We start from the raw sequence: 126,123 nt of genomic DNA on the forward strand, positions 1-126,123 counted from the left end.
GTATACAAAAATATCTATAATAACTTTTTTAGTGGTGGCAAAGAATTGGAAACTGAGAGTATGTCCATCAGTTGGAGAAGGGCTGAAATTGTATATTGTTGTGATGGAATACTATTGTACTTTAAGAAATGATGAGTAGGATGTTCTCAGAAAATCATGGAAAGATTACATGAAATGAGCAGAACCAGAACACTGAACACAGTAACAACAATATTGTATGATGATTTACTATGAATAACTTAGCTCTTAGCAATCAAGACAATTCTGTTGGACTTTTGATGAAAGGTTCCATCCATCTTCATAGAAAGAACTGGTAGAGCCTGATACAGATCAAAGTTATTTTTTCTTTACTTTCTTTACTTTTTCTTGGATTTTTTTCAATCGGTATTTTCTTTCACAGAATGATCTACATGGAAATTTTTTTACATGATTACATATGTATAATCTATGTCAAAGAAGAAGGGTAGGAAAGAAGAGAATTTGGAACTCAAAATTTTTTGGGGGAAAGAATGTTAAAATTGTTTTTACATGTAATTGGGAAAAATAAAATATTAAATAAGGGAGAAAATGTTTGTTTTTACAATGTTGTACATATAAGACCTTTTTTTCCTTCTTGGATCTTTTTGGGATCAGAGTTCTAATAACAATATTATTAGATCAAAATGGAATGCACATCCAAATCACTATTGATCAGAGAAATGCAAATTAAGACAACTCTGAGATACCACTACACACCTGTCAGACTGGCTAGAATGACAGAGAAAGATAATGCAGAATGTTGGAGGGGATGTGGGAAAACAGGGACACTGATACATTGTTGGTGGAATTGTGAATACATCCAGCCATTCTGGAGAGCAATTTGGAACTATGCTCAAAAAGTTATCAAATTGTGCATAACTTTTGATGCAGCAGTGTTACTACTGGGCTTATATAGATCTTAAAGAAGGGAACGGGACCTGTATGTGCAAGAATGTTTGTGGCAGCCTTCTTTATAGTGGCCAGAAATTGGAAAATGAATGGATGCCCAACAATTGGAGAATGGTTGGGTAAATTGTGGTATATGAATGCTATGGAATATCATTGTTCTGTAAGAAATGACCAGCAGGATAAATACAGAGAAGCTTGGAGAGACTTACACGAACTGATGCTAAGTGAAGTGAGCAGAACCAGGAGATCATTATACACAGCAACAAGACTATAGGAAGATCAATTCTGATGGACGTGGATCTCTTCAACAATGAGATGATTCAAACCAGTTCCAATTGTTCAGTGATGAAGAGAGCCATCTACACCCAGAGAGAGGACTGTGGGAAATGAGTGTGGACCACAACATAGCATTCTCACTCTCTCGGTTGTTGTTTGCTTGAATTTTTGTTTTCTTTCTCACTTTTTCTTTTCCTTCCTTCTTGATTGGATTTTTCTTGTGCAGCAAGATAACTGTATAAATATGTATATGAATTGGATTTAACATGTATTGGGCTACCTGCCAGCTAGGAGAGGGGGTGAGGGGGAAAATTTGGAACAGAATTTTGCAAGGGTCAATGTTGGAAAAATTACCCATGCATATGTTTTGTAAATAAAAAGATTTAATAAAAAATTAATTAATTAACTTTTAAAAATGGAATGCATAGTTTTGTAACTTTGGGAGCATCATTCCATAGTTGTCGAGGTGAGCCCCCAAACTCTCTCACTCTCTCTCTTGGACTTTGGGGGGAGCACTTGAGAAACTCCTTCAGAGAAGTTGTCCCCTAAGAGACCCACCCCAGGGAATCAAGATAAACTTGTTTCATTCATTATCTGGGTGGGACTAGTTGAGTCCAGGACACATCCTACTTAGCTGGAGATCAAGATTTCTATCCAATTCTATTGAATTGGAGATTAGTCCAGGGACACTCATTCAGTTTGAAGATTCTCTATTCTGATTTCAACTCAAACTGCTCCCAGCCCCCACCAAGAGCTACCCATATAACAAGCTTCCTTCAGCTCAATCCCTTACAGAGGGGGCAAAAGCAGGAATCATAACAAGGAACCTCTCTTCCCCCTTGGAATAGCTGAGACCCTCTGCCTGCTGAAAAGACATTCTCTTTTCAGCGTTATTCCCTCTTTATCTCTCTCACCTATTTCCCTGACAGGACCCTATTCACTTTCTCTGCTAGGAGGATTTCTCTGCTCTCAGCCCCCACCAAAAGCTGACTTCTCAGTTCTAATAATAAACTTCTTTTGCCAGTTTAACTTTTTGGGTCCATAAATTCATTTATGAAGGACTTGTGCCAACTAGAAGGGGGTTCTCACAACTCTCTGCCCTGCGCCGAACCTCATCATTTGGTTCCCTGACCAGGAATCTCATCACAAGGGAGTGGAATCTCATCACAAGGACAGCAAAAGGGCTCGCTTAAGAACAAAAAGTCCATTTTAGGACAGATAATCCTATTAGTGCTTCTCCTTGACTTCCTCAGGGAGTATCTTGGACAGTAAAATTCAGACCCTCCCCTATTACTGCCTCTCCCTATAACCCCAAAACCACCAAGGACCTGGGATCTTTTTGTTAAGGTCTTATTCATCCCATTACTTCCTCCTTCAAATAAATAGGATCCAGATTTTTTTGTGGTGTGAGATGAAAATCTCATCTTCTAAAACTGCTTCCTGCTGAAATTGGACATAGAGTTGTCCCTGTCTTATGGGTCCCACTCAAAGGATCAGAAATAGGATGGTGTTCAGTACTGATAATGATTTGAAGGTGAATGAGCTGGAGCCTAGAGAAAACAAATGAATGAAAAAGGGAGTGGTAGAGGGGTAGCATTGTCAACAGTAAAACAATGCTCAGGTAGCCAAGGATACATGGGCCAAAGTACTTAAAGGGGGTTAGACTTTGGGTGGAGAAGATGATAGGCTGAGGGTGTTTCCAATTGGCATAAAAACATGAACAAAGGTTTGACAAAACTTCAATTATACTTAAAATTCTCCAAACCACAACTGATATATCTAGTAAGAGGTAGATGACTAAGTCAAATATTCATTTATTTGATTATTTAAGATATAATAATTATATATTTCAAATTGAAAACAGCAAGATCTTACATACTGCATTGTGCTTATGTCTTCTACTGACAACTTGCTCTAATTATAAAAGGAAAAAGCATTATTATGGAAGGATAAAGCATCCTTAGCTCTATTGGACTTCAGGTAACAGACAATTGACAACCAATTCTGCAGTAGAAATTTCACCTCATAGCCAGGCTCAGAAATAATCAGCTGGGATACACAGGGAAATTGAGCCAGAAGGATACCACTAAGGTTGTTTTCCTAATTTTTGCCCAGATACATATCTCCATGTATAAAGGTTCAGGACCACATCCTTTTGAGTAGCTTGTGGCATTTCTCTCAAATTGACTTAACGATCAATCAGAAAACTACCCTTGAATTAGAAACTAAAACAATATCAGTTATAGTCCCATGAAATTTTATCTCAAATAGCAAGTCTCATCAACTAGAGACTTCAGATAGGTTCATCAATCAAGGATCACGTACTTTAAATAGATATTAACTATAACCTTGCATTGGTAACAGTAAGAGATTTTTATAATCCCAAAAATATTATCCTAGTTACCAGCTTTCTTTAGTTGAAAGGTATTTACAATGAAAAGGAAATTAAAGTTTTCATAACCCAGAATGAAAAATACGACCAATTAAGTTAGCCATTTAAACTCATCCTGATGTAAAGATCAATCATTAGAAATCACTTGTATATATTAAACAGACCTGGAATTCCTCAGTAAGCCAAGTTCATTTTTGGGGAACTCCATAACCTAAACTATCTTACTTCCCAGGACAAGATGGTTTAAAGAAACCTGGAAAATTTATAAACTAAAGGGAATTAACAAGAACCCTAGAGAAGGAGCTGAGCCTGCTGCTCCTGTCTGTAGGACTGCTGTGGGCTCTCTGACAATTCCCTTACCCCTGTGAGGGGTGAAGGATAATAGACTGACTCTGATGCACATCTCATACCCTAAGCAGAGATCACCAATTTTAGATTTTGACGTTATGACAATAAATCAAAAATTTTTAAATCTTAAGAGTTTTCATAAGTAATATTCAAATGGTCTTAGCCATAACTTACCAGCAAAATTAGAAACTCACCTACTGGGATTTTTCCTTTTCTCTAATGCAGCTATGGCTATTGTACCTCTGGGATTTCTCAGGAGAGTTTGGTCTGACCTTAATTAAATTTCCCTTTTGTTTTAGGGAGAAAACAAGACAATTCTTAAAATGCAAATTACCTTAATTTAGTTGAATGTGCTTCTAAATTACCTCACACAGCTACAAACCCCTATAAAGTTATCAAGTATGAAGCAATTTCATCAATAAACAGTTAATATTCATATGGCATTTACTCTATTTACACTTTTACAGTCTTATGATCTTCGCAACAACTTAGCAATTGGGTTTATTTATTAGCCTTTACAGAATGTAGAGGCTTGGGTTCCTGTTAGAACACAGGAGTGGGATTCTACCTATTTCCCCAAACCCTGTTAACACATTACAAAAGGCTTAGCTGCCTACTTTTTTTCAACTGAAACATAGGTGGGCTCATTAAAGAGAGGCTAGCTGGCTCCCACATCCCAGTGCCTCAAATCAGGGACACCTGGAGGAACCTGCTGAGGGCTATGATTGCTGGGACCTGGATCTCCCTTAAACTACTCCAGACTCTACACTTGGAGTTTCATGGGGAGGAAAGGAGAGGTAAAGTTCTCAAGAGGAGAGTTCCCCCCTTTAGAGAAATCTGGTTGATTGGAGTGAAGGGGCCCTTAACAAGGGGGCACAGAGGCCCAAAACTTCCTCGAGTTTATTTGTCTGGCTACTAATGATGTTGGCAATGAAGGAATGAACTTATCTTGAAATGGAGGAAATCCAGAAATGTTGGGGGTACACCAGGGTGTGTATTACATTATTGTCTCTGAAAGAATTTAGTTTGAACCATCTCCAAATCAAGCATAGGCATTTCTGTGGGCATTTATTTGGGGCAGGGGCCCTCCTCCCTAAGAAAGAGGGGTCAACAGAGAGATGTGGGGGCTGTAAGATTAATCTGAAACCCTCCAGAATCCGTCAAGATGTTTTTCAATGGTTCTACAACTTTAATTTTCTAATTTTATTTCTGTAGTCTGAATTTGGCCAATGTTGGGACTACAAAAAAACTTGTTCTTTTTTTCCTGAGGTACGAATTAGTAATATCCAATGTTCTCTGTAAGTGCAACAATTGGAAGTTGTTTCTTTTTTTTTTTCCTTTTTTTTGTCTGGCTGCATTTTAAGTTTTTCAAAGTAACAATAACACATTGAGATCTTGTAGATCAAATTTCTCTGTTTTTAAAGAAGTAGCCTAAAGGAGATTGTTTAGAAATAGAAAGAGATGTCCTGTCTTTGCCACAAACCAGAGAAAAAGTTAAAAGTTTCTATTCCTTTATATTCTATTTCTAAAAGTTTTCTATTCCTGGAGATTTTCTGGAGATGTGAAAAGTGACAAGCTTTCCCAAAAGGAAGTACATCAATACAGCAGGGGTTCCCCCAGTCAAGGGCAGTATGTTGAGCGTAGAAGCTCACACATTTGAACTCGGGTCTTCTTGACTCCAGGCTGTACCAGAACCTAGTTGTCCTTAAAGGTAGGGGCTGTCTTTTTGAGCATTTCTATTTGTAAGGGAGAGCATCGAGATGGTACAGATGGTTGTATTTTCCCCTTCCCTCTCCCCCTGCAAAATATTTAGAAAATCTCTTCAGTTGATTGGTGGAGAGCACTCAAGCAGTTCACAAGTAATCATTAAGTACCAGCTATGTGCGAGGCACTGTAATAGGTATTGGGATACAGTGAAAAAAAGTGAGCAGTTTCTGTCCTCAGGGAATGTATATTCCTTTTTTTGTTTTTTTAAGCTTTTTATTTTCAAAACATATGGACCGATAATTTTTCAGCATTGACCTTTGCATAGCTTTGTGTTTCAGATTTTCTCTTCCTTCCCCTTTCCCCCTCCCCTAGATGGCAAGCAATCCATGTTAAATATATTAAAATAATGTTAAATCCAATATGTATAAACATTTATACAATTCTCTTGTTGCACAAAAAAAATCAAAAAAGGAAAGTAAATGAGTAAGAAAACAAAATGCAAATGAACAACAACAAAAAGAGTGAAAATGTTATGTTGTGATCCACATTCAGTTCCCACAGTGCTCTCTCTGGGGGTAGGTGGCTCTCTTCATCACAAGATCATTTGAACTGACATCAGTCATTTCATTGTTGGAAAGAGCCACATCCATCAGAATTGATAGTTGTATAATATTATTGTTGCCATGTACAATGATCAGGAAATTTACATTTGAGGGGGAAAAAAAAAAAATATATATATATATATATATATATATGATTTAGAAAGGAAGAACTCTGAGTGACTGAGTCATTTTGACTATTGTTAATAGCCAAATTAACTACAAAGGACATATGAAGGAAGATGCTATATGCATCCAGAAAAAGAACCGATAACTATTATGTATAGAATTGTATATATACACATGCATAAATATATACACATGTACATGCATGCATATATACACATATGTATATATTTATCTTCATATTTGTGTCTAATAGCATCTCTGAAGGATGGGGAGGAGGGAAGAAAAAAGGGAAAAAAGAAAATTACATGACATTTTTATTATATTTAAAAGGAATGAATAGTAAGTTATATATAATAAATTTCCAGTTTCATATATAATCATTTTTTCTATTTTACTATGTTATGAAAATGCTTATTTTATTTCTTAAGTTCAGAATAAAATAAATAAAAGATGTTTAAAAAGAAAGCAAATTCTGTGGGGCAGCTGCTTGAGCCATTGGGCACCATGTTTGCAGGGAATAGAAATGGTCTCTGAGGGTTTCAGTTCTGAGCTTCTTCCTCTTCTATCTTCTTAATCTTTCTCTGCCAGGCCAGACTTGATCTTCTTCATTCTTGGATCTCTATACTACAGAAGAGCAGCTTATACTTTCAGCCTTTATGAATTTTGGCTGTTATCATCCCAATTCTCACAAATGCCCAGAAGGAAGTTCTATCTCTCCCTTTAAGTGTTAGGGGTAAGTCTGTAGTTTATGGCATCTTTTCTAATGCTATTGTCTGAAGTGTCCATTGCAGTATTTTTCCCTAATATTAATCACCAGAGGTTACTGCTCCAATTCACTTTTGCAAAAGGAGAGTTACTGAAAAAAAATATGGCAAAAACCAAAGTTTGAAACTTCTCTCTGAACCAGGGAGCATTCTCTCTGCTATCCTATAGGTCCTTGGAGAGTAGAGTCAGAGTTAAAGAAGTTTTGGTACAAAGAATTTGTTCCCCAAATTTATTTCTGAATGCAGCACAATTGAGATGTCAAGATGTTTTTTTCTCTTTAAAACATGGTATCAGAGAGCCAAATTTATCTGTGGCTGAGCTGGGGCAAACAGGTTACTTCTTTTTTTTTTTTTAACTTTTTTTTTTTTTTTATTTAATAGCCTTTTATTTACAGGATATATACATGGGTAACTTTACAGGATTAACAATTGCCAAACCTCTTGTTCCAATTTTTCACCTCTTACCCCTCCCACCCCCTCCCCTAGATGGCAGGATGACCAGTAGATGTTGAATATATTAAAATATAACTTAGATACACAATAAGTATACATGACCAAAACATTATTTTGCTGTACAAAAAGAATCAGACTCTGAATTATTGTACAATTAGCTTGTGAAGGAAATCAAAAATGCATGTGTGCATAAATATAGGGATTGGGAATTCAATGTAATGGTTTTTAGTCATCTCCCAGAGTTCTTTTTCTGGGCATAGCTAGTTCAGTTCATTACTGCTCCATTAGAAATGATTTGGTTGATCTCGTTGCTGAGGATGGCCTGATCCATCAGAACTGGTCATCATCTAGTATTGTTGTTGAAGTATATAATGATCTCCTGGTCCTGCTCATTTCACTCAGCATCAGTTCGTGTAAGTCTCTCCAGGCCTTTCTGAAATCATCCTGTTGGTCATTTCTTACAGAACAGTAATATTCCATAATTTTCATATACCACAATTTATTCAGCCATTCTCCAACTGATGGACATCCATTCAGTTTCCAGTTTCTAGCCACTACAAAAAGGGCTGCCACAAACATTCGTGCACATACAGGTCCCTTTCCCTTCTTTATAATCTCTTTGGGATATAAGCCCAGTAGTAACACTGCTGGATCAAAGGGTATGCACAGTTTGATAACTTTTTGAGCATAGTTCCAAACTACTCTCCAAAATGGTTGGATTCGTTCACAACTCCACCAACAATGCATCAATGTCCCAGTTTTCCCACATCCCCTCCAACAATCATCATTATTTTTTCCTGTCATCTTAGCCAATCTGACAGGTGTGTAGTGGTATCTTAGAGTTGTCTTAATTTGCATTTCTCTGATTAATAATGACTTGGAGCATCTTTTCATATGACTAGAAATAGTTTCAATTTCTTCATCTGAGAATTGTCTGTTCATATCCTTTGACCATTTTTCAATTGGAGAATGGCTTGATTTCTTCTAAATAAGAGTCAATTCTCTATATATTTTGGAAATGAGACCTTTATCAGAACCTTTGACTGTAAAAATATTTTCCCAGTTTATTGCTTCCCTTCTAATCTTGTCTGCATTAGTTTTGTTTGTACAAAAACTTTTCGGTTTGGTATAATCGAAATTTTCTATTTTGTGATCAGTAATGATCTCTAGTTCTGCTTTGGTCATAAAGACCTTCCCCTTCCACAGGTCTGAGAGGTAAACTATCCTATGTTCCTCTAATTTATTAATAATTTCATTCTTTAAACAGGTTACTTCTTAGAGAGGAAAGGGCTCAACAACAACCACATGATTGGTTTATGATCTAATTTACTATTTGGTCAAATTTATGATCACCATTCCTTCCCATCCTGCTCCCTGTGAACTTTCATTCTTTGGGACAATTTTGATCTCTATAAAGTAGGGATCAGAAAATTGTGACTTAAATGAGACAATAAAGTAAATGAAACACCTGTTAAAGTTATTCTGAAGAAGGGATATCTTTTTATATCTTATCTTCACACCAAATGTGGGGAATGTTATCAGACGAGCCAAAGGTCATATTTGGTTCCTGCTTGGTTTGCTATCTCTGAGGATCTTTCTTACCATGTTAGAGTGGCTAAACTGGAGGGAGAAACAATTCTTGAATATATGCCCACATTTGGATCCTAGTGATAGTCTCCAAAGTGTGGCTTACCAACACAAAAAGGATTGGATGAGCAGCAATAGTCTAGACCAAATAAATGCAGCCCCTCAAGGCTTTTTCTGCTTCTCTTGAGTCCTATGGTTGGAGATCAATTTTTTTTTTTTTTTTTTTTAGTTCTGGTTTTTTCCTTAGAAACAAATGGAATTCATCTGTTTCATTAAATGTCCATCTTCTTCCTCCTATAGATATTGTAAACTCAACATGTCCAAATCTGACCTCAACTTTATTGCCTCCCTCCATATTTCCCCTCAGTTAATCTCCCCAAGCCTTTACTTTAAAAAAACAAAACAAACAAAAAAAAAAAAACCTTCCCCATTATTTTTGGGGTTTTTAAAAAATTTTAATAGCTTTTTATTTACAGGTTATATGCATGGGTAATTTTACAGCATTGACAATTGCCAAACTTTTTGTTCCAATTTTTCCCCTCCTTCCCCCCACCCCCTCCCCTAGATGGCAGGATGACCAATACATGTTAAATATATTAAAGTATAAATTAAATACAAAATAAATATACATGTCCAAACTGTTATTTTGCCGTACAAAAAGAATCGGACTCTAAAATATTGTACAATTAGCTTGTGAAGGAAATCAAAAATGCAGGAGGACAAAAATACAGGGATTGGGAATTCTATGTAATGGTTCATAGTCATCTCCCAGAGTTCTTTCTCTGGGCGTAGCTGGTTCAGTTCATTACTGCTCCATTAGAACTGATTTGGTTCATCTCATTGCTGAGGATGGCCAGGTCCATCAGAATTGATCATCATATAGTATCGTTGTTGAAGTATATAATGATCTCCTGGTTCTGTTCATTTCACTCAGCATCAGTTCGTGTAAGTCTCTCCAGGCCTTTCTGAAATCATCCTGTTGGTCATTTCTTACAGAACAGTAATATTCCATAATATTCATATACCACAATTTATTCAGCCATTCTCCAACTGATGGACATCCATTCAGTTTCCAGTTTTTAGCCAGTACAAAAAGGGCTGCCACAAACATTCGTGCACATACAGGTCCCTTTCCCTTCTTTATGATCTCTTTGGGATATAAGCCCGGTAGTAACACTGCTGGATCAAAGGGTATGCACAGTTTGATAGCTTTTTGAGCATAGATCCAAACTACTCTCCAAAATGGTGGGATGTATTCAGAATTCCACCAACAATGTATCAGTGTCCCTGTTTTTCCACATTCCCTCCAACATTCCGCATTATCTTTCCCTGTCATTCTAGCCAATCTGACAGGTGTGTAGTGGTATCTCAGAATTGTCTTAATTTTCATTTCTCTGATTAATACTGACTTGGAGCATCTTTTCATATGACTAGAAATAGTTTCAATTTCTTCATCTGAGAATTGTCTTTTCATATCCTTTGACCATTTATCAATTGGAGAATGGCTTGATTTCTTTATAAATTAGAGTCAATTCTCTATATATTTTGGAAATGAGGCCTTTATCAGAACCTTTCACTGTAAAAATGTTTTCCCAGTTTATTGCTTCCCTCCCCATTATTTCTGAAGTAACAACAACCCCCATTCCACCAGATGCACAACCAAGGTATCATTCTTGACTTCTCACTGTCCATCCCCACCCATATCTAAGCTACTGCACCTTGGTAACACCTCTTAAATGTGCTTCCTTATTTCCTTTGATGCTGTCACCATCCTGGTGCATCCACTTTTGAATTACAGTGGTAGCCTATTGGTGGACATACCTCCCACAAGTCTTTCCATTCAGCCACCAAAGTGATTTTCTTAAATCAAAATTTCCACCATATCATCTATAAACTCTAGTGGCTCCCTTTCACCTCCATGGTCAAATACAAAATTTTGCATTTAAAGCCTTTCATAATCTAGCCCTTCCCCAATTTTCTAATCTTGTATTACTTTACACCCTCCAAATACTCTTCAATTCAACTTAACCAATTCAGTTGCACTGGCTTCCTGGCTGTTCCCAGAATAAGAGATTTCATCTCTCAGCATTTTTTCTCTCTGTCACCCATGCCTAGAATATGCTTCTTAAATCGGATAAACTGAGTGAAGATCTCTCATAAGAATGTGGCCTTGACCTGTGCCCTAATTGTGTTGAGATTTTGCAATAATAAATTGAGTTATAGCTAAAAGCTGCAGGTGTTGGATTATTTAGATAAACATTTCCCTCCGGTTTCTCCTGTCCTGCACCCTTTTCATGAGCATTTAAGTACTTAATACAGTAATGTGTGCTCTGGGGTTGATATTTAGTCTCCCAGTAAATTAGAGTTCACCAGCCAATGTGATAAAAGATCAGAAAGCAGGGTGGGGGTTTCTATCTAGGGTCTGTATAATCCTGTGTTTGTAGTTTGCACTTTGTATTCATCCTCTTAATTCTAATTTGCTTCCCTCAGTTGACTATTTCCTATTTGTCCAGGATATAGCCTGTTTGACCAGTGCTTCCAAATATAGTTTTTAGCTTGCCTTCTCCTCTACTAGATTGTGAGCTTTTCCAGAATAGGAACTGACTTTTGTCTCTTTTTTTTTGTAGCCCTATTGCTTAGCACAGTGTCTGGCATATAAAAGGTACTCAATAAATCCTTATTGATTGATTGCAACAAATTCTCAGGAAATTTTCTTTTCCTCACCATCTCACTACCAGGCACATTTCCATATAGAAAGTAATACAAAGAGAAGGGATTATTTGTAAAACTGCAAATCTATTTTACTAATTAAATACACACACAATAAATCCAACATATTTAGTTTTTTGTAAAGAAAAAAGTACATAACATACCCCACACATTACTTTTTTTAAAAATTATTACAGCTTTTTATTTTCAAAATATATGCATGAATAACTTTTCAACATTGATCTTTGCAAAACCTCGTGTTCCAAATTTTCACACATTACTTTCAAAACTATTTTGCACTTCTTTCTGTTCTCTTTTATGCTTAAAAAAATCTTTTAATGGTCCTCTTTTATCCTCTTACTAATTTCCATCACCCTCCAATCATACTTTCAATTAAAAACAGGGAGGGGAAAAAAAAAACACTTTTAGCAAATAAACACAGTCAAGCATAAAATGAGCATATCCATAAATATATCTCTAGAGTTTTTCACTTCTCTTAGTATATTAGATCTCTTGTGCAGCAGGAGATAGTTGGGGGGTGGGGTGGGCAGAAAGACCCCACCTACACTATTCCTCATCAGTATCCTCCTTCCATAGCTGTAATTCCCATCTCAATTGTCTCTTTCTGGGAATCATTCCTCTCTCTTTCCCCCCAGTACTAATTCATGAAGTGAATAACAAGCTTAACATAATAACATCAGTCCCCTGGACACTTGGTTAATAATTGCATCCATCAGAGTTTTGGGCCATTCAAAGTTGTCCTAAAATATTGTCTTTGTATAAAATGTTCTTCTGGTTCTACTTACTTCTCTCTGCATCAAATTCATATCTCCCAATGTTCTCTAAGGTTGTTTCATTCATCATTTCTTTCAGTTCAGTCATTTTCAGGTGTGTTCTACTCTTTGTGATCCCCCCTTTGAGGTTTTCTTGATAAAGATACAGAAGTGGTTTGGCATTTTCTTTTCCAGCTCATTTTACACATGAGGCAACTGGGTTAAGTGACTTACCCATGATCCCATAGTTAAAGTGTCTGAAGCCAGATTTGAACTCAGAAAATTGAATTTTCCTGACTTCGGGCTCTGTACTTTAATGTACCACCTTATAGTAAATTAATATTCTGTTCCATTTATATACTACAATTTGTTCAGATATTTTTCAACTGATGGGTACCCCTTTAGATTCTAGATATTTGCTTTGCTTCCCCCCTCCTTTTAAATTCCCCTTTCAGGACCACGAAAAATTATTATTATTATTATTGCTATTTTGATTGTTATTCTTACCCTCTTGGTAGTAATCTTCTTCTTAACTTATCTCTTCCCTATTCTTGCTGGTTTCCCAGTTGAGTTTGATGAATTTTCATACCAAAGTGTTTGTGTGTGTGTGACTTTTCACATATCACTTCCTTTTTCTATTTCAGATGAGGTGGTTCTTTGAGGCTTTCTAGTCTTACCACTTCCTCTGATGGACTTCCTTTTTCCATCATTTAGGCCAATTATGAGAAATAGTAAGTGAGTTTCACCCCCCTCTTCCTCCTTTCTACAACAATGAACTCCTTTTACCCTTTTTTCTTTTTCAACTCCTAAAATGCTTAGAACAGAACTAATCCGTTCCTAAGTCCCTCATTTTTCTTACTTAGCTCCTCAACACACTCTGAAAAGTGTATTAAAACCTTAAAGAGATAATTGCCTTTTTTTCTCCCTATTAGGAGGTTAGCCCATTATCATAAAGCCCCTTCCATTGCTCAAATAAATTACCTTTCTAGGTTTCTCTAGGTTTTTGTGTTTGATTTCAAAGTTTTGACTCAGCTCTGATCTTTTCAAATGCCTGAAAGTCATTTATTCCATTAAATATGAATTTCCCCACATCCCTATAGGATTATATTCAGCTTTGCAGGCTAAGTTGTTCTTGGTTGTAAAGCTAGATCTTTTGCCTTTTGAAATACTGGAATTTAATATCCCTTCTCATTTGCCAGGTCTTATGTGATTCTGGCTGTGACTTTGGGATATGGTTCCTAGTTGTTTTCCAGAATAACTGGACCAACTCACAGCTCCAGCAGCAGCTCACCAATGTGCCTATTTTTCCTACAGTCCCCTTCACTTTTTTATTATTTTCATTTTTTTGTCATTGTTGTTAACTTGATAAGAAGTATAACTTCAAAGATGTTTTTCTTCTGTATTTATCTAGTTATCAGTCAGTGAAAATTAGTAAAACCCAGATCCTAGAGACTGAGTATTGTCCCCCTCCACAGTTACCTGAAGTTTCCTGGGTTCTTGCCTTCTCATTTCTCATTCCTTGCCAGGGAATTCAGAGAATACCCTATAGTTGGGAGGAACCTACTGCCTAGTTTTATGAGTGACATCGAAGTTGCCTCTTAATGGTGTATCGGCTGCTTATCTAAAATTCAATATGACAACAACAACTAGTATCTACATACCACTTTAAGGATTGCCAACCACAGCTGAGATAAATAATACTATTATTATATCTCATTTACAGAATGGAGAACTAAGACAGACAGAATTAAGATGTGCAGGGTCACACAATGACTCAGGGTTAAGTTCCCAGGGTCACATTTGGTGTGAAAATTCATCAAACTCAACTGGAAAACCATAAAATTAGGGAAGAGGTAAGTTAAAAAGGAAGTTAGTGCTAAGGAGGTAATAAGTTATCTCTTAATGGCATATCAGCTCCTGATTTACAATTCAATGTAATAATAATAGCTAGTATCTACATACCACTTTCAGGATTGCCAAACTACAACACTGGGAAATAGGTGCTATTATTATATCTCATTTACAAAATGGGGAACAAAGACAAGCAGATTTAAGATGTCCAGGGTCACACACTCAGGGTTAAGTGCCCACGGTCATAAGTTCTGAGATGATTTTGACCATAGATCTTCCTCAATGCAAGTCCAGTGTCTCTATCCCCTGGGTCACCTCTCTAGGCACTCAATTATCTCTCTTTGGAAATCATTCCCTTCCCCTTTTCCCCAATACTATTTTTAACATGGCAGCTAATAGCTTGAATTCCCCATATGAGAACTGCCTGTTCATATCCTTTGACCATTCTGTATATTTAGACAGATAGATATGTAATATATATTATCTATATATCTATATATAATATTATATTATTCATATGATATATCATATATATGAATCCACATCTATATTCCATATTGGATATTAGTCCTTTATCAGAGAAACTTGCTGCAAAGATTATTTTTCCCAGTCAACTGTTTCCCTTCAATATTTTGTCTCAATTTTTACCAAAGCCTTAGTTCAGTGGTTCTCAAAGTATGGTCTAGAGAATATGGTCTGAGGATCTCTGAAACCCTTTTAGAGGGTCTACAAATTCAAAAATAGTTTTTATTTCCAATATGGTAAATGTCTATAAATATAACCCAGATAAACAAAAACACTTTGGAGAGATCCTCAATAATTTTTAATAGGATAAAGATACTGAAAACAAAAGTTTGAGAACCACTGCGTTAGTGAATGGGTGTTGCCTCAGGCAAACTGACCTGGGAAAGACATAAAAACATAACATAACATAAAAAACATAACTTAACATAAATTAAATTAATAAATAATAACTTAATAATAATATAATAACTTAAATAATAAAATAATAATTTAACATAAATTAAAAACATAAATTAACATAAAAAGACCATCCTCTTCCAATGCATCTCAGACCATTGCCAACCATCTTGACTTTTGTTTTGCCAACTGGACTTGGAGGAGAAGGAGGAGTGAGGCTGATGACCTCATACAACTCTGTCTCACTTTCAATCTTGTGGTGTGATTGGTCCTTTCTGAGAACAAAGGATGAACAACCACCTGTCTTCAATTACAACTTCTTACTCTTTCTTTTAATCCTTTTATTCCTCTTTTGCCTTCTGAAGCTACAGTTTGTTTTACTTATACTTAATCCTTCCCTGAATCTACCCTTTTAAAATTTTCTTTTTATTGTGAACTTAACAAAGTGAACATTTACATAGAGAATGCAAAACAGAAGGATAGTCTTATACATGAAATTGCAAATCTCTTTCAGGTAGAGTTTGCTTTGCTTTTATTTTGAGTTGGTTTATCTTTATACTTTTTTTAAAATTTAACTTTATTTTATTTTCTGTTCCAAATTTCTCTCTTCCTTTCCCTTCCTCTACCCATCCACTGAGAAGGTAAGAAAATCAAAACTTATTATAACTCTGTACAGTCATGCAAAACACAGATCCTCAAAGAAAGTGAAAGAAAGAGGAAGAGAAAGAAAAAAGAAGAAAGCTTGCATTCTGAGTCCATTAACTCCGGGCTGTGGATGTTTTTAAAATTTTTGAGTTACAGATTAACTTCCTTATCCTCAACTCCAGCCCCCATTAAGAAACCACATGTAAAGTTATGCAAAATATTTCCATTAAAGTCATGTTTTGGAAGAAAACATAGGTCTCCCACCCTAATTTTTAAAAACGCTCAAGAAAAATAAAGTTTAAAAAGAGAGAAACAGAGACACAGAGAGAGACAGAGACAGAGACAGAGACAGAGAAAAAGCGCTTCAATCCATATTCAGACACAATTTCTTTTCTAACTATGGACAGGATTTTTCACCATAATTTTTATCAATTAATTGATTCAAAGGAGAAGAAAAGAAAAGGGGAAGAGATTTATGTAAAACAGAAGTGTATCAAGTGGTAAACCAGTTTGTTTAGCAACATGGAAGAGCCAATTCCTTCATTTTCCTTGACCATGATTGTTTCCAGTGCTCTTGTTCACTCTGAAGCAAAAAGATGTCAGAAAGAAATTATGGAATCCCTATTCACTTTTTTCCAGAGGGGAGTAAAAATTTAGGTAGTTATTTTAAAAATTAAATTAAAAAAGTCACAGAGGTAATTAAAAATCCGTGACACTCTTGTCCTATAGAGACTGGCCAATTTTTCCTCTCATCCCTCCCCTCCCAAAAGGAAATCTTTAACTCAGTATAGTGATTAATGTTGCATTTTTACCCACAAGAATTTTGAAATGATTTCTTTGCAAAAACATAGACCCTAGAACAAGAAGTGCAACTACTGGCAGATGGGCTTCCTCTTGACATCATACCACATGCTTGTTTACTCCTGAAATCATTAATAACCTCAGGAAATGAGATATATGGGCAACCTTAAACATGACAACCCTGGCATCTGCCCAGAGAACTCTCTGACCTAACTCTCTCTGTTTCCAGGCAATTTGCCCATAGGACAGCCTCCATTTAGCTACGAATCTGCCCCTTGACTATCTTATTCCCATGCAGTCCAGCCATCCTGCCGTCATTTTCTATCATCCTTAACAGATTCATTTTCTGCTGGCAAGAGTGGGCGAGTGAATCCGGGATATTGCAACAAACCCAAAGCCTTCCTAGAAATGGGACCCTAACACTGCACAGGGGGCAGGGAATAACCTGAGGAAAGGGATTTGCTGTTTTGAGACTCTGGATACAAAGCAGAGGTCTCCTAGGACAGACACTCATGTGTAGGATCCATTTGGCACCCAGTCCTAAGAAAGTGAACAGTGTCCACTTGATAAAGTTTCCCAGTGTTGGAAATATGTTCTTTCTCATCAATTGGCTGCTCTGTCTTAAACATGCATCTTTCCGTCAGTTCTCCAAACTCATCTAATCCAGAGCTGCTCATGCCCTGCTCCTTTGAGAGCCATGGATGCCGTTAGGTGACTGGTACGGGGCTCAAGGAGGTCCCTTTGCTAGCACAGCTGGCCTGCCAAGGGAAGCTCCATACACTTCTTGCACATAATTGATCCACATAGGTAGCAGCGGTGATAATGGTTAAGGATGCCGAGCTTATTCCCATAGTCAGGCAGAAGGGAACATTCTGATTGGTGACCCATGGCACAACCAACTTTTCTTATTTATTTATCTATTCATTCATTCATACATTTATTTATTTATTCATTCACCCATTTACTTATTCATTCATTCATTCATTCATTTATCTATTTATTTTTATTTTTATTACAGCTTTTTATTTATAAAACATATACATGGGTAATTTTTCAGCACTGTCTCACTTGCAAAACCTTCTGTTCCAACTTCTTCCCTCCTTCCCCCCCTCCCCTAGATGTCAGGTAGTCCAAGACATGTTAAATATGTTAAAATACATGTTAAATCCAATATATGGATGCATAGTTATACAGTTATCTTGCTGCACAAGAAAAATCAGATCTAGAAAGGAAAAAACCTGAGCAGGAAAACAAAAATGCAAGCAAACAACAAAAAGAGAAAATGCTGTTGTGGTCCACACTCATTTCCCATCTTCCTATCTCTGGGTGTAGATGGCTCTCTTCATCACTAAACATGTGGAACTGACAACCAATTTTTCTATTGCTCTTACTTTAGCAGACTTAGTATTTGTTCTCTCAGAGGCTGTAAGCTTTTCCAAGCTGATTATTAATTTATTAACTTCAATAACATGGTGGTCAATCTTGGCAGCTCAATGTTTTTTGAAGTAAAAAGATAACTTTTCCCAGTACCAAGTTCCTGTGGTTCCCACATGTATGGGAACTTCTCCATACTGAAAGATTCATATCCCCATTTCTCAGTGACGGATCATCTTTTCTTTTCAACAATTATTCTTTGAGTTCTTAGCCTTCTGGACCAGACTTTTTATCTGCCCTCTGACATCCCTGTTTTTACTGGAGTGTTCTTCATAATGTGACTGAAGTTAATAAAAAAGATTGTATACCCTTTAAGCAAAGAAAGTCCTCTTTCACTTTTCCACAAGCCACAAACCAAAAGGAGACTTACTATTCTAAAGTCATGGTTCTGTTACAAAAGAGAAACTAGTTTTGAAGGAGAAATTATGTGAATCTATGGAGGAAGTGATACTGAAATAATGTATGGGCAGAATTGGTCAATTATTAATTAAGAATTATTAGAAAAAATTATTTTAAAATTAAATTAGAATTTTAAAAACAAAAATAAAAAATTATTTTCATATGTAAATAGGGAAAAATAAAATGCTAAAGAAAAAAGAAAAAATATATATTAGAAAAGTTTTGGCAAATAGGAAATGGGGTGGGAAGGAGGTCCTGGTTTTTCTTCTAAGCTGGTTAACTGGACTTTAACTAGGCAAACTTCAAGAATATGTTATCAAAATAATTTTTTTTTCAGCATTTGGAAAAAAAATTAAAGTATCATTTTATTTTCCTATCCCTAGCTCAATAGTGAACATAAGCCAATGCCCTTTGTGCCATGAAGCTGGTAGGGTACTCCACATGATGGGAAGGGGAGTAGAGAGACAGTATGTCTTAGGAGAAAGAGTGCTGGACTTGGAGTCCTGAGGAACTTTTTTTTTTATCGAGTTCAGGTGCCTTCTCTGATACTGACTATTTTCCTGACCATTGGCAAGAGCCTTGGTTTTTTCATCTGTAAAATTAGGGGATTGGATTGTTGGAATGATTTCTGTTAATTGTGTTATTGATACAGTCCATTATGCTGATAGTTTTCCTAATATTGAAACAGTCCTGCATTGTTCTCTTTCTTCTTTCACAACATGACTAATATGGAAATATGTCTTACATGATTGCAGATATATATATATATATATATATATATATATATATATATATAATCTGTTGCAGATTTAAAAAAAAAAAAAAACAGGACCAGTTAGATGGCAGTGGATAGAGCACCAGCCCTGAAGTCAGGAAGACCTGAGTTCAAATCTGGTCTCAGACACTTAACACTTTCTAGCTGTGTGATACTGGAGAAGTCACTTAACCCCAATTGCCTCACCAAAAAAAAAAAAAAGAGAGAGAGAGAGAGAGATTACTCCCTAAGTTCATTATGGTTGGCGCTTACTTTTTAAAAATGTCACTTGATTAAATGGTTATTTTACTTATTTTTAAAACTTTATTTTGATTTATAGAATAAAACATTTTCATGATATAATAAAAGTGATGATTAAATATGAAACTGCAAATCTACTATGAACAACCTGCTATTCCTTTCAAATAAATAACAAAATTATCATGTAAATTTCTTTTTTTTCCTTCCCCTTCCACCTCTCAGAGATGGCTACCATTAGAATAAAAATAGGTTTATATGTGTAATTATTCTATACATGCTTCTATTTATTAATTTTTTCTCTGGATGCAGATGGCATCTTTATTCATATGTCTTTTAGAGTCCTATACCATTCTTCAAAGAAAATATTGCTGTTGCCGTATACAATGTTCTTCTGCTTCTGTTCATTTCACTCTTCATTATTTCATGTTTTTCTAAAATCATTGAGCCCATGGTTTCTCATAGCATGGTAGTATTCCATCACAACCACAGAGCACCAATTGTTCAGCCACTGTTGAGCCTTTAAAAAGAAAAGTAACAAAAAAACATTGTCCTGGGAGGAGAGGGAAGTCAATCTCTCACTCGGGGCATTGTTGTTGTTATTCTGTCATGTCTGACTCTTGGTGACTTGTAGAATTTCAGGTCCTTTTGAGCCGGCTCATTTTCTAAAATCATGTCCTATGGGACCTAGTGTCTTATAAATGCATTCAGTTTCAGTCGGGAGAGTGGACACACTTGGGGACATGAGTGGAAAAGATGCCTCTTGGGTGATTTCGTTGCTCAACTGATGTTCCATAGTGTGTTTCCTCATCAGATCAGGGACATGTGGTTTTTCTATAACTGCAATATGTTTCTCCTTTTGGGGACACAAAATACCACATGAAAGACACTTAAAAAGGAAATAGAAAAATGACACTGTTGGAGAGGGAGAAGTGTCTGGGGGAAGTCTATTTTTGCTCTGTCCACCTGGCAATACCACATTATAAAGAGCCCAAGTTCAAGGCTCTGCTTTTCCATTTCATAGTTGTGGGACCTTGGGGATCTCACTGCTTCTTCATCTGTAAAAATCAAATAATTACATAGATTTGAGGTGGGAGTTCAATTTAGTCACCCCCATAATAGTAGGTCTGCTCATAGAGCTCAAGGGAGGGGGAAGCCATTCCCGTTTTGTACAGTGCTCATTCTTACAGATATTTCCCCTGGCATTAAGCCTCAATTTTCTCTTTGGAATTTCTTTGCATTGCTCTTGCATCTTCCATTTGGGACCAAGGAAAACAACCTGTCCCCAGGACAGCCCTTTAGGCGCTGGAAGACAGTTGCCAAGTGTTATCTTCATTTTCTTCAGGTTAAAGACAACTCACTTCTTTCAACTGCTCCTCAGATGATTTGGACTGGACATCCTTGACTATCATGATTAAACTTCTCTTGATGGTCTCCAATGGCCTTCCTAAAGGTCTGGAACTGAATGCAACAATCAAGGCATGTTCTAGCTAGGGAAGAATACACAGAGCCCATTACCTCCTTATTCCTGGATGTTACACCTTTTAAAGAGACCTGTTTGTCTGAAAAGAGATCTAGGATTTTTGGTAGACTGCAAGCTCAATGTACCAGTGGTGTGATGTGGTAACTTCATCGGTAATTGCTATATAACCATGTTTCTCTTATCCTCTATTTCTGAGATGTATTTTTTGAATCTGTGTTAGACGTTACATGTATTTTTATTGAATTTCATTTTATTAGATTCCATTCAATGTCATTGTGGCAAAGAACTAGAAACAAAACAGGAACTCATCAGTTGGGAGATGGCGGAAGAAATTACAGTATATTAATTTAATGAACTATTATTGTGCCATAAAAAACGTTGAAAAGAATGGATTCACAGAAACCTGGGAAAATTTATATGAAATGAAATGAATATATATATATATATATTCATATAATGAAGTGAATAGAACTAAGAGGTTCATTCCAGTGTGTAATCTGTCATGATCTTTTATAAGTCTCACTTTGTCATCTGATGCATTAAGTGCCTCTCCCGGTTATATGTCATAAGCAAATCTGATGGGCTTGACATGTCACTGAAAAAAAAAAGTTAAATAGCAAAGGATCAATTACTTATCCCCATGGCACTCCCAAGAGACCTCTAGCTAAACTCCATATTTATAGCACATCAACACTGACTCCATTTTTTTTTCATTTTTCCATTTTGCACTTTACTTTGATTAGTAGTAGTGATTTGGGGTAATCTTTCCTGTCTCTTAAAACTTTGCATTGGACCAGGAGATCATTATATACTTCAACAACAATACTATATGATGACCAGTTCTGATGGACCTGGCCATCCTCAGCAACGAGATCAACCAAATCATTTCCAATGGAGCAGTAATGAACTGAACCAGCTACGCCCAGAGAAAGAACTCTGGGAGATGACTAAAAACCATTACATTGAATTCCCAATCCCTATATTTATGCACACCTGCATTTCTGATTTCCTTCACAAGCTAATTGTACAATATTTCAAAGTCTGATTCTTTTTGTACAGCAAAATAACGTTTTGGTCATGTGTACTTATTGTGTATCTAATTTATATTTTAATGTATTTAACATCTACTGGTCATCCTGCCATCTAGGGGAGGGGGTGGGGGGTAAGAGGGGAAAAATTGGAACAAGAGGTTTGGCAATTATTAATGCTGTAAAGTTACCCATGCATATAACCTGTAAATAAAAGGCTATTAAATTAAAAAAAGAAAAAACTTTGCATTTTGCTTTTTTAAAAATTGTTTTTATATGGCTTTTTGTCAGCAGAATGACAATATTACAAGACTAGATTCATATTAATCATTGAGCAACATTGGATTGTCTTGTCTGTGCTCCCAGAGATGGAATTCACTGTAGAAGTCCTTAAGTCTGTATACACTGCTATAGGTGAAAGTAAAGTTTATAGATTTCCATTGCTCTGAGAACTTTAAGGAAGAGAATGAAAAAAACAAAACAAAACAGTAGATCTTCCAGTAATAGGGACACACAAAACTGCATTCATTATATGGTCACTCAGTTGATTTTCAGTTATGTCCAACTCTTTATGACCTTATTTGGGCTTTTCTTGGCAAAAATACTGGAGTGTTTTGCCATTCCCTTCTCCAGATCCATTTTATAGCCACCACTGTACTATCTAGCTGTCCATTATATGATTAAATAGTGAAAGAAAGGGAATAAGCATTTATGTAGTGCCAACTATATGCCAGAGACTGTACTAAGCACTTCATTTATTTATTTAGTTAGTTTTGTCATTTATTTGACAATTTGCTGAGGCAATTGGGGTTAAGTGACTTGCTCAGGATCACAAAGCTAGGAAGTGTTAAGTGTCTGAGGCCACATTTGAACTCAGGTCCTCCTGACTTCAGGGTTGGTGCTCTATCCACTGAGCCATCTAGCTGCCCCTATTTGACAACTTTATTGAAGAAAAATCAATTACTAGCAAAGTTCTTAGTTGATTATTGGATCCATTGATCCATTTATTCAGCACATTGAACAGCGTATTGGAGGATAGATTAACTAATAGCTCCAAGCCTCCTAGCAAAAATTAAATAAAAGTTAAAGATCCTGTTTTGGAATACAAGGAATGTTTGACTTCTAATTTCCATTCTCTGCAGAATAAGAACAGGTCATTCTTTTATTGATATGTTTTAAATATAACAAAATTTGTTTTATTAAAGTTATAAATTCACTACCAATTCTCCAACCACATCAGTTGTAGATATGAAGTATATCATGAAACCCCAAATCTCTAACAATGGAAGGCTTAAACAAGATAGATGCTGCTACAGTAATCTTGTTTCCTTTGATATGACAATTGCATGTCCATCTGCCTCCCCCTCAGATGGTATCTTCAACATTTTTAGAGCAGTGAGGAATGGTTTAAGTCTCAAAACCAAGTTAGAGTGAAAACATTAGCCATCTAATACACATATTCCATTTAAAAAAAAATTCTGAATCTTGGACAATTATTCTCTTGTAACTATTTTATAATTTCTAAAAGCAATTATTGTACAAAGCTGGAAGTGTGTGAATGGAGGGAAGTAAGCAAAAAAATAAAACTGAAAAAGATGAAATCTGATAGGGGATCAGCCGGAGATGAAAATCAAAAAAAGGAACAGTAATTTAAAGTTTATCCCAGGTATAATGCAGGTTATTCTGACTTTCTGAGTACTTTGGAATCTATTCTTGAGATGTTCTGTTATAGTTGTCTCTGTCTTATAGATTCGTGCAAAGTGGATCTCATAACAGTGAACGGATGGATAAAATAACTTTAGAAATAATTAAAGCAGGAGACCACTGTGTTCTTAGATTTTGGAGACAAATACTGCTGATACTGTTAATGTTAATATTTGCTGTAAATGCAGCCTTAGGTGATAATCTGTCAAAAAGAATACACCATCTTGATATGGGCTGCTATCGGGTCCCACAATTGTGGCTTGCCAATGAAACATACCATCCCCAACCGGACCCACAGAACATTAGTCGCCAGTCAAATAGCTCAGTTCCTTACTAATTCGTTTCGATGGGTAACAGGTTTTCTACCTGAGCCTGCTCTCTAGGTGGGTGGAAGGGTCAGGCCAACAACTCTGGCTATCCTGGGAGATGGAGGGCTCCATATGTATTCCCTGCCATTTATAGTATGAACTAGGATGGCATAGAATTCTAAGGACAAAAAACTGGTCATTGCAGCTCTGGATTTATTGGGTTTTTAAAAAATGTTTTTATTGATGTAGTTTGTTTTTTATTTCATTATCGTTTTCTCCATTACCCCTAAACTTCTCCCTCAGAAAGATTTATACCGTATAACAAATAATATACATTTTTAAATATTTAAATTAATTAAATGTAAAGACAGTTTTTAGCATTCATTTCCACAAGACTTTGAGTTACAGATTTTTCTCCCTTTCCCTCTCTTCCACTCCCCTCTTCTTAAAATGGTGAGCAAAACAAATAATATTTTTAAAGATTAAAAAAAAGAAGAGGAAGCATATTTGTTTAACACATTTAAAAATACACAAAAACATGCAGTGGGTGCCTCACTTTTGTGAAGGGATTTCTTCTTTGGAGCCATGCTTGTTTTTCATAATTTAGCAACTTTCACTTTTAATTATTTTGTATATGTGATTGTTCCTCCTTTTACCATCTCAGCTAAATGGTGTAGCAGATAAAGCACCAGGCCTAAAGTCAAAAAGACCTGAGTTCAAATCTAGCTTCAGACATTTATTAGCTGTGTGATCCTAAACAAGTCAGTTAACCTCTGCCTCAGTTTCCCCATCTGTAAAACAGGGATAATAATAGCACTGACTTCCCAAGGTTTATAAGAGTTAATGAGATAATAATTGTAAAACATTTAATATAATTCTTAGCATACTATATGCTAGCAACTATTATTGTAGTTACTGTGTACAATTACCCTTCCTCATTGAGATTTTCCCTCATGCAAGTTTGATATATTGAGGGTCAGCATAAGAAATTAAATAGGAATGGTTTTTTGGTTTTTTTTTTTTTTTTTTTTTTTTGCAAAAGCCACAGACCACAAAGACCACTAGATGATACCAAAAAAAAGTTTTAAAACTCAGAAATGCATAAAATATATATATATAGTAGTATAAGATACTTAACCCAAGCTTTACAATAAGGTACTGTAAATACCCCATAAAGGAAAAAGAAAAAAAAATCGAGACTTCTTCTCCTGTAGGAAGGGAGGGTGAAAGAATTTTACATGGATTTTCCAAATCTTGGCAGTCCCTAATATGATGTGGAAGGGACAAGGGAATGTTGTTTTCTTGACTGTTTCAGCAAAGTTTGATTCTTTAAATAGTCATTTGTGAAAAAAAGAGAGTCATTTGTGAAATGATCCTCAGGATTGAATTAAGAAGTGATCAGGAAGGTAGCCGGACTTTGTTCTACAACAGGACCATGACATCGGGAGGGCCACGGCTTTGCGTGAAGTGGGGTGAAGTGAGGGGGAGCTGGGCAAGTCCTGAGCCCCCCTCTAGTTACTGGACGCCATTGGCAGCCAGGACTCAAGTGACGGCCCCGGGGGTCTCTCCCAGGGCTCCGTTTGGCTGAGACCGCGCCCTTCAATAATTAAAAGCATGGTGAGAATCGAGACAAAAGATGGCCTAGTTTGGCTTCATAAAAGAATCATTCTGAGGGGGGAAGACAGTTTTTAAAAGAAAGTTCTCTCCGATTTCAGCTTATACCTGTAAAGTGAGAAGCCAGGGGAGCCGCCCGTTGTGAGGAGGCTTTCCACAAGCATGAATGATTAACAAAGCTCTGCTGCCTCGGGCCAGAAAGCACAATAATGGGGAGCAATGTAGAAGAAAGGATTTCTGGAAGTGGCTGGATGGGAACATGGCCTACAAGCTCTGGGCCTGGGCCAGGGAGACCCAAGTTCAAATCTATTATTAGATAATTACTAGCTGTGTGACTCTGGATAAGTCACTGAATCCTGTTTGCCTCAGTTTCCTCATCTGTAAAGTGAGAATAATCGTACCTCCCTCCCAGGGTTATTGTGAGGGAAAAAATGAAATGATATTTGTAAAGCACTTTGCAAACCTGAAAGTGCTACATAATGTTATCATCATCATCATCACCAGTAGTAACAGAAATCGATACTACATGTCAGCGTGGAGGACAAAAAGGAAAACAGTCCTGGCTTTCAAGGAGCCTGCAGTCTACTCAGGGGACATGGATGTGCACAGGGTTCAAAATAAATCCAAGGGAGTTTTCAGGGGATGCATTTAGAGCTGGGGAAGCTGAACTTTAAAAGAAAGTAGGAATTCTATGAGATTGGGGATTGGGGTAAGGGAAGAGAGAGAGAGAGAGAGAGAGAGAGAGAGAGAGAGAGAGAGAGAGAGTGACAGAGAGAGAGAGAGTCCATTTCAGACAGGAGGATCAGAGCGAACGCCACATATAAGGAGCAGAAGAGGAATGGAATTAATAAATAATGAAGTTGGAGCCAGGTTGCAAAGAGCTTTAGATGACAAAGTATTTATATAAAAACACCATGAAAGGGCAGCTGAGCCCAAATTAATTGCACAGACCAATCTTGTTCCCTGAAAACAGGTGATGAAACACATTGAAGCACTCTGGGTTTCTCTGCACAGCCCCAGGCTGCTTCCCTAACAAATGAGAGCTTTCCCAAAGCTAAGAGTGAGAGCTAACACATTGGATGCAAAAACCGGGATCCAAAAAGAACCTGACAGGCCATTACAGTGGATGAATCTAATGGTTTGAGATTTAACAGAGATAAATATAAGATCTTATAATTGGTTTTTAAAAATCCACTTCACCAGTGCAAGATGAAGGAGTTAAATGAAGCAGCATTTTGTCTGCTAAAGTTGTTTTTAAGTGAACTGCATGAGTGGACACAGTGACATGGGAGCCAAAAAAGTGTAAGGCAATCTTGGTCCGTGTTAAGCTCGCTTCTCGGAATGAGGGGAGTGACATGATACCCCTGCGCCGGCAGCCAGTCAGAGGACATGGGGAGTGTCATGTTCAAACCGGGCAGCAGGGCGGGGATGGGGCCTGGGCCTAGAGCCATTGATAGAGACCCTCAGCCCACTTTCACGGACATGAAGCACGTGCCTCCAGGAGAAGCATGCTCAGAAGCTTGCATGGGACCAGCCTGAGTCAAAGTGAAGAGGCTGACCCACAGTCCCTGGTGTTTCCTGGCCAGCCGTAGAGAGCTTGAGCTGAGATGGGGGCAGGGGAGGCGATCAGAAGACCCCAAGACTAAGCCTCTCTCAGGAGATCAGACTGGCACAGGAGCTGCAGAGGGGATCTGGGGCCAGGTTTGGTTATAATCCTAAATGCATCAGATGTCACCAGGTCTTGGGACAGACCCAAGAGCATCAGTGACTGATGTCATTGTCCATCTGACAGTGGACAGGTATCCACTGTCCATGATATCTGAGGTGAGAGGTGCTCTTGGGTCTGTCTGGGGGGGGAATGATTCCTGCCTGGAGGGAGCAAGAGATTGGGGACACCGGTTTAGGCACTCTTCTGTCCTTAGAAAGGAAATACTGGGCTAGAATTACTAGAATTCTCTCTCCCTCACCAGCCCTGGTCAGGAGGACCTGAGTCCAAATCTGGCCTCAGACATTTTCTGGCTATGTGACCCTGGGCAAGTCACTTAACCCCAATTGTCCCAGCAAAAACAAAGAAATAAAAACAAAAGAATTCCCTCTTCCCCACCCCCAAAGTTGTTAAAGGAAATAATTTTTAGACCCAAGTTGCATTCCTGATTGCTTCTCTAGTAGTGCCCCAAATTACATATCCAAAGGCTTGGCTCTTTTCCTACATCACCAGTTAGAGAAAGACATATGGTGAATAGAAAATAAACCAATTTATCCAAATTGCTAGCAAAGAGAAATCAGAAATGTCATATCGATGAATATAAGCCAGACAATGAGTGAAATCTTCTACTGGGAGTGAGATCTCAGAGACAGAGAGACAGACAAAGACAGAGACATCAACAGAAATTGAGACAGTTCCCAATCTCACTCAGGGAAAATTTCTTGAAGTATGGGAAGCTAGGAATGTGATTGAATGTCCAGGTATTCTACATGTTGGCTTCTTTATGGATCCTTGTCTCCCTAAAACGAATCTGGAAATAGCTATCTCCCCTCTTAAAGGTGGAAGTCAGAAAGAAGGTCCAGGATCTTTCCTCTTCTAAGTTTTCCCCAACTCTGCCCCTCACATTCACCATTCTCACTCTCATCCCCAGGGTAAGGTTGGAGAATCAAGTAATTAATTTCCTTCCAAGAGGACAGTCTCATGCAGATAGCTTAATTAATTAATTAATTAATGAGAGAGTATTTATATAATACTTTAAAGTTTTGATCCTCATTAACAACCCTGGAAAGTGCATACTATTCTTATACACATTTTTCAGATTAAAAACCGAAGTGATGACATAGTAAATGTCTAAGGAGAGTACATGTCATGATTTTTTGAGTCCAAGTCCATCTCACCACCCAGTATTTTGTAATGGGAATCCTTTTTCCAGTACGGATTGCACTTGGTGACCACTGGGCTCTACAAATGATTCCATGAGACTGTGATTTTCTCCTCTTGGTAAACAGGTGGGGAACTACAGATGGTGTTTGGTGACAACAGATGGCCCTGTGGTTTAACTAAACTTTCTTTGTTGAAAAAGGGGAAAAGGTGTTTAGTGGATGTGTGCCAGTTAATGCCTATGGTTCAAAGAAACAAAGAACAAAAACAAAAACTTTCAAAGACATCAATACAAAGACAAAGCTTTTTTTTCTCTTAATGAGACTTTTTTTTTCTTCTTCTTAAAGAGACTTTTGCTTTTTCCAGAAGGCACAGCTAGGAGGTAGAACTCCCAAAGAGGGAATTTTTAGCCAAACGGACTCTTCCAGTTGTTGGTGTTTTACCTTCCATTGGAGATAAGAGACTGGAGGGTCTTTTTTTCAGAGATATTGTAGAGAAGAGATTCCTGTTCAAGTGTGGATCATTCTAGATGGTCCCTGAGGTCTTTAACTTGGAAATGGTGCTGGGAAAGGCACAGACACCAACTGCATTGTATGTGTTTTGATAGAATTCGTCCTAGTGCCGTACTGACTTAAATATGATACTTTTGTAGGTAGAATATGATTGTGATGGTGTAATTTAATAAGGAGAATCAATTCAAGAGACAATTATTTAGTACTTACTTTGGGCCAGGTACAATGAGAGATACTGGGGATGCAAAAATAGGGCAAAATATTGGAATGAAGGATCTCAAGCCATCATGAGAGACCAGAAGATGGAGGTAGGAGATTTACAGATGGGCAGATAGGAAGATGTCTGAGGCAAGAAAAAAGGTCATTTGCTTAGAGCCCAGGAAAAGTATCTTGCTCTGAATCTACTACTATTAGTATTATAATTTAATACAAAATCGTATAATACATATTAGTAGTATAATTCAATAATATCAAGAGTTAAATAATGGGCTTTTGCAAGCTGCTTGGCAACTCACTTATAAGTATTATCTATCTATGAGAAAATGTCGAGTTCATAATTAGGAATTGCCTATAGGTGCTAGCTTATGCTATTCAAAATTCAACAATCAGTTCATAATTCAAAAATAATTCAAAATTAGTTTCTTCTACAAGAGTGAAAGATACTTGAGGGCAGGGTCACACTGCTTTTCATCAGAATCCTGACACTTCAGAGCACTGAACACACACCTGCTTACTGAATCTGTGTAGGCCAGTGGTTTTGCAAAGATTAGCTTACAACTAATTAGAGATAATGTTAGCTGTTAGAGCTAAAAAGGAGGAGAAATAGATGTACAGGCACTTTTTAGAGCTATTTATGCAGATGAATAATAAATACTTTTCTGAAAATATTCTGTCAGTGAACTGTTGTCAAAATATAATGACACAGAGCTTTCTATAGCAGCTTTTATTTTCTCTAAAAAGAGTATATTTTCCAAAATACATTCCTTTTGGATGAGATACTCATCACAATTCTAAAAAGGTGCTAAAGTTTATACAATTCCAATAATTTTAAAGGTAAAGTCTCATGCAGACGACAACAGGATCATCTAAAGAGTCAGGATTACACCCAGCTGTAAAAGAGTTGAGAACCTGCTAATACCTGAGATGGAGTGAATTTTGCTATCAAAACTGTTTAATCTAGGAATCCTGGATGATGGCCTGGAAGAGTCATCTGTCAATCATTTTCACTTTGATTAGTATTCAAACTAGTTTTCTCATAACAAAATGAGAGAAAGTTTTGCAGTTCCTAGTTTGAAATGTTCCTAAACTTCATTTGTTAATTGCCTAAAGTGCGGTCTCCATTTTCCTTTGACCCCTTTGGCTTCTTTTCTTTCAATAAGTTTCCAAGTATAATCCCTATGAAAAGCATGATTCCTATTGTTCGATTGGAGATGAACTTGTCCCAACAGTCCTCGGGTTTGTGGATGTCCAGAGTATAAATCTGTAAAGGCAGAACACAAGTGTACTTTGAATGCAAGGTAGGACCTGGTCTGTACATGAAGATTTGTCACAGAATTTTATGCTGAAATTATGAAATTGAAATGAGCTCATGAGACTAGACTAATGAGACTAATAGTCAGTCCAGTATCCTGCACCCAGTGAACCATCTGATTCTGTTATCAACTCTGCATCTTTTCCCTTTGGTTGGCTGGTTCCTCTCTCCACCTCCTTCTAGGGAAAAGGCCTTTGTAATTTTCCTCCTGGACTTCATCTATAGCGACCCTGAGCTAGGTCCCCTTCCTCTTGTAGTCCCACCTCTTATAGTTTCCTTAAACAAATTATCTTCGTTTGTTCCAACGAAAGGGCCCCTTGAAAGCAGGAACTCTCTTTTCCTACTTGGAGTTGGGTTTCCAGAGGGCCATCTCCAGTCCTCCTGATCTGTATCTGGTCACTGGCCCCAGATGGCTCTGGAAGGAAAAGTGAGGCAGGTAACTTTGCCCAGCCTCCCTCCCTTAAATCCAATTTACTTGCATGTCATGGCACCATCTTCCTGATATCATGGCCATCTTTGAAAAGGACAAGGAACAATCACAACTCAGCACAGTGCCAGGAGTTTATCAGTGCTTGTTGGCTGACAAACACTGCGCCAGTGATGGGAGCTCATTAAATTTTTTTTAAACACTTAATAGCAGGGGCAGCTAGATGGCAGTGGATAGAGCACCATCCCTGAAGTCAGGAGGACCTGAGTTCAAATCTGGTTTCAGACACTTAACATTTCTTAGCTGTGTGACCCTGGACAAGTCACTTAACCCCAATTGCCTCAGCAAAAAAAAAAAAAAAAAATAATAATAATAATAATAATAATGGGTAATTCTGTTATAAAGTTCTTCCTTAGGTTGAATCAAGATGTTCCTTCCTGAATTTCTGAACCACTGGTCCTCATTCTGTTTCCCACACACCGCAGAGTCCTCTCCATGACAGCCCTTTAATTAATTAAAGCCAGAGCTCATCTATTCCTTCTCCCCCAGTTCCAACATTCTCTTTATGGGCTGAACACTTCTCTTTCCTTTAACCATCCTTCAGGACATGATTTCAAGTCTTCATTTTATAGATATATTCTAGTTAGCGAATGCTTCTCTTTAAATGTGGTGTCAATAAGTGAACAAAACCCCCCCAATGTGATCTGACTAGACTGAAAGATCACTGACTTTGCAGACAGAGGACCAGGGTTCAAATCCTACCCATGTTTACTATCTGGGTGGCCTTGCATAAAAACCTCCCTGGATCTGAATTGCTTCTTGTGTAAAATGAGGTTGTCAGATTCAGTGACTTCTGAAGTTCCTTCCAACCCTTGTTTTGGGATATTCAAAGTGACTTTATAAGAGTTTAATGAAGTTACTGCCTTCCTCCATGAAGATTCTACCATTCTTAAAGGAAAGAATAATACTAAAATGAGACCCAACGGCTTCACTCACAACCTAGAAGCCTAGAATTAGAAACCTCCTAATTATTTCCAGTTTCCATTCTACATTTCAATGATATATTCCTTGGCCTTGCTCATACATTACACTTATCCCAGATAGTTGCTTGCTATTAAAAACTCATATCTAATAAAACATTGGGCTGTTTTTATTTTGTTATGATACAGGAATCTGTGACTTTGTGCTGATGTCTGTCTAAAGACATTTCTTCTAACTAGAAATTTCTTTTTCATTTTTTTTATTTTTAAAAATTCATTTTGAACTCAAATACATCAAAAAACGAAAACAAAATTCCATGTTCACAGTGCAACATAAAAACAGGATTCATTATAAAACCATGAATTGTAGTTTAAAAAAAACTACAAGTGCTACACAATGTTTTTCAAAGCTACTCTGCTTTCTATGCTGCCTTCTAAATTTTCTTTTATTTTAAAAAATTCTTTTTCCAAGTCTGATTTAAAATGCCAAGGAATAAGGCCTTCTAATGATAATGTTAGGCAGAATGTGCACGGTTGCTAGAGGAGGAGTGTTTAATATTAAATGACTCTCCAGAAGCTTCTTCTTGAAAGACAAGAGCTATTCCTTCTCCATATTCTAAGATATGGGGATGGTGGCAGTGGTTGGGGCAGTGTCAGGAGGCTTTTAAAGAGGAAACAATAATAGTATGTAAGGGTGAAATAAATGGCAGCCATGGTGGAAAGTATTACACATAGGAAGGCATCTTCTTAAATGGGAGGCCTTGTTCTTGGAGATGATAAGCTCCAGTGGGTCAGAAAAAATGGAAATTCTCAATTAAAGGAGATTCATTTGTATGGAAAGGAAATAAATCTAGAAGGAAATTCCATCAAATGGCACGTTCTTTGATTATAATGCAAGAGATCTGACCTAATTCAATCCTAAATTCAAATCTTAACACTTCCTCAGCTACTGACTCTTCCTTTGCACATACTGACTTTCCCTTCTTCCCTGGAGGGGAAAAAGACAATTGTCATTTCTTTTTTCCCAATACTGATGTGGTACAATCCTTAGTTAAGATGTGGCAATTACCTTAAGGACACTTGGCCTTGGGAAGATGTAATTGGAAATGATGTATTTCTTCCCTTAGGCTATCCTGCCCTAGTTTACTCTATATGAGCCCACATATATTGCTGGCTGTCAGATAACAGTCTCTTGGTCAATAATAACAGTTTCGAAGACTAATGAGCAGCAGTAGTGAGATGCTTAAAGTTGATAAAAAGAAAGACCAAAATTGGATGTCTACCACTTGACTTAGTGACAATTAGACCTAAAAACACACCTCTAGAAGATTCCTCCCATGAATTCTGCCCAGAAAATTATGGGTACTGCACCTGCACATGAAATCAGAGCCAGACCACTCCTCAACTCTGTCTCTAAGTCATAAAATTAACATATCAGTGACATGAAGCACCTGATCTCTCTGTCTTTTCCCTATAAATTTATCTTTCTGCTCCTGGCTCTTTGATAAGTTCTTTTGGAACTTAGCTTGCTTGCTTTAATAGGCATTACAATTATAATAAATTTTGCCCCTTGACTTGGAAATGGATCCGAACCTTCAAATTCTCTTGAGATATCTCGTGATGCTGGTCTGAAAACTCAACCTTTTTGGGGATCCTCCTTGAGTCCCAATAATGCCGTAGAATAATTGGAAATTTTAACTTAAAGTCCTTCCCCCTTTTTACTAAGGATAAAAATTAAAGTGAAATATTAGTCTGCTCAGCCTATTCACTTAAAAGTAGATTAACTTGTCTTTAGAGGGTGTTTCCATAAATTTAATTTCCCCAGACTGACAAATGACCTTTTGTAAATTGACTAAACTAAAAATATAGATTTGGTCCAATCTTCAGTCTTTTTAAGTGAAGAAAACAACAAGGATTATACAACACTATGATCAATTTTGTGATGACTCATTCATTTAGCTCACTCATTTTATAGAGGCCACTTAACTAGCAAGACAGGAAAGGTTACCCTGGAACAAATGCTGGACTTGTCACTAGTTGGCCAGTATTTCAGCATATGTACAGTAATTTCATGGGATAAGAGTATGAGATTATCTGGGTATACATGGCTTTGGCCCCTTAATATCTCAAATGAGACTCGGTTCTTGGGTTGGAGTTATTTTACCAGTTATTTACCAGTGATCATTTTCAGCAATCCTATTTACAATTTGGGAGCAGTTTCCTCATAACACATAAGGATATAATGAAGGAACTGGGAGTAAAATGTGGAGAAAATAAAACTGAAATATGTGAAGGATTTATCATCTGGCAGGGACTGAGACATTCAGCCTGACTCCAGAAGGCAATATAGAGTATAATGGGGGAGCTATAGGAATACAGACTTCAGTTAACTATATATATATATATATATATATATATATATATATATATATATAACTCAATTATAAGAAGGAATTGAGTCACTATCTAAAAATAAGGTGGATTGCTTCAAGAGGTGGTAAGTTTCCTACCACACTAGTATTAAAGTTGAAGATTTATTAGGGATGCAAGAATAAGGGCTTATGCTTGAAATAGGGGTTAGATTAAGCCTCTAGTCTCCCTTCAAACACCAAGAATATAGGATTATATCAACTCTGCAAGAACTAGTTTTTCTGATGTGCCATTTCAGGAAAATCAATACCTATAAAGACACTAATACGACCTCCTCCCAGGTCAAGTGGGGAAGGTAGGACTGCCTGTTCAGAGCAAAATGAGCTGTGCTTATTGGGAATTTGTTGTATCTTAATGCATCATTACAACAAAGTGGTGCTTTCAACTGGTAACACGACAAACCTGGTGGGTCAAGTGAGCGCCGATGGCCGCCACGGCAGCATAGTAGGGGATGGTCTGGTCACAATTTAGGCCAGCCAGAGTCAGCCCACTCAGCATGACAGCACTGAAGCCACTTAGCCACTGCTTGGTGTCTTCCTTGAACCGAAGTGCAGTGGATTTGAGACCAATCAGGGCATCATCTTTTTTGTCCTGGCAAAGAGAAATTTTGTTTGCAAATTATAAAAGAGAAAATTAACTCGGCAAAAGGACCCTTGAGAGTTTACATGCATGAATTTCCATAGCCTAATTTTCCAGATTTCAGAGGTCTGGTCAGAGTTGAAGAAGAGAATTCTAAAGGTCAGCTGAGATCATCGTAATCCCCTTCAGAGATTCTTAAATGTCAACTGTTATTTTATCATAATCCCATCAAAATGTCTCATTCCTGTCTTAAAGGCAATCCAACCTGCCTCAGGTACATGGGGTTTAGAGGGTCATCAAACAATTCACCACTGATCAATAAATGCCCTAAATGTGGATGGAGAGATACCATTCTCTCCACGCCACTCCAAGGTGAAAGCAACTCTGGAGGAACAACTCCTGTATATTCCAGTGGGACTATTGGAATGACCTGTGTTATAGCTGGTTGTATCTTGGATACAGGGAGAATGAAAGCCACTTGGGTACCCTGAGTGTTTCCTGTGAGGGCTGTGCCCCCCCAGGCCTGCTCAGCCTTCTTCTATACCAAGACAAGCATCAGCCTCCATGTGAAAGGAGACTTTTATAGCAATGGGAATCAAGGTTCATGGAGAAAAGAAAGTTTGCCCTAGACAGCCTTCCTTATCCTTAAAATACCCACTTTTCCTTTTCTTATCATTAAAGTACCCACTTTTCATGTGTTCTTGAAGGTTAAAAGGTGCTAACTACCCAGAACATACATCCCTAAGCTCATGCTTCATTCATGACACAATTTATCTTTGACTTCCTCTGTGAAATTCTTCTTAATTAAGCATAACTTGATTTTGGTTTGTCCACAGTTGTGTCGAGCCCATTTTGGGCCAGACCTGAATCAGGCAAGCCCCAAGATCCTTGTGTCACATAACTTTTAACAAAAGGAGTTTATTTAGCAGTAGCATGGAGAGCATTTTGGATAAGGACTGACTCCACATGTGCATTTGTCACAATTATTGTTATTATTCAGTCATTTTAGGGGTGATGGACTCTTTGTAATCTCTCTCTTGGAATTTTCTTGGCAAAAATATTGGAGTGGTGAAATCAGGAGGACTTGAGTTCAAATCTAATCTCAGACACTTAACACTTCCTAGCTGTGTGACCCTGGGCAAGTCTCTTAACCCCAATTGCCTCAACAAACAAAAAATATTGGAGTGGTTTGCCATTTCATTCTCCAGCCCATTTTACATATGAGGAAACTGAGGCAAACAAGATGATGTGACTTGCACACAGCTAGTAAGTATCTAAGGCTAGATTTGAACTCAGAATGATGAACCTTCTTGGCTCCAGGTTCAGCTCTCTATCCACTACATTGCTCTAAATGTATCTAGTCAAAAGAGCATGCTAGTCCTGAGGTTTGTCCCCTACTTAGGTGTCTGTTTTTTTCATGTTTTAGACAACCAGGAGATATGTCCGTGGTTCGTTCATACCTAAGTCTTACAGATCGGGACAGTTACAATGATCTTGTGATTAAGAGAGCCATCTAGTAGACTCAGAGAGAAGACTATGGGAACTGCATGTGGATCACAACATAGCACAAACAAGCATAGTTGTTTGCTTGAATTTTATTTTCTTTCTCATCTTTTTTCCCTTTTTGATCTGATTTTTCTTGTGCAACAAGATAATTGTATAAATATGTATGCCTATATTGGATTTACATATATATTTTCCATGTTTAATATATACTGAATTACTTGCCATCTAGGTGAGGAGGTGAGGGAAGGTGGGGGAATTGAAACAAAAGGTTTTGCAAATTTATCCTTGCAAAGGTTTTGAAAATAAAAAGCTTCAATAAAAATTAAAAAAACAAAAAAAACCCCTAAAACCTTAATCTAAGTCAAAGCTTAGTCTTCTGGACTGATCTCAAGTACAGTTTCTCTGCTTCAGAAACAAACTAGCCTATATGGAATAGATATTAGTTCTATCACATATGTATATGTAAATATTTCAACATGTCAATGTATCTTCACAGGCATATTTAAGTAATTTCTTCATGCTGCCCTGTTGGTAGAAGGTGAATTTCTTATAATGCTCATACCAGAAAACAGTCCTAATATGTCTGTCTTACACTATATTTTGAAGTCGATGCAATTTTTATGTTTTGAGAACATGATTTGATTCACAGTATTCTAAATTCATAGAATAATAATAATAATAATAAACTATTTTATACTTGACTTTATTGCATGTAGAATCCTAAATGTGAGATACTTGTCCACTGACTAAGTTGGGTGGGTATGCTGCTAGAGGAACTACACGATCTCAATCTTCACCTTTTTGTTATAAACAAAATCAGAAGAAAGAAGGAAGTTGTATCATTTGGAAAAGTGGTATACCTATGTTCTCCTTTGAGAGGCAAAGAAAGGAAGTGGTGGAGCCAGTATTATCAAATGCCCAAGGGTAAAAAGAAACATCATTTCATGGTACTTTTTGTGGTTGTCTGTCAATTATTTCAGTTGTGTCCAACTCTTTGTGATCCCATTTGGGGTTTTCCTGGCAGTGATATTAAATTTGCATTTTCCTTTGCCAATTCATTTTTCATATGAGAAACTCAGGCAAATGAGGTAAAATGATCTGCCTGGGATTATACAGCTAGTTAAATGTCAGAAGTCACATTTGAACCCAGACCTGACTCCTGCACCATCTAGTCATATGTACTTGCAAAAAAGACCACTTTGAAAATAATTGTAGTGATTACTGAGTGATACTGGATAAGTCACTTAAGCACTGTGAGACACAAGTTTCCTCATCTATAATTGAGAGGCTTGAACTAACTAGCCTCTGAAGTTTCCCTTCAATTCTAGCTCTACAATCCTCTCTTAGGAACAAGAAAGAGGAGGAGCCCCAAAATTGTTGACTATACAGGGGCCTCCTGTCTCAAAGAACCGGATATTAGACATGGCAGGCCCTGAATAGCATCACAAAAAGTGAAACTGATTATCAGTCAACAGGAAACAATCTGTTAATAATGTGAGAGTCATTTTTTAATTAGTTTGGACTACTGACTGACTAGAGTAAAGATCCAAATGACTACAAATCTAAAAGAATAAAAGCAAAAAAAAAAAAAAAAGAAAAGAAAAAAAGATAGGCAATTAAAACTATTTCATCTCGTTCCTATTTAAAGTTATTGATGATAAAAAATGAGATGTGGATGGGAAATGGACATAGACACTGACTATAGTAATTTCATATATAAGCTTAGTTGCTATAAATAAATGTCACAGTTCCTCAAAAGGGCCTCCTTAGTCATCAAACACTTGATATACTTTTTTCCTTTGACTAATTTATTTTTATTTATTTTTTATTAAAGCTTTTTATTTTCTTTTTAAAAAAAATTTTAATAGCTTTTTATTTACAAGTTATACGCATGGGTAATTTTACAGCATTGACAATTGCCAAACTTTTTGTTCCAATTTTTCCCCTCCTTCCCACCCCCCACCTCCCATGGCAGGTTGACCAATACATGCTGAATATGTTAAATTAAAAAAGTATAAATTAAATACAAAATAAATATATATGTCCAAACCGTTATTTTGCTGTACAAAAAAATCGGACTCTGAAATATTGTACAATTAGCCTATAAAGGAAATCAAAAATGCAGGTGGGCAAAAATATAGGGATTGGGAATTCTATGTAATGGTCATCTCCCAGAGTTTAAAGCTTTTTATTTTCAAAACATATCCAAAGATAATTTTTCAACATTAACCCTTGTAAAACATTGAGACACTTGTTATACTTGGCAGGGATAATACTGGGTTAGAACAGAGACTCATTTGTAAAGCATAACTGAGGAGGACAATGGAATGCTGCCTCACAAACAGAGAAACAGGGCAGGGTATATTCAGTTTAATGAAAGTTGGACCCAACTCAGCAAAGTCATCCTTAGGGTTTTTAAAGATGAAAATGGAGAAGGACGAGAAAATACCATTTTTTACTATCACGATAGCAGAAGCGCTTGAGGGAGAATGGTTTTCAAAAGAGAACAATGGAAAAGCAGTTGGATTAGACTTGGGTGCACAGAAAGGACATGTGTGGTAGGTGACACAAGTGTGAGAACAGTGTTCTCACACTTGAATATGTGAGTCACAGGGAAAGCTGGCTGAGTGAATACCAAAGCATGAAAAAATAACACTTCATTAATTTGAAAAAAAAAATGACTGAGAACATCAACAATTACTGGTTTATCTGCTGACTTTCCCATATGTACACAAAGTCTTATGAGAATAATTTTGTTGTAGTTTTTCCTTCCTTCTCAAAGAGCACCATGATATCCAGATGGCGATGCCGTGACATGCAAGCAAATCAGACTGGAGGGAGGGAGGGAGGGCTGGGCCAGGTCAGCGGGCTCATGAGAATGATCTATCTCCTACCCTGAAGGCCTCCCCAATACTCAGACACATTCCAACTGTTTTAAGATATGGCCGTCCTCCTCAAGATACACAGATATACACATCAAGGCATGGGATGGGAGGGGAGTGAATAAAGTTATGGCCAGAAAGCTAAGAATGAAAAATAAAAACATCTCCTATGGTTTGACAATGAATACACCTTTGACTTCAATTCAATTCAGCACATGTGAATTAAGGGCCTACTATGTGTAGGATGTGACCAGAAGGATGGGGGCTACAGAGAGATCACTTCTGCCTTTTAAGGAGCCTCCATTCTCCTAGACCTTGTACACAAAGAAGAAAAGCATTTGAAGAGGGAGAGAAAACCAAGAGTTGTAGGAACCTGAAAATGCTTCTCAGAGGAGGCGGTAAGAGGGTCAGCCTGCACAAATGCAAAGAGGGCAGAGATGGGCTGCTAACCTTGGGGAATAGTTCTGAAAATTCACTTTGGCTGGAACACAGAGTCAGTGTGAAATGAAGTACAAAGATGGGCTAAAAGCAGACCGTTGACAGCCTGGAGAATCTCAACTTTTTCCATACAGTTAATAAGGAGACACTGAAGTTTTTTCAGCTAGGGTGATGACTGTCACTCAAGGAACGAGTCAAAATGTATGGGTCATAACTGGGCAATGACACTGAAAAGGAAGCTGCTAACTGGAAGCCCACAAAATGAAATGCAGGGAAGGAGGCACAGAGAAAAGCCAAAGAACAGATTTTAAGAGAGTACATTACCTGATGGGCATAGATAGTATCATATATTAATGTCCACATAACTCCAGAGAGATAAAGAGGTAGGCAAACAGACACATCACAAGAGCCTTTGATGGCAGACCATCCAAGCAATGCTCCCCAGTTAAAAGTCAGTCCTAGGATTGATAAAAAATAAGGGAGGAAGAGGAAAAAAATCACTCAATTTATTTCAGAATTCTAGATATAAACAAAGGCCAAATTAATTACAAGTACACTGTGTTATGCTTTGAATTTTTAAATCAACTTTGGAGACCACATTATTTTATCAAATTTTTACCAAAAAGGCAACAATCACAGAAGAATATACTTCTATCATTGTTTTAAACCTAAAAGAAAAAACAGAATAAAGGACTTATGTAATTGAAACTTCCAAAACATTAACATGATTTCATTCCATCTGGCCTTACCACTATGGATTTTTGTTATGTTTTGCTCTGTTTGGGGAAAACTTAAAGAGAATGAGAGGTTCACAGAACTAAGGGAAATGACAGAAGAAGGGGACAAAACAGAAAGCCCAAGAGAAGGTATTTTGGCTACAGACTTAGGAAAATGACTAAGGAGAAGCCCAGATTCTAAAAAAATGACAATAATAATCTGTTATCACACAACATAGGATCTAATTCAAAAGACAAACATAAACAAAGACACAGCTGCTAGATGGGCTATCTCTCTCATCTGATTAATGAACAATGTAAAAAATCCTATTCCTACCAAGACAGGCATCTCAGACTCAACATCCTCGTCACCCATCATGGTCATATATCACTTGTCACATCCTTATGAGACAACCTGGTCAAAGGGCAAGGCTCTAGTGGTAAGGTAACAAGGAGAGTGAAGCTCTCATGTAACTGGATTTTTCATCTGTCCTTGTCAGTCTCTGTGTGGTAAATAAATTAAGGCTCAATCCCAAAGCGGAGCCAGGGAGCCCAATGTCCATGGGAGCGTTTGCAGAGCAGCTGTCAGATGAAGGAGCTCATCAGACAATTGAATTCTGTCTTATACACTTCAAGAGGCTAAAAAGAGAAAAGGAACTAATATCCAAAGGAGGGCATAGAGGTACCAAATGTTCAGTAGTGAGATGAAGCCAGGTAGACATATTAACACATCAAGCTCTGTCTTGAAAATACATAATTTCACAAATAATTAGCCACAAGGGTTAGAGGAAGAGAACCATTAAAAAGAAAACAAAGGACTATAGTCCTTCAATCAAATATAGTGGACAAGGAGAACCTGCAGTGGTCTTCCAGCTGTGCTTTGGTTTCCACTAGTACTATATTTATTCTACAAAACACAAGGCAATCTCAGTCTTAAAGGAAAAAGTAGAAGGACTCGAGGAAGGTCATTCTACTGTCCAAGGCATGAACAAAAGCAAAATGTTGCTAAAAAGAATATAGGAAGTATTTCATTCCTTTAATCTCTTTCTCAACTCTTATTGCCAAAGCTAGCATTTCTAATACAATATTAAATAGTAATGGTGATAGTGGGCAACCTTGTTTCACTCCTGATCTTATTGGGAATGGTTGCTGTTTGTCCCCATTACATATGATGCTTACTGAAGATTTTAAATAGATACTACTGATTATTTTAAGGAAAAGTACATTTATTCCTATACTTTCAAGTGTTTTTAATAGGAATGGATGTTGGATTTTATCAAATGTTTTTTCTGCATCTATTGAGATGATCATATGGTTTTTGTTGATTTGGTTATTAATATGGCCAATTATATGATAGTTTTCCTAATATTGAACCAGCCTTGCATTCTTGGTATAAATTCTACTTGATCGTGGTGTATTATCCTGGGGATGATTTTCTGTAGTCTTTTTGCTAATATCTTATTTAAGATTTTAGCATCAACATTCATTAGGGAGATTTTCTTTCTCTGTTTTCAACCTACCTGGTTTAGGTATCGGTACCATGCCTGTGTCATAAAAGGAATTTGGTAGGACTCCTTCATTCCCTATTTTTTCAAATAGTTTATAAAGTATTGGGGCTAATTGTTCTTTAAATGTTTGGTAAAATTCACATGTAAATCCATCTGGTCCTGGGGATTTTTTTTTTTTTAGGGAGTTGATTAATAGCTTGTTCTATTTCTTTTTCTGAAATGGGACTATTTAAGCAATTTACTTCCTCCTCTGTTAATCTGGGAAGCCTATATTTTTGGAGGTAGTCATCCATTTTGCTTAGGTTATCAAATTTATTGGCATAAAGTTGGGCAAAGTAACCCCTTATTATTTCTTTAATTTCCTCTTCATTGGTGGAAAGTTTTCCCTTTTCATTTTTAAGACTACTAATTTGATTTTCCTCTCTCCTTTTTCTAATCAGATTTACCAAAGGTTTATCAATTTTATTGGTTTTTTCATAAAACCAACTCTTAGTTTTATTTATTAGTTCAATAGTTTTTTTTACTTTCAATATTATTAATTTCTCCTTTTAATTTTAGAATTTCAAGTTTAGTAATTGATTGGGGGTTTTTAATTTGGCCTTTTTCTAGCTTTTTAAGTTGCAAGCCCAATTTATTGATCTTCTCTTTCTCTATTTTATTCAAGTAAGCCTCTAAGGATAGAAAATTTCCCCTTAATACCACTTTGGCTGCATTATAGGAAGTATTTCAAAAGGGAAAGAAAAAGATTGTAAATAATCAGAGGAGAATTTTCGCCTGTGTCAGGAGAGTAGAGGATGAAAAAAGTATGTCCCAAAGAAGTAGGAGGATCATGGAATATTTAGAGTTTCATAACAGGCACAAATCTTATAGAAGGAAGCAGATTCTTGTTCTCCAAGGAATGATGATGCAAATTCTCAGGTGCCATCACTCAAGGCATCATCCAATAATGGTCAAAGAAAAAAGACTTTCTATTGAGGGAGATATTGACAAAACTAGTAATCAGTTGGATATAAACAGTGAGGTTGGCCAGTCTTCCCAAAGGAAAGTATCTGGGATGTGATAAGACAGTTAACTAACCAATAAATATTTCTAAAGTACTTGTTCTGCCTTTTAGGCAATGAGGTTACCAGTACAATGAATGAATATTATATGAACACAAATTGATAATTGTTGCTCTTTTCTTGTGATTCATTTTAAGACAAGATATGCCCCCAGAGGAATCAGACACTAAAGATTGTGAAACTTATGCAAAAAAACTGAAGACTTCATGGACATCGACATTGCTTTCATCACTAATATAAATTGAGAGCAGGAGATTTAAAAGAGAAAGAAATATTTGGGGAAAAAGAAGCTGATTAAGAAGACTGGCCTCTAGAAATGAGATCTGGAATTCTAAAAGTTGATTTTAAGCAAAGAGCCTGGCACTTGGCCAGGAATGGAGCATATCTAAAAAGGGTTGGCAAACACAAGGGCTTTGCAGACATGGAGATCTGCACAGACTGTCAAAGACAGTTGCTATGTTGGTCTGTTTTGCTTATTTCTCTTTGTTATTAAGGCAGGACAGACAGCACCTTTTGAGAAATCACTGTGGTGTTAAAAATAAAAGGCATCAATATTAAATGAAAAATTATTTTCTTGAAGTCCTGCAGATCTAATCAAGAAATATTTAAACGGAAAAAGAACTTTGTTATCAATGGGTAATAGATCTAAATGTAAAAAAATTGCACCATAAATTATGAGATAAAATTTATTAAATTCATGTCATTTTATCCATACATCCCCCTGTTGGGTGGGTACTCCACAGAAATTAAAGACAAAAAGTTCTCAAATATACCAAAGTATTTTTAATAAAAAAAATTTTTGTGGTAGCAAAAACTGGAAAGAAAATAGGGACCCATTGCTTGAGGAATGACTGAACAACTGTAGTATGTGAATGTATTAGAATATTATTTATATACTAAGAAACAACATAAATGTTAAGATTTAAATGAAATGATGCTGACCTAGGTAAGTAGAACCAAGAAAACAATGTGCAGAATTATGACAATAATATAAATGGTACCTGGATTCTGATTAATGATTAATCTATGGTTACAAATTGATTGTGATAATAACTTCCGTTTATACTTTATTTATGGTCCTCATAGTACTCCTCTACATCAGCATTATCAATATCATTCATTAATCCTTACTTTAAAGTGAACTAAGGTTTAGAGATAAAATGACTTGTCCATAGTCACATGACCAATAAATGGCAGAGCCACAATGTGAACTCCTAAGTCCAGGGTCAAGGAATTTTCCACAATAACTTTCATTAGAAAATGACCAAGCCATCCTAGAGCAATGGCTTATTCTGGAAGAGAAGGGGGAAACACAAATGGAAAGATATTGAAAATGTCCTATGCATTGTATTCATATAGAATTCCCCAAACAAAGTCCTCTATTTACAAGACTAAAAGTCACAAACATGCTTCCTGCTCTAAACTGCTTGTGTCTTAAATCCCACCAGTGTAGCTTTGCAAGCCTCCTGTTTTCTTGCACAGGAATGGGCCATTGAAGAAGGGCTTCCTGTGAGGAGTCCCGTTGGGGTTATCCTTGGGTCCCTGGACTAAACTATAAAAGACCCATCTGGGAATACATGATAACAGTTGCCCTAATTTCCCTATTCTCCAAACTGGCTACCTTAAGGAAGAAATAAAAAATCTATTGAAAAAGGTGAGTTCGAATCTGTAATTCTCCCTCCTCACAATATATTCCAATATTCCATTTGAATTCCATTTAAAAATTTGGATGCACCAAGAATCAGGCATTTTTGACTTTGTTAAATCCTATGAACCTCTTTTCAGAATAACTTTTTTTTGTTTTGTTTTTGTTTTTTTTTGTTGAGGCAATTGTGGTTAAGTAACTTGCCCAGGGTCACATAGCTAGGAAGTGTTAAGTGTCTGAGACCACATTTGAACTCAGGTCCTCCTGACTTCAGAGCTGGTGCTCAGAATAATGTTTTTAAGTGAATACATTAAAATATATTTTGCATTACAAAATAAACCAATTACACTGAAATACATTTATCAAATTGTAAACATTAAAAAACCAACAAGTTCATATACTCCTAAGTCAAAAATCCCTAACCATTGGTAAACCCAAATTTGAGAAAACAAGATTAAGAATGCTGGGGTGTTTTTAATTACTTAACAAATCTTATATATCACTCTTTAAAAATAAACAAACAAAAATCCTTATGTTTAAAAAAATACTTTGGCTTTAGCTTAGGGCAATTTTCTTATCTTTGGATTCATTGTAAATTCTAGCATGGAATATTGAGACAGACTGGAACAACAGAATCAGAGGATCTGATTCAAATCCTGCCTATGTCACTTATCACTTGAGTGGGCTTCTCTAGGGCTCAGTTTCTTCATATATAAAATGAAGGGATAGGACTAGATGGCCTTTAGGTCTCTTCCAGCTCTAATAAAATCTATGACTTTAGGATACTATGTAAGATGTGCTTAAGAATGACAAAAATGGTGGACACAGCAAAAGCTTGAAAGAGTTATATGAACAGATATAGAAATAAGCAGAATCAGAAAAACAATTTACAAGAGGACCACCATAATGCAACTCTGAAAGTCTACAGAACTCAGACCTACACAATACCTAGTGAAGAATTCAGAAGATAGGTGATGAAACACATGAACCAATTCTTATTCAGGAGGAAGAAGACTAAAGGGGCAGAATGATTTATGTTTTCAGATATGGCCTAAGTACTGATTGGTTTTACTCAACTACAGCTGCTCTTTATGAGAGAAGGCTTCTACTTGGAGGGTTGGGAATGAACTAGTAGTTTGTGTAGAAAGAAGGAAGGAAGAAAAGGGGAGAGAGAGAGACAGAGGGATAGAAAGAGAGATAGAGAGAGGAAAGAGGAGGAAAAGAAGAAAAGAGAAGAAAAAAGGAAAAGGAAGGAAGAAGGAAGGAGGAAAGGGGGAAAAAAGAAGGAAAGAAAAGGGAAGGAAGGAAAGAGCATCAATAAAAAATTTTTAAAAGACAATGGGTAATAACAGTAACTTTAAGCTCACCCAATGCTAACTGTGGCCAATAAGTAATTCTTTTCATCAGAGGATAAATGACCACCAGAGACAATGATGCTGCTCCCAGGGCTATACTGAAATAAAAACAAAATTAAAGAAAGTCAAATAAGCATCATCTGATACAACATCTTAAAAAATGATAAATACTATAATGAATTTATAGATAGTAAGAGTAGCAATCATGAGATAACACACAAAAATTTCCTTTTTAAATTTGATTTTCAAGCATCTGAAGTGTTCCCAAATTTTCTTGGAGCACTGGAAATGACAGAAAATGCCACTAAAGAGTCTGAAAACCAAAAAGTCCTTTTTTTTTTTTTTCATTTATTCACTCTGACTGAACATAAACCAACTCAAATTTATAGTAACTGAGAGATCATTAAAGAAGAATCAAAAGGAAGACATCTCTATATAGATGGTGTCTTCTGTATAGACACCAGGTTAAAGCTAGTGGAATAGTGCCTAGAGCATGGGGTCTAGATTGGGAAAGAACTGAGTTCAAATCCTGCATTAGACATTTATACTCTGAGTGATCTTGGGTGTATCACTCAACTTGTGCCTTCCTCAGTTTCCTAAATTACAAATGAGGATAATAAAACCATTTTTCTCCTACCGGTTGTTTTAAGATCAAAATATAAAATATTTATAAAGTATTTAGCACAGAGTGTGGCACATAGTAGGCACTATGTTAAGTATTAGCTATTATTGTTATTATAACATCATAGCAAGGATTCTTAACTGGGGACCACAGATCATCCAGGAGATCACAGACAGATTTCAAGGAGTCTGTGAACCTAGATGGGGAAAAATGACATCTCTATGTTCATTCGATTTCCTCTGTCATCCTTTGTGTTTTATTTTTTGCCTTTAAAAACATGATTCTGAGGAGTTCACACATGGCTTTATTTGCCTACTAAAGAAGTCCCTGAATTAAAAAAAAAAAATCTCCAGTTTATGGGGGATGTTAATGATCCACGAAGCACTTTACAAAATATTATTTTCATTTTGTTTATGAACATCCTGCAGGCCATGTAGACAAAAAGGCTGTTTTCTCAAATGTACCACAAAAATGATTCCTTTGGATTTATCCTTTTTTTGTCATTGTTGAAAGCAAGTAGCTCTCTCATTCATTTAAGGAAATTGGGTCAAGGCCTAAGTTCTGTCTCTGCAGTCGACCCTTAACAAAGAGACAAATCAATCACTAAAATTCTCTGTGCTTCAGCCTCACCCTATTAGAAAAAAAAGAGAGACGATTAAATGATTGTCTCCTTCTGTTTACTTTTTTTTTCATAATTATAACTTTTTATTGACAGGTTCTGTTTACTTTTTAAGGATAGTTACTATAAATAAAATATGTAAAAGGTACTTTCTTATTAAAAATGGTTCAGAAAGATTGATAAAGAGAAAAAAGGAAACAGAACCAGAATAGTCATGCAAATGAAAGTCACATTCCAAGACATCAGAAATCATTGTAGAAATCAGAAAAAATTGTAATACCATCCTTTAGTACTATCTTTTCATATGGGACAATTTATGGCTAAGTTAAGTCTCTAAGACAAAAAGTTAATGACATAATTACTTTTTCTTGAAGTTATGAGACTGTTGTTCATTTTGAATAGGGAAATCTGTAAAATATTGGAAAGATATAATGATTGTGGGAAAAATGTAATTCACATTTATGAACAATGAACGAGCATTGAATCATTAGCCACAAGGAAAGATGTAGTCATTTGCAAAGAGAACCCAGGAAGACAATAGGAGAGAGAGATAAGAAGACAGATGTCAGGACTCTATCAACTAAACGTGAAATATGGAAGCAATGGATACTACAGTGGTTGTTGAGGATAATTCCAGCTGAGCAGAGAAACATCTTAGAAGCAGAGAATTAGAGAAAATCACCCAGCAGACTGATTATTATGCTTGAGATGTCATGCTCACTAAAGCATAGCATGGAACAACGTGGCTTAGCAATTAAAGCATCTGTTTAATAGAAAAGTTATGTTCATAAAAGAAGTTTTATGGATAGTCATTACACCACAAGGAGAACACCAAAATTTAAATTGCAGTGTTTTGAGTTACCCCAAGCACATGAATTTTCTTCAAAACAAAGGATAAAAGTGACATAAAAGATAAAATAGATACTTTCAATTACATAAAATTAAAAAAAAAAACTTTTGAAAGAACAAAATCAATAAAACCTAAATAAGAAGAAAATCTGTTGAATGGGAAAAATTTTTACAGAAAATTTCTGACAAAACTCTAAGATTTATAGGGAATGGATACACATACATCATGGAGCTATTCCTTGAGATCAATTGTGTTTCTATCAGTTCTTTAAACATCTTTGAAGTTTCATTGGTACATCATTAAACTGTACATAAATTTAGGTAGTATTATTTTTATTATGTTGGCATGGTCCAATAATGAAGAATAACTAGCTCTTCAATTATTTAAGTTTTCATTTGTTTCTGCAAAGGTTGCATGGTAGTTATATTACTGTAAGTCCTGAGTATGTTTGGTAGGTTAACTTCTGGGTACTTTATGTATCCTATAGTTTATAATTAATTAATATTTCTCTCTCTCTCTCTGTCTCTCTCTATCTCTCTCTGTCTTTATCTTTCTCTTTCCCTCCTTCCTTTCTTCCTTCTTTTCTTCCTTTCTCCTTTTTCCCTCTCTCTCTCCCTAACTTTTTTTTATCTAATTGCTATAGCAAGCATTTCTAACTATATTAAATAACCACAAAGACTATGAAATATCATGAGTTTACCTCTCACTTTACCTGACATCATTTTCAGGGAGAACAATAATATTTGTACACTGGCCATGTGGCCAATAAGCACAATTAGGGACAGAAATAAACCAGTTTTATGTCACTATTTTTCAAATTTAAAATGATGAATTTTTCATTCATAATAGAAAAAGCATATGAAATGTACCTGTAATAATTTAGACACAGGAGTACACACAGTGCCAAGCTCAGCTGTCCTCCAAGGAAAACCAGAGACTGAAAAGTTGAAATATCTCCAGCAGCTATTGGTCGATTTGCTGTTCTTGTAACCTTCACAAGGAAAAATCAGATTCTTTACTAAAAGCCTCATGCAAATTCTTGAGAAATGGCCAAGAACCAGTAATTCAGATTTGAATAAGCTTGGAGAAAACACAATTAGGAAACTTAACAAAAAATAAACAGTCTTCTATTCCTCCCTTTTTAAAGATAAAATTGTACTTTAGACACTCACTCTAAAGCAAGAGAAAGAAAGGAAGTGAGTTAAGGATACTGGGGAGATTTGGATATAGGAATTGGGAATATATATGAATTTGAGAATAAACTGCCATCATACCCACTAGATTTTGGAGCCAGGCATGCACAAAACTAGCGTTATAATAATGACTCCTACAAAGACAAAGGAGAGTGAGGAAGATATTGTGATGTGAATAGGCAACAGGAGGATTTCTATAAACCTATCTGGAGATAATCTCTGACAAAGTCTAACTATAACGACCCAAATCTATACCCAGGAAATAGTTGCAAAGTGACTGTAAATGTAAAAAAAGACACAGATGTTATGTTGGGAAAAAAGAATTTAGCCTGTTTTTCTCCTACAAAATGAAAAAAATTTAAATTATTCTTCCCAATGTAACCAAAGACACAGAATGAATCCATGATAATATCACCAGTGGCTCACTTTCTTTTCTGAGTTAGCAAACAGTTTATCTAAAGTTGGTCAGTCATGATGACCCTCTTGGATCAAATGTCAAAAATAGATCCTTTGTCTTATCCTTGGGTTAAACCTTTAATTTAGAGACAGGAAGTAATAATAATAATAATCATGTCTTTAAGTATGACTTCTGTGACATGTAGCTCTAGCTAAGTTCAAAAGGGAAATGTTTTTGTAAAATGAGAAAAAAAATTTTGCTCAGGTTTTTATACCATTAAAAAGATAGATCTGAAAATGAAAACCAAATAGAAACTGCACTTTACACACATATCTCAACATTTATAGTTTTAATATTTATACAATAGTCATGTAGATATGGATAAAGTCCATGTAAAACAAATATACACTCTAATGTGAATTTTTGCTTTCTAATGTGGAGAAGTAAATAAGGGACTATTCTATTTTGAATCTGATTCTCACTACAAACTGGAAGAAGCTTGTTGCTAAGTTGGAAATAATGGGAATCTTGGAAGGAAGTGACCCACCTCATCCAAGGATGTATGATAAAGGAGAGAAAAACTGGGCATAATCTGACACTCACTCTATATTTTGGGAAAGTAGATTTTATTGGATTCTAAGGAAGTATATGGAATAAAATGGTTTGGGGGAAAAACAATATCAGAAGAGATGAATGATCCTCAAGAATGAACATAAAGAGAAATGATTTAATGAAGAGGAAAAATAGAATTTGTCTGAAGACACTCATGTGAATGCACCAATTAACTTAGTTTTTTGAGGGCGGCAAGACAATTGGAGTTAAATGACTTACCCAGGGTCACAACAGCTAGTAAGTGTTAAGTTCCTGAGGCCTGATTTGGAATGAAGTTCTCCTGACTTCAGGGATGGTGCTCTATCCATCTAGCTGACCCCAACTAAGATTTTTAAAAGAGAGGATAGACAAAAGGCTAGGAACATGAGAACATGGCATGGTCCTGTAAAAAGAATGATGGGAATGCTAAAGGTCAAAATGTGGTGAGGTTGCTGAGGAAAGCTCAGTATGTCAAAAAGGGCTTTTTCAGTTATACTGGGAGAAAAGGGGAGGATTAAAGAAGAAACTGGACTATTACTTGGAGTGGATGGGATGATATCTAGCAAAAGAGAAGGCAGAGTTGATTGACTATTGTTTTGTTTGTTTTCTCTGCAAAGGAGAAAGGTTTTGACACTAGGAATGACAGAACAAAAATGGATAACAGGATAACTTATCCGGATGCCCACGATAAGTTAGGTAACTGGAGGAGAGGCTAAGTCATCTGGTTCAGGTGAACTATGGTCTCAGGCCTTGAAAGAACTGTGACATGGGAATGCAAAGTCACTGCTAATGATATTTGAAATGGAAAATGGGAGGGGTATCATGAAAGCAGAAAGAGTAAATGTCCTGATTTCCCAAAAGAGAAGAAAACAGAAGCTGCAAACTAGAGGCCAAGAAACCTGATTTCAATTTCTGGAAAGATTTGAAAAAGAATCATTATAGAGATGATATCTAAAAAGTGATTAAAAAGGGCCAATATGGCTTCATCAAGAACAAGTTATGCTAACTAATCTCATTTCCTTCTTGACAGTATAACAAAACTCAAAGATGAGGGAAATGCTAGGTATTTAATTTACTTAGATTTTAGCAAAGCTTTTAGTAAAGTTTCTTCGACTATTCTTTTGAGGAAGATGCAGAGATCACACTGGTGGTGTTAAACTCAAATAGAAAGAGATTTCTTCAGTTCTCATGCTGACTTAGAACACCACAAATTAACATTACTTAGGTTGTACTGTGTTTTTGTTTATTTTGTGAAACATTTCCCAATTACATTTTCATCTTGTTTGGGATGCATGGGGGAGTTTTGCTGATAACTCTGGATTAGTATATAATATAGTCAGATAAATCCAGTACTGATTGAATTATAGAATGTGGCAGGAGGATCTCTGTGTTGTTTTACCATTCTATCAACAAAACAAATAAAGGCATGGATAGTATGTCCATTTTACTTGTAAGGGAGAGTTAACACAGTGGATAATAGAGTCAAGACCCCAAAAAGATCCTGAAAGGTTACAGCACTGGGCTGAATCCATTAGGATGAAATTAAATAGAAATCAGTATAAAGTCTTACACCTAAGTACACACGTAAAAAATCCCCAATAAATATAAGATGGGGAGACACAGATAGAAAGCAGTTGTTTTGAAAGGGGTTTGGGGGGTTAGCAGTCTCCAAACTCAATAGGAGTTAGCAATGTGATATGGCAGCCAAAGCACTGAATACAACTTTGGGCTGCAGTGGCAAGGGTCTGGCCACTGGAATGGGGAGGTGGTCATCTCATTGGATTCTGCCTGGACAATGGACTCAAAGGAACAGTGTGTCTGAACACAGTCTTAAGCCCCACTGCTAAGGATAAGCTGGAGAATGTGGCCAGAGAATGTGGCCAGAGAAGGGCAGCCAGGGTGGTGAAGGGACTTATAAGGACCAGTTAAGAAGCTAGGAATGTTTAGTGTGGGGAAGAGACAAGTCATGTGGACATGACAGCTGATCCAGGAAGGAGGGATTAGTTTAGCTCAGCTCGGTCCTACAGGGAAGAAGCATAACATTGGGTGGAAGCTCAATGCCTACAAACACCTCCTCTATGCAGAGCTGCTTAAAAGCTTGAGTAACTTGTCTCAAGAGGCAGCACCTCTTCCTTAAGGATCTTCAGGCAGAGACTGGATGACCGCTTCTCAGACATGTTAAAGTGTATGGGTTGGCCCAAATGGGCACTGAGGTCCCTTCCAATTCTCAAATTAACAAAATAATTCTTTGTATAGAAACAAACAGATTTGTGATTTCATATACAATCATCTTTTTTTTTTCATCGTACATGGAAATGATTAGACTTGTTGATATTTGTAAGATAAGATTAACAAAAAATTGACATTAAAGTCCTGCAGAGAAAAAGGTACATAGACATGTCTGTCTTATGGGCAAAAATATACAAATTAATAGTTTTGCTCTTCTATAAGAACACAAAATTCAATTCTTCCCAATTTAATCATGAACACTTACAGGTTTACAAAAATCAAAGAAAATATTATAATATGGTTTTGTGATTTTACAATTGTATTAGTCAAGATCACTTAAAAGCACTTTAATGTCTTTAAAATCTGAAAGCAAAACCAACTCAAATAGGAAAGTCCCTTCAAGCTCTAATTTTTATGATCCTATGCTTTGATGAACCTTGATGCCTCTTGTGAAGGAAATGCAAGACATTTAATAGAAATAATTTTAAATAGAAAAAGAAGCCATACTTTTCACTAGGAATTTAAAATAGTCAAAATTTGTACAAGAAAAGGTATAAATAAAGGTATTCACAGATAAAGCTGTTCCATGCTCAGCACTTTTTTTTTTAAGAGACAAAAGGTTGAAGGTTTGGAGAGATCTGCCAAGTCAAAAATAAAAGCATGTTGGGGAAAAGTAATAAAACAAATTCATTAAGACTAGTTGTTGAATTTCACATTAAAAAACACATCAAAACAATGATCTTTTCTGAATTTGCACATTTTTAGAAAAAAGAAAACAAACTTTGGCTGACTTTTTATCAGATTACAGAGAAGGAAAAGATGTTTTAAAATATTTCTCTTTTAAATGTTTCCTTTTTCATGCAACAGCTGGGGTTCTGAAGTCATTCTGTAATTATAGCATTACTGAATATTCTACATAAATAAATTGCTTGATAACTAGATCTATAAATTAAATAAACTATTACTATTAGTGTAATATTTATGAAGCCTTTCTTTACCTTTTTATCATAGTCCTGATCCCACATATCATTAATTGTACAGCCGGCTCCCCGCATCAGAATAGCTCCAGTGCCAAAAAGGGACAACATATACCAGTCTGGAAAACATCCTGGCTCTGCTGCCAAGCCAATACTCCAGGTACATGGCAAATACAACAACCAGGTTCCTAAAACAAATTAGAGAGGCAAAAATTGTAATTAAAGTGAATAATTACATTATTCTGATATTTTGCATTGACTATAGTTTCACTATTGTGAGAATTTCCTCCAGTACGGTAGTAAAAGCATTTTTAGTAATGTATCAACTAATACCAGTGACAATTGACATCAAAGCTTTAACTCTTTCTTCCACTTACAAATAATAGCAAGGGTAGCTAGGTAGTGCAGTGGATAGAGCACCATCCCTAAAGTCAGGAGGACCTGAGTTCAAATCTGACCTCAGACACTTAACATTTTCTAGCTGTATGACCCTGGGTAAGTCACTTAACCCCAATTGCCTCAGCAAAAAAAAAAAAAAAAAAAAAAGAGAATGTCAGCTCGTGGCTTTAGACAGATACTGTTTATCAAAATAAGGAAAGGTCTATTTTAATTGTTGTTAATAAAATCCTTTTTGACACAAATGGGTGTTTTTTTGTAAATGGAGTTTTCTATTTTTATAGACATATGTCCTATATGCCAGTAACATTAATTTTTTGAAAAAAAAAAAAAAAGAATGACTTTGAGCAAATAAGACATTTTTGACTATTAAAAATACCCAAATTAACAACAAAAGATATACAAAGAAAGACAGCATCTGCAACCAAAGAAATAACTGATAAATGTGTGTACACATACACACTCCTATTTGTAGACACAAATGGTAGCCATCTCTGAGGGTGAGAGGAATAAGAAAGAAAGAAATTTCTATGACAACTTTATTATATATTTAAAAGGAATAATAAGCTTCACATAATAGATTTGCTGTTTTATGTGCAATGATTTTTTATTATGAAATATTATGGAAATATTTGTTTTATTCCATAAATTTAAAATGAAATAAAAATTTGAAAATAGAGAATTTAACCAGATATATATCTCTAATTTTTTAATGAATAATTTATAAGAATTTTAATTGCTACCTACATTTTAGAATTGTATGCATGTGTGAAATGCTCTTTCTCCATATTTTATCATATAAAGTCCTAGTTTCACATTCTGGAAAAATTTAAGTCCATATCTCAATGTCCAAATTACAAGGTTTTCTTTCATAGAATCTATCTCCACCTTGTGGTCTTTTGGCATATCACCCATAGAGATTTTTAAAGGCATATATGGTACTTTTTGCAAGAGAACCTGGAGACGTGTCAAAGAAGGCAAAGGAGTAGAGAAAATTAAGAAAAAAATATTCAGCAATATCAAATATTACTGGGAAATCAAAGATCATAAGGACTGAGCAGAAGACAAAGATACAGAGGCCCAGAAGTGACATCTGGTTAGCACACCATGATTCCAAGTTTGGACCGAAGTGTGTACAGATAATAAATAGGAGACAAAGAGAAGGAACCATTCAGATCAGAAGCCAGCAACAATGTCCCAGGTCCAACCACATGTATAATGCACAGATAAGAGCATAGGACTTCTAGTCTTATAATCTCAAATCAACCCTATCATTAAATTAAATTAAATAATTACTGATTATAGGTCAGGCTCAGTGCTAGAAGTCTGGGATACAAATAGGATCCAATTTGTGTCCTAGAGGAGCTTAGAATTTAGTAAGGTGATGACATATATGCAAATCCTTATTCAAGATTTTCTTTTTTATTTTTATTTTCAAAATATATGCATAGTTTTCAACAGTCACCTCTACAAATTCCAATTTTTTTCGCCCTCCCCTACTCCAGCCCCTCCCAGAGACAGAAAACAATTCAACATATGTCAAACATGCTCACTTATTCAAATATTCAAATTGTTTGTGATTGAATCAGTGTAAGTGCAGTTCCCCACATGCCCTCTAGGCCTTAGGTAAAGTTTCATAAGGTGCTGCAATTTAAAAAGAAATTATTTTCTGCAGATTAGCCTTACAGAGGTGAGCCTTTCTGAATGACAATCTGTTCCCAGGCCCTCACAGCTACCAGAATTTGGTGGATCTGCAGGCTTAAGCTGCAGTTCATCTTTAGCTCAGCCCAGGGTAGCCTTTACTGAGACAGATCACAACCTCTCCTTACCTTCTCATCCCCTTCACTAATTCTCCACAAATAACAATTTCTAAGACTTTCTCTTTCTGCCTCTTTCTCATCTGAGGGATTCTGCAAAAAAAGGAGGGAGCTTGGGTTCCACAGAACAGAAGTAGAACTGAAGGTAGAAAGTTCAAGGAGGAGGATTTCAGTTCAAGAATGGAAAACAACTTTCTAACAAGCAGGGACTGTCTTTTTCCTTTTTTATTTTATTTTATTTTTTATATCCAAGCATTTAGCACAGAGTCCAGCACACAGGAGGCATTTGATAAATGCTTGCTGACTGGCCAGGCTTTGAATTTTGTATCACCAGAAGTCTACAAGCAGAGGCAGGGCGTGTTGAGATTGAGAATTAACATCTTAATTGCTTTTATTTTATTACTTTTTAAAACTTTTGTTAGTACACTGCCTGGCAGAGAAGGCATTTAATAAATGCTTGTTGACTAATATCTATAAGAGGCTTAGTATAGTGAAACCTGAGAACTGAAAAGTTCATGGAGAAACTGAGGAGTTGCCTTAAACTTTCTGTGTTGGCCCGCAGATCATATTATATACTATAACTTTTCCTACTTTTCTTTTCTGTGAGGACTTTGGCAGTGCTAGGTTTAAACTGCAGTTTGGAGGCTGTCTCTAAATATTAACTTAGCTCTTGGTACTGTAAAAATAAAATCCCTACCCAGTGGCCAGTAAGTGAACATCCTCTCGAGGAACAGAATCAAAGATTATATTCTTATTTATAAATTAAATAGAATGATTTTTTTAAAAGTTGGACCCAGTGGGACTATGGTTCCCAGGTTGTCCTGGGACAGTAGAGTTGGTTTGATCAGACAAGAGGAAAAAACCCCCAATATTCTGTGGGATGCTTGGTCTGAAGTGAGAGGAACTGGGCTAAAATTCTATTATTCATAAAGCAGAAAACTGGAAAACATTTCTTACAACCAGTGTTTCTGATAAAGGCATCATTTCTCAAATATATGGAAAAGTGACTTGAATTTATAAGAATAACAGTAATTACATAATTGATAAATGGTTAAGGATACGAACAATTTTCAGATAAAGAAATTAAAGCCATTTATAGTCATATGAAAAAATACTCTGTATCTCTTTTGATTAGAGAAATGCAAATTAAAACAACTTTGAGGTACTACTTCACATTTATCAGATTGGCTAAGATGGCAGGACAAGATAAGGATAAATGTTGGAGGGGATGTGGGAACTGATCCACCCATTCTTGAAAAATAATTTGGAACTATGCCCAGAGAGTTATAAAACTCTGCATACCCTTTGATCTAGCAGTGTCTCTACTAGGCGTGTATTCCAAAAAGATCATAAGAAGGGAAAAGCCCCACATGCACAAAAATGTAGCAGCCATTTTTGTAGTGGCAAGGAACTGGAAACCTTGTGGATGCCAGTCAGTTGGAGAATGGCTGAATAAGTTATGGCATATGAATGTTATGGAATATTATTGTTCTATAAGAAACGATCAGGAGAATGATTTCAGAGAGGCCTGGAGAGACTTATATGAACTGAAGCTAATTGAAGCAAACAGGAGAACATTGTACACAGCAACAGTAAGATTATGTGATGATCACCTTTGACAGACTTAACTCTTTTACAATACAATGATCCAAGACAATTCCAGTAGACATAGATGAAAAACGCCATCTACATCCAGAGAGAAAACTATAGTGATTGAATGTGGATTGAAGCATACTATTTTTACCTTTATTCTTAAAAATTGCTTTTTCTTTCTTGTGTTATTTTCCCTTTTGTTCTGATTTTTCTTTCAAAACATAACATGATGAATATGTAAATATATATATATAACCTATATCAGATTGCTTGTTTTCTTGATAAGGAGAAAGTAAGGGAAGAAAAAAAAAATTGGAGCTTAAACTGTTACAAAAATGAATGCAGAAAATACGCTTTACATGTAATTGGAAAAATAAAATACTGCTGAATTTTTTTTTTTGAAAGGGAGATAGTTAAGAGGGAGGATATTATTGAGGGCTGTTTCATTTGAAAATTAAACTGAGATACAATGGTCAGGCTAGCAATAACCAATAAATTGTGTTTGTGGCCTTTCAATAACCAAAGACTGGAGGATCATCATGTTGATGCCTCAAGGGGCTGAAAGAGCCATTGACTTTTGGATATGGTCAGTGTATGGGTTTGTTTTGCTTCATTAGACCTGTTTGTGACAAAAGTTTTTCCCCCACAATGGGGGGAAGGGAAGAATGAGCAATAATGATGCTTCCCAAGATAAAGGGTCATCAAAACATTTTTTAAGATGCTCTGAAAAGAGGAGTTTCAAAGTTTAAAAGGAAGTATGGACAAGAAGGAAAGTTTAGAAAGTAATACAGAATCTATTATATCCTTTTAAAAAATAAAGCAAGATGAAAGAAAGGCAGTTCCACATACAATCCTCCTTTTGTGTTCTGCTGAGGAAGGGGAAAAAAAAAAAGACATAAGAAAAGCCTGAATTAGGGTGGCTGTGTTGTGAATAGGGAAAATATAGGGTATGATGTAAGATGTATTACAGAAGTAAAAATAACAAGATTTTGTCAACGAGGTATCAAGGATAATGATGAGGTTGTGAACATGAGAGAATGAAATGGTATCTATGACAAAAATAAGGAAGTTCAGAAAAGAATGGATTAGTGGGGAATAAGTTCTGTTTTAGTGGGGTGAAAATAACTAGGAAACATGAATTTGAAATGTCTAATTGGTGATTGTGATGGTTGTACATGGGGAAGAGAAGTGAATAAACATTTATTTTATCACCTATTATATGTAGGCACTAGGCTAAGTGCTTTTTATAAATATTATCTCACTTGAACTTCACAATCTCTAATCCTATAAGATAAAACATATGCACGGATAATTTTCAATATTCGCCCTTGCAAAACTTTGTGTCCCAAATTTGATAGGTGCTGTTATTATCCCCATTTTTACAGTTGAGGAAACTAAGGTAAATATAGGCTAAGTGGCATGCCCAAGTTCACACAGCTACTAAGTGTCTGGGGCTGGATTTTATTTTATTTTTTTATTACAGGTTTTTATTTTCAAAACATATGCATGGATAATTTTTCAACACTGATCCTTGCAAAACCTTCCAAATTTTCCCCTCCCTTCCCCCAACTCCTTTCCTAGATGGTAAGTAATCCAATATATGTTAAACATGTTTAAAAAAATATGTTAAAGCCAATATATGTATACATATTTATACAATTATCTTGTTACACAAGAAAAATCAGATCAAAAAGGAAAAAAAAAACCTGAGAAAGAAAACAAAAATGCAAGCAAACAACAACAGAAGTGAAAATGCTCTGTTGTGGTCCACACTCAGTTCCCACAATCCTCTCTCTGGGTGTAGATGGCTTTCTTCATCACAAGATCATTGGAACTGGCCTGTCATCTCACTGTTGAACAGGGGGGCTGGCTTTTAACTCAGCCTCCCTAATTGCCTATTCACTGTATCACCTACCTGCCCCAAGAATGGACTCAATTTGCAAATATTGCCAGGTAAGTACAGGCAGGTCAATAGCCAATGACCCAAACGAATTCCTCCTGGATGGGAATAGTCAAGGCTTCTAAATGATCTACAGCGATCCGCTAGATGAGGAGTATGGAATTGAAAACTGATTTCTGGGGAGGATTCTGGGAGAGGCAGAGTAGGTCAGAAACCTTTGGGCTCTCCAAATTTCCTCCACAGGAAAAAGACAGACCATTGCCACAGAGGGAAGGTAGAGCGATGGAAATAAACAAAAGTCAACAGAGTTGTTCTTCCAAGATAACCTGAGAAGACCCCAGAAAGGACCAGAGGTGCAGCCCCAGGGAGATGCAAGCACTTCTGCAGAATCAACAAAAAGAAGTGCAGGGGGCAGCTGGGCTGAGGAGGCAGCTTTGTTAGGAAGACATACTCCTCAGTGGCAAGGTCCTGTCAGAGAAATAACAAAGGTTATCACTGAGAAGAGAATGTCTTCACAGTAGGCAAGAGTCCTGGTAGGCAATTGTGCCAAGAAGAGAGGTTCCTTGGCAAAGCATAATTCTACTTTACACTTCTGCAGCGATTTGGAGTTCAAAATTGTCTTTTATTGGAGGTCTGAGACTTGGTTCCAGTTGAAAAGAGAGTCAGTGCCCCCAGGCCTAGATACTTATGTTGGGAGTTTTAAGCCACTGAACAAAATCATTTTGAAGGCTTTTTCCCAGAGCCTGGAATTTCCTGAGAAGGATCAGCACCCCCAAAGATCAATGAAGGGTAATTTGACCAAGATCTCCAATTGAATGACACAGCTTTACTTGGAAAAGGCTTGTCTGGGGAAGTATGCTTTTTCCCAGACTTTTCGGAGTCTGAGATCCCGAATCTCCCTTCTTTTACAGATTAAAGGGGACAAAGTTTCAGAGTTCACCCCCATCAGGAATATTATTGCCAAATTTCACAGTACACAGGTTAAAGAGAAAATATTGGAAACAAGAAGAAAAAAATAATTTAAATGTCTTGGAACTACAATAAGGATTTCAAAAGACCTAGCAGCTATTAAGACTAAATTAAGGTTATGTAATACCATATATCATTGAGCAAAAGGACTGGGGTTATGACTAAGGATAATTTAGCCACTAGTTAACTCTAATACTGAATGGGGGGTGGGAGTAAAAAGGATATTTAATGAACTGAAAGAATTTTAGATATACTGTGTTCCAACAGAACAGGAAAAATTCAACATATGACATCGAGGAAAAATATAAGGTAAACACTGAGGCCCAATTATAATGGACTCAAGGTCAAATCATTTGCATTTTATATATGAAAATATTATCAGTTCCTTTATGATTATAATTTTAATCTGTGCTTAAAAGGAAGGCTTGGACTAAGCTGAATATAATGGGGTGATTCTAAAAAAAACACACACATATATATTATATAGGAGGAGATAAAAAGGAACTCATTCTGAAAGATTAAAGAGGGAACAACACACATGCATGTATGTGTATATTATATATATGTGTGTGTATGTATAAAAGTCTTCTAAATTCAGAAAGAAATAAGAGAGCAAGGTTATATTTACACATGTGCATATTTATACATGTGTGTATATATATATATATCCCCTTGCTTAATTGTAACTTTGAGGGAGGAGGAAGGAGAAAAAAAAAGTAAAAAAAATGCATAGCAGAGAACTAAAGAAACAAAAATGGAGAGTTCTAAACACAATGTGTAGTATTAATTAAATAAGTTTTCTGGGAAATTTACTGCTTTATATTTTGAATCCTCAAGTTCTGCTATGCACATGGCAATTTTTTTTCTTATCCTGTATTTAAGTTTAAAATAAAAACAATTAAATAAAATTGATTTTTAATTCTATTAAGACTCAGTCAAGCTAAGTTTTCTAGTTCATCTCCTGTAAGTTTTGCTCAGGCAAACTCATCATTTAGATCACAATGCTATTCTCATGATTCAAGTAAACTCAGGTCACAGTTCAATTCTTATCTCATAATTAGTACCTTCACTATTGTATTAAAACTTGAATATCTACCTTTGTAACTTCACCCACATTATGAAGCAACCTAAAGGTTACCTAAAGGTCAGTGGCATCAATCTAAATTGTCTAGACTAATCCCATGGCCTGCAGACTGATCCTATCACTTGAGAACTACCCCCATGTTCCAAGGTATAATGGGAAGGAACTGGGATGACACTTTTCCTATCTCCTTATGAAAAGTCCATCAATGTAGAATGTCTTGCCTTGTCTTGTTTGTGACAGGAAGTTTCAGAAGGGGTGGCCCAAATAAACCAATATCACACTGATGTCAGAGAGGTGACTCCTCCCCCCACTTTTTGACCTATAAAAAGTTACCCATATTGCCAGAGGATTTGTCCCATCCTCCTGCTAATCACCATAGAAGACCCTGATCTCCCTCCCTTGGGTCTCTGACTATTAAGCAATCATTGGCCTGCCTCATTAAGGAATGGATTGTATTCTGATCTTTGCCTCCTTAGTCTACCATTTGCATTTTGGACTAGGGTGTTCCAAAGGAACTCTCTCCTGTAGATTCACATATTTGGATGCAAATATTTTACATGGTAGGAGGAAGGATAGTGAACCAGCAAAGGAACGGGAGAAAGAGTGGCCAGTATGAAAAGGAGAACCAGGAGAGAACCTGAATACCTTGAGAAAGGAGATTATACCCGAGAAGAGGGTGGTTCACAGTGCCCAGTCCTTCAAAGGGGAAATGGGATAAATATTGAGAAAAGGCCATCCGATTTGGAAATTGAGAGATCACCAGTAACTTTGGAGAGAACAATTTCACTTGAGGGATGGAGCTGGAATTCTAACAGATATGCTCTGATACTTTTTAATGCAAAGGTGAGCATGGAGTAGGAAAGTGAACAATATGGTGCAAAATATAGATTAACAATTAGAAAAGAGAGAATTCAAAGTCTTTAGAGCACTATTATGAGAATTTTCTCTGGGGGAAAAAACAGGTGCTAGAAATGAGCTGCAACAAATGACATTTAAATAATGAAACTTTCTGTCAGAATGTGATCGGTCCATTGCCTTTGACATCCTTTACTATGATTCTGTTTCCTAATTTCAAATTTGCTCTAGGTAATGTGCCCTAATCACATCTACTATGTGCCTCTCCAGTGCCTTCTGGGCACTATTCATTTTTAATTCTTCAAAGACTCCATGTAGTGCTCCATAACTTCCAGACATACAACAGTGCGGGCAGAATACTGATTCAGAGATGTTAAAAGAGCACCGCATTTTTCCAAAGGCAATCCAGTGTGCTCTCCTCCTCCTCCTCTTCTATTTAATTCTAGGGCCAACCATTTGAGAGTGCCTTTCCAAGTTATGTATACTCACTGGTGAGCCTATAGGTTGCCCATCTTAACTGCAAATCACAAGCCAGACAAAAAGCATTCTTTGAAAACTCAGGTTTTTTTCTATATGGATGGCTTGATTGAATTCACAATTAATTAGTTTGTCCTCATATTCAGTTTTTGCAGACCAGTGGAGCATGGGGAAGGACTGTATCTTATCAATTCAAGCACAGACCATTTAAAAAAATCTGGGCACAAAGGGGCAGCTAGGTGGTGCAGTGGATAGAGCATCAGCCCTGAAGTCAGGAGGCCCTGAATTCAAATATGACCTCAGACACTTAATACTTCCTAGCTAGTCACTTAACCCCAATTGCCTCAGCATAAATAAATAAAACAAAAATAAAAAATCTGAGCAGAGGGTCAAATCAGAAACTGAAAGAACTGTAGTTTTGAAATGTCTCTAAGACTTAGACAGGGGTCCTCAAACTACAGCTGAGGACGTTTATCCCCCTCACCCAGGGATATGAAGCCCACAAAACAAAGTTTTTGTTTTTACTATAGTCCGGCCCTCCAACAGTCTGAGGGACAGTGAACTAGCCCCCTATTTAAAAAGTTTGAGGACCCCTGCAAGTCATCCAATATGATGAAAGAAAGGGCCAGGATTTAATCTGGAAATTATAGGCTGCCAGTCCCTATGCGCCTCGCTATTACAATGGCATTCCAAGACATAAAGTATAAAGTAAAATGAAGTGGAGAAGAAAATAGAAATTCACTCCAGTACCTGACAAGAAAACTCCAAATGGGGTCATGAAGAGTCTCAAACAACTGAACATCATTGTTATTAAGGGTTGTCTCCCCCATTAGAATGAGAGCTCCTTGAGAGCAGGGCCTGTCTAATTCATCTATCTCCAATGCTTAACAAGAGTTCTTTGCATACTGAGCACCTAATGTTCCAGGCATTTCACTCATCTATAACTAAATCCATGCTGGAAGGTCAGAGAAAAGCACTGTGGGAAATGAGCCAAGGGACCAAGAAACTTTATGGGAAACTGGTAAGATCCTAGCCTCTGAAAGAATAGACCCAGTTCCCAGCAGAGGCCTGCCAACGGCCTTCCCATGAGAAATGCGGTGTCACCAAAGTCTTCATCAGGGTAAAGTGAAAGAAATGGCCAGAACAGACTGAGAATATGCCATGGAACCAAATGGGAGAGAGATGAAGACAGAGTCTGTGAAAGTAGATGTCTTAAAACTCATAAATACAAACCTTCTGCAAAGTGCCACTCTCCCGATCCCCCCACAGCACTGCAGCCCAGGTCAATCACAACAGCCCACAGGGGGATGGAAAGTCCCTCAGATAGGCCATAAACACTCCCATTTTGACGCTTGTTGATCTAGAATTCACCCCCAAACAGATACTCTATTTAATCTGACATAGTTCTGGGTTTCTATGACTGGGAGTTGTGACTAAATGATTCCTAAACTTAAGGCGTGGCTGACCAGAAAGAGTTACACTTAGGAAGCCCTGGTATAGCACAAATGAGACATAGTTTATGCCTAATGGTAATTAGGTAATTAGGTAATGAGCTCTGTGGACTAACAGATAAAACATCCATAAAGAATACCTTCAAGGCATTCTCAGCAATCACAGGGCACACACCCACGCCCACCCAGAACCTTGTGGAACCTCTACCATCCTACGCCAGACTCATGACAAGGGCAGAGGCTGAGAGAAGATCACTAAGAGGACAACTAGGAACAGAAACCTCGGCGTCAGACCCTGAAGAATTTAGGACAACTCTAGTCCCAAACTTCCACAGAGCTGTACCTGCTCGAAATTTAACTTCTCCTTTCAGCTGAGATCCCTGGATTTGCCATCCAATGCCTATTTCCCAATCCTCTGGCTACCAACTCTCTCTCTCAAGGATATCCATTCCTAGGCAACTGAAACCAAACAACTTGGACTATAGTTAAATGATATTTATGTTCCCCTGGGGGTAGGGCCATCTTACTGCCTGTCTCTCCATTTTTAAACATGGGCTAGAAAGAAGGATCAATTGGCAACCATTTCCCTCTCCTCTACCTAATTTGTACTTTACCCAGGTTATATAGTTACTTATAATTCTCAAAGATCAAGGTCCATTTTCCTGTCACTGTTGCCCAAACTCCAACTGGTTTCCAGGGAGATGATTTATTCACCCAGATGATTTATCTATTTACTATCCTAGGGAAAAGCACACTTGAGATTGATGGGCAATTTTCTGAATTTTTGCTGGGGGATGGAGTGCTAAAAGGTACCATCTGCATCCAGTGTTTTCAGCATCAGGCTCATTGGCTTCAGAAAGAGCCAGACTAGAGACAAAACAATTTTTTTGATGTCATCCTGGTGTTAGAATGAATAATAATGTACTCTCATTTTAAAGTCTCCTCAACCCAACTGATGTTACTGAACTATAAAAATGACCCCATTCACTAAGCTAAGGATGAATACATATAGATGCTTCATCCAGAAGAAAATGAGCCCATTTAACAAATGGAAGGATACACACCAAAAGCTGGATTTTGAAAAGCCCACTCCAATGCTAAATGAGGCCTACTGCTTGAAAATGATAAACAAAACAAAAACACCATATGGTATTATGGAATTTAACCCAATCCTGCACAATCCTGGATCAGAGAAAATGAAGGGAGGGCCCGAAGGGAGGAGTCTTTATACAACATTTGGCTAAAGGATTATGCTGGTATTAAAGAGTGTAGTGACCACCTGTCTGATTATAAAACCTAAGGCCTACCACTGATTGTGCTTCCTCAGAAGGATCATCTTAATGTCCTATTAAGCTTCTAGTATCCCAACCACTTAGCAAGGCCTATAACAAAAGATTAAGAATCTGTATAAATGATGACTTTCTTCCTCTCCCCAAACAGGACAGTCTCACAGGCCATCTACATAGCCTCAAACTCATCCTACCAGAAGAATGACCCAGTTCTCCATTTTACAAAGACACAATGAAAGGAGGGCAGGGACTAGGAGCAATGGGGGACTTGACTCTCATACTGGGTAAAACCTAAACAAACCACGTACCAGGGCCATCTCAAATGTCCACGTCGTCTGGAGGAGGCATCCAATTAGCCAAAGATAACAAGTAGTGAAGCTGGTATAAGGGTATCTGTTTTTTAGAGGTTAGATTCCTTTAGCTTGTAGGGGGCAGAGAAGCTATTTTCAAGGTCATCACTGGTTTCTTTTCCTTGTCTCCTGAGGCATATGAAAATTTAATCTAAGTGAATTGGAGATCTTACTGCCCAGTGACAACACTTTGCTTACCTACCATTGTAGGTTGACATGATAAATGGGTAGGGAGGGAAAGTAGCCATTTTATCTAAATAATTTTAATATTTAGATATCTAAATATTTTTAACCTTAGAATGCGTATCCTTGTTACATCTCACGATTATATGTGCTTTCATTAAAATTTATGGTCCACTGTGGAAGAGGAAGAAATTTATGACCAAAGAAGAACTAGAGATCACTATTGACTACAAAATAGAAAATTTTGATTATATCAAATTGAAAAGTTTTTGTACAAACAAAACCAATGCAGACAAGATTAGAAGGGAAACAATGTGGGAAAATAGGGACACTAATATATTGTTGGTGGAATTGTGAACACATCCAGCCATTCTGGAGAGCAATTTGGAACTAAGTTATCAAACTGCATACCCTTTGACCCAGCAGTGCTACTACTGGCTCAAAGAGAAAATATTAGACATATTTGGTTTACATAGAAACTTCTCCCACCTCATTGAAAAGTGGGAGGGGAAAAGTGAAAAGGGAAGGGGTAGGCTAAATAGAAGGGAATAAAGAAATAGTAAGAGAAAGGTTTAAGAAAAGGGAAGGGACTTTAAGTGGGAGAGAGGGTTTCTAAAGAGGGAGAGCTACATGAGGGTGAGGCAAGTGGTACTCATAAGTTTAATACTGGGGAGGGGGGTAAGGGGAAAGGGAAAGAGAAAAGCATAATTTGGGGATAATAAGATGGCAAGAAATACAGAATTAGTAGTTTTCACCATAAATGTGAATGGGGTAAGTTCCCCCATAAAGCAGAGGCTTCCACCGAAGGATCATCTCTGCACTCCTACAGGAAGAGCATCATCATCTTCTACTTTCAAATGGACCATCAAAATGCCATCAGTTAATTGACTCTCTGTCCATACATCAAGGTTACATTCACTTTTTCTCTAAACAATTCTGCAGTTAGATTCTTAACAGCAATTAAGAATGGCTACTATATGCTCCAATGGATTTCTCCCTAGTTGGACAGAAGACCAACCCCTTTAGATTTGTAGATTTCTCCAGACTTTTTCCATTGGTGGAATACATTCCACAGAGTCCACAATTCCTACACCCATAAATGATAGATTTATTTTGAGACACCCATTTGACCAGAGTTTGCCACCCATATTTGCTAACTAACACTTAGCAAGCATATTTATTTACAGGTGCAGTTTTCTTCCTATGAGGTTATACCCAGATGAATCACAAAAATAGAACGCATGAGTATTAGGATATTTGTAAGATCTAAAAAGCTATTTATTTCCTTTTCAATACGCGTTTATAGCATTCACTAAAAATTGCTTTTAATGCATTTAACCTAGGTTTCCATAATAATAAAAGTTGAACCTTTGTATTTATATATTGCCTTAAGGTTTACAAATGGCTTTTAAAATATCTCATTTTATCCTCAACACTGTCCAGGGAAGTAGATACTATTATTATCTCCATTTTACAGATGAGAAAAGTGAGGCAAACAGAGATGCAGTGACTTGCCCAGATTGGCATCTAGATAGTGCAGTAGAGAGAACTCTGGGCTTGGAATTAGGAGGGCTCTCTTGCTAAATCCAAATCTGAATTCTGATTTACCGTGTGGCCCTGGACAAGTCACTCAATCCTGTTTGCCTCACTTTCCTCATCTGTAAAATGAAAGGAAATAACAAATCACTTCAGTATCTTTGCCAAGAAAACCCCCAAAGAGGTCACTGAGGAGTGAGACATCACTGAATAACAACAACGATTTGTGTGGTCACTAAAACCAGTAAACGCCTAAAAACTGAGTTTCACCTCAGGTCTTCCTGACTCCAGGTCCAGCTGTCTATCCTGGTTAAGGCCTAGAACCCAAGACGTAGACAGAAGAAGTGATGGCTCAGTAACTATCCATCTGTTCTTCCAGTTGCTGATCCCGTTTCCCTCCGCTTTTCAGAACCACCCAGTTAATTTAAGTTAAATCCACTTTTGCGGCACCACAGAAATTCACCTCAAGCGAATGAATGGCAGCCCCTCCCACACGGATCCAATTCAGCCAGAGATCTCCGCATTCACTAACCCTATAAAGCTCTTGCTTCTCTTAGCCAGCGGAATCCCTTCTCCTCCCTTACAACCCGACCCCCAGGCAAAGATCTCTTCCCCGAGGCCGTTCCTCACCCACCCACCCAGCTTCTGAGGATAAACCTTTCCTCACCCACCCACCCAGCTTCTGAGGATAAACCTTTCCTGATCCATCCAAGCACAAAACTTTTGTTCGGCAATTTTCTCATTCTTGCCCCACATTATTACAGATTTATTTATATATCCTCCCTTCTCCCGAAGGCAAATTTCACTCCAGGAAGTCGCCACATTTCTGCTTCCGGTTTTAAATCCTCGGCAGACTGACAGATCTGTGAAAGTGAGGGTGGGGGTGGAGACTTCCTTCCCCTCCAAGCTCTTCCCTTCAGTCCCTAAAGCTCCAGCGCGGCTCCATTCCCCAAGTTAAAAAACAGTTTTTCACACTGCTTTTCACTCCACGCTGGGCTCGCTCCCCTCGCTCCCACCTCTCGCCGTCAGACCGTGCCACTCCGGCAGGGATTACCCAATCATAGCTCCCCCCCGGCGCCCGTCCCGCCCCCGGGCTCACCAATGGGTTTGTCCAGCCGCATCAGGCGCAGATAGGGCTGCAGGGGGCGGGGCGCCGCGTCCACTATGGCGGCCGCTGACAGGCTCAGCGGGCGTCCACGGCTGGGCCCAGAAAAGGGCGGGGGAGGGCGGCCGAGGTTCGCGGCGGCGCAGGCCGCGCGCACGACGAGCGTCGGCCGCCGCAGCCCCGCCAGCAACCCCCGGGTCAGCCAGAGGCGGCCAGAGGCCATCATGACGAGTGTGCGGCCACACCGGAGCACGAGCGGTGCATGACGTCAGCGGGCGTGGTCAGGCCGGAGGGCGCGTGCGCGTTGCCTCTCTCGCAGCCAGGTGCCGGGGGTGGTGGTGGTGTGGTCTCAGGTGTTTTCGCCCTTGTGACAACCCGAAGTGCGCTTGCTGTAAGATGGATAAGGTTGCGCGCGACTCCCTCAGGCAGCAGGAGCTCCCTGTGACCTACAGGATCATTTGAATCATTAAACTGCTCTATTTGGCACTTTTAAAAAGCCCTCCCCCACCCTTCTTTCCAGCTTTGCCCGCCCGTTAGTGCCGGGGAGGATGCAACCAGCCTGGTCATGCTCCATCCCCTGCCCGTGTCCCCCGCGTCTCCCTAACGTTTCTCGTGCATTCTCTGGCGCTCCCAAACACGAGCAGGCACGGCGCAGTTTCTCCTGTGCATTCATAGAATGCCAAGGCTCCCCCTAGGCTGTTTACACAAGATGTTGTACATGGCGATAACACTGAAGAGTCGCCAGCAATTGCCCGAATGTGGTTACGAAGTTGTACATCCCTTCGGGTCATCTATACAAAATAACCTGCATTACTTGTAGCTTTTTTTTAAACCTAGAAGCAAATATGAAAATATACCTGGAGACTAGCGAATGATTGGACAATTATGACACAAGCAATTAAGTGTAGCAATTATATTTGTTATTGTTTAGTTGTATATAACACTTTGTGGTTTCTTTTTTTGGCAAAGATACTAGCGTGGTTTGCCATTTCCTTTCCCATCTCATTTTACAGATGAAACTGAGGTAAGCTAAGTGACTTGCACAGCTAGTAACTGTCTTAGCTTGGAGTTGAACTCAGATCTTATTGGACTCCAAGCCTGATGCTTTATCCATTGCACCACCTTTGGAAATACAAAATATCTTAACATACCAAGTTTCAAGTTAGCATACCATTTTCTTTTTTTTTTTTTTATTGTTTACAGTTATTTTATTTATTTATTTTTATTTAATAGCCTTTTATTTACAGGATATATACATGGGTAACTTTACAGCATTAACAATTGCCAAACCTCTTGTTCCAATTTTTCACCTCTTACCCCCCCCACCCCCTCCCCTAGATGGCAGGATGACCAGTAGATGTTAAATATATTAAAATATAAATTAGATACACAATAAGTATACATGACCAAAACGTTATTTTGCTGTACAAAAAGAATCAGACTCTGAAATATTAGCATACCATTTTCATAAATGATTTAAGAACTTGACAGTGGGGAGGGGAAACAATGAAGATACTTTATGTTTATTCTGTCAGATCTCCTATGCTGAATCAAGTCATCAGTAAACATTTATTATAAATCAGCTATGTGGTAGGCACTGTGATAAGCGTTGGAGATAACAAAAAGCAAAAGGGAAGAGAAAGCTCCTCTTATTTTTTTAGTAGTTTTTTATTTTCAAAATATATTCAAACTATGAAGTAAAAAATTCATTTTATTTATGAAAATTAAAATAGTTTTCAATATACATTTGTTCCACATTTTTCTCTTTCCCTTCCCCCAACCCTCTCCCCTAGACAGCAAGTAATCCAATATAGGCTAGACAGTTGCAATTCTTCTATACATATTTCCACATTTATCATGCTGAACAAGAAAAATCAGATCAAAAAACGAGAAAGAAAACAAAATGCACCAGCCCTGAAGTCAGGAGGACCTGAATTCAAATTTGATCTCAGACACTTAACATGTCCTGGCTGTGTGACCCTGGGCAGGTCACTTAACCCCAATTGCCTCAGCAAAAAAGAAAAAAAAAATATGATCTACATTCAGTCCCCACAGTCCTCTCTCTGTGTGTAGATGGCTCTCTCCTTACAAATCTATTAGAATTGACAGCCCCTGTTCTTAAGAAACTCATAGTCTAATGGAGGAGAAACATGCAAACAACTATGTATATAAATATGATATAAACAGGATAAGCTGGCAATATTCTTGGTGGGACTCTCAGAAAAAAGGCATTGAGATTAAGGGTGATGAGACTGAAAATGCTTTTATAAAAATATATTAACCACTCAATTTTGAGTTTTTCATTGGAAGCAAAAGCAATTTTTAGCTTTTGTAGCTATAGTATATGGTAAAGGACATTGAATTTCAAGTCATAATATAGGCTTAGACACTGGCCATCTAAGTTTGAGCGAATCACTTAAATTCTTAAATTCATCTGCATATTTGAAATGATACATTATTTGTGTCATAGGGTGATCTTAAGGTTCAGATGTACCTGTACATCTACTTCACCTGTACTTTGTAAAGTACTTCGTAAAACTCCCCAAACTATAGAAATGACAGGCATTATTAATAATTTCCCACCTAAAGAACACTAGTTTAAGCATCAGCCTTAGTTGCTAAATCAAGTTTAAAATACAACTTTTGATAAAAATCTGGATTCCTACAAAGAAACTATGTTTTTAATAGCTAGCATTTAAAATATTATGTTTAATTATATACTGTAATAATTTTATTAATTTCTAAAAAAATTTATTTTAAAAATAGCTAGCATTTATATAGTACTGTAAAATTAGGGAAACACTACAGCTACATCAACTCATTTAAATCTCACAACAACCCTGAGAGACAAGTTCTATTATCTTCATCTTAGAGGAAAAAAACTGAATTGGAGAAAGACTAAATGATTCACCCAGGATCAAATAATAGTTTGGGATAGGAACTTAGTTTTTTGACTTCAAATCCAATACTAATCCTAACGAATTGTACTACCTAGCTGTAAAAGTAGTTATAATAGAAGATTTTCTAGAGGTTTTTAGACTTATCAAAGTTCCTCAACTGTTTATATGAACTCACTCAAAAATTTAAGTGGTTTTACAAAGTAGTAAAGTTGATTTTTTTTTTTAAGAAAGAAAACAGAAAAACAGGTTAGCTGTCCAAGGCATGAGACATATCTTGGAAATTTTTCATTAAAAATATTAAATTTGCTTTTTTTTAATCAACAAAAAATCTGTTTCCTTCCTACTGCACCTTAAAAAAAAAAAAAAAAAACTCCCTTTGCAAACATGTATAGTAAAATAAAACACATTTCCACATTGGTTATGTTCTCTGAGTCTTTTTATTCTCTATTAGGTGAGGAGCATGTTTCACTATTAGTCCTCTATAATTGTGGTGCTCATTATAATGATCCAAGACAAGTTTTTCAGCGTTGTTTGTCTTTACAGTATTGTCATAATTGTATAAATTGTTCTTCTGGTTCTGCTAATATGATACTGAATCCCAGTCCATACAAGTCTTCTTAAGTTTTTCTGAGAGAATTCCCTTTACCATTTCTTGTCGCACAATAGTGTTGTCACATGAATATGTCAATACTTGGTTACCCTCTCAGATTTCCACTCTTTGCCACCACAAAAAGATCTATGATATATACTTGTTTATGTCCTTAGTTTGCTTTATTGAGTACTAATCTCTCTGATAATCTACCCTGTCTGATTCTTCCATCTCCCCTTTTCTTCCTTTTTCCTTGTTGAGCAAAATGCAAAAATCCCACTTTGTGGTTGTATAGATTCTTTCTTTCCTTTGACCAAGTTAACCAGTAAAATTCAAATGTTAGCTGTTCTACTTCTTCCTCCCAAATTGTGAGATAATTGCCCCAACCTTCCTTTTATTTCTTCAGTTTAGTGTATTTCCCTTTCCCTCTCTTTCCATTCTTTTAAAATCATTAAGACATAATAGAATCATTTGCAGGTTTTATATCTAATTAGCCCCCTTCAATGACCCTTGATGATTACAGGATTTAGAGGGGACACATGTAATATCTTCCCATATTAGAACATAAGTAGTTTATCTCACTCAAGCTTACTTTTTTACTTTCTCTTAATTCTTGTGCTTGCATTTCAGTTTCTACATAGGTGTGTGTGTGTGTGTGTGTTTAAATCAGAAATGCTTGAATGTCATCTATTTCATTAAAGACCCTCTTAAAAATATTTTTTAAATAATCTTTGTTGGTTTATACTCAGTTTTTCTGGAAAAGTGATTCTTGGCTATAAACTCACATGTTTTATTTTGGGAATATTTTATTCCAACTTCTCCATTCCTTTATTATGGTAGCTGTTGTGTGATATATATGCTATATGATGTTGTCTGATCCTGACTGTGACTTGATATTTGAATTTGTTCTTTCTGGATGCTTACAATATTTTTTATTTGGTCTGGAAGCTTTGGACTTGGGCTATAATAGGAATGGGACTTTTCATTTTGGGGTTTCTTTAATCAGGTGACCAATGAATTCTATTTCAGTTTTGGCCTCTGGTTCTAAGAGATCTGGACTGTTTTCTTATTATTTCTTGAAATATGATGTCTAGATTCATTTTTTGATCACAGCTTTCGGGTTATCAGATGATTCTTAAAATTTTTTTCTCCTAATCTGTTTTCTAGGTTACTTGTTTTTGTTTTTTGGACTTTGTTTTTAATGTTTTTTTGCCTCATGATGTCTTTATTTTCTATGTGACCCATTCTAGTATTCAGGGAGTTTGTGATTGGATAAGGTTTTAAATCTCTTATACAAAGCTATTAATTACTTTTGTAATTCTTCTATAATTCTTAAAAATGTTTTTCCTTTGGTATTCTCTTTTCGTTTATAAATAACATTTTAAAATTCTTTCTTCATCTCTCTTAGGAAATTGAATAGAATTTGTGCTGAGAGGGTTTGCTCATAGATGTTTTGGAGTCATTCTTTTTTTGTAAGTTTGTATTTTAAGTGTCCTTGTAACCTAATAACGTTTAATGGTGGAATTCTGCTTTTGTTTGCTCATTCTTCTAGTCTGCTTCCTGACTTTGGACTTTGAGGTCAATCTCTGTGTACTTTTGAAGGAAAAGTCTGGTCTAGTCCTCCTCTTGTGATTTTTAGGAGGTTACTGAATGCTGTGTTACTCCAGGACATGTACTATTTCAGTGCTCCAAAAGTGCTTTGCTCCAAGACAAAATCTTGCTTTCCCCACTTCATTCTCAATTCTACATTTTCCCGATTTGAGTTTGGGTCTGAACAACTGACCTAGGGGCTTGCCCATTTGGAGTTGCAGCACTCTGCACTGGACTTAGCCACTATCAGCCAGCTAGAAAGTTCTGTTAGAGGCACAGAACTGTGGCTCCCTTTTCGTTTGGGATTCTTGATCTGCTTATTCCTTTTCAGGCTTTAGTATGGGACAGAGGCTAGAATCCATTCTGCTCTTGGTGTCCAAGCCACACAGATGCTACTCGCATCTGTTCCTTGATGCTGTTCCTTTGTTGGTACCGAGGTGCAGGTTCTCTCCTTAGTTCCCCTGACCTGTACCTTGGCACTAGGAAGTAAGCCATAAAGCTTTTAGATGGTAGTTGTTCCTGAACCCTACACCACGTTTAAACTTCTTCATTCTGGGACCTCATATTGCTAGGGTTCATATCCTTTCCTTGTACTGGTATGCTCTGCACTGTGTATCTCTGGCTATACTCCATTCCCAGGGCATTTCTCTCTGGGAGACCAGAAAAATGGCTCACTGTATAATGTCCCTACCCTCAGCCCCCTTAGATTTTTCTGGGCAGTACTAAGTCTGGTGCATTTTTTTTTTGGAGGAAATTTTTGGGGCAGGTGGCGGGGGAGAGCGAACTCACTGAACTTCCTGCTACTCTGCCATCTTGGCTGTAGTCTATTAGAGATTTTTCTTGTCTAAGCATTAAAAAATTTTCTTAAGGTTTCACTTTTTTTTAATTAAAAACATTTTTTATTTAAATTTCTTAAGGTTCCACTTTTTGAGAAAAATAAAATTATAACATTAAGGTTCCATAAATTACTTTATTAAAATATGAAAATATAAAAACACTCACATAAAAATGTAAGCTCTGTAGCTTTGAAGTTAAAATCATGTTTTGGTATGTATTCATTCAGATCCAGTATTTATCTCTTAGAAGCTTTCACCTAATGATATGTGATGATATATTTGCCTGACCTCATACTGCTTCAAATTGTGCTTTACTTCCATCATTACTCCTAAAATTCATCCACAGGATTAAATTGATCAGCCTTCATCATTTAGATGCAAGTGGCTACTTTAGCATTCATTATAACAAAAAATCCATATGAAAAAGGTGGCAAAGTCAATGGACAATATAGGCAGAGGGGTTTGCCAATTATTTCTGGCAATGTTTTGTCATCCACCATCTTGAGAATGTGGCCATTCAGTTTCACAGATCTGAAAGTAAATGGAGGAAAGATGCCGATTTAGTTGAAAAATTCATATTTCATCTATTCACAAAAGGCTTATTTGGAAGTTTTTCTTCAACAATTTAAACTTTCTGAAAGTATGTATTACATGAATGTAATCTAATAAATATGCTACATTGCATTTTGTGTTAAAAAAAAACTTAATTGTTCGTTATCATTACTGGGTTGTTATTTTATAGAGTTATTTGCTATTTCTGTTATTCACAGAGAAAGAAAATCTAATTGGTTTTATTTTCTAAAGTCAAATTAAACTCTAAGAATGAAATCAATAGTAAATAAGATATTGGCAATAAATAGCATACCTGAATCTGGAGTCAGGGAGACCTGAGTTCAAATATGACCTGATATGATACTATATAAATTACTTAATCTCTGTTTGCCTCAATTTCCTCATCTGTAAAGTAGTGATAATAAGAGCACCTACTTCCCAAGGTGGTTATAAGGATCAAATGAGACAACATTTGTAAAGCACTTTGCATGTGCCTGACACATGTTTAGTTTGGTTTGAACCTTTTTGTGACTCCAGTTAGAGTTTTCTTAGCAAAGATACTGGAGTGGTTTGTCGTTTCCTTCTCCAACTCATTTTACAGGGTTATACAGGATCATACAATTAGTAAGTGTCTCAGAACAAAGGTCTCCTCAGGTCTCCTGAGATTTCCAGGCTAGGTGCTTGACCACTCTGCCACTTAGCCTGATACATAATGAATGTTATATAAAAGTTTCTTTTGTTGCTAATGCCCTTATAATGTGATTTATTGATCCAGTGATAGCATTGTGGGACATATATCCCCACAGAGGTCAAAGAGAACAGAAAGATGCTATAGCTATGAAATATTTGTGAGTCCCCTTTTTGTAACAGCAAAATAATTGGAAGGAAGGTGTGTGCCCTTTATTGACAATTGGCTGAACATTGTGGTATATAAACACAGTGGAAATTTATTGCAGGTTAAGAAATGATGAATATAAAGAATTTAGACAAGAAGGAATTTTTACTTGGACTTGAGACCAGGTCTTCCTGACTCTAAGATTATCCAGTGTGGAGTATTCCCTCTCATCTTAAGTAAAATAGAGGCCATATTGAGGTGAATCTAAATATAGGATGTTAGACTGGATGTGATTTAATGTCATCTAGCTAGAGTTTTTGTGTGTTCCATTTTTTTATATATAACTGCTGTTTTAACTATTGATCTGTGGAATTACAACATTGATCAGCATGTTTTATACATCTTCATCAAAATCACTGATGAAAACTCTTGGATGTTACAAAAAGGGCTGCCTTGTTGCTTAACATGCATTATAGGTATCATTCTTCACCCAAATAGAAATCAGTTAAGAAGCACATACTATAAGTAGAACCAGGAGAATAATTCACACAATCAGCACAATAAGATAAAGATTAGAAAGATTAGGATTTGAATCAAAGCAGTGACCAGTTGTGACTTCAGAGGATGGATATTGATATATGTTCCTCACCTCTCAGAGAAGACATAGTAGGTGAACTACAGATGGGAGAGGAGGCACACATTTTCAGGCATAGTCAATGTTTTAATTTTTTTTCCTTGACTATAATTATTTGTTACTTGAAAGGCTTCTTTTAAACATGTGTTGTTATCCTTTGTTTTTAATATCTTTATTTCCGAACTTAACACTTTCATTTCTCCTCTCCTAGAGTCACTACCAATGAAGGATTTTCTTGGAAATGACAAGGAGGGAGTTAGTAATCAGTGGTTGTTAATCGTAATGTTAAAAAGAAAAAGACATTTAAATAGAACTTTTAGAGAAGATAAGAGAATAAAACCAGTGTTCAATAGGTTTTAATTCCATGTAATTAAGGCATTAATTAAAGAAACAGAAAAGTTGGCCAATGAAACAAAGTAGGTTAACAAGATCTAGAAACAATGTATTTAAAAGAATCAACAGAAAATATTTTCTCTTTATTTTCTTGTAAGAAATGAAATTAAAAAGACTGATGTAAACAGAAAATCCTCAGACCTTCTTCCCTGGTACAAAGCCTGGTTTAATTTGGAATCAAAAAAGGATTTCTTTCATCTATATTTATATTACATATTCAAGATATGACATGGCAGTTATGTGGTATCCAAGATCCAAGATGAGATCTTTGAAGCTGACATGACAATTCTGCTGCAATACCATTTTTGCTTTTAGCACATACCACCATCAGGAAACCACAAGTACTAAATGTCATCTCAGTATAAAATAAATGACAGCCTGTGGCCTCACAGAAGAAAGGCTCGATAAAAGTATTTTGCTAAAAGTTCCATTTCAGAGAGATGAACACAGTTTTTCTGTGTAATTTCCCATTAAAGGTGAATTAAACAGTAAGAATGGCAGCAATATGGAATCTATATAATTAGGTGAATTTCTGTTTGGGTGAAGAACTGTATGATGCCCAACAACAACAGCTTCTGTGGGGGCTATGATATAATCTATAAGAGATGAATACAAGGATTATTATATAGCTGGGTTTGCCCAGTTGAGGTCAAATAGCATAAAGTTTAGTGAACCCAGTTGCAGTTTCCTGCAACAATGTCTAGTCCTATGGAAGACAAACAGGGAATGCCAATGGGATGAGAATTCCAATAATACCAGCTCACCTTTATATACGTTCCTTAAGGTTTGCAAAGCACTTTACATGTCCTACTACTTCATTTGTTCTTCACAACAAATGCTATTAATATATTCATTTATAAAATGAAACAGGCTTGGAAAAGTTTTAACTTGCTTAGGATCACAAAGAAAGTATCCAAAGTAGGATTCAAGTCCAAGGCTTCATGATGCAAAGTCCAACACTTCATCTATTCACCGTGCTGGCTGCTCCAGTTATATTATTGCTCTGACTAGCTTTTATGAATCTAGAGCTTAAGGTTTGCACAAAAGGCTTTTGAAATACTGTCACATCTGATCCTCCCAATAAGCCTGGAAGGGGGTTGTTATCATGCTCTCCATTTTGTAGATGATGCAACTGAAGCAGACAGAAGTTAAGTGACTTGCTCAGGATTACACAGCTACTATATCGTCTAGAATTTTCTATATGAAGAAAGTTGTAAGGAAGAGGAATATTTAGCCTAAACATGAGAAAACTTGGGAGATATATGGTGGCCATCTTTAATTGGTTATCACATAGCAAAAAAAAGAAATTTTATTCTTTGATTCCCTGAAAGAACCAAGCTTTGTAGGTAAAAATGAAAGTTGAAACGGGGTAGATTTTGGCTTAGTATTTTGAAAAAAAGAATTCTTGCCTTGTGAATTATTGTGCTACCAATTAATTGGGATACTAAAAGCAGAGGCTTTTAAATCTATGACGGATTCTATTAAGATGATGAAATCATAAGAAGAATCAACATATAGGACTTATTTTCAAAATTCTATAAAAATATTTAAGAAAAATATTCCTTTTCATCAATTCATTCAGGGTTGGCTAAATTCATAATAAGTTGCAAGATACAGTTTCAGTTTCAAACATGCTGGAAAAAGCAAAGTATGTATAACTAGAATTTATAGAACACTTGCAAGTGTCCAAAGTACTTTATAAATATCTTATTTTATCCTCACAACAAAACTGGAAACTGAGGCAGACAGTGGTTAAGTGATTTGTCTAGGATCATTAAGTTGGTAAATGTCTGAGGCTAGATTTGGACTTTCTTCCTGACTGCAAGTCCAGTGCTCAATTGGCTGCCTAGATGAAAAATGTTTAATGGTCAGATTATCATGCCTAATTTGATGTCCATCAATGTGTGTCCTTGACAGATACATTGTAACTGGACAATGAACTGGCTCTAATCACAGGAGATCAGGCTGGAATCACATTTCGGAAAATGTGCAATACTTTCAAGAATCCCAAGCTAACTATTGCTGTAAAAGAACACCTTTCATTCTCCCAAGGTGAGTACATGGCTGTGTCCCATGAACCTAAAGAGACTTAGGGAGAATCAGAATTACAAGTGACCCAAAGAATAAGATTGATTCCTAGTGTTAGTGGGATATAGTATATTACTCATGATGACTTGCAAGCCAGACATGGAGTAGGGGAAAAAGCATCAAAAACTGAACTAGATGATATCTGAAGCTACATCCAGCTCTAGCTCTAGGATTCTATGATCTTATTTGGCTGAAAAAGGAGGTGAGCCTGTTGTATAATACTAATGAGAAGAGAGAATGGAATGGAATGGAATAAGAGCCATTTTTGTTGTTGTTGTTGTTTTAACCATCAAGACTGTGCACAGCTTTATTTAAAAACATGCAAAGAAATAAATAGCCAACCAAGCAGGAGATAAGGTGTCTTTAAGAAGAGGTCCCCATCTCTTAAGGAAGAGACAACATCAAGTACAAAAGTATCTGAATTTAGTTATCTTGTCATAAAACCAAGACTGAAACAAGGACACTTAATTAAGGACTACCCAAGAATAATGTAGATTAGGATGATTTAGCTGCATAGAATCTTGTGGGACATGAGAGAATACCATTGGGGATATAAAAGCTAGGGAGCAAGTTGGGCAGGTAAGACAGGAATATATGCTTCTTTGATTAAAGAAAGGATATGAACACTTAACTCACATTGTCTTCATCACTGGTGATGTCAAAGTATTGGAGAAAAAATAAAGGAAGGACTTCAGTACATTAGAAGAATCCACAAGGGAAGATCAAAAGTATAAAATAAATAAGAATCATATAGGATAGGAAAAAGAAGGGTTAGGATCAACACTACATGAGGGAATCCAGACACATAGAAGAGAGCACAAATCAATCTGGGTAATTTTTCTTCAACAGTGAGGTTTATATATGTAAAATAAACCTAGATAACTGACCTTCATGAGGAAAAGAAAAAAGAAGCTTCTAAAAATTTTAAGAGAAATGAAATCCAATGTATTATATTCTGTGCTATATATTTTTTTCCAAACTCTTAATCAGAATCTGAAACTATTAATCTATCATCATACTTGTCAGATTATGGTACTATATTTTCAAGTGTGGGAAAAGTTAATGAGAATCCTATGGGCTACTTAAATTTTTCATTAGCCAATATATAAGAATAAAATAGAAAAACTTCTTTCTAACTTTAAAATATGAGTATACTCATCTGTTCAAGATATACATAGCCATTTTCACCATCTTCTAATGACATTTTCTGTTATTCATTAGCACAGTGCCTGACATTATAAGTGCTTAATAAATGCTTCTTGATTTGACATTACAAGAAACATAAAGTTGGGATTTTTTGGTAACATGTTTTCATAAAGTATTTTTGTTTTTTAAAGTTAAAGCCTAAGTATCACAACCTTTACAAAGGTCCACCGCAGTGTCTCATCAATCTGTGGAAATGACCATGAGTTTACAAAAATAGCAAGAAACTGTGTAGGGAAAAGCAAGTTTACAAAAAACTTGGTCCCAAGCAGAAAACATTTAGACCCCAGCTTCTTAAACTGTGGTTCATGGACCCATATGGGATCTTGTAATTGAATGTGGAGGTTGCAAAATTATGACTTATTATCAGTAAATGTATGATTTGTATACTTATTTCATATACCCATTTATCCAGAGTCAAGTAAAAATTTCTTGGGTAAAAATTGGTTGCGAGTGGAAAAAGTTTAAGAAGCCCTGATTTATTCAGTGGAGATGGATACAAAATGTCATTTATACTTTTCAGATGTGGTCACTATGAAGCATGGTTTTGCTTGATTGTTTTTCTTTGTTATACAGGAGGGCAATCTGGTAACCAGAATTTATCAAGTCTTACTGTACCATATGTTTGCTAAATTCCTATGTATAGGGATTTTCTTAAATTAGGGAAATATCTATAATGCTATAACTTGGCACAAATTCAAAAGGCTAACTACTTACTCTTCCTTAAAAATACCTCTAATCAAAAGGAAATGTATTCAGAACTTGGAAGGCTGCACCATTTCCACTGCTCTAGCAGCCAACTGTTAGTAACACTCTGGTCAAACACTGATGAATTTGATAGCATGAGGAGCATGGGATATCACTTACTGAGAAAGTAGATTTTTGTATCCAGAAGGTTGCAAGATGTATTTTTCCACACGTTTATCACTTAAATGAGGAGGTAATTGTAGATATTTGGTATCATTGTGCAGATTTAGAGCATACAAAGTTAAATCTCCTTCTTTGTACTTTGGACTAAAACAAAACAAATTAAATTATTAATAGCTTTGCATTTGCTTAGTTTATACAAATTTCACGAACACACACATAGGTACACTATACAGACTTGAATTTATTCATTTATTTATTTAGTAGGTCATTAGCACCTGCTATAAGCAATGAATTAAAGAGAAACAAGGGTTGTTGATGTCTTGGTTTCAATATTAACATATAGAAAGGAACCATGAAATTTTAGTTCTTTAAGGATCCACAATCTTGCTGCTGAAGATCCTCCTTCTACTGATATAGAAACCAACATAATATCTGAGAATGTCCCTATATCTGACAAGTCCAACTTAATGCTGTCAACCTAGAGATGAGCACCTAAGAATTTAACTGCAGGTGGTTCTCAGAAAAAGCGGACTCCTAGGCTCCACTCTCAAAGACTTCATGATTTGGGGAGAACTTGCCAGAACTTGTACCTCCAAGAACCTATGGTTACCTCTCTTCAAGTCATCAGTAGCTTGCAATTTGCCCAACCAGGATTGGCACTGCTGGGCCTAATATCCAGTGAGCCAGGGTCAAACCATGTTGACTCTTAATTATATGAGAGGATAGTGTTAGGAGCACTACTGGGACTGACTACTATTGGGAGCCAGAAGCCATCAGAAAAAGGACATCGACAGTGTTTTCTGGACACACAGGTGGTTATGGGGCAAAAAGATAATTGCATTATTACTATCAGTTTCCATTAAAATCCATCTCTCACCCCTAAACATGGAAGGGAGATGATTTTGTGTTCTCAGAGGTTATACTAGTCGGTCAACAAGCATTTATTAATGCTAGAAAAACCAGGCATGTTAACTGACAAACATTTTATTATAATTTTACTATGAAATAAAAATGTTTATTTTATACCTTTTTCTTTACCTTAAGGTTATATATATCAACTAATGCAGCTTGGTCCTTCAAAATATTCTGAAATTCTGATACTTCTAGTTCCAGTAGTTTGTAACAAGAGAACACATTTTATAAGGCTTTACTCTCCTAGAAAAGCCTGAATGAAGACCTTACAATGTCCTCAGCTCAGAGGAGTCCAATCTAGCTGTTTGGACAAGTTTGCTATTAGAAGGTTGACCAAAAAAATTGGTAGTTTTTTTAGTAGGAGAAAGTGACCACAGAAGCATGAAACCATCTACTCAAAGGCTTCAAGTTATAGGCTATGAAGGTCGAGAATTTATCCACCCATTGATCCAATGACAATTCATTTATAGTGCTTCCCCCCTGGTTGAAGCATTCCGAGAAGCTTATTACCTTGTCAAAGGAAGTTTTTTTTTTTTTTTAATAGCTCTTTATTGACAAAACATATGCATGGATAGTTTGTCAACATTGACTCTTGCAAAAACCCCTGTTCCAACTTTTCCCCTCCTTCCTTCTACCCCCTCCCCTAGATGGCAGGTAGTCCCATACATGTTAAATATGTTAAAGTATATGTTAAACACAATATATGTGTACATATTTATACAGTTGTCTTGCTACACAAGAAAAATTGGATTTAGAAAGGTAAAAATAACCTGGGAAGAAAAACAAAAATGCAAGCAAATAATAACAGAAAGAGTGTAAATGCTATGTTGTGGTCACACTCATTTCCCAGTGTTCTTTCACTGAGTATAGCTGGTTCTGTTCATTACTGATCAATTGGAACTGATTTGGATCCTCTCATTGTTGAAGAGAGCCACATCCATCAGAACTGATCCTCAAATAGTATTGTTGTTGAAATGTATAATGATCTCTTGGTTCTGCTCATTTCACTTAGCATCAGTTCATGTAAGTCTCTCCAAGCCTCCCTGTATTCATCCTGCTGGTTATTTCTTACAAACAATAATATTCATTTTTGTTTTTTTCAAACAATAATATTCTATAACATTCATATACTATAATTTACCAAACCATTCTCCAATTGATGGGCAAACATTCAATTTCCAGTTTCTGGCCACTACAAACAGGGCTACCACAAGTATTGTTGCACATACAGGTCCCTTTCCCTTCTTTAGTGTCTCTTTGGGATATAAGCCCAGTAATAACACTGCTGGATCAAAGGGTATGCACAGTTTGATAACTTTTTGAGCATAGTTCCAAATTGCTCTCCAGAATGGTTGAATCCGTTCACAATTCCACCAACAATGCATCAGTGTCCCAGTTTTCCCACATCCCTTCCAACATTCATCATTATCTTTTCCTGTCATCTTAGCCAATCTGAGAGGTGTGTAGTGGTATCTCAGAGTTGTCTTAATTTTCATTTCTCTGATCAATAATTATTTGGAACACCTTTTCATATGGGTAGAAATAGTTAAAATTTCATTATCTGAAGATTGTTCATATCCTTTGACCATTTATCAATTAGAGAATGGCTTGATTTCTTATAAATTTGAGTCAATTCTCTCTATATTTTGGAAATGAGGCCTTTATCAGAACCTTTGAATGTAAAAATGTTTTTCCAGTTTATTGCTTCTTTTCTAATGTTGTCTGCATTCATTTTGTTTGTACAAAAGCTTTTTAACTTGATATAATCCAAATTATCTATTTTATGATCAATAATGATCTCTAGTTCTTCTTTGGTCACAAATTCCTTCCTCCTCCATAAGTCTGAGAGGTAAACTATCCTATGTTCTTCTAATTTATTTATAATCTCATTCTTTATGCCTAGATCATGAACCCATTTTGGTCTTTTCTTGGTGTACAGTGTTAAGTGTAGGTCAATGTCTAGTTTCTGCCATACTTATTTCCAATTTTCCCAGCAGTTTTTGTCAAATAATGAATTCTTATCCCAAAAGTTGGGGTCTTTGGGTTTGTCAAACACTAGATTGCTATAATTATTGATTATTTTGTCCTCTGAACCTAACCTGTTCCACTGATCAATTTATCTATTTCTTAGTCAATACCAACTAGTTTTGGTGACCGCTGCTTTATAATATAATTTTAGATCAGGTACAGCTAGGCCACCTTCATTTGATTTTTTTTTTCATCAGTTCCCTTGAAATTCTTGACCTTTTGTTCTTCCAGATGAATTTTGTTATTATTTTTTCTAGGTCAGTAAAATAGTTTCTTGGGAGTCTGATTGGTATAGCACTAAATAAATAGATTAGTTTAGGTAATATCGTCATCTTTATTATATTTGCTCAACCTCTCCAAGAGCACTTAATATTTTTCCAATTGTTTAGATCTGATTTTATTTGTATGGAAAGTGTTTTGTAGTTTTGCTCATGTAATTCCTGACTTTCTCTTGTCATGGGAAGTTTTGAGAATGTGGGCAACTACTAGCTCAGTTTACTCATATCCAGGTTTAGAAAGGAAATGGGATAATATGGCCATCACTGATGTCAATTCAGACTTTAAGCCCATTCAGTAAGAACTGTTTATGTATAAAAAGTTCATAATGAAAATGTAAAAAGCTATTTCTCTTCCCTAAACTTTATCCAATTGTACCATTCCCCAAATACTTAGAGCATGGTCATGGGAAGTCAAAGGATTGGCTGAAATTGTCCTTGTGCTATAAGTACTCATGACCAATGAATGATGAAGATATAATTTGTCAAACTTAGTAGGTTTGAGACAATAACCTGAGGCCATCTTCTCTAATAAGAAAGATTTGATATAGATTCTCAAAACAGAAAACCAGCTTTTTTAAAATGATGAGGTTTAATTATTTTGGAGACCATGGAGATCATGCTTTTATAAATGGTAAGTACACTCAGAAAAAAAAAAAAGCACTTTCATAACACTTAGAACAATAGAGTGCTAGATATAGAGCCAGGAAGACCAGAATTCAAATTCTGCCTCAAAAAGATAGCTGTATGACTTTGGGCAATCATTTAACCACTGTCTATCTCAGTTTACTCATCTGTAAATGGGGATAATAATAATAACATTCTCATAGGGTTCTTATAAGAATGAAAAATTATTTAGAGTTATTTGAAAACCTTAAAGTACTAATTAATAATAATAATAATGAATGCTAATTATCATTATCATTTGTAAATGCAATTTTAAGCACAAACCATGATATATATATATCAGACTATGATAATTTTTGGACGTATTACTAGTTATGATTTGTTCTTTTCAAATAATAGTATTTGGCTTCTAGCTTAGATTCTCATAACTTTTACATGAAAGAAGTTTCCTAAGATTACTTAGGATAAGAATTGTCATGGCAAATATTAACTAGTTGAGCTAAAGAGCTAACAAATGAAAAAATCTTGTGATTCACAAGATTTGCTCAAAAACTGAATTTAAGGTATTATTCATATGGGTTGATCAATTGCTGGATTTGGTGCTAATTCAATAACACCCCTCTGGATAGCATCAGGTTTAGTTGAAACATATTTAAATTATGTAGCATAGAGAATATTACTGGGCTAGTCAAATAACTGGGTCCATATTATAACACACTGTTTAATAAAGTTTTATCATAAGAAAATTCTTTTTTTTTCTTTGTATCTGCATTCTAGTACAGTGTCTGGCACATAGAAGAGACTTAGTAAATGCATGTTGACTTGACTTCATTTTTATTGATATTTCTATTGATTACCACTGAGGAAATTCTCTCTCCTAATTCAGATCAAGCAATTATTCTGCAACTGATAATCTTAGAGAATTATCTGGTACACTAAAAGGTTAAATGACTTGCTCAGGGTCATACAGCCAGGTATATCAGAGATGGGACTTGAATCCAGGACATCCTGACCTTTTAGCCAGTTTTCATTCCACTATACTATGCTTCCTTATTGAGTCAAAAGATATCAAGAATAATTCATACTGGGTGATTGATGGAACCTTCAAAATACTTACTGGTTATTGTTTGTACAATGGAGATATAATCGAAGTTTCTTTTTGTCTGGACTTTTCACATTAGCTGTCAACACCCTGGTGCCAACCAGTTGTTTGAACATGAGTGACAGCCAATAATCCTATATGAAAAAATAAGTAGGTTTTATTTGTTTTGTCAAGGTTAAAAGTACCAGGCTGATGTTTGTCTCAGGTCAGACAAAGGAGCATGTATTAAATACCAATCAAGGATCAGGAACTGTGAGGATACAAAGAAAGACAAAAAAAGAAACAGAAAACAAACAAAAAAGCCCCATGCAAACAATAATGTATACAGGAGACAGAATAAATTGGAGATTATATTAAAGCAAGGGCATTGGCATTAATGTGTTCCTGTTAGACTCTGTAAGCACTTATTAAGCACTTACTGTGTGTGCCAAGTAATGTACTAAGTACTCTAGATACAAAGAATGGCAAAAGATAGCCCCTGCTCTCAAGGAGTTTATAATCTAAATGGGAGAGACAATAAGTAAACAACTATGTATAAACCAATCTCAGTGAGGATAAATTAGAACTCATCTCAGAGTTCTGGTGCTAAGATTAGGGAGGATTAGAAAAGGCTTCTTGCAGAGAAAGAACTTGAAATGAGACAGGAGAAAAGACGGGACAGCCTGGAGAGGGATATCACCAGGACCCTTCCAAGGATCCCCTACTTCAGACAAGGGCTTAGTTATTACAAGAATCTGAATCAACATAATACTCAGCCAGTAACTGTCATGGAAACCTTAGTAGATATAAGAATTATCTTCTATATGTGTATGTTAACATCAACTATATTGAAATTATTTGCCTTCCTTGTATATTGTCCATAGAAAGCCAGGTATTCAAAGAGTTGGGGTACTGCTTCAGGGAACTAGTTACACTTGGTTTAACTACAGAGATAATTCAGAATGGGCACAGGGGATAGGAATTGTACTTTCCTTAGTACAGGAAACTCTCATGTGTGGAAACCTCTTTATTAATCAAGGCTGTAATCTTTTCTACAATTTAGGGCTTTGGGGAGGGATCCTAGAACACTGACTGATAACTTGTCAGTAGATATCAGAGACAGAATTAGAACCTAGATGTTCCCCATATTGAGACCAGCTCTATACCAGACTGCTCAATTCAGGATACATGTAGGAAATAGATAAATTACATTTTTATAAGGTCATTAGCCAAAGAATGACAGACTCTAAATTACAAATAGACTTTTTAAACTTCGTGGACCACTATAGATAAAGAGCAAGTTTGCTGAGAAATCTACCCACAAACCACACAAGCTGGGCATACTATTGACACCTCCTCTCAACTCTTTCTAATATTTCTTAGCATTGTTGCACACATTTTACTTTTCTAGTTTGAAGAACTACAAGACTGTTCAGTTGGGAGGAGGGTAAGACATGACTAGAACTACATTTCTTATTTAACTTTAGATGCAATAGTAAAGGTAATAAGATTTCCAATGACACAGCCACGACTATGGACTCCAATAGGTAAGCTGTCAAAGGATATAAATGAGCAGCTTTCAAGGAAAAAAGATGCAAAGAATTGACAATCATATGAAAGACTACAGAAAACCACTAACATTAGAGAAATTAAAATTAAAACAGCTACCTCAAACCTGCCAAACTGGCCAAGATAATTTTAAAAATGTGAAGCCAAGATTAGAGGGACTAACTATGTGCATGCATATGTTTTATCTCCCTGACAAGATTGTAAGTTTTAGAAAGGCAGGGGGCCATTTTATTTTTCTTTGAATTTCTCTCAGCACCTAGCATATGGGGACACATATAAGCACATAAAGAAGGAAAAAAAAAAAAAGCATGTGGCTTGTAAAAGGAATATTGAAAGGGCTGTGGAAAGTTAGGCATACTATTCTATTCACTGTTAAAGCAGTTGTGAATTGGTCCAAAGATAGGCACACTAATGTATTCACTGTGTTTGGAACTGTATGAGAAAAATGGTTAAGATGGTTAAAATACTCTTTCCCTCCAAAGATGTATTGTGTATAAACCCAATATTACAGGAAGAAACTCCTAAATAAGAGAGGCTGTTTTATCTTATGCTTTGAATCCTCAGGGCTTGACACTTAAGGAATACTTGTTAATTGGTTAAATGAGACAAAAGACCGAGGGTAAACTACCATACATACTAAAATATTTGTAGCAGCACTTCCTGTGGTAACTAATTAGTGGAGGCAAAACAACCATCCATGTCTGAACAAATTGGTATATAAACACAATGGACTGCTATTGTGCACAAGGAATATATGGAATTCAAAGAACCTTGGGAAGAATGATGAAGAAGAACCAAGAGAATAACATACACAATGACTACAATAATGTAAAGGAAAACAACACAAAAAGATATCAGAACTTAGATCAATGAAATGGCCAATCATGACTCCAAGACTGACAATAAAACATACTTTTCCCCTTTCATTAAAGATGGAGGGTCTACAGGTAAGAAATGAGGCATACATTGTCAGACATGATCAGTGGGTCAGTTTGCTTTATTCTATATCCTTAAGGAAGGATTTCATGAAAGGGTATTTATTGGGAAATAATAGCAAAGTAGTTTTTTTTTAATCAATAAAAAGTTATGTTTTGTTTTAAAGGTAGAAAATTCAAATATGATTTTTTTCCCCTGGCCTGAAAATGCTGAATGGGACCAGGTAAAGAGTTCCCAAAAGTCTATGAGATGGAGTAGGTCAGACCTTAGGCCTAAGTTGCAAGAAGTCACATGATACCTTTTAGAGATCTGTAAGGCAGAAAAAGTCAAATCCCAGTTGTCTAAGCTTCAGGAAGTTACATGACCCACAGGAAGTATCTTTTCAGTCCATCCAATGAACCCAGGTTTCTTGCTATTTAACCAGATTCACAATTTCTGGCTCATTAGATCAGGCACATGCTGGGAGATGGAAACTGAGTGACTCTATGTCTGCTCAAGCTTGAGCCTCTCCTTGCAAGGACCGAATAAACACTTCCTGTTTGTATCTGAAGATGCCTCTGAGGGGTCAGTTTGGGTAAAGGGGTCTGGCACCCCAACCACACAGCTTATGGGAGCTCGTCTGGAATCTGTGACTTCCCCTTAGCTTTTCAGCTTCTTAAAAATATTTTGTAGGGTTATTATCCTTGAGAAATAATTTCTTTAAGTTACATAGGTCCCAATGAAGGAATGAGTTTACTGATCATCTACAACTTTGTTAAATAGGAACAACTTATAATGATTGGCTTTTACATCAAGAATGTTGAGCTTAAAGGCCACCTCCTCAGATATCAAGATGAGTTGTAAATTTTATATGATGAATTTCTTACAATTACATGGAGATGGATCACTATTAAATGATATGTGCTAGAATTGTGAGTTTTTTTACTTTAAGCACAAAATCTGAGAAATTTGTGTGCAAATATTGAAACATTACTACTGGAAATTTAAATCTGTATTTGATTTAGTTTTAAGTTTAAAACATAGATTATTCATATATTTTAACATATTTAACATGTATTGGACTACTTGCCATCTAGGGAAAGGGGTGGGAGGAAGGAGGGGAAAATTTGGAACAGAAAGTTTTGCAAGAGTCAATATTGAAAAATTACTCATGCATAGTTTTATAAATAAAAAGTTTTAATAAAATTTTTAAAATAAGTTATTAAAACAAAATTTTGGTAGCTTACCTTGGGGAGTCACATGTTTGTATCCCCTAATTAGATGAAGTATATTGCTTTCTAAAATATATATTGGATAATTTGTAAAAAAAAAAAAATTATGCTGGACACATGTATAAGTTTTATGAAATTTGGTTCAAAGTTATTTAGAAATTAGCTATATTGTGAATCTTAAAGTTTTTTTTAAGAGATAATTTAAAAAACAAGGGACATGAAAAATTGATTTGCAAAAGCAATTGGTCATTTGAATGGAACGTCTAGTTAAATATCACAAGGTAAAGTACTGATTTTTAAAATAACTTTTTTTTTTTAAATTTAATAGCCTTTTATTTACAGGATATATACATGGGTAACTTTACAGCATTAACAATTGCCAAACCTCTTGTTCCAATTTTTCACCTCTTACCCCCCCACCCCCTCCCCTAGATGGCAGGATGACCAGTAGATGTTAAATATATTAAAATATAACTTAGATACACAATAAGTATACATGACCAAAACGTTATAAAATAACTTTTAATTGGTGTATGTGTTAAAATTGAAAATAACTGTAAATTATGTGAGATTCCTATCCATTTTTGTGATAGCCTGTATTATGTTTATTTAGCTATCACTTATGAAAATTGTGAAATTGCTAACTAAATTACTTAAGATTATTGTCATGACATTGGAACCTAAAAGTTGTTAGGTATTATGTGGGTTATGTAGACACCAGATGACGATAGGCACCAAAGTTAGAGTTTGGTCATGTGAGTTATTCACACTGACCATTATCTTTGGTAAAAGATTTATTATGGAAAGGGCAAGCTCCTAGTGCTACTTGCCATTTGCCAGGGGAAAAGAGACACCCCATGAGGTTGGGGCATGTCTTTGGCTGGCAGACTCCACCAGGAAGGGGAAAGGGAAAGATCTCTCCTTGGAAAGGTGAAGATTTAACTCGCCCTACCCCCATTAGGTGTGGCTACTTTTTAGAAGTGAGATAACAAACCTACTCACTGGAATTCACCTCCCTCTTTCCCCCCTTTGCTGGTTAAACGAAATTACTTTAACATTAATTGCTTTTGTTATTTAAAAGAATAGCTTATATTTACATGGTGTTAATAACTGAATGTTAGTTTTTATTTTTCAAGTTTATGACTGCTTTAAGGCAAGGTCATTTTTGATGTTATATCAAAGATTCCATTGCTTAGCAATGCAAGAAACTTTTAAGAGTTTTGTTAGAACACGAGATCTCTGAAAATCATTATTTTTACTAAAGTCTCCATCTGTCTTCAGCAAATTATCTAATATTTATTAAATGCTTATTTAATGAATATGATAACAAATCTGATTTATAGATTTCTTGAAGTACCTAGAGCAGAATTTTAACCCAATATCTCTGCACTAGTTTTGGCTATGTTTTGCAAGTGTGTTTGATAGGTTATACACAATGGTTTGTAAGATTTTTTTTGTTTGTTTTTATATAGACCTGAAGCTTCTGATTGGTGAAATTTGCTATTGAGATGAAATTTCTTGGGACTGTAACTAATAATTTGGATAATTGCCTGATGGATCATTAAGTCAGTAACCCACTATTCCAGAGAAATGCCATAAGTTACTCAGGTGGGTGTCTTATCTGGGCAAGAGTTGGGAGGACAACTTTAGCCTCTACTTACAGTGGGATCCCTTTGACTCAGTTTCCCAGAATCTGGCTATGAGATGGAAACTGCATGATTGGTTGTCAGAGCTAAGAATGCTTTACCCTGAGATGTATGTATCCTCACATTGAGGCCCTGAAGAATCAGTTTTTGACTGATTATATTATAATATAATATAATATCATGCTTTTTCCTCTTATAGCAAATTTCTGTAATCACACAAGTGGTCAATGGAAGATATAAGGCACAATACTAGTATGTAGATGATATCTTGATCCACAGCCCACCCCTGGAGGCTTCTCAGGCTACAGCCATAAAACCTTTAACTTTCTTGCTTCCTGAGACAAGAGTTTCTTTGTCTGAAGGCCCACTTTGTCCAAGTATTTGGGCCACCTCTCACTTCCCTCTTGCTCATGGGAAGAAGAAGCACACAGTCTTAGCACACCCTGATCAGGCCAAGGTTTTTAGAACCTTGAAAGCTAAACTAACCTCTTACCTGGGCCTTAGCCCTACCTAAAACCTTTTACATTGTACCCTGAGGGAAAGTGGGGCCAGGTCCTAGAGGTTTCTGGGACCCTATCCTAGGCCCTTTATTTACTTCTCAAATAAACTCGATGTCTTTGGGGATGACTCTCCTGCCTTAGAGCTATCTGCCACAGCCTAATTGAGGAAACTCCTAAGCTCATCCTGAGCCAATTGTTGGAGATTCTAGCCCCCTTACAAATGCTTTAGAGCATTTTTGCCTATATCAGAATTGGGGAAAGGAATGAGAGTGAACATCTATACTGACTCCAACATGTTTTGCATGACCCATGGGGCTATATGGAAAGAAAGGAGATTTTTTGACAGCCAAACATTCCTCCATTAAGTACATTGGGGAACAATTACTGCAAGCTGTCCATGAACCTAGAGAGGTTTCTATCATATTTCCTAAGAAAGGGGGATTCACTTTAGACCAAGGGAAACAGGATTGCAGATTCAGCTGCCCGTGATGTTTCCCCTTAACCATGGCACCTTTAATTTCCCAACTCCTGACTCCTGCATTCCCTCATATAGCTGCCAGGCAAATAAATTCTGAAAAGACAGTTAAAAAGGCTTGCACATGTGCCCCCTTGCAGGGACTTCAAACTGCTTTTGATTTTGTTAACACCTGTACTAATTGGGTTACAATTACAAGCCTTCCCTTGTAAAATGAAAAGGCTCTAGAGTTTTTGCTAAAGGAGATCACATACTCACTGAAGGGCACAATATTGCACCTATTGCCCCTTCTCCTTTGAGGAAACAAAAGCTAGAATTCCTAGGGAATTTACCCTAGGAAAAGCTGTTTGGATAAAAGGCATTTATGATAGCCTCATCTCCCCTCACCCCTGGGTGGGGTTTCTGGTTACTGTTACTGTCCCTAGTAACCTCCATATTAGTTACATTTTTGTTTATTCCTTCTCTTTTGCTCATATTTTGTCCTTGTATTTTAATCTACTTATGAGAATTGTTTCTTCCAGACTTTGAGTCATGAAATTCCAACCACTTGGTCAATCTAATGCCTGATTCTGACATTTAGCACCAGATGCTGCTGCTACCGCCTACAAATCTCCCTTTTTCAGTCTGGACTCCACTGGGTGGGGCCAGCTATATGCCCCTTGTCAGCCTGAAGCAGCTCCAGAAGATGAGACCTTCTTCCCTTTGTCCCAAATGAATCTGGGTCTGGACTGCTTGAGGTGGGAAGGATGTGACAATGGCCCTGAGGCCCCAGGCCTCCACAGTGCTGGAGTTCTATGGCTGCCAGATGCCAATCTGTTCTGTGATGGCAGGGTTTCCAAGGCAGAGAGGGGAGTTGGTGGAAGCGGGGTCTCTAATTTCTGCTCATTGCTTTAAGCAGCAATATCCTGTCACCCGTTTGCTTATGCACTTAATCATTAGAGTAATTCAAGATTTAGCCAAATTCAGGAGTAGCTAAAGTGGTTCCTGAAAGCTTCCACTGATGGACAGGTACTGGTTCTAAATGGCAGGGGGCAGACTACAGTTAGTACTGAAGAGGGACCAGTCTGAAGGCCCAGGTTACAGAGATGCCCTAGTGGAAGAAATATATATCAGGATTGGGATGAGAAATCCTGAAACTGAAGAAAAAGAGGGGGAACTGAATGGGACCAGGTGAAGTTTCTCAAAGTCTATGAGATAGAATAAGTCAGACCCTAAGCCCAAGTTGCAAGAAAGTCTGTAAGGCAGAAAAGGTCAAACCCTAGTTGTCTAAGCTTCAGAAGGTATAGGAAATACCTTTTCAGTCCATCCAATGAACCCAAGTCTCTTGCCATTTAACCAGATTCACTATTTCCGGCTCACTAGACCAGGTACATGCTGGGAGATGGGAACTGAGGGACTCTATGTCTGCTCAGGTGTGCTTGGACCTCTCCTTGCAAAGACCAAATGTAAACTCTTCCTGTTTGTATCTGAAGGTATCATAGGTATATGAGTGGTCAGTTTGGGTAAAATGGTCTGGCACCTGAACCACACAATGTGGTTTCATATTTTTAGTTATGAATCTAAGAGGATATTGGATTTACCTCATACCACTTAAAAGCTATTAATTCTTTCATTTTAACAGGAGATAAACTTCAAATTAAGAATAAAGGAAAAATGCATTTCTGTGCCTTCCTATTTCTCATTCACATTGTCAAATAACCTATGACAACATAGATGACTACATATCATTAAAGAACGATAAGCTTTCTTAGAATGACCAGCTACAATCAATTCACAAAAAATGGGGAAGTAACAGTCACTTACAGGCAAGGGATCAAAGTTTCCATCTACTAAGTGATAATTTCCAGCTCCAAAGAACACTTGTCTCATTACCACCTCAATGCCCATTTTAGCTGACAGACCTAATTTGTCCAACCACCTATAAAAGAAATAGACAAAGAGTGATTTTAAAAAGCAGAGGAAAACAACTCAATTTCAAGTATAGCAAAACCAGGAATGAAATAATTGTTTTAAATTATAACTATTATTTCAATTATTAAATATATGGATATCTGAATTCTGATCTCTGTGTTGTTTTCCTTTCATAACTGTCATCATTATATATATTATGTTCTTAGTTTACTTTTTTCTGCATTTGTTCATATAGATCTTCCCAAGTTTCTTTGGATTTCATATATTCCTCATACAAGATCATTAGAATCATCTTCCTTTCTCATTTTCATATTTCAACAAAAGTAAAGAATTTCAAATCAATGCATAAGCTTTAAATGACTAATAAAAAAAAGGGGGGGGGAAATTCACAATCAGGACCAGCCAATTTTCTACAGGGAAGCTGGACAAATTCCTTTAATTGATAGATTAAATTCCTTCCCTTACCAAGTCTATCATGATGTAAAAATTGGTTTCATTACATCATCAGACAGGTAATCAGTGCATCTAAGAGAAGATTCAGTCTGTTAAGGAAGGAAATGTGTAATCACTTAGTCCAGTCAAACCTTCTTAGCAAAAGAAACCTAGATCTAATCAGAGAATTTTAGAATTGGACAAAGGAACTTTGAAGGTCACCTAGTTCCTTTCTCTCATTTCACAGGTGAAGAAACAGAAGCTAAAAGGAATAAGGAGGAAAAATGAAAATTAGGATGTCTATTGACTCCCAGAGAATTTTTCACTCATTTTACCCCAAAGTAAATTCCATTAAGATTGTTTCTTGGATGAGAGAAATAATTTTAATTTCAACATTATTTATGACTTTCATTTGCCATGACTTTTCTTGTCAGAAGTATTGTTAGTATTTTTGGGCAATCAGTAAAAATTTTCAGATAAAAATTCCTTATTAATTTTAGAACAAACAATTTTGATCCCCCCTGCATGGTTATTTGTTCTATTCTTAGAACCTAAAGAGAAAGGAGAACTTAAATACTTTTCCCAAAAGAATAGAACTTTGATGAATAAACTGTTGGTAGGATTAATGGCCTTCTAAGGAAGTGGTGTTTTTTAAATGCAGAGAACTTAACTGAAGTGCATTTTATATAAAAACAGTATTTTGTGCATCTTTGGCAGTCTCTCAACATTTTGTAAGATATGAATGGCATGATCATTATATTTGCGGTTGACACCAAGTCATAACAAAATGACAATCAGTATCCAAAAGCATCTAGCACCTGCATCACAGGTATAGAACTTCTCCCTCTGAGTTTATGTGAATATTTCCATATGTGTATGTGGCTATGTAAATATAGATACACACATGTATAAGTACCTATATATATATATATATATATATATATATATATATATATATACACACATTCTATATACCTAAATAAAACATGTATACATACACACATTATATATAAGCAATGTTCTCAAATTTAAAACTCTTAAGATATACTATTTCTAAGTGCAGTTATTTATAGAAATGCATCTTTTGTTTATTTATGGCATATGCTAAAGTACAAAAAAATTCTAAAATCTTGGATTTTTTTTTCTTAAAATAATTTAACTACCCTTGAGTCTATATAATATGCAAAGTACTAGTCACAATCAATCCATTATCTTTATCCAAATCTGTGACTAAGCATATTGTATTATCCTCTCGCCATAAAGGGCATCCTTTGTACAGGTTTTCTGGTCAAAAGGATGGATATTGTGAAATACTATACTTTGAACCCTCAAAGTTCTGGTATCTGTTTATAACTTGAGATGAGTATCGATATACTCACGTAAAACCAGCAGCATAAGTATCTGACAGCTTAGGAGCCCCACCTCCATAAGCTGAGCTTGTTTCTCCCAACCAAACCTTCTTGCCAGGTCTGGTCTCATTCACAACCTGCAGAACAGAAAAGTCTACTTGGTAATTGCAAATAAAAACAGCTGAGATATATAATTTGTGACATTAAATATCCCTGTGGCACATTACATAAGCTCTATTATCATGAATTACAGACTTTTCAGAAATATCATTCTTAACACTGTCAGAAAAATTCTTAAATTATTCTAAAAATGATATGCTTTGGGTAATTTTATTTGGAAACTATTTAATTTTATTTCTATTATTAGGGAATAGAAAGAAAGAAAAAATAAAGGAACTTGCATTGCAACCCAGGATATAATTACAGAATCACAGAATTATAGAATATTTTAAAAATTTTTATTTTCATTTTGAGCTCCAAATTCTCTTCTTCCCCAGAACCGCAGAATCCAAGAGATGGGAGAAATAGCATAGGCAATTCTATCTTCTTTCTCCCTCTGGGCTTCCACAGTTCATTCATGTCCCACCCAAAATCCTACTGTTTTCATAAAGCCTTTCCCAATTCCCCTTAATGACAGCTCTTTCCCTTTGTAATTAGCTCCAATTTATTCTGTCATATTTTGTTTGTCTATAGCTTCTTGCATAGTCTCCCTTACTAATGTGTCTTCTCAGCTGACCTTGAGGGTGAGGACTGTCTTATGCTTTCCTTTGTCTCCACATGTCTTAGCATAGTGCCTAGCATATAGTAGGTTCATGTAGTAGATACTTAATAAAGTCTGCTTCTTAATTGACTAACTGACCAATAGTATCTGCATAAGTATTCTTTAGAACTTATCTGATCACTGGTCAGATTTATCTTCATCGAGAAGGAGCCCTCCAAACTCTTTGAGGTAGCCCACAACATTTATTTGTTTTATTTTTAACTTATGGAATAAAATAAGCACTTTCATAATATAGTATAATTTAAAAAAAAGATGTTTGCACACAAAATTCTAAATCTGTTATGTACAACTTGTTATTCCTTTTGAATATATAGTACAGTTACCACATAAATTTCTTTATTTCTTCTATTTTTCTCCCTTTCTGCCCCTCTCCCCCAGAGATAACTACCATTAGATACAAATATGTATATATATATATATAATGTGTAAAATCATTCTATATATATTTTTATTTATCAGTTCTTTCTCTGGATGCAAATAGTGTGTCTTTTCTACAATGTCTTTTCTATAACATGGTGCCCAGCCCTACAGATGGCATCTGAAGGCATGGTAGCACTACTCCCTCCCTAACTTTTCTTCAATCATTCATTCAGTAGGAACAAAGACGCTCTGAGGAACTTGTTTTTGTAGTGAATAGGGGAATTTTTGACCTATGAATGAACTGGTCAGTCAGCTGATAGCAATGTTAGAAATGTTTCTTGATTTGTGAGGAAATTTGCATTTTTAACCAAAAAACTTAGAACACGCAAATCTACAAAATACAGACTTTTACAATTTTTGTTGTATAAAAGAAAAAAAAATGTACCTGAAAAACTTTTTGTGCTGAGAAAACAAATGTATCCAATACTTCAGGGTTTAAAAAATCCTCTTGGGTAGCATTTCGTCCATTCACATAGTAGCTGAAATACATACTTACATATAATATATGCAGATTTTTTAAAAAGTAAAGATTTTAAATTTTTATTTTTTATGGAAATCAGCAATGCTCACCCTACTACTCAACATCAGAACATGGGAATTTCAAATTTTTCTTTCTAATTTATCACAAGAAAGAGACTGAGACTTGGAAAAGTACTACCACATCCTATTGCCTGGAAAAAAGTGGTAGATTTTTTTTTTTTCTGAAATGAGATAAAGATATCATTGTTATAAAGGATGTCCTGACTGAAAGTGTTAGTGCACTTTAAAGTGGTTGGAACTTAAACACTCTCAGAGCTTTAAAACACATTGAAATTTTTTGGGACAACCTATAAAAGTGCTAAATGCTTTCTGGTAAGAAGGTGATATTTTGGTCATCTATATAAATCAAGTCACAGGAAATCGTTTTTGGACTTCAGTAACACAATTATCTCAACTAGCCTCATCACTTATAAATGTGTTAATCATTTATTCATTTTTCAAACATGTATTAAGAGCTTGCTGTGTACAAGGCACTATTCTAGGCACAGAGAGAGATACAAAACTAATTAAAAGTTATAGTTCTCCAAAAAGGAAATGAGAATATTCTCTTTTTCTCTTTAAAGGTGGGGGACTCTGGGTAGTACAGAACATTGAAGATGCTCCCAAATTCCACTGACTGGCTTAACTGTTTTGTTTTTCTCTTTCTGATTCTTTGCTATGAGGGATAGTACTTAGAGTGGGAAAGGAAGGAGAGATATACATGAAAATGAAAGTAATACAGAAACAAAAAACATGGACCGTGCCCTTGGTGAGTTTATAATCTTCATATTCTTTCTAAGTCAAGGCACTTCACTGGTATCTATGAGATATAAAAAGGAATAGAAGAAAGTCTCAAGCATTGGATAGAGCTAATATGGCAGATTTATATGAGAAGGGATGTGGAATCATAAATCTGTTGGAATAGGAAAACATCCCTAGCACTTAGCATAGAGCCTTGCAGACAGTAGGATAATAATATATATAAATATAGGAATATATTAATAAATATAGGAAACCAAAATGAATAATATGGAAATATTTTATACAATTTCACACGTATAACCTATATCAGACTTGCTTACCATTTTAGGGAGGCAATAAGAGAGGAATAGAGGGATTAGAATTTGGTACTAAAAAATTAAAAAATGTTAAAAATTGTTCTTAGGTGAATTGGGGAAAATTTAAAAATTGTTAAACAATAAATGTGGAAGCAAGATTTTTGATATTAAATATAGAATATTTAACATTATATATATGTGTGTATATATATATATATGTGTGTGTGTGTGTGTGTGTGTGTGTATATAAAATTTAGGACCACAGATGACTAGTAATCTTTCTTTAATAGTATTAAGAGTGAAAAACATACTTACTGATGCCATGTGATTGCATCAATTACTCCTCCCCCAACATTCAGAAAGCTAAAAAAAAATGCATTATTATATCATTTCTCAGTCTTCATATGGACATGCTTTAAAAAAAAAAAAAAAGCCTAGTTAGTGGATTAATAATTAAATCTGGAAATAAAAAATCCAGTACATTTCAGAGGCAGCTAAGTGGTACGATATATGGAATGCTGGACGTGGAGTTATAAAGTCCTACATTCAAATTTGATTTTAGACACTATCTGAGTGACCATGAGAAAGTTGCTTAGCCTCTGTTTGCCTCAATTTCCTCATCTGTCAAATGGGGTTAATAATATTGATTCCCTTCCAGGCTTGTGAGAAGCAAAATGAAATATTTGTAAGTAATATTTGCAAACTTTAAGGCTTCAGTAGCTTAAAATGATTCCCCAGTGATCTTTGTTAAAGGCACTACACCCCATTGTAGGCTTGCCAAAGCCTGTCCCCACCTCAATTGTTTCATTTCAGCAAAGCTTCCAATTAAACAGGAATTTGAATTTACCTCTCACTTCCTCCAGATCTAATAAAGTAGAGATCCTGGCACTTCCCACAAAAAGAAAAGCATTTCTTACTTCTAAGTAATTTAAACTTAGGCCTTCACTTTTTTTAGATAAAAAAGAAACTTTCTTACCTCCTTAGCAGTTTCTCACTGTTCTTCCGAAGTTGACCAATATCAGGTCCAAATAGTTTTGCATTTTTGAAATCATACATTTTTAGAAGTGAATGCAATTTAATAAAGTCTTTTCCCAGTTGAGACCCGTTAATATAAATTCCAGACTTCTTCCTAAAACTGTTGGGTTCTGAAAGATAACAATTCTCTCTATATAATTGCTTATCTCTAAAATTTATATCTTCTATAAAGATGACATGATTTCTCAGTTCTAAAGAGATTATAATCTTACTTCAAAAAAAGAATAAAACAAATCAACAATTGTAACACAACAAATATTCAAAATTAGCTACAAAAAAAATCTTACTCACTTATGAAATCCACTATAAGGCTAGGGAAAACTGGGAGTAGGACTTTTTTATCTTTCCAAAATGGAAATTAATTTGAATTTAAAAGCTTTAAAAAATGCATAAAATCTTTAAAAGGACTAAGCTAATCTCTGTGGATTTCATGCCATCTACTATAATATAGTAGAAATTGAGTTAAATCATCCATCTAAAAGGTTAACCTGAAGAATGAATTGATTGATTGTCTGGGGATTCATTAGTTCAAGATAGTCAAAGGGCTGAAAAGTTAATTTCAGTTAGCAAGCATATCATTGTTCTTCTGGCATCATATTTGATCATTGTGTTGATAAGGTTTCCTAAATCTCTCTCAAGACTTTGTTTATGTAATTTTTTAGTGGAAGGGGGATACATTTTTCTCTTGGTTCTCAGAACTCTCTTTTGCATCTGTTTTGCAAGTTTTCCCAGATTTTTATAAAACTATTCTTTTCATGATTTCTTGCAGTATTCTGTCATATTCATATAACATGATTTTTTTCAGGCATTCCCAATATGACGGAGATCCTTTAGTTTCTTGTTCTTTGCCATCACAAAACATCTAGGAATATTGCTGTACATATAAATCTTTTTCTTCTTTCTTCAGTCTCTTTGAGATATAGACCTAGTAGTGGTACACTAGCCTTACTACCCTAACAAGTTTGCTATTTAGAAAGTCTTTTTTTTTTTTAATTTAATAGCCTTTTATTTACAGGATATATACATGGGTAACTTTACAGCATTAACAATTGCCAAACCTCTTGTTCCAATTTTTTACCTCTTACCCCCCCCACCCCCTCCCCTAGATGGCAGGATGACCAGTAGATGTTAAATATATTAAAATATAAATTAGATACACAATAAGTATACATGACCAAAACGTTATTTTGCTGTACAAAAAGAATCAGACTCTGAAATATTGTACAATTAGCTTGTGAAGGAAATCAAAAATGCAGGTGTGCATAAATATAGGGATTGGGAATTCAATGTAATGGTTTTTAGTCATCTCCCAGAGTTCTTTTTCTGGGCATAGCTAGTTCAGTTCATTACTGCTCCATTAGAAATGATTTGGTTGATCTCGTTGCTGAGGATGGCCTGATCCATCAGAACTGGTCATCATATAGTATTGTTGTTGAAGTATATAATGATCTCCTGGTCCTGCTCATTTCACTCAGCATCAGTTCGTGTAAGTCTCTCCAGGCCTTTCTGAAATTATCCTGTTGGTCATTTCTTACAGAACAGTAATATAGAAAGTCTTTTTTTAAACTTACACTATGAAAATGTTTAAATGTCAGGAAGTTACGAGAAGTTTTTGGATATGGGAAAAGGGAGGTGAATAAGTACTCAATTAACTTTATTCATTTTCCCAAGAAGCATGCATGATCTGATATCTGTCATTCCTGATTTGGACTACTGCAAATCAACCTGGGCCTAAGTCTTCCATGAATGGCCTATACAATATGAGAATATAATATATACTCATTTCAGGGTACTGTGTGGTGGAAAGAGCATGAAATAGCAAATCAGGAGGCCTGGATTCTCTTCCTAATTAGTCAAGTTCAAAACCTTTCTAAATTCTCAAAGTGTCCCTCATCTATAAAGAGACTCTGTGTGTGGCTGGAGTAGATGAACCTAAGTTTCTTCCCAACTATAACCCTGATTATTCACATTATATAACGGATAAGTGTTTAACAGTATAATTTTTAAAAATCACAACCATTTACTGATATGTCACCTTTCCCCTCCTGGTATTTCCCAAAAAAAACCAGTAGGCAAAAGAAAGGAACTGTGTCTGATAGCTCTAGCAACATTCTGCATTCATAGAACCTCACCACTATCAAGAGATGCGAACTATTTTTTCTATGTCCTCTCTGAGACATAAATCTAGTGCAGTGGATACAGTGCTGGGCTAGGATACAGCAAGACCTGAATTCAAATCCAGGCTCATTTACTCACTAGGATCTGACCCTGGGAAGGTCACTTAACCTCTGCATGCCTCAATTTCCTCAACTGTCAAATGAGGATAATAACATAGAGTTGTGAGTATGATGAGATTAATATAAGTATAGCATTTAGCACAGTGCCTGACACATAGCAGATACTGTGTAAATGCTGATTCCCTCCTTTTCTTTCCTCAAGAAAAATTAGACCACAACTAGTTGTATTTTGACTCTCTCAATGTTGTTGTCATGGACATTATTATTGTCATGGTATAAATTGTTCTCTGGTTCTGGGCTTTTTTTTTTTCTGTTTCAGTTCTTAGAATCCTTTATTTTTCAGTTCCTCAAAAATGTCAGCTCCTATGGTACAATAGTGTTTCATTATATTTGTATGCCATAATTTGCTTAATCATTTCCCAACTGAAAAGTAGCCACTTGTTTCCTTTTTTTTTTTTTTTTAAACTACCACAAATAAATGCTGTTGTGAATATTTTGGTAAATAGGAACCTCTTTTCTGTCTTTAACATCCTTGATGTACATACTCAAAAGTAGGATCACTGAGTCAAAGTGGATGAACAATTTGATGACTTTTCTCCCATAATATAAAATTATTTTCTAGAACTGTTGGTCTAATTCCCAGCTCCATCAGGTATTATTATGCTTGTCTTCTTTTCAGAAGACTTCAATATCAATTATTTCCATTTTTGTTATCTTTGCCAATTTGACAAATATGTATTAAAATGTCAGGGTTGTTTTAGTTTGAATTTCTATTATTATTTGAGATTTGGAAAGTTTTTTCATGATTGTTGACAACTGATTGGATATGTAGGGTGGGTGAGAATGATAAGTCAAAGAAGCCACCAAGATTGGGAGCCTGAATAATTTGGAGGATGGAAGTACCTTCAAATAATAAAGGAGTTTAAAATGGGGGAGGTTTGGCAGCAAAGATAATGAGTTTTGTTTTTTGGACATGTTGACTTTAATATAGCCATGGGCTATCTATTTTGAGAGGTCCATCAAGCAGTTGGAGACATGGGATTGGAACTCAAAAGAGAGATTATGGGTGGATAAATAGATGATGGAATTATTTAAATAGAGATGATCATTGAATCTATGGGAATTGATGGGACCACTGAATAAGAGAATATAGAAAAGAAGAAATGAGATGGTCCAGTATAGGACCATGGGGACACACCAGCTAATGGATCTATTATAAGTGAAGATCTAGCAAAAGAGATTGAGAAGGGATGGTCAGACAGGTAAAAGAAAAACCAATAGAGAGCAGTATCACAAAAACCAAGAAATCGAGAGAACCTAGGATAAGGGTTATATATTGCAAATATATATCCAAGGTATATTAGCAGAGATAAGGACTGAGAAAAAGGTCATTATATTTGTCAATTAAGAGATTTGGTGACTTTGGAGAAGGCAAGTTCAAGTAAGTGAAGTAGTTGGAAGTGTAAAGGGCTCATAAGAGAGTGAGAAGAAAGGAAGTAGAGGCACTAAGTTTTCAAAGAGATTATCAGAGAAGGGAAAGAGAGGTATAGGAAGAAAGCTATCATGGATGGCAAAAAGACAGTACAAGGAATCAGCAACAACTTCCTCAGGCAAATCAGCATGGTAAACATAGAAGCCAGAAAATTATGCTTGGCTAAATCAATGATGTATTTTTACTGAATACCCCTTTCATTCAACTCAAGTAAACACCTTTTTGGTTGGACTACATTCTTAGATGGACTACAAGTGTCTGTGTTCCAGTTCCAAATTCAAGCATCAGGCTTAGCTGAATAAGGTCAGGTCTATAACAGGAAAGCTAATCGTTAACATATTTTCTAGAAATAGTTTACCAAGTCCCTAACAGAGGTCTGGGCCTCTGGCATATACTATAAGTAAAGTTTTGGAGGACAGAAAGCATGGATGCTATCTGGCTCTAAAGAAAGGGTAGATTCATATTAAGGGTCTTCAAGATACCTTGCAGGATAAGATCAGAGTGTTCAGGCTTTCAGGAGCTGGTAATAAGGTAGAAAGTGGGGGATGCTATGTAAGTCAGAAGAAAAGGAGATAGAAGGATGAAAATAAACTGTCTGTTAAAAGTTTTGTTAGGTGTTAGTTGTGAGTAGCTCTAAAACCAATGGAACTTCTTAAAAATAGGAGATGCAGAAGTTGCTGGCCTCAGCTAAGTAATTCTCTAGTCAAGCAGATGGTAAGATGGGCTCAGCAGTGGATCCAAGAAGATATAGGGAAATTGTTTTCTACATGCAATTTCAAAAGGCATCTCAATGCAGCAGAAAGGAAATTAATATAGGCAATTGGCTAGCACACTGGACCTAGTGGCAGGAAGACCTAAGTTCAAATTCAGTTTCAGGCATCTGCTTGGTGTGTGATGACTATAAGCAATCACTAAACCTATGTCTACCTCAGTTTCCTCATCTGTGAAATGGAGATAAAAACAGCACCTTCTTCCCAGGGTTTTGTGGGGGACAAAATGTAAAAAAATACTTTGAAAACTTTAAGAAGTTGTATAAATGCTGGCTCTTATTGTAATCAAGCAAATTGTGTTATATGATGCTAAAGAGTACGAGGGGAAAGAAGGAAGGAGTGGTAGAATTTAGTACTCAAAAGTTGTTTTAAATTCAAAAAATTGTTTCAATGTGTAATTGGGGGAAAATTAAAATAAAATAATAATAAGAGTATTCCTTGATGAATGAAATGATAAGTGTACTTACCATTGCCAAGTTCCCAGGAAATGTCATACTTCTGGGAAGTACAATAATCCAAGAATAATTTGGCATTTGAGCTGTCCCACTGCAAATTACTTTTTCTCATTAAGGCATTAATGCCAAAGATGAGATCCAATCCTGCACACTTGGCAAAACTGTACAGCATATCCACTGTGCTTTCTGTATCAACAAAAACATAATTTAATAGTGAATAATCTGGTCACTAAGGTAGAAAGAATCTGAAAGTATATGCTACACAAAGTCCTATTTTCATCATATCATCATCAAACCTTTTGAATTATAGCTCCAGCAAGTGATAATAATTGTTTATAAGAAAATGATCACATTGGTGTGATCAGCTCCACACACACAACTTTCTAACACCCAGGTTCTGAAAGAGTATTGAGACAGGCAGAAATCCTGGAAAGACTCTGCACTAGTGCAGGATACAGGAAAGGATTCCATCTGGCAGCTCTGTCACTCCTGATCCAATTCCTGATCACAGATCCAGGGTGGACTGAACAGGAGATCTGTGACTTTGTTGTTCAGTTGCATGTGATTCTTTGTGACCCTATTTGGAGTTTTCTTGGCAGAGATACTGGAGTGATTTGCCATTTCCTTCTCCAACTCATTTTGCACCCGAGGAAACTGAGGCAAATAGGATTGAGTAACTTGCCCAGGGTCACACAGCTAGTGACTCTAGGCCCAACACTCTGTCCCCTGTGTCACCTAGTTGCTCCTGTACAGAGCTGTTGACTAGGGGTGATAAAAAGGAGTTATAGATACTAATTCTCTACTGATCAATAAACAAGGTCAGAAGCCAAGTTGTGGGACACTGACTCCAGGAACAGAGCACAAACTGTATTCTAGCCTCTAATCCAAGCTGAAGCCTACATTGGAATGACCAGGAGTAGAATCCCAGAATCAAGGAGAGCTTACAGTAGTTCTTATATAACTGATATTTGGAGAGAAATAGGTCAAAATATTAGATATAGATATTGGGGTCTCCCTTCCACCACAAAATGATAAAGTGACCAGAAACTAAATGGAATCTGATCATATCCCCTAAACTAATAATATTTAAAGGAGCAGAGAGATATTATTCTAGCCAGGTACTCCATTTTCTGAGTAGTACAGCAAGAGTGGTAGCCTCGACCTTAACCTCCAGCTCCATCCTAACAAAAATTAAAACCTCCCTTGGAGAAGGGTGGGGGGAGGAAGGATTCGAGATGTCTATTCTGCCCCATTTGAGCCACACAATGATAGGCCTCAATACTCATTGATCCCTTTTTACATGAAAATGCTATTTGCCTTGTGACAGAGAGGTGAGGAACTCAGAATCTAGAATGTGACAAATATTTTTTGGTACATGGCTAGCACAGACATTTGTTTTGTTTGACCATACATGTTTGTAATGAAGGTTTTGTTTTTCCTCTCATTCTCATTTGGGTAGGAAGAAGTTGGAATTGGAAAGAGAAAAGATAGGTTTTTATTGATCGAAAAAAATATAATTAAAAAGTTTTAAACTATATATATATTTTAACAAAACTTATAGAATGAAAAAAACTCCAAATTACCAATGTCAAAAACATAAAGGATGAATTTACAAGCAATGGAAATTGAACTCCCCCAGTCCCCAGTTATAAGCCAATAAAACATGATCTACATGAAATAGATGAACTTCGAATTAAATCCATACAAATCATCAACATTTCTGTATATTACCAACAAAATCCAGCAGGAAGAAACAGGAAGAGAAACTTATTAAGATAATTATAGAAAGTACAAAATATTTAGGAATCTGTCAAGACACACACAAGAAGTTTGCACATCTAAATAATTGAGTAATGTTAATTACTCTTGGGTAAGCCAAGCCAACAAAATAAAAAGTGATGAAAATGGACAAAGCTTTCCATAAAGTAGCTGGAGTGCATTAGTTTGGAGTTGCGAGGAACTGAGCTTGAATCTTTCCTTTCACACTTACTATCTATGTGAACCTGGATAAGTCAGCCTCAATTCTATTAATATATTTATAGACATAATATCTGCAGACTATCAAGGACATAACTTGCCAGGGTCACAGAGTCAGTATCTGAGGCCAGCTGTGAAGACAGTTCTTCCTGATTCCCAGGCCAGTATTCTACCCACTATACCAATAAGCTGGTTGTGGTAAAGATCAAGTGGGATAATAAATGGAAGATACTTGGCAAACTTTAAAGCACAATAGAATTTTAGCTATCATAAATTTATATTTATATCTACCTGTCAATATCACTTTTTCCTAAATATTACCTCACTACCATTTTCACTGAGGCCCTTTTGAGATGCCTCAAATGACAGAGAGGAAACCTTGAGTTTTCAAAGATTATGACAGAGGTATCAAATGATCTCTGGCAGCTACTACCAAAATAAATAAATCCAGATGTCTGTCACTTAAGTTTAGAGAAGTTCATTAGCAGGGGAAGAAAGAATTTCCTTTACTTGTTTAACCAATGCAACTCATGAAGACCTTTTTCAGATCCAGCGCAGTTACAAATCAATCCTCAATGAAATCAAGGATGTTTGTTAGTATTATTATGATAACATAGAAGAATGAAAAAATCTCAGACCAATGAAGAGCAAAATTATGAAGGCAAGTATCATGATATTACTACTTTCTTCTGTTACCACTTCCAAAAGCATGACTCTTAACTAACATATATCATTCTCTTTGCCCAATTCTGTTACTATTAATAATATTCCTGGAACTTCATTACCTTTAGAGCCTATGAGCTGGTACCATATCATAAAAAGAAGCAAGTCTTTCTGATACTTCTGGTAATTTCCTTAGATGGCTTGTGGTAAATCCCATCTTGTATTAAATTCAAGGTGACAGTGGATCATATAGGTAATATCCAACATTTATATAACCCTCTGGGTTTACAAAATGCTTTACAAATACTGTCTCATTTTATTCTCCCAACAACTCTGAGTGTTACAAATTATTATTATCTCTATTTTACAGATGAAGAAACAGAGGCAGGCAGAAATTGTGAATGCCTCATTCAGGGTCACACAGCAGGTTTGAACTCAGGTCTAGAAAGACCCTTCATATCATGAACTCTACCCTAGGTAGGAAAGCGTTAGGGACCCTCGACTTGTGCTTTCATTAGGAGAGGGTGAGGAAACTCCTCTACAACTTGTAATCTTAGGATAAATGACTTGTAAGGCACACATTGACTTTTAAGGCCAGCTCTGTATTTACTAGGCCACTGCTGCTCCACATTAACGCCAAAGATTATTGTTCTAATAATAGAATCCACCTTAGGGCAGAGATTGCATTTGTTGTTTCCAGTAACTTGCCCAAACTAGGCTGAGCCAGATGAGCTCATTTCCTGCTGCCAGATGTTTTTGTCACCTTCTACTGAGGCTGCCCATGACATCTAAAAGAGAATGAGGGCAAATACATGTACTGACACCTATTATAATTTCTGTTCTAAGGGTGAACTGACTTTGAGCTTTATCCAAAGGTCAAAGTAAAGTTATCCCTGCTAACTCTTCCATCTTAGAAGCTTTACTCAACTTGTGACACTTTCAATGGCTTCCTGGCAACCCTGTAAACAGAAACCAAATGTAAAAATGTCCATTTGTTTCAATAGTACATCACCATGGTTACAAATATCCAAAGAGAAAAATGTGTCAAGGAAATGAAAGTTTACAATTTTAGCTAAATCCTGCTATTTTAAAGTATTTGATTTTGGTATAAAATTCATTTAAAAAAATCAAGGTTTCATTTTTGAATCAGTCATCAATTGAAGCAGCATAACATAGTAAAGAGAGCTAGATTGAGGCAGGAAGACTTTAGTTCTAGTCCTGCATCCTGTCAGGTTTAATTAGTCAATAAATACTTATTAAGTACCAGACACTGCACTGTGTTGTCATCAGAGTCTACTCCTTTTACCTTTCCCAGTGTAACAGGGTAATGATTTGCAATGGTAGAGGATGAACCCACACTGGGAGTTTTCCATACCCTTGAAATCACAGGCCCAGATGGTCTCCTACTCCAAAAACTAATCTATTTTCAGCCTCATGTTTGATTTCATGTAAACAATACTATAGCAGTAAAGTTTTGGGAAGAAAAGTCTCTTCATCTAGTGTTAACTTCAAGTGAGGAATCAAGTCTTCACAAATTATAGTTAAAAATATTAAAAACACAGGAATCTACATTACTTCCTCCTAACTAGTCTCCTGGAAATCTCCATTATAAACTATATTCTAATCAACAAGTAATCATTAAATGCCTACTGTCTTCACAGCATTACAAAAGGATGAAGATGGGGAATACAAAGTTTAGTCCCTATCCTTATGGAGCTAGGCCAGAAATAATGATAGATAATATACAATGTTACTCAACAAGGATGCTGAGGGGGGACTGATAAGAATCCACTCCCGCTCATTATTCTATAAGTAAAATCCCTTTGTAAGGATTTGATACTAGTTATTTTTAATAATGATTTTTAATAGAGAGTTAAATACCAAGATGGATCTGGAGCTAGCCAGACATATCTTTTATACCAACAGTAGCTCTTGCAAGACTCCAACAAAGTTTTTTGTTATAGTCATGTTTTTACAGTACATGAATAGAGCTTCCAGAACACATCTATACTGTCCTAAAGAACTTGGAAGTCTAAAGACTTAAGTTCAAATATCATCTTTGTTACTTAATAAATATAACTCAACATGGACAAAGATCTGAGACTCAGCTTCTTCATCTGTAACATAGTAGGCATTTCTCCTTGTTACTGATACAAAGATCTTTACTGCTACTGATACAAAGAAATGGGGATGACACTACATTTCCAGTCACACAATAATATTTTCTGTAAGTGTAAACATTATATATTTGCATGCTATAGTTCTATCCTCTGATTTCTGAAGGGAAAAATTTCCCTCTAGAACTTTACAAGTAAAGAAAATCCATAGCAGTGACGATAAATCAGCTCCTTCATTTTAGGGAGAATTTGAAAAACAGAAAAATCAAAAGCATTATACAGACAACAACATAATTAAAGTACTCTCCTTTTATAGACAGATTAATACTCATTTTAATGGGTAATTGTGGATATATTCAGGACAGCCAGCATTGTCTTCAGGAAGATATATTCTCATCTCAGCCTGAAACATTAATACCTCATTTTAAAAAATTCTCTGAAACATGTAAAGGAATTTCCCTCTAGTGTGAAACCACTCTCAAAGCCTTGCTTTAATAATCATCCCTTCACTTTACAAACTAGGGCACTGTGACCCAAAAAGGCCATGAAGGAACATGCTAATGACAGGAAGGGAGTAGAAGGAAAGAAAAGAGGAATAAAATTTAAGAGAAGAGGGGCTCATGGATAGGAGAATGGCTGATTAATGTATGAATGAATGTGAAGGAACATACTAAAGATTAAAGAATTATGGCAGAGAATCTTGGGTAGTATGAACTGATGCAGTTAAGTGAATGGAACCAGGAAAACAATTCCTACAAAAATAGCACTATTATAAAGAAAAACAATTTTGAAATATGTAAAAACTCTGATAATGACCAGCCATGTCTCCAGAGGACTTCTGATTAAGCAGGTTGTTCTTTGACTGACAGAGAGGCAATGGACTCAAGGAGCAGAGAGAGACAGACATTATTGGACATGATATCTAAATGGATTCATTTTGCTTGGTTGTGTTTATCTGTTGCAAGTTTTATTTATATTTTTCTTTCAGTTTTTTAGTTAGAAAGGGGGAAAGTTAACAGTACTGAAGAAATATAAAATAGTGCCACTGAAACATTTTAAGAGAAACTGAAAATTTAGGAGGAAACACAGAAAAGTAGTATAGATTTGAAAGCAATATGTAGACTTTATAATAAACTTTTATGTTCCACTGAATATATAAAAATACTTTTTTTGGTAATTAACTTAAAAATAAAAATAAAAATTTTTAAAAATTATTGGTTTTTTAAAGATGTAGTTTTAATTAAAATGTTGGATGCCCCAAACTAGCTGAATTCAAAGGCTATTTCTCCCCACTTCCATTTGTTTTATGTTAATAAAGCTTTCTGTTAACTGAGAAGACAAAAGTGTGGAGATATGAATCTCACTCTAAAATAATTCTGACATAAAATGTTATTTTGAATGTGGGCAAATCACTTTTTTTTCAGAAATTCTACTATTTGTCATTTAGCTTTGCAAGTCAAATATAAGTAATTTCAGGTTAGCTAGAATGCAAATTACTTGGGTGCATTCCATATTTGTAAAACCCTGGGTAATTTAAGACATAGAAGATGCAAAAAAGAAACCAGTTTGGTAGGAAAACATTTTATGATTGAAGGCTCTCCAATCCCTTTGACTAATAGATGCTTACCCAATGAAGTCCATTAATCAGTATTCTAGTTCATTCCCCTCAATTTACTTCTCAACAATTCACTATGACCATCAATGAATTCTGGAGGTGAAGAACAATTATGAGTTCTAGATTAATAGTAGGATCCTACCTTGCAGAATCAATTGTGTGATTTCTAGCTTATGCTGGCTGCCTAATCCTAGAAAGCCCATTGCTTCTAAGACCAGAATATCCTATGAAACACCTTGCAGTTCTTACTTGTGTACGTGCCATTCTTGTACTTGTTCTGATATTGTTCTTTAAGTAGCAGCACTTCCTGGATGGGCCATTCCAATTGTAACTCTCCCTTCACGGCAGAAGGGATAGGACTCAAGTTGCAAGTATCTATAGTGGGAGAAAAAAGTTTTTAATTAGCTTTGATGCTTTTCAGAAATTGTGTGATCTATGAAAAGAAGCTAGGTGGTTTAGTTGATAGAGCATCAGACTTGTAATCAGGAAGACCTGGGTTTGAATCCTGCATCAGATATATACAAGCCATGCGACTCTGGAGAAGTCAACTTGCCCTCAATTTCTTATCTATAAAATGAGGACAATGTTATTCCAGATAAAAGATAAAAGTCCTTTCTAAGCATCCCATTAGATTGTGATGCTTATCCAAGTCAGAAAAAGGGAGACAGAAATAAGGAAATTATATGATATCTACTATGTGCCAAACTCTTTTACTATCCCATTTGATCCTTACAGTAACCCTGAGAAGTAGGTGCTGTTATTATCTCCACTTTACAATTAAGAAAACTGAGGCAAACAAAAATTAAGTTACTTCCCCAGGGTCACACAGTAAATATCTTAGGGAATATTTGAACTCAGGTCTTCCTTATCCCATGCCCAGCTGTCAATTCTCTGTGCTACCAGCTGCCCGCACTTAGCTAGAAGTAGCTGACATTCAGATGACTCCATCGAAATGTCATCATTGTCAAAGCTGCATAATCTAGTCCTTGGCTACTGGCCCAGATCCCTGGGATCCATTAAAAAGAATGTTTCAAAACAGCATGAATAATACCACTGACATCAGCCCAAAGAGCAAGAAACAACCAAAGTTTCTTGATGAATAAAAGACAGATTTTCCGATCAAAAGTAAAAAAAGAAAAAGTATCTTTTTCTAAGAGTATTTTTTCTTTTCTTTTTTTTTTTTTTAATTTAATAGCCTTTTATTTACAGGATATATACATGGGTAACTTTACAGCATTAACAATTGCCAAACCTCTTGTTCCAATTTTTCACCTCTTACCTCCCCCCACCCCCTCCCCTAGATGGCAGGATGACCAGTAGATGTTAAATATATTAAAATATAAATTAGATACACAATAAGTATACCTGACCAAAACGTTATTTTGCTGTAGAAAAAGAATCAGACTCTGAAATATTGTACAATTGGCTTGTGAAGGAAATCAAAAATGCAGGTGTGCATAAATATAGGGATTGGGAATTCAATGTAATGGTTTTTAGTCATCTCCCAGAGTTAAGAGTATTTTTTCAATTAATTAGAAATCTTTTAAATATGTGACTGGGAAAAGACTAATATAATCATTAATTTTTTTAAATTAAAATAAATTGCTTTTTTTAATTTTGAAAATCAACCCTTACTTTTTGATTGCTGGCTCCATTTCCTACATTCCCAAACTTCCTAGCTACTTCTTGAGAAAAGGTGAGGATCTTAAATAAACCCATAAAAAAACATTTAAAATAAATATTTATTTCAATCATATTTCAATGTGAATTCTCCCACTGATCTCTTAGAAATTATAATTTGGCAATGGACACATATGTAAAGTAGAATTATAATATGTAGCACTTTCATTTTTATTACACCCTTAAAAGGACCTTAAATTGACCTTCCTAAGTGTAAAAAAGCATAAAATCTCATTTTACATATCTTAAACTTTTAAAAATTCCTATTTTCAATCCATTCCCACTTTTATGTTCCTCCAAGCCAATTCCATTCATTCCCTCATCTGTATTACACTGTTAATAAGCTGTACTGTTGATATCTTTTGATATGTACCACACTGTACCTTCTAGAGAAAAATTAGCAAGGGATGCAAGAGAATGTGCATTTCCCACTTGGTTCCAGACTCTTAGAATAGGCCTAGATGAGGTATCCCCACTACAATACCCACAAACTGTTCTATTTCTCCAAATGAAACAAAAACACAGCAAACCACAAAGCAAATACAGAACTAATTCAAGAAAATGAAGCTATAGTTTGAAAATTATCATATTTCAAAAAAATCACCTGGGTCAATTTGAGCTTCCCAATAGCTTTTTTCCTCATAGGTTGATTCCTTCTTTGGGTCAAAGATCAGGAAGTCTGTCTTGGTGCCACCAAATCTCAGGTAGGCAGGAGATAAGCCTCTGGCTAAGGTTCGAAGCCTTTGGGAACTAAAAAAAACATGATTTCCTCAAATTATTAAAAAGTACATTTTCATTAAGAAAATATGATGTGTCAATGGGTTTGGTTTCAGTTATTAGTTGATTAAAAATGTAGTTTCTACAGATCCAGCAATAAAAGCAGAGAAACACAGAATTTGGGAGTTGGAAAGGAATCTCAGCAGCTATCTGATCCAAACCATATATGAAAGATTCCCCTCACTATAACATAACTTGATTGAGTTCCACTTTGATATATCCAACAAATGATCATTCAGTGTTGACTCTAAGATCTCCAAGAAGATAGCCACCACCTCTCAAAGAAACCCATTCCATTCTTGGACAGCTTTCATTTCTAGGGTATTATTTTCCTGATATCAACTCCAAATTTTTGCCCTCTGGGACCAAAGTGAAGTAAAAGCCCACATTATTATGACAACTCTTCAGATATTTGAAGAAGTTATGATATTTTTTCCTCTACTACTTCTCTAATATCTTCCATTCTTCAGATTATATATCCTCCATTCTTTCAACTTAATAATCTTCCTACGATATGGGCTTAAGGTTCTTCACCTTGGCTATCCTCTACCTGTATGCTTTCCCGTTCTTTGATATCCTTAAATTATGAAGCCTAGAATTCAATACAATATTCTACTTGTGGACTGTCTAGTACAAAATATGGAAATCACTTGCATCTCCTCATTCCTGGAAGTTATGTCCTTCTTTATATATCCCATAATGTTTTAAGATCACATAAATCTTGTTGGCTGCTCTATCACATTGTTGACTCAGAGTTTGGAGATCTTTTTTCATGACTACGGCTCTTTAACCCTGTTTGCCTCCTGCTTATGTACAATTGTGAAGTTGATTTTTTTTTTTAAATTGAAGTATATGACTTTACATTTATCTCTATTGAATTTTATCATATTTAATTCAGTTAAAATGATCTAGCCTGTCAAGATCATTTGGCTTCCTGATTTTGTCACCCATTATTAGTTTTCTTTTCCAATTTTGTATCATCTGAAAATATGAAAGGATACATCTATGATGAGAGGTGGTAGGAGGGAGAAAGACTGGAATATAAACCATCTACATAAGTACTTTTCTGATCACCTTAGTTGAGAAAGAACTGTCCTCTGGGGTAGCTAGATGGCACAATTTATAGAGCACCAGCCATGAATTTAAGAGGACCTGAGTTCAATGCAGCCTGGAAAACTTACTTGTGTGACCTCAGACAAGTAACTTAACTCTGATTGCCTACCCCTTCCTCACAAAGAGAGTTCCATCTCTGAAACAGCTTGTCCATGTGACCCTGGGCAAGTCGCTTAACCCTTTCAAAAAGAGTTAGTCTATTCTGGCCTTATCTGAACTTCTTAATGAAACTCTGCTGGTTCCTTGTAACAACCACTTTTGTTTCTAGATAGGTGTTACCCATTTCTTTAATAATACATGTGAGAATTTCCTAAGGAATCAGATTCAAGTTCATTGGTTTGTAGACTTGATTTTCTTCCCTCGTCTTTAAAAATTGGGAAAACATTTGCCCAAATCTAATTTTGTAGTGTCTCTCCTATTTTCCTTGTTTTTTTTCTGATATTACCAGCAGTGGTTCAGCCACCATATCGACCACTTCTTTCAGTACCAGAGGATATGTGCGACTTGTGTTGGGTTGTATTGTGTGTGTTTGTGTGTGTGTGTGTGTGTGTGTAGTTCACCTGATCCAGTTGACTTGAATTCATCAAAGGTAGGTAGGTATGCTCTGTCTCCTTACTTTTTTTTTAGATTTCAGCTTCCTGTTGTTGTTGTTTCTTTCTATCATTTCCATAAAGATTATTCTCCTTTGCAGAGAAACTAGAACCAAAATAAATGAACAGTCTGCCTTCCTTCCTTGTGTGGTCAATTGTTACCACTCTATCCACCCCAAAACAATGTCCTATTCTTTCTTTGATTTAACTTTTTTCTCTATTATATATATATATATATATATATATATATATATATATATATAAACACCTCTTTGCTGACACTAATGCATTGTTGGCAGAGTTGTAAAATGATCCAACCATTCCAGAGGGCAATTCAGAAACTATGCCCAAAGTGCTGTAAAACTGTGACTACTCTTTGATCCAGAGCATCATTACTGGGTCTATATCCCAAAGAGATCATGAAAGAGGGAAAAGGACTCACATGTGCAAAAATGCTTGTAGCAGCTCTTTTTATAGTGGCAAGAAATTGGAAATTGAGTGGATACCCATCAATTGGATAATGGCTAAATAAGTTATGACATATGAATGTAATGGAATATTATTATTTTATAAGAAATGATGAGCAGGCTGGTTTCAGAAAAGCTTTGAAAGACTTAGATGCATTAATGCTGAATGAACTAGAAAAACATTGTACACAACAACAGCAAGATTGTGTGATGATCAGCTATGACAGACTTAGTTTTTCTCAGCAATTCAGTTATCCAAGGCAATTCCAATAAACTTGGGATGGAAAACGCCATCCACATCCAGAGAGAAAAATATGGAGACTGAATGTCAATTGAAACAGTATTTTCACCTTTTTTTGTTGTTGTTTGCCTTATCTTTCTCATGATTTTCCCCCTTTTAGTCTGATTTTTCTTGTACAATATGAAAACAGGGAAATAGACAAGAGAATTGCACTAGTTTAATCTATATCAGATTGTTTGCTATCTCGGGGAAGGAGGAGAGAAGAGAGAAAATATTTGGAATACAAAGTCTTACAAAAATGAATGCTTGAAAATTATCTTTACATGTATTTGGAAAAATAAACTAGTATTGAGGGAACCCCCGCCCCCCGCAGCTGTATTCAGTTTTTCTCAGACTTTAGTATTGACATTTAGCAATGCCAATATTGATTCCTTGAATCAAATGACAGTATGTCCCCTAGTTTCCCAACTGTAAATGGGGGATTACTGATTATAGACAATATTTAAATTGATAGCAGAAAACACATTATTTTAACAAATCACTGCTACATTATGGAGGGAGGGAAAAAAAATTGGGTATAGATCTTCTTACATTGTTCTTAGTCATATTCAGCTCTTCATGATCCCATTTAGGATTTATTTTTTTTGGAAAAGATATTGGAGTGGTTTGCCATTTCTTTTTCCAATTCATTTTATAGATGAGGAAACTGAGTCAAACAGGGTTAAGTGATTTACTCAGGGCCTCGCAGATAATAAGTGCCAGATCAAATATAAATTCAAGAAGATGAATATTTCTGCTTCAAAGGCCAGTGTTCTGGCAAATCCCTCCCCTATCCATCCCACTGTTCTACCTTCAAAAATCTACATCTCAAATAGATACTTTCCTAAGAAAAACGGCTGTACCTTTTAGGTGGAAAGTCAAATTTTACATGTTACTTAATTCCTACCACAGTAACCTCTATAATGTTAATATTATTTTGAAGTCAAGATGTACTTACTTATAGGAAGTACAGTTCAGTGTTAAGAGAAGTATACACACATACAAATACAAACATGATATATAGTAAGGCACCTACCTTAAGAGTCCAGTTATACACACAATCAATCAACCAATAAACATTTGTTGAGTACCTATTATGTGTCAGACACTGGGGTGAGTGCTAGGGACACAAAAAAGAGGCAAAAGGCAGTCCCTGCCCTTGAGGAGCTCACAATATAAAAGTACAAAAACATCCAATGATCTTAGAAAAAGTGAGAAACCAGGTAATAGGGAATATAGATGGTCAAAGATTGTGAAATTCCATATCTCCTTCTTATTCTTGGTCCTGGTCAAGTATCTTCTTGAAAATGATGAAATACTCTTTATTACCAACAGGGTTTGATTCTTAGGGATAAAGAGAAGATAGTATAACCAGAAACTGACTTGGAGACAGGAAGACCTGAGTTCAAAACAGGTCTCAGAAATTTATTAACTGTGTGACCCTAAGTAAATGACTTAACCCTGTTTGCCTCACTTTTCTCCTCTGTAACACGGGAATAATAATAGTATCTATAACCACATCCATCCTCAAGGTTGTTATGAAGATTAAATGGGATAGTATTTAGTACTATTTGTCTGGCATAGTATCTGGCACACACACACACACACACACACACACACACACACACCATACAAGATCAAGAATCCCTGGATTAGAACAGGCCTGGAAAAACTTTAGGTTTCTAGCATTCTGAAAATATTCAATTTTGAAGACTCCCCAGATCTTGAGTCACCAGTAGATTGATTAAGAAGAATAAATAGAAAATAAAATTTAGATAAATGAGAAAATTGAAGGAGTAGTTGAATATGGCAAGATCAAAACTATTCTCTTATAGATAGTTATATGGCTCATTCTTTTCTAGTTAAGAGAGCTTCACATTTTGAGGTAGAGACCTCTAGCCACATTAGGGGCCAAAGTAGCCCTCTAGCTATGATTTGTCTCCATCAGACATGCAGCACAACTTTTTTCATAGCAAGGAGGGACTACAAACAACCCAAGCAGATATTTAGGCCTTTAAAAAAATCCTTACTAGATTAAAAAAAAAAGACCTGAATTATAATTTTTTAGCCAGAAGAGACTTTAAAGATTACCCAATCTAAGAGAAAAAAGTTCAAGGGAGGCCTGAAAAAAAGCATAAACAAACAGGGCAGCTTTGAAAACTGCGTTTTATCACATACTCAAAAATTATTTAGTCATTTCAATTGTGTCTGACTTTTCCTAAATTCATTTTGGATTTTCTTGGCAAAGATACTGGATTGTTTTACTATTTCCTTCCCCTGCTCATTTTACGGATGAGGAAACTGAGGCAAACAGGAGTAAGTGACTTGTCCAGTCATATAACTAGGAAGTGTCTGAGGCCAGATTTGACGCCTATCTTGGTCCTCTGGACACTTTCTATATAGTTAAGTACCTTACTGTCTTATTATCTTGCTGATCATATTCTTGCCAAACTTCAACCCTAGAATACTCCCACTGTCTTCTGCCTTTTCCTATTCACATGCTGTTAGATGGAGTTAGTTTAAAAATCACTAAAGAAATTGTGTTAATTGGATCCCACTATAGATTTATGCTACATAAATTTATGCTACATAAACTCAAGGGGGTTCTCACTGCAGCAAGGCAAACTATTTAGCTTTTTAAAATCAATTCACTATCTCACATATCATTGCTATTCCAGATCTTTTCATCTCTACTCAAACCTTCCGTGGCTTTCCTTTTACCACTCTTTCAACTGAGAACCATCCCTTCTACAATACTTAAAAAAAAGAAGGCAATCATAATGAGAGTTCCCTCTTGTCCCCTCATCATTTACCTATCTTACCTATCTCCTCTTTCATCCCCATTTCACACAGAGGCAGCCATTCTCCTTGCCAAAACAAATCTCTCTACATGCACACTATATTATTTCAATATCTACTTGTTGCTACATACTGCTACATACAAATTCAACTCTCTCCCACCCTCAAACAAACAAACAAAAACACCCTTCACTTGATCGGAACATCCTTCACTTGATCTGTTCTATTACTTATCTGAATATATCTTTCTTCCCTTTCCTTGAGAAAGTTAGCTACAACCAGTGCTCCCACTTCTTCACTTCTCATTCTCTTCTAAGCCCTCTGCTTTCTGGCTTCTAACCTTGTCAGTGTACTGAAACTCCTCTCTTCAAAGTTGTCAATGATCTCTTTCTCAATCCTCATTCTCCTTCACCTCCCTTTAGTCTTGGCCACACTCTTCTGAATATTTTTTCTTCTTGAATTCAAGATTTTAGTTTAGACTTTAAGTTATTCAGGAGAGATATGAGGAGAGATAGCTTTCTAAGATATGGGGACAGCCACTGAAAATATGGAGGTGAGATGTAGAATAGCAAAAAGGCCATTGTTACTGAGTAATTAAGAATGTGGAGGACCTAAGGTATAACAATACTGGAGAGGTAGGAAGGAATAAGGTTATAAAGGGCTTTAAAAATCATTTCCAAAGACATAATTTTATATTTGATCCTGGAGGGAATTAGGGGGCCACTAGAACTTATCGAGTAGCTGGCCCAAAGTCCAGAAGATTCCCTTCCAGAGTTCAAATCTAACCTCAAACACTATTTATATGGTTCTAGGGAAGTCACTTTACCCTGTTTGCTTCAGTTTCCTCATCTATAAAATGAGCTGGAGAAGGAAAAGGCAAACCACTCCATGTCTCTGCCAAGAAAACTCCAAACAGTCACAAAGAATTGGACACTACTAAAAATGAAACAAGAACTCAGCTTATTGAATTTGGAAAAGGGGAGTGACAAGTTCAGATCTATGCTTTAATTAAATGAGATAATATATGTAAAAGCACAGTGTATGACACAAAATAGGCACTTTTTATAAAGGCTCATTCCCTTTTCTCCCTCCATCCCCCATCTTGGGAAGATTACTTTAATAGCTAAAAGGAGGGTGGACTGGAGTGAGGAGAAACTTGTGGCAGGGTCACTCACCATCAGGCTATTGAAATAGTTCAGGCATGAGGGGATGAGGATGGTGGCGGTGTCAGAAGAGAGAAAGGGGGCATATAACAGATGCTATGAAGGTAGAATTGATAGGACTTGGCAACAGATTGGATGTGAGAGTGATGAGTAGAGGATGATGGGTTTTGGGGGATGACAGCTTGTGAAGGTCCTAGTATCTTTAATAATAAAAGAGAAGAGAGCAAAGTTCAATTTTGAACATGTTTCATTCAAATCTAAAAGTGAATCCCTTTTCCAGAACTCAACTGGAAAGTCCCTATTAGTTTAGGAAATAACAATTATCTATTAGGCACTTCCCTTATGATGACAACTAGTCAATTACTGAGACTAGTCCCTTCCATGAGTTTCATTGATTGATAAATCTTTAGTGCTAGAGATCTTCTAGTTCCTTCTCCAAGAGGATCATGACATCAGGGAGATGATGCCATGACATGCAAGTGAATCGGATTTCAGTGAGGGAGAGCAGGGCGAGGTCAGAAATTCTTTTGTGTCTGTGTGTCTGTGTGTGAGAGAGAACCTTTTTGGCAGTCTGGTGAAGCTTATGGATCCCATTTCAGAATAACGTTTTTAAATAATTGAAAGAAAAGCCAAATTTCAGTTAAAGAGTAGTAAAAATAAAGATGTAATTTCCTTCCCATCCAAGTTCACAGACCTCCTGAAATCTTTCCAGCTCCCTTTCAGGGAGCTGTTAAGAACACTTGTAGTAGTACTACCCCTTCCTACATATTAAAAACAAGGAGAAAAAAGGCAATCCAGCATGACTGATCTCGCATAGGACAATAAAGGCAATCAGGCAATCAGAAAGCATCTAGTAACGCAATTGGAGAACAAAGTTGTTGCTGATAAAGACGAAAAAAGAAAGTATTTCCTTGTGGGGAGAGCCGGGGACAGTGTTCAGGTGCACAAGAAGGAAGGGAGGTAGGAAACAAAGAGAAAGCAGACAATATATGGAGGAAAGGGGTCCGGTGAATGTCTCAGCTTACCCGAGGAATGTGATGTATCTGGGGTCTGTGGCCAGGTTGGCGTCGATGGTAATAGAGAGAAAAGCCTGGCTCACCTCCTGCACCTGGACGTCGGTGCGCAGGTCGAGCTTCAGGACTTTGGGAGGAGGCTCCTTCACCGCCAGAGGGCTCCCTGAAAGCGGCCGGGGGAGCCCCATCAATTGCAGCGTGAGCACCCGGAGCAGCATCACCGACATGGGGCCGCCGGGATGCATCTTGGGCTCGGGGCGCTGCTCGGCGAGCAGCCGGGCCCCAGCACAGGGAAACTGAACAGCGTCTGCTCCTCCGGATCCTTTTCCTTCTCCTTTCAACCCCTTTCCCCTCCTCCTCAGAACCCCTTTTCTCTTAATCCCTCCTCCCTTCCCTCCGCGTTCTCCTCCCTCTACTCTTCGTTCTCCTCCCTCCTCCTCTTCCTCCTTCCTCCTCCCCGCTCCTCCCCCTCCTCCTTCACCTTTTCCTTTCCCTCTTTTTTTCCTCACCTCTTTCTTCTTCCTACCTGAACCACAGCCACATCCCCCTCCCACTTCCTTTTACCTCCTCGATTCCCACCCCTCCTATCAGTTACTCCTATTTCCTTTTGGGTTTTCGCTCAGTTCTGAGGTATCCTGTTAACAAACGAAACCAAGCACTCACGCCCTTCTATTTGCTCAGGCAGCCTGAGCCGACACCCTTCTGGTAGAGGACATCCTGGTACTTTGAGCCAAATTGGCCGGAGGCTCCCGTGTATTTAAGGGAAAACTCAAGATGTAAGGATGTAAGGCTGAGCCTCGGCAGGTGAGCTTATGCTCTGACCTGGATGCCAGTGCCCTAGCTACTGAACCACTCTGCCCAAACCGTAGTACCTCAGAGAAATGGAGTACCATAGAGACATCAAAGACGATAAAATAGGAGAACAAAAAGAGATTTGGGAATGGTGATGAGATAATGGAAAGTGAGGAGAGTCAAAATAATGTACACATAGATTTTTTTAGATTTTTTTTTCAGCTTGCCTTTGTATCTCCTGCGTTTAGCATAATGCCTGATATATTATAAATGTCTGTTGACTGACTGACAAGTAGGTGAAAAGACAGAATGTACAATTTAATATGGAAGAGAGTGAACAGAAAACAAGGAGATGGAGAGAGAATAACTAATAATCTCTTATCATGACCCCATTTGGAGTTATCTTGGCAAAGATATTATTAGAAAGGCTTGCCATTTCCTTCTCCAGATCATTTTACACTTGAACAAACCAAGGCAAACAGGTTAGGTGACTTGGCCAAAGTCATACAGCTCTTGTCTCAAGTTGGGTTCGATTTCAGGCCTTGCTGACTTCAGACCAGGTCTTCTCTAATACTGTCACCTAGCTCCCATATTGGCTAAAGAAAATCATTTTAAAATACTGTCTTTGTAATTGTTATTGAGTCGTGTCCAACTCTTCTTGATCCTGTGGACCACACCATACCAATACCAATTGTGGGGTTTTCTTGGCAAAGATATTGAGTGTTTGCCATTTCCTTCTCCAAGTAGATTAAGGCAAATAGAGATTAAATGATTTTTCCAGGGTCATACAGCTAGTAAGGATCTGAAGTCTGATTTCAACTTCAGGTAACAACAACAGCAACTTCCTCACTCCAGGCTCAGTATTCCATCCACTGAGGCACCTAAGTGCTCAATCATTTTCATAGGGACGATATAAAAGAGGAGTCCCAGACAAAAATTTCAGGCAGAAAAGCATCAGTGTGGTAGGTGAGGCTGAAAGTGGTTAATAGATTAAGAGGATGAATTAGGAGTCAGCTATGTGATTTGGCAGCCAAAAAAAAGCTAATGGGTTAGAATTCCTCTCTTGTTTTGACAACACAGATGATTGCTGAGCTAAGTAAGCAGAACCAGGAAAACAATGCCAATGGCAAAAAAAAAAAAAAAAAAAAAAAAAAAAGACAAGAAAACAATCAAAACCAAATGACACAGTTGAGCTGGTCTCCAAGAGACTTTCAGAAAGCTCCTCCCTTCCCCTCCCCCCTCAGCTAGTCCTCCTTGACTCCCTCCCATCTGACTCCCTGGAATCCACTTCCTTGTATTTATTTTGTGTTAATGAGAAACAGTCCCGAGAGTGGCTAGAAAGCCTCAGGAGTGGACAGGGCTGCCCAGAGAACTGGGAGGATCCTCCTCCACAGAGATCACCAGGCAGAGGTTAAGTAACTGCACATCAGGAACATTAAGGGGTTTTGTAAAAATAGGAAACAGTTAAAGACTGAATCTCTTTCCAACATTAAATCTAAAATGACGTCCGTCACTTCCATCCATTGCTAACAGTGTTGTCCTCTGGAGTCAAGCAGATCAAATCTAATCCTTCCTCTATATGACAGTGCTTTAACTATTTGGAAGCAGCTATTTTAGGTTGTGAGATGACCCAGTGGATATAAGGCTGGATCTGAAATAACCTTGCTAGATGTGTGACCCTGAACTAGTAATTTAACTTCTTAGCCTCAGTTTCCTTATCTGTAAAATGGGGATAATAATAGCATCTATGCTTCAGAATTGTTATGAGAATCAAATGAGGTTATACTTGTAAAGGCTTACAAGTATAACTATAAACTCCTATACTAGCTGTATAAATGAGGTTATACTTGTAAAGACTTAAATATTTACGTATTTAATAAAGTGCTTTTCTCTTACATTTCTTCTCTCTTGAAATTTGTCTTTGCCAACTTAAACACCCCTAGTTCCTTCAACCAATGCCATGGATTTATGGCCCTTCACCAACCCCCTTAGCCTACTCTGTGTACTCAACAGTTTATCACCATTCTTCTTAATCCAGGGTGCCCAGAACTAAGCATATATGAGGTCCATATGAGACCTGAGTACTATGGTGCTATCACTTCCTTATTCCCTTCTAATGCAGGCCCTGTTTGAATTAGCTTTTTTTGACTGATGATTCATGTTGAGTTTACACTCTCCTAAAAACCTAAAATATATTTTAAATCAATCAAAAAGCTTTTGTATACTCCTCCTATGTTCTAAGAACTGGGGACACAAAAAGAAGCAAAAGATAATCCCTTCCCTCACGAAGTTTACAATCTAATGGGGAAGACAAATGTTCAAACAAATGTTTACAAAGCAAACTATACACAGGATAAATAGTAAAAAATTAATAGAAGGAAGACGCTAGAATTAAGATGTGGGGAAAGCTTCCAGTAAAAGGTGGAATTGTAGTTGGGAATTAAAGGAAACCAGGGAGGTACAAAGGTGGAAGGAGACCATTCTTGGCATGGAAGAAAACCAAGAAAATGGCCAGAGCTACAAAATAAGAGTGTCTTGTTTCTGGAACACTAAGGAGACCAGTATTACTGGACAAAGAGTATATGTCAAGGACTAAGAACCCTGGAAATGTGAGAAGAGGCTGTTACAAAGCTCATTGAATGCCAAATGGAGAATTTTGTATTTGATCCTGGTGGGAATAGGGAGTCACTGGAGTTTATTGTGTGGGGAGAAGGATAAAATATTCTGAAACTCACTATAGGAAAATCTTTTTTTGTGGTGGAATGGAGGATAGATTGGAGAGGGGAGAGATCTGAGGCAGCTATACCCACCAGCATGCTATTACAATAGTCCAGGCATGAGGTGATGAAAGATTGCACTAGAATGGTGGTAATGTCAGAGAGAATGCTACAGAGGTAAAAGAGACAGGCTCTAGTGATAGATTAGATATGAGAGATGAGAGATGGTAAGAAATCCAACAAGACTCCTAGGTTGTAAGCCTGAAGGACTAAGAGTATACTGGTGCCTTCTGCAGTAATAGGGATGGGAAAGGGAGTGGTTTAGGGGGAAAAGATAATGAATTATATTTTGGATGTATTAAATACAAAATACTTCCTGGATATCCAATTCAAGATGTCTGGAAGTCAGTTAGAAATGCAAGATTGGAGGTTAGCACAGCGTTTGAGATAGGATGAGTAGATCTGATAATCATCAGTATAATAATTAAAGGGGGCTGATGAAATCACCAAGTGAAATAATATAGAGGGAGAGGGTCCAGGAAAAACTCTGAGGGACACCTATAGTTAGAAAGCATGATCTGGGAGAGGATCCAGCAAAAGATAGATGAGAGGTCAGATATGTAGAAGAACCATGTGGGAGTGATTTTCTGAAAACTTAACTAGAAAAGCATGTCAAAGGGGAGAAAGTGATCAAACAATGTCAAGAGTTACAGAAAGGTCAAGAGAAATGATTCAGAAGAGGCCACTGGATATGACAACTAAAAGATCATTAATAATATGGGGGAGACCAGTTTTGGTGGAATAATAAGGCCACAAACTGGGTTGTAAGCATTTAAGGAGAGTGGGAGGAAAGTGGCAGTACCTATTCTAGATTACCTATTTGTAAGCTTCCTTACAAAGAACAGAGATATAGGAACATGGTTTCTGGAGACAGAAGGATCAGGTGTTGGGGAAGACATAAGCTTATTTATAGACAGTAGGGAATGTGCTATTAGATGGAGAGAATGAAAATAATTGAAAGAGTGGGGATGACAGAGAAAGTAATCTGCTGAAGGACATGGAGTAGAATGAAAGCACTTGAATAAGCAGAGGGGTTAGCCTTGAAATTGTCAATCAGATCTAACCTGTGAGTGGCCAGAGGTGAATAAAGCAAACTAAGGACAGGAGAGTCAGGAATCAAACAGAAATTTAATTTCAAAGTGAAGGAAATGCTTGCATGCAGAAGTCCTCCTGAGAAAAAAAAGGCTTATTTATGGCTTGTGACAGGAGGAGGGCTTTTATACATGAAAACCAGAAAAAAGAGGAACCCAACACAGTCTTCAGGAAACAGTTTCCACTGTTGCCATTCTTGGGACAGGCATTTGTAGG

General features: G+C 36.4%; 2 protein-coding genes and 1 long non-coding RNA gene across 6 annotated transcripts; 1 reads left to right on the forward strand and 2 right to left on the reverse strand.

The window, feature by feature from the left end:
• Positions 1–30,179: 30,179 nt before the first annotated feature.
• Positions 30,180–69,050, reverse strand: COQ2 (coenzyme Q2, polyprenyltransferase). The gene is made up of 7 exons (XM_003772881.4): positions 68,778–69,050; positions 53,800–53,966; positions 49,261–49,382; positions 46,313–46,398; positions 40,340–40,473; positions 35,013–35,201; positions 30,180–30,722 (listed from the first exon to the last, which is right to left on the reverse strand). Exons 1-7 carry the CDS (start codon positions 69,007–69,009, stop codon positions 30,558–30,560), a joined length of 1,095 nt encoding a protein of 364 aa, XP_003772929.2. The 5' UTR covers positions 69,010–69,050; the 3' UTR covers positions 30,180–30,557.
• On the forward strand, positions 69,044–93,662 carry LOC111721297. Of its 4 annotated transcripts, none has more exons than XR_002770567.2 (4): positions 69,044–69,106; positions 73,681–73,744; positions 79,030–79,164; positions 91,385–92,356. It is a non-coding gene; the product is annotated as an uncharacterized LOC111721297 (long non-coding RNA). The 4 variants fall into 4 exon arrangements; XR_004230336.1 differs by lacking the exon at positions 69,044–69,106 and adding an exon at positions 93,055–93,662 and having other exon boundaries at positions 73,283–73,744; positions 91,385–91,520; XR_004230335.1 differs by lacking the exon at positions 73,681–73,744.
• On the reverse strand, positions 74,813–121,668 carry HPSE (heparanase). Its single transcript, XM_031943101.1, has 12 exons — positions 121,259–121,668; positions 113,649–113,794; positions 111,614–111,739; positions 105,005–105,178; positions 99,980–100,148; positions 99,319–99,366; positions 97,812–97,905; positions 96,256–96,362; positions 94,337–94,451; positions 86,233–86,351; positions 81,271–81,417; positions 74,813–75,229 (listed from the first exon to the last, which is right to left on the reverse strand). The coding sequence occupies exons 1-12, from the start codon at positions 121,489–121,491 to the stop codon at positions 75,070–75,072; spliced, it is 1,638 nt and encodes a 545-aa protein (XP_031798961.1). The 5' UTR covers positions 121,492–121,668; the 3' UTR covers positions 74,813–75,069.
• Positions 121,669–126,123: the final 4,455 nt, after the last annotated feature.

The sequence above is a fragment of the Sarcophilus harrisii genome, chromosome 6 (assembly GCF_902635505.1).
Source record: "Sarcophilus harrisii chromosome 6, mSarHar1.11, whole genome shotgun sequence".
In the NCBI taxonomy this organism is placed as follows: domain Eukaryota; kingdom Metazoa; phylum Chordata; class Mammalia; order Dasyuromorphia; family Dasyuridae; genus Sarcophilus; species Sarcophilus harrisii.

What these genes read in the sequence shown, in the direction of transcription:
- COQ2 (XM_003772881.4), bottom strand. Translation starts at nt 69,009, where the DNA reads ATGATGGCCTCTGGCCGCCTCTGGCTGACCCGGGGGTTGCTGGCGGGG. An exon ending in TTGGCCACAGTTAGCATTGG is followed by an intron (nt 40,474 to 46,312) that starts GTGAGCTTAAAG and finishes TATCAATCCTAG; the next exon opens with GACTGACTTTTAACTGGGGA. An exon ending in ATACTATCTATGCCCATCAG is followed by an intron (nt 35,202 to 40,339) that starts GTAATGTACTCT and finishes TCTCTTTGCCAG; the next exon opens with GACAAAAAAGATGATGCCCT.
- HPSE (XM_031943101.1), bottom strand. Translation starts at nt 121,491, where the DNA reads ATGCATCCCGGCGGCCCCATGTCGGTGATGCTGCTCCGGGTGCTCACG. An exon ending in GGAAGCTCAAATTGACCCAG is followed by an intron (nt 111,740 to 113,648) that starts GTGATTTTTTTG and finishes CTCCCACTATAG; the next exon opens with ATACTTGCAACTTGAGTCCT. An exon ending in CAGCACAAAAAGTTTTTCAG is followed by an intron (nt 96,363 to 97,811) that starts GTACATTTTTTT and finishes TCTGTTCTGCAG; the next exon opens with GTTGTGAATGAGACCAGACC.